The 144,179-nt window shown below is 44.1% G+C and overlaps 2 protein-coding genes across 7 annotated transcripts; one reads left to right on the top strand and one right to left on the bottom strand.

Moving 5' to 3' along the window:
- The first annotated feature begins 29,518 nt into the window (after positions 1-29,518).
- Positions 29,519-114,312, top strand: LOC147633651 (varicose-related protein-like). Of its 6 annotated transcripts, XM_086804614.1 has the most exons (13): positions 29,519-30,043; positions 30,123-30,172; positions 30,308-30,464; positions 30,616-30,843; positions 31,003-31,131; positions 48,437-50,059; positions 50,231-50,584; positions 63,060-63,176; positions 63,374-63,538; positions 82,167-82,256; positions 90,480-90,605; positions 112,231-112,326; positions 112,709-112,835. In XM_086804614.1, the coding sequence occupies exons 1-12, from the start codon at positions 29,687-29,689 to the stop codon at positions 112,291-112,293; spliced, it is 3,459 nt and encodes a 1,152-aa protein (XP_086660740.1). In that variant the 5' UTR covers positions 29,519-29,686; the 3' UTR covers positions 112,294-112,326; positions 112,709-112,835. The 6 variants fall into 6 exon arrangements, 4 of the variants coding, with proteins under 4 accessions (XP_086660740.1, XP_086660739.1, XP_086660737.1 ...); XR_015266893.1 differs by lacking the exons at positions 112,231-112,326; positions 112,709-112,835 and adding an exon at positions 114,022-114,312 and having other exon boundaries at positions 63,060-63,181; XR_015266892.1 differs by lacking the exon at positions 112,231-112,326 and having other exon boundaries at positions 63,060-63,181; positions 112,709-113,148.
- A 24,333-nt stretch (positions 114,313-138,645) lies between these two features.
- Positions 138,646-142,450, bottom strand: LOC147633652 (beta-glucosidase 25-like). The gene is made up of 13 exons (XM_086804615.1): positions 142,086-142,450; positions 141,910-141,976; positions 141,774-141,832; positions 141,552-141,627; positions 141,370-141,441; positions 141,191-141,278; positions 140,834-141,095; positions 140,620-140,738; positions 140,315-140,532; positions 139,834-139,862; positions 139,576-139,672; positions 139,330-139,432; positions 138,646-139,157 (listed from the first exon to the last, which is right to left on the bottom strand). The coding sequence occupies exons 1-13, from the start codon at positions 142,287-142,289 to the stop codon at positions 138,929-138,931; spliced, it is 1,623 nt and encodes a 540-aa protein (XP_086660741.1). The 5' UTR covers positions 142,290-142,450; the 3' UTR covers positions 138,646-138,928.
- Between the last annotated feature and the right edge of the window lie 1,729 nt (positions 142,451-144,179).

The following is a 144,179-nucleotide window of genomic DNA, read 5'->3' on the forward strand; positions in this document are numbered from 1 at the left end:
GGTATAAGGAGAGGGGGACTCTTGAGGTAGGCACCTATTTCACATGTGTGGAAGGGTTTTTAATTCAAAAAATTTGTGATAATTTTTCTCTCTCCTCTCTCTTGGATCAAACCAAATAAAAAAGGGAGCCAAACAGGTCCAAATCTTGTCCAAATTGAGTCAAACTGAACTTGGAAAATTATAGAACCTAGTTGGACTTGGTTAGTGGCCTCCCTCACCTATAAATAGACCCTCAGTCATTTGTAAAAAAATATGGGAGCTATAATACGCTAGTATTATATTAAAATAATCATATTTTTTATTATCCCTTAAATTTTTCTCTCTCTCTTGGGAGCTTGGAGCTCTCTCTCTCTCTACAACAACTCTTGGAGTTTCTCTTCTCCTCTTGGTGTACCAATTAATTGGTCAGGGGCTTCACTGCTGCTAATAGAGAGTCAAGCCAAACTTGGAGGTAAAATCAAATTTTATGGTTTTTTCCGATTTATCTCAATGACTTTCTTCTTCTCAACCCCTCTCAAGCTTGAGAAGCTTTCTAAATAATTGTTTTAATTCAAATCAAGCTTTCCCTTAAAGTCTTAATGCTTAATTAAGATAAAGTTAATCTTTATGCTTATTTATAATGCTTTCTTTAAGTAAATCTCTCTCTCTAAAAGAATAGCCATCTTTATGGCTAAATCCCTTGAAAAAGGGTGCTTCTCAATGATAGTCTCTTAATTCAAAGCTAAACTCTAGGCTTGATAAGCTAGAGATTAAGAAAATGGTATTTTTATAATTTTATGTTAACAAAATAATGGTTATTTCTTTTAGATTATTTTTAAGTAGTTAAAAACTACTTTGATTGATTCTAAATGAGAAATAGATTATCCTATCAATTTGGAAAAAGCGAAATAATGGAATTAGCTTAATCTAGTGGGATAATTATAATTAAGTTTATGATTATGGTTAAAGTTATGATTTAAATTCATAATTTGATTTTAAGCATAAAAGAGGAACTACTATCATATTTCCATTACAAGTTTTTATTCTTTAGAAAAAATTGAGAATTACCAGTAATAACAGCGAAGCTATGGCAAAATTTTTAAAAAATAATACATATCTTATTTTTATGAATAATGCTTAAAGAGGACTTCCTACCATATTCTAGCATGGAAGATCCTATGCAAAAGGAATGATTTTCATCATATTCATGAGAAATAATGCATAATTAATTGATTATGAGAAAAGAGTAAATTTTGGTAAATTTATTTTTATGCAAAAAGAGGAATTTCCATGATATTTGAGATCCAAGTAATTAAATGGTAAAAGAGAAATTTTTGGTAAATTTATTTTTATGCAAAAAGAGGAATTCCCATGATATTTGATATCCAAGTAATTAAATGGTAAAAGAGTAATTTTTGGCATAATTCAAGTTATGAGGATTTATCAAAAGTGGAATTTTAAGCATTATTAATTTTATTAGGAAATATGGGTAAGGATAGATGTGGATGGAATGTATGTGATGCGATGTGGATGCAATGAATGTGATGGATGTGAATGGGTGTGATGTGGATGCAATGATTGTGATGGATGTGAATGGGTATGATGGATGTGAATGGGTGTGATGGATATGAATGGGTGTGATGAGATGTGAGTGGATGTGATGAGATGTGAATGGATGCCATGAGATGTGAATGGATATGAATATGATATGATGATATCTGAATTGATGTGATGTAATGTGAATGGATAGATGTTATGTGATATGATATGGATTTAGGTAGATGTGAATGGATGAGATGTGATGTGATATGATGTGGATCAGCGTAGATATGAATGGATGAGATGTTATGTGAATGGATGTGAGGTGATGTGATGTGGATAAAGGTAGATGTGAATGGATGAGATGTGATGATGATGGATGTGACATGATGTGATGAGGATCTGAATAGATGTAATTGGATGTGATGAGATGTGATGTGGATAGATGTGATGAGATGTAATATAATATGATTGGATGAGAATGGATGAAGGATGATGGGAATAGATATGATTGGATGTGGAATAAGCAAAGTGAATTGATTTAGAAGAATATGGAATTACAAGAAATGATGTGGAACAATGTGGAAAGATGAGAGTTCGTTAGAAACTGTATTTATGACCTGTTTTTAAATGACTATTTTATGTCAAGAATGCTAAGGAAACATTTTGACCATTGTGAATGAGGTCGTGGAGACCTAAGTGATAAAGTTGCAACAGTTGATGGAGAGTCAATGGAGGACGTCTCGCGTAGCAAGGTTGGCCTCGATTTTGACCAGCCTTGGTTTGATTTAAATGGTGAGCTTCCGGTGTGATGGATGAGGGACCAAGGAAGCGGCCTATGAGTGAAGCGCTAGGTGACCTGTGAAGGAGCCTAGTGGGTGCTGACCATACGGTGCTCGGGCTCTGGGTCACCGATGACACCCATGCGTGCGTCGAGGAAGAAAAATGGAACAAGATGTTAGAGTGATGCGGCATGGATCTGGTTGATTGTCCTTGCTGGTCCTCAACGGATGAGTCCATGGCTCTTTTATATGGATCTGTTGGTTGATCTTGTTGATCTTCAACGGAGAGTCCATCTGGATTGTCTTATGTGATTATATTACCGGGTACTATAAGCTAGGAACCATTGATGAAAAGGCCCCTGAGTGATGAAAAGGCCCCTGAGTGAGCAGGTGGTGAGCATTCTGGTTGTTGCCAATGATGCCATAGGTACACCGATGAAGGAATGATTGGAAAGACCCAAATGATCAACATAAAGTAGCATTTTCCATAGAATGGGGCACTTATGCTTACAGAGTTACGCCATTTTGTCCTATCCCCAATGCCTCATACACTTTCCAAAAAGGAATATGTTAGGGAGTTCCTTATGGATGCCTCAGACTTATGTGCACAGCATACAAGGAATACCTTAGGGAGTTCCTTGAAGCTTTCATTGATGACCTTTATGTCAATTCCAAAAAGGAATATGTTAGGGAGTTCCTTATGGATGCCTCAGATTTATGTGCACAGCATACAAGGAATACCTTAGGGAGTTCCTTGAAGTTTTCATTGATGACCTTTATGTCAATTACAAATTTAAAAAAAAACACATCTTTGGTGCCTTAGAAATGTACTTGAAAAATGCATATTATATCGAATATTCCTCAACCTGCTCAAATACTATTTTTTGGGTGAGACATAAAATAATACTAGGCCACATCATTTTCAAATATGGAATCTCTACTAATGACAGCAAGGCAAAGTTAATTCTTGAGCTTCACCACCCACTAACATCAAAGGTTGTCCAATGTTTCATAGGACATGTCGGATATACTATAGACGATTTATAATCCTATATACCAACATCTAACATCTCAAAGGTTGTCCAATGTTTCATAGGACATGTCGGATATACTATAGACGATTTATAATCCTATATACCAACATCGATATCACCACATGACACTTTTTTTTAATTTCAAGTTCTTTTTGGGGTGATGATATAGCACCGTGAGCCTATGTTGCCATGTGGCAACACATGAGCCTACGTCACTACATATTATTTTAAAAATATTTTTTTAAAAGTTCTTTTCTTATTTTTCTATGATGATGTGGCACCATGAGTCTATATTACCATGTGGCACATGTGCCTACATCGCCATCACGTGGGACTTTTTTTAAAAGATTTGGTTTTTATTTTTTTTAAAGATTTTTTTGGGGTTTTAATATGGCACTGTGAGCCTATATTGCCATGTGGCATAGGTGAGCCTATGTCACCATGTGGCACTTTTTTTCACTATTTTTTATTGGGTGATGATGTGATACATTAACACATGGCAAATGTGAGCCTACATCACCATGTGGCACTTTTTTTCCCAACAATTTTTTTTCAAGTCTTTTGTTTTATGATGACATGTCACCATGAGCATACATTGCCACGTGGTAGCACATGTGAGCATACTTGTCCACGTGGCACCTTTTTGGGTACCCACTTCTTCTGGGTGACCTCCCTAAAGGGTTGTTGAGATTGAGGTTTAGGGGGGTGGCTATGGTACTCTAGCAAGGGTACTCTTGGGTACCCACTCCTTCTAGGCGACCTCCCTGAAGGAGTGTTGTTGAAGTTGAGGTTTGGGGGTCGCCATCTTTGCTCAGTGAGGTTTGGGATCTTCATTATGGTTATGGGGTTGGTCTTCACCTTCGCCTCCCTGATGAGGTTTGGGATCTTCATTATGGTTCGGGGGCTAGTCTTCACCTTCACCCAATGAGATCTGGGGGTTGGTTTTCATCTTCACTCAGTGAGGCATTAGATCTTCATAATGGTTTGAGGGGGTAGTCGACATGAGAGGTGAGTGTTGAGTAGAGGAGTTACCTGAGGTGATGGCTTGTAATAAGTGGAGGCCACGACTTAGAATGTTCACATGTGTGGGGTGCCCTCATCCACCTAAAAACTATTCCATGGGGAAGCTTGAGTGTTACAGTTCTTTTTAACTATCTAATTACATAATCGATGGCTCAATCCATCCCATCCTAAAAATGATGCTCTCATTGTACCCCACACGAGGAAACTTGCAAGGCACACATTTAGTTCCATTTTTACAGTTAACTTCAAGACAATCCACCGTTGTGGATTGGGAATTGTTTACTACAATAATGGTTATTGTTTTACATACAGTGTAAGGCGCTCCACGCCTTCCAAGATAACACATTATGGATAGTTCAAGGAGGTCCACGTCTCACAAGATAACCATTGTGGCTAGCCCCAATGTCAACCAAGGTGGGCCACACAGCTAGGTAGTCTTTCTGGGGAAACCCTAGTTCAAGTTAAGTGGGTTTCCTCATTGGTTATGTTTCAACTGCATCGAGCACAAATAGGAACGTGGTGACTGGCATCATTCAATCAAGAAAACCTCATCCCAAGCCCCAAAGAAGTTTGTGCCAAGCTTCTGTGGAAGACTCGTCCATGGTTACTATAACATAAATTCAAACCTCAGAGTCAGCAAGCTCCGAGAGGGGCTCATATTCTTGGTCCTTATCTTCACCATCTAACATCTCGTTACAAGATTTAAAGGTATCAATTGACTTAGTCCCCAATCATTTGAGAACCATCCTTGGTCTCTCGTATAAGGCCTTTGAAGGATCATGGTGTATGACCCTCTTCTCTAAAAGGCCTTTGAGAACCATCCTTGGTCTCTCGTATAAGGCCTTTGAGAACCATCCTTGGTCTCTCGTATAAGGCCTTTGAAGGATCATGGTGTATGACCCTCTTCTCTAAAAATCCATCACCACAAATGTGTGGTAGAATCTTAGCCCAAAAGGCCTTAATCTTTGCATCCTAAAGGACATCAAAAGGTTTAGTTGTGTTCTCATCTCGACAAGCTTGACCTCTAGGATTACGCTCACTACAAGTGGTGGGCTTCCCTATGCCTCTTAACAATCCTTGATAATTATGCTAGCACCAGCATCACCATCTAATATTATAGAGACTTTTGTTCCTTTATAAATGATAGGTAACATGCATTTATTGCACTGCTTTGAAGTAGTGTCCTAGTGTGTCCATGGGAATTTTTGGTTGTCCTTTTTTTTTTCTTTTTTTGGGAAAGAGATCCTTCAATTAGTTAAAGAAAAAACAGCCACGAAGGGCTAAGTAGAACCACGAAGGGCTAAATACTAACTCGCCTCATATAAGGGCGAGAAACAAGTGATCATAAGGAGAAGAGATGCTTCTCCTCTGGCTGGCCGCTCTATGAGAAGAAGGCTATCTCATATAAGGGGAGGAGGGGGGAAACAACCCCACAGGTAGTTTGTAGTACTGCCATATGGGGTCACCGCCCCTGTCTATGAGATGAGGAAAGGGCCAGGCCTCCAAAGTCTCAAGAAGGCTTCTTGCCGCTTCCGCATGCAGTCAGAACCTCCCTGCAGCTTCTCGCACACTGACTGTGGAGGGTGTGAATGATATCAATCCATATGCTCCTGATGGTCTCAGCTAGCGAAGTGTGGGTACCCTTGATAGCCTCACTACATCTAACACGCCAAATTTGCCAAGCTGCTATGCTAATGCAAATCTCCCACCATCACTGGCATGAGCCTGGTTGCCAGACACCTACATGTGGGGCTGTGATTGGTACTACCTACAATACGATGATGGGAGACCTGAAGGGCAAGGCATCCCCCATCCTCCTCATAATTCCTTACCACTCTAGTCTCGGTGGCCCAAGTGATAGTACCCCAAGTGATGATCCGAACGATGCCCTATCCATAGAGCAAAGATGCGGAGAATCCGCTACCAAATCTATTGAGCCTTCAGGCAATCCCAAAGGTAGTGTTGCTGAGATTCTTGGTGGGGGTGGCCGCACCTTGGGCAACACCTTGGGCAAGCTACTGACCGACCTTCAACTGCCAGCCAAGTACCAACCACCAGACTCGTGTGTGCCATCAACCAAAGGAAGAGAGTGATCTTCCTCAGTCGAAAGCTATCCCAAAGCCTGTTCCAGAAATCTGAAAGGAAAAGCAGTGTGATAAGCCCTAAGACTGCCAGTGTGCTGCTGTTGCCGGTGTGCCATCTGTCTCCGGAATTTGGATCCTGCATGGTTGAGCCGTACTGTATATGCAAAGAAAGGGGCATCCAGAGTCTCCACGCAATCCGTGGGATCATGCCAAGTCTACTCTCTCCAGGGTCCCACTGCAACCGCGTGAGAGGTGGGCACTCCCAAATCCATAACCGCCAAAATCTCTCCCTAGTCACCTTGGTAGTAGGTGCTGGATCTATATGCCATTGCCATGCTCAAAAACCGATCACCCTCACCCTCTGCAAGGTGAAGCCTCTGAAATCCTTGAAGGGGTGCTCTAATCTCTTTAATCTGCCATGTAATCCAATAGAAAATGTGAGCAGACCACTATCCTCATCTACTCCATGGACCGCCACCATGAGGATATCGTGTTTGGTGAACACACCTAGCCACACTATGGGGTCGGGTATGGAGTAGGAGTCAGGCACTCCGAAGGAATAGCCTAGTCAATGTCGATACTGAGCCTGAGCCTGTCTCTACCCTGGATCCCTGTCAAGCCTCTCTCCTGCTCCTCTTGAGGTAACTGCTGCATGTGTACAACCCAATCTCCAAGAGACGTGGCTGGTCCCATGCTCAAGGTACCCCAGGATATGTAGTTGGGCCTGTAGCATGTGGCCACTAGGTAAACGGATTAGGGGGTTCCAGGTCAAAGGCTACCGAAGAAGATGCTCCTCTGAGGCCATTGGAATAATCAGTCTGAGGGCTGGACTGAGATGCTCCCAAGCACGAAGTAGACTAGCTACAAATTTGTCCTCAAAGGCAGGATTAAAACCATAGGCTCACATCTTTGTGAAGATCCATCTAGTACTTTGTGGCCATGGGCCTCCAAGGCTTGGAGTGCAAGCTAAAATCTGGGCCAAGAGGAAATCCTTCAAGGATCACCATTGGGTAGGAGTCCTCTAATAATCAACTTGCCCAGTAGGGCACGACTCTATAGAGCTGGATCAATGAGGCCAAGCCCCCCTTTGCTTCATGTGGCTGAATGATCACTTTCCATGCCACCTTGGCCTCCTATCACTTCCGGCCCACAAGAAGATCCAGATCAAATGTTGTACCTGGCCAATAGAAGCCCAAGAAAAGGCTTAGCACGAGGTGATGTACCACATGTGGCAAGCAGTTGGTTTGCCACCACCACTCTGCCTACTAGGGATAGCCTCATCGAGCTCCAATATAGAAGTTTCTTCCAAATACTCAGAAGAAGCGGAGCGAGCTACTACTCGGGAGAGATATCAATGCCAACCTGGCAATCGAGGTATCAGACTGGAGTTTTCGTTGTGGGATCCATTAGAAAGCCTCAACTGGTTTTTGCCAAGTTGGGGTGGGTGCTGAGCCCACCCAAAAACCACACAACTTGTGCTAGTTGATCTTTACTCCTGATGCATGGTAGAAAATCTCTATCACCTCTGTGAATCTCTAGAGATTCAGATTCCCAACATCTCCAGCAAGGTAGGCTATTGTGTCATCTACAAACTCTAAGTTCAACAGCTCCTCCTACGTGCGGAGGGGAAGGCACAATCCTTGAAGTCCAGTCTCCTGGGCGGAGAGAAAACTACTCATGGTCTCGGCGACAAATAAAAAGAGGTATGGTGCCAGAGGACAACCTTGTCGAACCGAGCAGGGAAGGGGGAATCTTTTGCCTTAGGCTCCCTGAGAACCTCGCTGCTAGATGCTAAATAAAATCCTAAGACTCCACGAATCCACTCCATGGGGAATCCCATCTGGCTCATAGTGCCCTCCTGAAAGCTCCAATCCACCTTGTCATAAGCTTTCTCAAAGTCTAGGAGTAGCACAATGAGGTCCTATTGTCGCATTCTAGCCAAAGTTATCGCCTGCCACCAAAAGGTGAAGATGTTGTCCAGAATACTCCGATCTTGAACAAAACTAGTCTGAGTGTCATAGATCAAGTCTAGGAGGGAAGGTTGAAGTCGCATGTTGATGGCCTTGGCTAAAATCTTGTAGGCTATCCCTAGAAGGGGTTGATGGGTCTCCACTGTCGGATCTCCAATCTATCACCACCCTCCTTGGGAATCAAATGTATCAAGCCCTCTGTGAACCTCCCTGGCATGGCACCTGTGAGCATAATCTCATTTAAGGCAGTGCGAAGGCCACCTTCCATGAGGTCCCAATGGTGAAGAAAGAAAGAAATAGGAAGCCCATCCGCCCTCCGGCATTTTCCCCTAGGTAATCCTTTACTGCCTCTGCCAGCTCCTTTGCAGTGAAAGGGGTCAATAAGAAAGACCAAAGGGAGGGGGGAACTACCTCTCTCGTGTGCCTCCAGACTCTCGCATGCATCCATCACCTAGGGGGGATAATGGGGAACCAGTGATAAGAGATTGGAAGAAATCTATCATGATGGCTCTCACCTGCTGCGAGACGAGGAATCAGAAACAATAGCTCCATCCTAGCCATGTAGCCTACGAATACCATCTCTCCTCCTATGTGTGCTAACTATCTCAAAGAAGTCTCCAGTAACTCTGTCACGGGCCTGAGTCCAGAATGAAACCCTGGCATGGTATCTATACTCCACCCTCCTCTCCTTAATGGACCGACTCTCCATGTGCGAGCGGCAGCGATCTGACTCTCAATCCACGGGCTGTTTGGGGAACTCTCCTAAAGACGTTCTAAAGGAGCTAGGCCCCTCCTCAAACTCCTCTCTTGCTCCCGAAATCCCTCCAATCTACTCTGGGCTACCTCTTGTAAGAAAAAATTGACCTCCCCAAGGCCATCATCCCCAAAGTGCACGCTACAGATCCTGAGGAAAAGTCCAGTCCTGCCCATATCTGCTCAATTTGGCTACAAATCTCGGGGTCCTAAATGAGGCTATCTGGAATCCTAGAGCTGGCATGTCTGTCATGCCTCCATGGGTCCTCTAGGGATAGCATAAATGGGGCATGATCTAAAACTTTAGTGCTTACCAGAATACCAACCATGCCTCCACGGCTACAAGCCCACTCATCAACATAAAACCTGTCCAGCCGAGAGAGGTTGGGGCCAACGCTCTGCCTATCCGACGATCGAGAGAAGCTAAGACTCGCAAGGCTATGCCCAAACTCTAGAAGATGCTAAGGGTTCTGTCCCTTAAGAATTAATATCATCTCCTCCCATGCAGAGTACTCCACTCCTGAGACTGTGGCCGTGCCACCTCCAAGTATGTCCTCTGCTGCCTCTATTATATTGAAGTCACCACCCATGCACCAAAAATTTGCCTGGGGGGGTAGGGCCTATTGGATAGTGCTCCAAAAGATAGCTCTACCTCCAGCCACATTCGGGGCATAAATGTTGAGGAAGCCAACGCTATCCTCTCCAATCACAATGGTAACCCACTGAGCACGTCTTGGAACTATGACTCCTGATCCCTCACAGACGGCAAACACTGCTTACTTACAGAGAGACACACTCCTCCCTGCGTCCTTAAAGGGCCGAAGGATGGAGACCAAAAAGTATGACTCTTGTCTGGTAGAATCTTCCTGAGCGGCGTGTACAACCCTCAGTAAGATGGTGCTCCTAGAGGAAAAGAACGTCGATAGGTCCCCCCACCATAACTCGATGCAGCTCTCCTCTAAGGACACCTTGTCTCTAAAAGCACTGAGGCCCCCCTAAGCCCTGAATGTTTCGTGAGACAATCCTCATATCAATCTTTGTGTGAGGTGGAACTACCGGAACTGCCCTCCACTCGATGAGTCTTGGGCGCAAGCTTAGACGGGGAATAGTCACAATCTGTTCTGGTGTGGAGTCATGCCAAGTGGGCGTGGATCCTACCCTCCATGTAATGCCACTCTGCTCGAGCACGAGAGTATGCATACTCTGTGCTCCATCGATCACAATGGAGGTATCTGTAGTAAGAAGGGGGGAGAGGTATGCATGAACACAAAAAGCAGCACCTCCAAGCTGTAGTAAGAAGGGGGGAGAGGTACTACGAGAGAGGTATGCATGAACACAAAAAGCAGCACCTCCAAGCTGGAGGTCACCATCTCCCCTCCCTGGTCTCTATGGGTTGATCCACCAAGCTCCATCCTAGCCAAAGGCCATAGATGTGTACGAACGTCAGTGATCCGAAGATCTTGCAAATGATGCGATAGCTCAATTGCCTGATCCTCAATAGTAGCAGCCACCAACTTTGGATCCCACTCTATCTCGGGGGTTGTGCTCAAGGGGAAAGAGAAGATCATCACGTTGTTCTCTGGCATAGAGGGTCTGGCATAGAGGGTCTGGAGTGGTGGAAGACCACACATACCCGAATAGGGGCTACGGTCTCCTCAAACCTATCTGTCCCTTCCATCGAAAGACGCAAGAAGAAACTATAATCCACAGGCTACCCCAAGATCCTGGGGAGATTGCCTGGAGACTCAGGTGGGAGAGCCCTCACTGGTGAGGTTGCAATGGTCATCTCCACCGCCTCTGAGAAACAATGAATCAAATGCCAATGGTACTCGTCGACTGTCTCCTTTCTGGATTAGGGGCTGCAGGGGGCCAATGGGAATGCTCTGGAGAGGCGGAGGGGGGGCGATGGTAGGCACAGAGGAAGAGGAAGGGAAAAATGGAGCAACTGCGGGGTAGAGTCGGAGGCAAGGGTCGGGGAGGGGGGGGAGGAGGCGAGAGGAAGCAGGAACACGGAGAGGTTGAGAGGTATCCATCGGAGAGGAAGCAGGAACACGGAGAGGTATCCATCGGAGAGGCTATTTGGGATAGCTCGACGAAGCAAGGGTGGGGTCAGCTTGCCCCACTAGGCACTAGCACCAGAGCAAAACCAAGATGAGGAATCGAACGCCACATCCGAGGGGGGTGGGGGGACCCTCTTCGTGACTAGAGAGGGCCTACCGTCTGTAAGCGGGTGCTGTGATAAGTGATCAAAATGGTTCTCTGACAGAATCGAATCCTCAAAGCCTGAAACTCCAGCTAATGGGTTGGATGTTGGGAAGCCATGTTGCCACCGTGCAAAGAAGGCCTGAGCCACCGTAGGCAGTGCAACGGGGCTCAACTGCGTGATAAGATCAGACATCGTTGGTGAGTCGAACTCAACATGGTAGTAATCGTGCCCCAAAGGATGAATATTTATGATCTTTGTTTGCTAGCGTGCCTAGGAGGCTAACCTAAAGAAGATCTTTGAATTAGCCATGCTCGGGGTGGCTTACCGATAATTTTGCATACCAGAGTGGAGGTCTCTAGGGATGCGACAGTCGTAGCGAGAAGCTGCATGTCCGCTTCTTCGGAAAACAAAAGGTAGGTGATGGCGGCCTCAGTTGGGGGAGACGCAGCGGCTGCCATGGAGTCCTCATGGGTGCGAAGACCAGAAGAGGCCGAAACTTGACGAGAAAATGAAGAAATGCCCACAACTTGAGGAGGGCGGTGTCGGAGGAACAAGGATGGGATAGAGATGACGGTGAAGAAAGGAAAGGAAGGGGCGGAGGGCGCAGAAAGGAAAAGAAAGAAAGAAATAAGGGAAAAAAAGGAAAAAAGAGAAAAAGAAAAGAAAAAAGAAAAAAAAGGCGGTGAAGGGCAGGCACAAAAAGAAGCAGGCAGGCGCAAGAAAGAGAGGGGGGGCTGTGGCGAATGGAGGGGGGGCTGTTGCAGTGGGCACTGGCACAAAACCGAGGGGGGTGCAGTCGGCGGGCAGTCAGGAAGGGCAGGGGTGGATAAGAAGAGGGGGGGCACAGGCAGGCAGGGGCGGATAGGGGGGTGCAGTCGGGCAGTTAGGAAGGGCAGGGGTGGATAAGAAGAGGGGGGGCACAGGCAGGCAGGGGCGGATAGGGGGGTGCAGACGAGCAAGGCTAGGGCAAGGCACAGGCGCAAACAGGGGGAGAAGAGGGGGCGCAGGAGGCAAAGGCCAAGAGAGAGGGCTGGTGAAGGGGGCACATGCGACTAGGGCAAGGGGGGCACCGACAGTAGCGCAGAGCAGGAGAGGGGGGGAGTGCAGCTCGCTTACGATTGTAGTCACTTGTCTATTTCAGCCTGTGTTTCATCCTACTCACTGTGACCACTGCTAGGTGCACACGATACCGGTTGTCCTTTTATCTTGGGTATGGAAGAAGAGCTCTCAATGTGGAATAACTCATCCTCCTCCGCTTTAAGTTTAGGAGTGTGGACTTCTCAATGCTCCACCATTGTTTTGTTACTATGGGTGATGGATGTGCTCTATTTTGTAAGACCCCTTATATGAGGAGTAGACATTGTGGTGAGCACTTGGGCACTTGACAGTTCTCAGTTTAGACAATAGGATGGTGGCTAAATGTGGCCAAGTTAGGAGACACGGCTTATATAGACTTGGCACTCTACCAAGTAGGATGCTATATGATTGTATTAGTGAGTGATGGACAGTAAACCAAGGATAATAAATCAAGGATACACTATTCTTGGATTGTGGAATGTGTTTAAGAATTCAAATGTCTCAAATGGTCCTGGTGGGATCTGCACTTGGTCCTTATGCTTAGACCCTACAAGATTTGGTTATAATCTAATATGGTCCCAATTAAATGACCTAGTCGACTGGTCATTTTGGACCAAGTCATGAGTTGGCTGACCACATCCATGCCGACTTTGGGTAGTATATATAGACTAATTTGGTAGCCTTAGTTCATCATCAAGGTCATTATGTTCAAGCACTATTGTAAGCAAGATATCGTTCGTTTAGAGTTAGTTTAGATCGCCATCAAAGCAATTTACCTGGAGCACACGGGTGAGCAGACATGCATAAGGTTTTCAATCAATGTTTACAAGAAATAATATTGTTTACTCTCCACGTCTTTCTACAATTCAATGCTTTTAATTGTGTTAATCCAAGTTCCTCTATTGTGTTTTTCTTACATGGTATCAAAGCATGAGCTCTAGGCAAAGCTTATTTTTGGTAGTTGCTATTTGAAGGAAGATTTGGAGAGATTGTCCAACCTACAAATAACACAGTCACTCGTGCCCATCCTCCATCATTTGGTGTTAGAAAGTTGGATATGACAAATTACACTCTTTAGAAGTTTAAGATTAGGTCTATTCTTAATTTGTATAAGTTATCAAAAACCACAACAACGGTTGATGCAAAGACGGGTTGTACTCTACATCCAACATATCCACTAACAGAGCATATCACCAAATCTTGCTCTCGCTTTAGTATGGAGGTGAAGGAATGTAGATATGTTATGTGCCATTGTCACCAACATCACTAACTTACTAATGACTCAGATTCGGCATACTACCACAGCTTTAAAGCATGGTAAGTTCTTAAGAACTAGTACAAGATAAGGAATCAAACAAGGATTTAAAAACCTTGACAATTAGTTTGTAGTAAAAAGGCATTATGAAGGAGAAACAATAGAGAAGTTCATATTACCAATAAAGAATCTATAAGATATGATAATGGTGTGGGGATCACTAAGACCAATGAAGAACTAGCATGAAGATGCATCGCAGTGTTACCCCCGAAGTATGACAGTTTGGTGACCTCACTGACACATAGGTACACAACCTACCTCTTACTTTTGAGGAGTTCGATGAAATTCTAGTGGAGAAGGAGATGCATTTTAAAGTCAAAGATGGTAGTGATGTTATATTCATTGCTACAAATGTTAAAAAAAGGCAAGGGAAGGGCTCTGATAACCCTAATGCTCCCGAGAAGAAGAAGAAATCAAATTCTACTATGATGACGACAAGCCTAGTAATGTGGTCAAATCATCTAGATTGAAGGAAGTAGATGGGAAGAATGACATTTTGAAGCCTCTGAAGGAGTCTAGGAACAATGCTAAATCGGAATTGGAGTTGTTTGTGGCAATAGAAGAAATTTGTGCAAAGACATAATATTCCTTAACAGTATGGATCATCACAATAAAGCATCCTGATATATGACCAACAAAAGGGGTGGTATATCCCCCTCAAGCTTGTGGGGAAGTCCATCCTGGAAGCGGTAAAAAATGATGCCAAATGCCCAACCACCATGGATTCAGGTACCATTTCTTTTATTTCCAAAAATGGTGATGCTAAAAAGTTGTTTGATGTCCTTATGTGCTACACATCAAGAGAAATCTAATGTTTGTTGTGTGGCCATAACTATTCACAACTTAAAGGTTTTCTTTAATAAGGCTAGTATAATTAATCACAAATTCTAGCACTAATGTCAAATCTAATGTAAAAAATTGTATGAAGTATTGGTTTTTATAACCCAAGCCGATGTCAGTACAAGCAAGCTATGGCATGAGAGGTTTGGGGACCTTAGCTTTATAGTCATAAAATAGATGCAAAGGCTTGGATTATGGCACATCTACTAGTATTTTCAAAGATGTTAGATGTGTGTGAAGATTGTATGATAGGCAAGCAACATTGGTATGTATTTCCACAAGAAAGCAAGAAGAATCATGCAAAGGCTCCTCTAGAACTTGTACATACAGATCTTTGTGTAAAATGCCAACCACTACATTAGGTGGTTCTTCCTAATTCTTGTTATTGATTGGTGACTTTAGTAGGAAGATATGGGTGTATTTTCTTCTAAGACTAAAGTGAAGTTTTTTGGGGGCCGTTCGCGTGGTTTTTGATTTTCTGCAGACATCTTTGGGGACCGGATTTGTACCGTTCTTCATAGGATTTTGAAGTAGTTTTTTCAGATCTACTAGAGACGGGTTTGTAGATACACAAGAAAGCATCAATAGACACCACACCTGATCTTGTATACGGGCTTCACTTCAGTGACATTGATCTCTGTATCTTACGAGTAAAATTTCTACTAACTATACTCTATATTTCTTTCATACACCTTACAGGTCTCCATTGTCAGCGACCTTCTTAGCAGCCACCTTGGTTGCATCAAAGAGCAGTCAGCACTTTGTAGGTTACGTGATTAATTGCTTGGGTATTATCATAAATGGCAGACAGTGATGTATTTTGGATGTTATCCCACTAAGGATAAGCTTGACGGGACTAACTACTCGTTATGGTCCTATATGATGTGGCATGTATACTTTAGTACCCAAGCGGTTGTGGAATGTTGTGGTCAGTACTAAGAAACGTCTTGGTTCTTTTAATGAACATGATGTATAAGGCACATCTTTAGACACAGACTCAGTTTTACATGGTGCATTACCACAACATAGCATACCTCCTACGTAGTAGGAACAAACAAAGTGGGATGGAAGAGATGTGCAAGCACATGCATTGTGCTTTGTCACTTAAGAGGAGTATCATTCCTCACATTCGGTCATGTAGGACTACTAAACATGCTTGAGATGCACTTGCGTCATTGTACATGTTGAAGTACATGTTGCTTATATATGCAAGCAATTAGAGTTAGAGCATATGGATGAGGGAGACTCCATTGACACTTTTCTTACAAAAATTAAAGATTTTAAGTAGTTGGCTAGTGTTGAAATATATCCTAACATTTCATTGTGCATACTGCCTTGAATGCATTGTCGGACTCGTATCAAGGTTTTTGCTTCTACCCCATCAGACTCGTTGATGAAAAGAAATCCAAATGCCTTGAAGTTTGAGGAATTAGTTTTTGTGCTCTTACAAAAAGAGCAATCCAAGCAAAACAAATCTATCATACGTAGAGGAGATCAAGCTTTTGTTTTCAGTCAACAAGGAGGCAAAGGTAAATCTTTTCCTTAAGGTAGTTACAAGCCAAAATTAGAGTCATCGCGTAATTTACGCCTACAGACAAGGAAGGCAACAATTCAAAGAAAAAGGAAAAATGCAACTATTGTAGGAAACTTGGTCACTACATTGTAGGAAACGGCTGGCCAAGGAGAAAAAGAAAACTCAAGTATATGGTTGTTAGCTGATGCATCAACATCCAATATATAAAAAACAAAGAATCTGCTAACTATGCACATGATGATTGGGCTCTCATTGCACAGCGCAATTATGACCTTTCGCATATGGATGTATGCATGGCTATTATAGATGTACATGTCTAGTAATTTGATAGTAGTGCTAGTCAACACATTACTTCTCATCGTAGTTTGTTCTTATCACTTAAATATGATCCATAAGAAAACATTGTAACATGTGTAAACAATTCCTCATATCATGTAAAAGAAGTTGGTAAAATTGTTCTCACTGCTACAAATGGTGGAACAATCACATTTTAAGATATATTATATGTACTAGGGATCAAGAAGAACTTGTTATCTGTCTCTGCCATTACTAAGGTTGGCTTAGTGGTTTAGTTTGTAGATGACGGATGTATTGTTCATAAGTGACAGCCATAAGTGACAGCAAGACAATTGTTGCTTCTAGTACTTTGTCTCATGGCCTTTACAGGCTAGATATATATTAAAGACAAAGGTATGTTGTATGTACAGTTTCTTCCACAAAGGCGATGGGTGATGCTAAGCTGAGGCAATCACGCTTTGGTCCTTTAAACTTTGGCTGTTTACTATATTTGCATAAACATGACATGGTGTTTGAGCTACCACATCTTGAAGCACCTATCAAACATGTTTGTGAGGGCTGTATTCTTGGACAGATGCAACGGGCATCATTTCCCAAAGATGGTTCAGTTAGAGTTGTCCAAAAATAACAGCTTATACACAGTGATGTATATGGTCGTATAAGGATACTATCTATTGGGAGCTACCTCTATTTTTATTATTCCAGACATACTTGGGGATATCCATTAAAACAAAAGTCAAAGGTTTTTATGTGATTTAGGCACTTTTTTGCTATGGTTCAAAATGGTTCTATATATAAGATTGATACCCTGTGTACTAATCGAGGGGGGAGTATATATCTAAGGAGTTTCATGCATACATGGTTGATCATGGGATAAAACACCAATGTACTGTGGCCTACACACCTTAGCAAAATAGTGTAGCTGAACATAAAAACAGGTCTCTCATGGGGATGGCATGTTGTATGGTCAAAAGTCTAGAGTTACCTTATGGTTTTTGGCTAGAAGTAGTCGTGTGCAACTTATGTTTTGAATAGGTGTCCTACAAAGGCTTTGCATACAATTATGCCTTTTGAAGCTTGGAATGGCAGAGTGCCCTCTGTGGCTCACTTACGCATTTTTAGTTGTCTTGCTTATGCACTTGTGCCTGAGCAACTTTGTAGGCAAGCTTGATGATAAGGCTACTAAATGTATTTTTGTGGGGTACAGCTTGGAAAGTAAGGGTTATCATCTCTATTATCCTACTACCAAGCAGATTCTTGTGAGAGTACAGGTGTTGTATTTATGGAAGATGCAATTCAACCCTTGCTTTCATGTTACAAATGACAAAATGTATGTTCGTAGGATATATTCGACACTCTCTTTCCATTGTTCAATGCAGGATACATTGATGTAGAGCATTTGGGTAATTAAAGAAATGCTAAAAATCAGCCCACATAGGTTACAAATCAACATGTTTTTCAGCCCACAAATCAGCCTATTGATGAGGCAAATGTAGATGATGCAGTTGATGAGGAAAGAAGGGAAATTGAGGAGTCTAAAAGTATGCCAAAATGGCTGGTGCAAACACTACGTGACAACAAATTGGTCACTCCTTTGCCTAGCAGACAATGTGCATCTCTTATTGACGTAGGTTATGCTCTTATTGCCAGTTTTTGTGATGAAGAGGAACCTGTCTCCTTTGATGAAGAAAAGGAATTTGAAAATTGGATAAGTGTTGTGCAATCTGAGTATGGTTTGATACTCAAAAATGATACATGGGATTTGGTAGAGTTGCCTTGTTGGCAAGAAGGTCATTGATATGAAATGGGTTTACAAGCTCAAACGTAAAGCACATGGCAGTGTTGAACAATACAAAGCTAGGCTCGTTGCAAAGGGTTATGCGCAAGAGAAAGGCATTGACTATGGTGAAACCTTTGCCTTGTTGGCAAGAAGGTCATTGATATGAAATGGGTTTACAAGCTCAAACGTAAAGCACATGGCAGTGTTGAACAATACAAAGCTAGGCTCGTTGCAAAGGGTTATGCGCAAGAGAAAGGCATTGACTATGGTGAAACCTTTGCACCCACATGTCGTATGACTACCATGCGGACTATCATTGCATTTGCAACACATAAAGGTTAGAATGTACGTCAGTTGGATATCAAAACTGCTTTCTTGAATGGAGAATGGTTTCTGCCAACAGGCTAACTAATAATACCATCTATATTAAGAGGAGACTAAGGATATTTTATTGGTCATCGTGTTATATGTTGATGACATGTTGCTCACAGGTCCTAATGATGATCATATTTCAGCTTTTATACCTGATTTAGGGAAGTATTTTGAGATGTTAAATCTTAGACCGTTACACTATTATTTGGGCATTGAGTTTTGGCAGCATAATGATGATCATATTTCAGCTCTTATAGTTGATTTAGGGAAGTCTTTTGAGATGTTAGATCTTGGATCGTTGCACTATTATTTGGGCATTGAGTTTTGGCAGTGCAATGATGGCATTGTTATGTTGTAGAGAAAATACATAGATGCATTGTTGAAGAGGTTCAATCTTGAAGACTGTAAACCTTATGGAGCCACGTTTACGACTAAGTCTTGAAGATGTAGAGGTGACTCTTTTGATGCTAGCTTGTATCAAGAAGCTGTTGGATGCTATATCTTTTTGTGTAACACCAGGTTTGACATTCAATATGTGGTCTTAATATTGAGCAGATTTATGCATAGCCCAGGTATAAAGCATTGGTAGTCTGCCAAACAAGTGTTCTGTTACCTAAAGGGCACTAAGCACTTTGGGTTATTTTATCCCAAGGGGGTAAATCATAGATGCATGAATTTACGAACTCAGACTGGGCTGGATGTTATGACACACGTGTCCACAATTGGTTTTTGCTTTTTCCTTAGTGATTCATGTGTATCATGGCTCCGCTACAAGAAGCAACCCACTGCTTTTTGCCTTAGTGATTCATGTGTATCATGGCTCAGCTACAAGAAGCAACCCACTGTGACCACTTCTAGTTGTGAAGATGAGTATAGGGCAGCGTTTTACAGCTATAATTGAGTGTGTTTGGCTCAAGCGCCTTATTGCTAATTTGGGTATTAGTGAGTCCTCGGCCACTACCATCTTCACTGACAGTTAGAGCGCTATGGTGGCAGTTGCGAGAAATCCAGTTTTTCATGCTCACACAAAAAGCACATTGAGGTGCACCATCATTATGTCAACAAGGAGAGATGCTCTGCAGGGGGAATCAGCTTGGCTTATGTGGCAACACATAAGCCATTGTCAACAAGGAGAGATGCTCTGCAGGGGGGATCAGCTTGGCTTATGTGCCAACACATGGCAACTTGGTAGATTTGTTCATGAAGGCTCTTCCACAAGAGAAGTTTGAAGCTTTTTGCAAAGCTTGAAACTTACTTCCCTTTTGGGACTAGCTTGGGCTCCCTATCACAGTCCAAAGAGCCTGACATATCTCTATACTTCTAGTGCCAGCTTACCCCTTGTTCACATCATCACTCCTAAGGAGGATTTATAGCCATATTTGGTAGTGATGTGTGTGAACAAACTAGGACTAGAGTCGGTGCTATGTGCAAAGGTGTAAGTGAATAGGCACGTGCGTGCCAATGTAGGTGCACAAGCATGAAGGTGGGTGTGCATGTGCGATGTGCACATGCATGGGAAAACATACACGCACATGCAAATGTGCGTGTATGTAAGTGAATGTAAGCGTGTGTAAGGTCCCTCCCCTCTCCATATTTGATGACCTCAGTCTTTAATTGTAAAAATTGAAGTTATGAATTTTACCTCAAAAGTTAGCTAGAAAAATTCTTAAGTTACCCATTATAATGAGATGTAAAATTACTTTTTAATTTTGAGACTCAAAGATAGATAATAATAGGTATTATATAAATTTTATAGGGTAATGATGTGGTAAATATTAGATAATATAATTTTTATTGTGTAAAAAGCTAAAAAATCCTTAAGCTTTCATTATCTGGAGTTATGCTGATAAATCTTGATTTCAAGTTGGGCATGGTGCATTAGCAATAAATCAAAGAAAAATATCAAATTATTAAAAATCAAAATAAATTATTTTTAGTGATCTTTGTAAAAGATGAAATTTCGATCCCATGAAAGTGACCATTCACCTAAGTGTGTGCAAAGTATAACCTTAGTTAATTGGACCTTAATAATGAGTGGCCTACTTAGGAAACCTACTCAAGGGGCTTACTTGCCCATCAGCCATGTGTCCCACCATGTCCTTTCGGGAAAGGATTGGATGCTTCTCACCATTCCCTTTCCTTATGTGACCACACCCACCATATTCCTGTTGAATTTGGGATGACTGGAGATTTCTTGTCCCTACTTCCAAGATGAAAAATATGCTTATTTCATAGGGCTTTTATCATAATTTTATCTCCCTCTTGCTGCCTAGTACCTCCTACCACTACCCCCTCCATTCTCAAGTGATATTGGAGCAGCTTCTAGAGTTAGAAGGCTAATTCCTGCTCTCCCAAAGTCAATCTAAGTGTTTTGTAGGTAGTTTTCTAGTTTTCTTTGAATTTTTAGTAATTAATTTAACTAATCTTTTTGTGGGTCTTAATTATACTACTAATGTGTTATGAGTGCTTTATAATGTCCCGAGAAGCCCTTTCTTGGAGTTTTTCACTCTTCTTTCTCTCTCTCTCTCTCTCTCTCTCTCTCTCTCTCTCTCTCTCTCTCTCTCTCTCTCTCTCTCTCTCTCTCTCTCTTGATTTTAATTTAATAATTAGAGAGCTCTTTCTTTCAAATTAATTTATGATAATTTATTAATTATGATTTAGTAATTAGGCTTAATGATTAGAGAAAGTAGAGAAGTGAAATTACTTGATTAGGCTATTCTTTAATCCATTCCCCTGCTAGAGTTAGGCTGTTTGTGAGAATTTATCTCGTAGGAATTCTTCCTTTTCTTTATTTTTTGTTATTTTTAATTAGTTTAAGTATCTCTTATATGCTTTTTAAGATATTAGAGATAAACCACCTTCCCTAATCTCTCAAATAGAGTAGAGAAACTTTTGTTATGATTATTATTTTATTGTGAGCTGTTTGGAGATTTGTATGGTTAATTAGGGTTAGGGTTTTGTCTCTTTTATGATTGTAATTTACGAATGAGAGAGGATGAATTAAATGTGTATAACTAGGCATAGCACAAGATATGGTTTCCCTCTCTCATATTACTAGAGAATCAAGGGTTTTGTGAGAGTATAAAGGATTAAAGAGATTTCATTTCTTCATTAATAAGGAGGATTAAAGTGTGTGAGAAAGTAAAAAGGATTTTCTTTTCTTATCTAGGTCTTGTTATTTCCATTTATAGCTAATTTATAAGAGATGACGATTAATAATGTTATTTTTAAGTACCATAATTACTCTTTTTGAAGGCAAAGTTCTGAGTGAGTATGTTAAGGGAAATATAAACGAGCATACAAATTACTATGAAAATATCACTTATCATGAAAAGAATATAAAAATGGTGAAGTAGCTTCTAAAGAGCAGTAATGATGTTTTTATGCAATGGTTAATATAAAAAGAATGAAATAAATATTGATAAAGAGAGATTAAAAATTGGGAGCTGATAGATAAGGTGGATGAAGGGTAGCAAGAGAGTTCACACTCGTCATAGGGAATGGTGAGTCTAGGGTGTGACCAGGCTTGACTGGGGTCCTTCGGTTTGGCTTGGTCAGTTTGACTTGGGTGAGGTTAAGATTAGCAGTGACCACTAGGTGTGGGGGGCTAGCCATAATGTGCAAAATAACCATTGGTGATTACGATGATGGACCCTTGGTGACGATGCTCCTTGGCTTGTTTGACCCCATAAACAAAGCATCGTGAAGTAAAAAGGGGAGCGTGGTGTTGGCATAGTGTCCTACGGATAGGTGGGTGCATGAGTTTGCTTTCCTTTTTGTAGGTTTTTTGATAATGAAGCTCTTGGAAGAACCTTGCATGAGCATATTGTACAAATTATAGCATACTTGCATTGTTATATGATTTTTCCTACTTATATTCTCTTGTATGTCGAGAATGAATGAAAAATCAATGCTATTTGAGTTTTGAATTTGTGCCATGTGCGCTCTTATGCTATGTCATTATCCTATTGGTCTTGGTAATGTAATTTCACGATCCAAGTGGAGGTAACCCATGCCAAGTGGTCATGGACCCAAGGGCACGCAGGTATAGCAAACCTATAAACATAATGGTATTTCGGAAAAAGAAAGATAAAACTAAGAATATTGATTGTTATCTTATAGGAATTATGGCTAGAAGGCCAAGTTACGTCTTCCTTGAGGATGGGTCAATGATTTACCAATAAGGGAGTGCAACTACATCATCCAGCTAATTCTAGAGCATTAAGCAAAAATACTTGGGGATAAAGGATGGGCTGGTTAGACCCATATTTGGGATGACCAATATTAACTTTGTATTATGAAAATCCCCATTATTGGGGGGATATAGAAATTCTAGTCCAAAACATCACCATCTGTCATGAATTAGAAGAGGATGGAGACTTATTGACTATTATTGGGTTATAGATATAGACAATGCCTCGGAGAATGACATCTTTTGTAGAGAAGGTCTTAGGGACTTTTAAGAAGACTTTGTATAAATAAGCTTTTCAAGCTTTTTGAGTGATGTAAATATTTTTCATGTATAAAGGTTTTTCTTATGCGTAGTTTTTCTTTTCTAAGGGCTTTTAAGTTAGCTAAGGAGTTTTACACTCTTTCTTGTTTTCACCGCCTAGATTTGTTTTACGTGGAGCCCAACCTGGGACATTCTTAGGCGAAGTCTCAAATGTAGGGGAGAATGTGTAAGAATGTACATTTGATTGACGTAAATCACTCATGGCCCATCTAAAGCTTTGTGGCTTAGTCAAGACTTGGTAGAAGTCTGCATGCCAAACTCAACTTATCAATGAAAATAATCTTACCTGGGAGAAAATCAAAGATATGAACGAGAATAGAAGCGATGAGATGTGATGTAAATTGGATAGATATACCTTCTTAGAATGTCAAAGAAGACGTAGACCTATGGGATGGGTACCATTCAAAGTTCATGCAATTTTTTAAGTATGCACCTCCCTTGATTGAGATGCAGCGAACTAAGGTGGTTTATCACTAGCTTGGGTCATCTGCTAAATTTTAAATTTGAAGCTGTTCAACCAACATCCATCTTTGATGTTATACTCTGAGCCAAGGCCAAAGAAGAAGCCATACGAAGCCAAGGTAGGATTGTTAGGGCCAGTCAATCCTTAAGTCAGTCTTACCCTTTGAATAAAAAAGCATCCTCTTCCTCCTAGAGGTGGGCAATCCGATGTTGGCCAAGGTTTTAGGGCCCCTTAGCTTGAGATGTAAAGAGTACCCCTCCTTTTTGAATCTTACTATGCATGAACCTGTTTGAAGGGCCTCTGGTGCTTTTAGTGTTTTGATAAGAATCGCAAGGCTCGTGAATGTGGGAAACTGTTGACTTGGTCTCCCCTTTCTCTGACGAATTGATGTCCATCCCCTTTAATTAACTCTTTCCCCAACCCTCAAACAAATCGACCTAGAAGGAATGTAGCTCATGCTATCACTCTTGAAGATCAAGAAGAAGAAGGGGCCTGTGTTTATGTAGCTATGGAGTCTCGAGGGCCAAATAGGTAATATTCTGTCATCGAGATCTTGGTAACCCTCAAAGGTATAAGTTTTCACCTTTTCATTGATTCAGGCAGTTCACATTCATTTATCTATCATTAATGTCTAAAGATGCTTGGTATTAAGGCTAAAGAAACTAAGAAATCATTAAATGTAGAAATGGCTAATGGATGCCTAGAGTTCTCTAAGTTGAAGACAAATGAGTTTCCATTTCGCCTTGATGGCCACCCTACCTCTTAAGCTTTTAAGGTTATTTCTTTGGGAATCTTTCATGGTATTTTGGGTATGTGTCTTTCCTTGATGCATCCTCTAATAGAATACAAGGAAGTGGGGTCAGATTACATGTAGTTAAAGCTACCCGTTTGGTCAAAGGCCTTCAAAAAGGATTAGCTTTGTATGATGTGAAATTAGATAAAGTTGAAGACAAGTCTCTAGAATAGGAATTGCATAAATATTTAGACCTATTTCCTAAGGATTATATCCTATGGAGCTATTTTCTAAGCAGCTTAAAGAATTACCGCCTTGTAGAGAAGTTGTTCATGAGATAGAGCTGGAGCTTGGCTCTTAACTTGTATGGCCAAAAGAGCTTATAAGATGTCCATCCCGATTAAGTTAAAGCAACAACTATCTTAGTTAATTAATCAAGGGTTTATTTAGCCTAGTATATCACCTTGGGGAGCACCCATTCTCTTCCAAAAGAAAAGAGATGGCACCTTAAGACTCTGCATGGACTACTGAGGTCTTAACTAATGCACCATCAAGAATACATCGATAAGCTTTTTTGATAGGTTATATGGTACTAAGTTCTTCACTAAAATAGACTTAAAATCTGGGTACTATCAAATTAAGATTCGAGAGTAGGATATATAAAAAAAACTACTTTCAATTCTCGCTATGGTCATTATGAATTCAAGGTGATGCCTTTTGGGTTAACTTATGCTCCAGCTACTTTTCTAACATCTTTTGAGAGAGTAGTTGGATGATATTGTGCTTGTGTTCTTTGATGATAGCTTGGTATTTTCAAAGGAGGAACAAAAGCATAGAATTTATGTGAGGAAGGTTCTGGACACTCTAAGGCAACACAAGTTGTATGGGAGAAGAGAAAATGTACCTTCTTTTCACACACGTTGAGTATCTTGGTCATGTAGTTTCAAAGAATGGGTTAACTCAAGATCCTACTAAGGACTAGGTTATGGTTAATTGGCCTACTTCCAAGTTAATTAGGGATATTTAAAGCTTCTTGGGTTTACAAAATGGTGTTGAATCTTTGTAAAACATTATGCGAGGAAAGCTACACTACTTACTTCTCAGCTCAAGAAGGAGCTACCATTTTAGTGGCCATAATGTCAACGTAGTTTTGAGAAGCTTAAACTGGCACTGACTTGTCAACCTGTACTAAATCTTCTTAACTTTAATGAACCATTTGAGGTGGTGTGACCAATGCTAGTAGTATTGCCATTGGTGTTGTCTTGATGCAACAAGGTCATCCTATATTTTATGAGTCTCGATAGCTTCGACTGCATGAAATGAATTATCCTACCCATGATTTAGAGCTCTTGGCTATGGTTCATGTACTTAAGATCTAGAGGCATTACCTTGCTAGGATGTAGATTTTAATTTACCACCACTAATCGTTAAAGCTTAACATAGATCTTTTGTCAACATGTTCTTAATATGAGCAGAGGAGATGGATTGAACTCCTTCAAGAGATTGATTTTGATATTGAATTCTGTCATGGAAAGAAAAATGTACTAGCTGATGCTCTCAATCATCAAAGTTTTAGTATGGCCACCTCTATGTCCTCTAATCCTCTTCCAGAGCAAGATAAGGGTCTTCTTAATAAAGATTCTTATTTTTAGCCAATTCTCAATTCATATCACAAGGATCCAAATCTTGAAGGTTTTACCTTGGAAGATGGATGTTTATTGTATGAAAAAAGGTTATACATTCCATTGGTGAGGAGATTGGAAGGAAGATCCTCTCGAAAAAGAAGAAGGTCCTCTCAGAGGAGATTAGAAGAAAGATCCTATTAGAAGAAAAAGATCTTCTCGGAAGCTTATGATATCCCTTTTGCAGGTCACCTAAAAAGAAGATCCTCTCAGAAGCTCATGATAGGGCACGATACATCACCTAGAATATCTGAAGATTTATGCTTTAGTTAAAAGGAGTTTCTTTTGGTTTGGTTTAAAAGAGGGATGTATTGAATTATGTAAAGCAATGCCTTGCTTGTTAAAAGATTAAAGAAAAAAGAGTTAAGCTTCCTTGGAAGCTTCAGCCCCTAGAACTTCTACAGATGAAATGGGAATGGATCAATATGGATTTTATCACTAGGCTTCCAACTGTGGAGTGGATCTGATTCCATCATGGTTGTGGTAGACAGATTGACTAAGGCAGTGCATTTGCGACCAATCTTTTCAGGCGACTGACATTATCCTCATGGATTGCCTTACCACATTGTCTCAATGATAGGGACACTAAGTTTACTTCTCAATTCTAGACTACTTTATTTGAGGCATGAGTAAGGCCTACACCTTGAGATGGATGGATATATCGAGAGGTTTGATCAGGTTATTGATGAAGAGATGCTTAGGGCTTACTTGTAGTCAAGAACCTAAGAAATGGTCTAAATTTTTACATTTGGTAGAATTTGTTTATAAAGCCTCTTGTCATAAAAGCTTGGGAATGTCCCCCTTTAAGGCCTTGTATGGGCAAGAATGTATTACATCTTTGACTTGGTCAGATCCTTTGATTAGAGTTGAGGCCAAAAAGAAGATGTTGGATGAAATGGATTGTCAAGTTAAGATAATTCAATAAGATCTTAAAGTCACTTAGGATCGAGCATGTGTAAAGAGATTATTCAAAGAAGGAGACATGGTGTTTCCTCTGAGTCAAACCAAGGAGAGTGGGACTCATGCTTGAGGAGGAACACTTACCCCTAGTGTTACAACAAAAGAGACATGTCCCATTTACTGTAATTGTGGTTGTTGAACTGCTTGTTAGTCATGGTCTACTTGCGATAAACCAAGCTCAGGATTAACACCAAATGTTTTAAACATTCTGGCATCTAACATGGTTTGATCGCTCCCTGTATATGGGAGTTGTTAACCACATTGGCTATAACATTACTCCACACGCCTCAAGCCATATTTTTGTACTGTGTAATGTGCTTCATGTAAAATGATTATGAGAAATCACCAAGCTTGTGACTTATGTAATGCCATAGGATAGTCAAACACCGAGCTTACCACTCGTGCATTTAGGCTAGGAAATCAGCATAGACTAGCTTATTGGCCCTCAGATATTAATTGGGTGGCTGGGCATTGTACAAATGAGTATTGTATATAAGACATTTTAACTAATGAGAAAACACATAATTCTATTCTCATAATTGAGTTTAAGTCTTCTTACTCTTGTGATTAAATTGAGTCTGCTTACTCTTGTATATATATAAGACATTTTAACTAATGAGAAAACACAAAATCCCCTTCTCACAATTGAGTTTGATTCTTCTTACTCTTGTGATTAAGTTGCTTGTATGCTTTTCTCTTCTTCCTTGTTGCATGCATGCTTAGGGATTGTGTGGGTGAGGGATGGTGTTGATGTATGCTCTCTTCTCCTTCTCTAATTCTCTTATCTACCTCTCGTGCTTTCACTCATCGTGGCATAGAAGTAGATGTTGAGCTTTCCACAGCTCTCTCTCCTTCTCTTTGCTCCCCACCCATTTGTTGTAAAGCTTCTTTGTGGTGATAACAAAGGAGGCAAGGTTGAGGACACTAGAGAGAGTTACTCTACCAAGAGTGGCTTGAGGTGCAAATTGGTATGACTTGCATTCTTCTCTCATTCTCTCTATCTTACAAGGCTTGTGTGTTCTTTCTAGTGGACATCTTTGGGACCACTATCGAGGAAGTGCCTTTCCTGTAGGAGTATTGTCATAGCCCAGTTGGAGTGTAAATCCACTAGTTTTAACCTTTGTATATTGATGTTTTATGGTTTATTTTGCTTACCTTAATGTAATGGAACATGGAGCAACCCTTTAGGCTTAATTTGCACGGTTACAAGTAAGTTTCTAATTTAATTTCCTTTAATTTTAGTTGATTCCTTCTTGCATTTGTAATTTAATTCATCAGAGGACTTAATCTCACCATTAATCTTTGTATAAACACCATCAAGTTTCATTATGTACATTATTAGGTAGGTTAGGAAAAGCTAAGGCATGTGATCAAATAAGAAAATGCCATTAAGGAGTAATTAAATGGTAAAATTTGGATTTTTAGGCCAAAAGAGAGAAAATTACACTCTGGTTTGGCTATGAATGTGCTTGACTAGGCCTATGTATGCATGTTCACAAGTTTGACATGGAAACTATACTAATATTCTCATTAAGGAAGGGTCTAAAAACATTCTTCACATAAATGCTCATAATGATAAAAAACGGTTGAAAACTAACCATCACACTCAGTCGTGATTTCCACCACTGTAAGTGGCAGATCGATTAGAATTCTGTACATACGTGCTAAAGTAGGAATGCACATTCTCATGTACAAACACATATTGACAAGTCCTTGGCCATGCATGTTCATGACTTTCTTGGCCATACATGTTCCTAACTCGGAACGCATGTTCAGAGCTCCACAGATTTCACCCAGCCATGCACGTTCTTAGTTCCCTATGCATGTTCTAAACGTTGTGAATATACGTTTGCAGCTCTAATCGGGACCTGGCCACACTTGTTTCCAACTCACTCAGCCACGCACGTACCTACTCGAAAAACATGTACTCAACTTCTAAATTCATGTTCACAAGTCCACAACAGAGACAAAAACTTAAAAAATTGAGGTGAATCGAGAATATCGACGACCATTGCTGGACTTGTGTGAGTAGGAGGGGTGCTCTTAGCTAATCACCCTTATATAAACACGAGGTTAGGTAGGATTTTTGGACTTAACAAGAACTAGATATACAAAGTATCATCTAGTATCAAACCACATTCATAATTATTGAGGTGCATCTCTCCCTCTAACCCAATGATATTGTTCTTTAACAAAAAAAAAAAGATGCTAATGGTTGGACAACACCAAATGCTCGAAAAACAGTGGCCTTGAAAAATAAGCTGTTGATTGTGAGGCACCAGGATAAGACATCTATGGCCTCCACCTCGGGCGAATTAGTTACATGTACATCTATGAATTGGTTGAATGCAGTGAAGAGAGGAATGGAATAGGATCAAGAGCACCCTCTCAAGAGGAATCTCATTGTGCTCTTTTTAGATGGAGGAGTTAGCACAAGGAAGCGTGGCTCTTACTAACTAATGGACATTACAATTATTCCTTTAACTTGCATAGACATCTGCAGCCCACACTAGATGTGATTAAGATGCATTTCATATCCGGAAGCAAAAATTATAATTGTCTACTCCTAAGCCCGTAATGACGTGTCATGGGGTGAGTCACTCAGATTCTGTTGACTCTTCACAAAAAAGCAGCACGCTTCCTCCCGCACTCGCAGTTGCGTGTTTTCTCCGTAACAACGACACCACAACGTTTGGTCCGGATTTTCCTTGGTGGGCTGCGAAATCGAATCGAAAATTGGGCTTGACAACATGAAGAAGGCGGAGGAGGAGGAGGAGGAGGAGGAGGAGGAAGAGGAGTCTGCCTTGCCCGGTGAATGGCCAGCTACTCCTGCTGCTTCTTGTGCCAAGGTGTTGTTAAGAGGCCAGCTTCTTGGGGAAGAAGAGCACTCGCTGTATGATGTCGACGAGCAGGCCTCGCAGCAGCAGCAGTTACAGTTAGATGTCCTCCCAATTTCCGGCTACGGGTGGGATTCGGACCTTTTAGTAGGTGCAGGAAGACAGATTGCTGTGAATAGAAGGTACATATGCTACTGTCTTCGCCCAGGTTCTGTTCGTATACTGGGCCGGAATGTGGGTTCTCGTGGCCTCTTTCAAGGACATCCACAGGTGGGTAAACGTCATCGCCGATTTTGTGTACGCCACGGGAACGAGTGAGTTCTCTCACACTTTCCACCTTTTCTTGCAGAGGGTGACAGACATGGAGTTCTTTGCGGAAACTGTGCACCTTGTAGCTAGGTGAGTTGCACCTTGTAGCTAGGTGAGTTTCTTGGAGAAATTGTTTGGAATTCTGATAAGCTGCATACATTCTATGCCTCTGCCAATTCGGCGCCATGTTGCTTAGGATGTTTTATTTTTTCGCCTTTGATACAGTGCCAGCTCAGATGGAAGGCTTTTGGTTTGGAGAATAGAAGAGGATCTTGGTGCAGATGATAACTTTCGACTTCTGGAGCAGGTCTTACTGGCCATACAATTTGATGGGCAATGGAAGGACGTGCAGCCTCGCATCTGTTGGCACCCTCATTCTCAGGTCCTCAAATCAGTCACGTGATTATCTGTTGCAAACAGTGAGCTTGCTGCTTCTTGACATATGCATTTGCAGCAACTTAGAGAACATGCAGGTGCTTGGATATTGTTATGTATTCTTTAGATAAGTTCTTTTGAATTGTTGATCTCTGCAGGAGTGCCTGGTGATGTGCATAAGTAATTATGTACTCAAAATTGATATAAAGGAAGCACAGACGAAAACATCTCACTTCAGTTTTTCAGCAGAAGCTTTCTTGAACTGTCAGATCACAAACCTGATTGGCGGAGTGCACTGCATTGGCCAGCATGATAGTGAAGTGACAGATATATCAGCGTTTTCAAAAGATGTTCTTTACATTGCTTCTGCTTCTAAGGATGGATTGGTTAGTTATTTAACCTGCCTTTTTTACTTTTTTGGGTTTACCTTATCATGCTCACCTTCTTTTTGATGTTGCTGGTGATTCTCTAGGTGATGACTTCATGGACTAGAAGTCATCTTTATTTCTGCTGTGCCTAAAGTTTAGGATTTACATGCATATCAGGTTCGAATCTGGGGAGGCTGTGAGATAAGCCCTCTTGCGGTGTTTATGCCGCATGGAAGACAGCCTGTTGGGTCAGTCACTTTCTTCTCTTCTCCCAATCAGCCCAACGAGGCAGTACTGCTCACCAGGGTAAGGTATTTTTTACTCTCGTTTTCATGTGGATCTTTTTCTGGATCCCCTCCTCGTGCATGCACTGAAGTTTTAAAAAAGTTCTTCAAATTACTTTTAAATCAAGAACTTGTCATGGGGAGGGCTCATGGGTTGGTAGACTGGGTGGAATTGCTTGCATGTAGTACAAGGAAACAACTATTTTTTTTTTCATTAAGGTTTCTATGTACCTTTGAACCACATGGGTTGGTAGACTGGGTGGTATTGCTTGCATGTGGCTGTACGGGGTTGTCCTCTATTGGCTGGGGGGTGGAGCCATCCATGGGCTCTCTCCTCTGTTTGCTGCTGAGGTTGAGAGGGGCTTGCTGCTGGGTTGAAACGAACAAGCTATGAAAGACTTGGAAGCTTGAACATAAAACCAAGCTATGGGGAACTTAGCTCTGATACCATTGTTAACTCACAGAGAATGGAGAGCTAGACTAATTTATCTTGGAGGCCATAAATATATGTGAAAGGGATGTGACAAGATTTAAAGTAGAAGGACCTACATGATCATAGTAAGGACATTGCTATCCCCATGTGACAAGATTTAAAGTAGAAGGACCTACATGATCATAGTAAGGACATTGCTATCCCCACGTTTTTTCATTTGATTGTCTTCTCAAATAGCAGAAGCTTGATAGGTGACCCCACAAAGGCCCAAATTCTTTACATGCTAGATTGGCTGAGCATCTATAAGTGCATGTGGTTGAGATATGTTATATACACAGAAGTCTTTGGACCTTCTTGTTAGTTTGTGGATAGAGCATTCATTTACTTTCATACAAGAGAAATGTAGCATACGCCAAGCAAGGATTGTGAATCAACGGGGCCTTCTTTATACTTGAGTTTAGTGAGTCTTTAACAATCCTTTAAACAGCATACATGAATTGAAAGAGTAGTCGTGACGATGCCAGATGGGGTCCCAATTACCCATTGAAGGCCCCCCCCGCAAGCAAGAGTATTTGAAGCTGAACTGTGTCCACAAGACTGAGCGGACAAACTGATTGACTGACTGCCAAGTGCAAGGACAAAGTGACCGAACATGGAATGAAGGGATGTAATGCATGAAAAATATGAGTAATCACCATGTAAACATGATGCCTAAGTGTGTTTAGTCTCTCACCAAGAGAATGGAAATAGCCTTCCACAAGCCAAGAGAGAAGCCATGAGCTCCAAGAAACATAAGTTTCCATTTCTAAAAATGATCATCAAAAGTTACAACCATGGTCCAAGTCCCCTCTTTTATACATGGACTTGTCCCATTATTAACCCTATTGAATAAAGTTCCTACTTTATTACAAACCATCCCTTCCCAAAGATTTTGTCCTCAAAATCAATAACATGTACAATCTCAAAGTATGAGACTCTAATGTAATCAATGGGAAGTGGTTAAGAGTTCTCAAGTACATCCAAAGCACATATACAATGAAAATCCGGATGTATACAAGTCCACAAAGCTTCAAGCCCAAAGTGTATGAGTGGGACTGTTATGACAGCCCTTCTAGTCGATGAAGACCCTTGAAAATCCTTCATTTAGACTCCATATATTGGGCTGAAAATGATATATACACTCAGCTATATGTAGCCCACATCATAATCTTTCATTAGGATACGCCATGAAGCTTGTTGGAGTAGAAAAATAGGCCCAATAGTAGACCTTCCCAAAGCTGTCCAGAAATTACAGCATGTATACTTCTCCTCATATTACCCAATTTGCTCAAGTAAACCATACCACTTGGTCACGGAAAGTCATCCACAAGTAAGCCATGTTGTTGGACATACTCCAATGATTGCCAAGTAGCCTCATCCATGGGTAATTGCTTCCATTTACAAGGTATTCATCAATATTCCGATTCCTCAACTCTCTTGTCCTCTTGCCAATAACCCTCTCCGGCTCATAAATGATCTCACCTTCTTCATTCATGGGTGGAAGCTCTTCCATCTCTTGAGGCAAAGATCCCATAAACCTCTTAAGGTTAGATACATGAAACACATTATGGATCCTTGTCGAAGAAGGCAAATCCAACTTGTAGGCCAAATCACCAACCCTCTTGATAATCAAGTATGGTCCATAATACCTATGAGCCAATTTTGAGTTGGTTACACCTTTGAGAGTGTTATGCCGACTCTTGGGAAGCTTCAATAGCACATAATCATCCTCTTGAAACTCCACCTCCCGGATCAAACGGAAACTCACCATCCTCCGTGATGAAAGAATGGTCTTCAAGTGACTCCTCATGTGCTTCTTCATTGCAATCCTCCCATTCCTCAATGTCATGAGAGTCATCCTTGTTCTCTTCCTCATCCATGAGGATCATAGTGGCCACAATCTTCTTTGATTTGCACACATGCCCGGGTGACCACCTCTCTTTGCACTTGAAACATAGCCCTTTGCTTCTCAACTCCTCAATCTTTGGATCATCCATTCTTTGAGTCTTCTTGAAGGGTTGAAAGGGCTTCTTCTTCATGAAGTCACTACTCTTTTTGGCATCAAATTGATGTATCCCATTCTTTGGCTGTCCACCCCCAAATGATGTAGGAGTTCTTGGATTAGAGGATGGTAATGTAGAGGTAGGACCTTTCCCAAAATTGTAAGAAGTAGTGGTTGGTTTGAGTGTGTCTTTGGTGAAGGTCATGGGCTGAGACCTCTTGTACTTTGGCTCATAGAGTTCGGCTAACCTCATAGCTTCTTTGAGAGAGCTAGGCCTTTGAGCCGACACATCCGCCTTGATGAAGTGTTCAAGCCCATGCACAAACTTTTTCATCTTCATGTCTTCACTCAAGCCTTCCACGTACATTGAAAGCTTCAAAAATCTCTTGATGTAACCTCTCACCATCATCCCCTTTTGAGAAAGCTCATACCATTCTTCATGGTATCGGTCGAGCACTAAGGGTGAAATGAAGGCCAAGTTCATCTCCCGCTTCAATCCTTCCCAAGTTGATGGCGTGTTCCCTTGTTTGACCAAGTGCCTCCACCATTGATGAGCATAATCTTCAAGATGTAAGGAGGAAAATTGTACCATATCACGCTCACTTTTTGGGTAAAGTTGGAAATAGGTGTCAAGCTTGGTAGCCCACTCCTCCAACTCTTGCGGAGATGACCCGTCACCTTTGAACTTTGATAGTGAGATTTTGTCTTTGACATCCTTGGAAGATATGTGGGATGGGTTATCATGTTGGGTAGAGGGCTTGAATCTTTGCATCTTCGAGTATGACTCCATAATTGTGCAAAGTCTTTGTAATCCCTCTTGATGATATTCGACAATTCCATCCACTTCTCGTGAGCATCCCTTTGTCTTTGGGCAAAGGACATTTGATTCCAATCGAGTGCAATCTCCTCATCATTCACAAACACCTCATCCTCTTCCCTTGAATGCATTGCCCTAGAAAAGGTAGGACCCTTTGATGCATTGAGGTGAGACAAACCCGAATAAAAAGAAGGAGGAAACATGTCCTTGACAAGAGGTCTCCGTGCATCCGCCATGAATCCCCGAGTGGATGCTCCCAATGGATCCTCTTGTACGGCCTTCATGGAATCCTCATTCAAGATGCCCTTGCCTTTTCTTTGCTCATAGTCACCATAATTCCCATGCTTTTCTTGTGCTTGAGACTTCCCAAACTTGTCCTCCATCACACCAATCCGTGAGGATAATGTTTCAAAATGAGAATCAAGCTTGGAGTCTAAGGTCTCCAACCGTTGTACAAGCATTTGCATGAGGGTGTCATGGTTAACCGCCGCTTGTGTCCCTTGAGAAATTTGATTATGTACATTGCCCCCATTGTCTTCATTGATGAATGCATCCCTTGCATCCATATTACCTTCCATGTCCTCATCACCAATGATCATTTCTTGCACAACATCCCCACCCTTGCGTGGTCTTCCCTTCGGCATAGTGAAGAAATGCAAGATGTTGGTAGAATGCCCAAATGATGTCGGAATTGGACAAAAGAAGGTTCTATGGGTAGGTAATTGTGTCTACTATCCTCCCAAATGAACACAGTAAAAATTAGGTGTGGGCAAGTACTCTCTGTTTTAGGGTTTGTGCGGGACAGCTGAAAGTAGTAATTTGGCTCTAAAACGCAAAATATATGTTGGAATTAGGATTTTGACGGCTCTATAGAAAGCTAACGGAAGATAGAACCTACCCCTAAAAGCATTTTGATTCAGTCAAAGTGGAAGTATATTCTGTTTGACTTTGACCAGAAAGTCAACATGACTACTTTGACCGAGATTGTGATATCCGATTAAGGGGTTCTATGGCTCATTTGAAAACTCTCAAGGAGTAGAATAGAGTCGTGTAATCACTCGGACCTAATCCCAAAAACCCTAGGACTGAATTAGGGTTTTGTAAAATCCCAGAAATTCCCAAAATTCGGTCCCAAAGCTCAATCCGGCTACAAATGATTGGTGTTTCTCCCCTTGGTAGTTGTGAATAACTCTTCAAGTGTATCCATGGGGTAAATCTCCAATCAATAAGCTTGTTTGGCTCCCTTGTTGGAAAAATTCCGCCAGAGTCTCCTTTGTAATTGGAACCAAATCTCAAATGAAAATGCAACTTCTCAAATCACAATGCAATACTCTTTGTATCCCACAATGTCATGAAAGATCATATGCACTCTTTGTCCATCAAAGCATTTGCAATATCCACACAATATGACGGAAAAGGGGCCCCATTGCCCAAATGCATCCACAAAGTCGATGGTGAGGATTGTTGAGGATGCGCGTTGAAGCTTGCCGATCTCCCGGCCAAGCTCTTCTCACCCCTTCACCGAGTTTTCCTCCAAGGTGAAGGTTGAGGCCATTTCTTCACACCGGTGTACCTAATCCCCCTTTGTACCGCTTTACCAAGCAATCACGGCACAAAGAGTTCAAGCCATTCTCCCCTTGGCCTCTCCAACCAATGCCAAGGTACCCTCACACATTGCTAGATTCTATAGAAACTTGAAGTGGTAGCAATGGTGAGTGTAGGTACAAAATGATGTGGATAATATCAAATGATAGAACAAGTTTGTTGGCTTACAAGTATTGAGCATGACTCATGCCCTTTTACAATTTAGAACTCATCAATAAAGCATGGACTCATGCCTCAATCCATCATCCAAAAGCTCCAACACAAATCAACAATTCACAATGCCCTCACCATGGCATTTGCATAAGCATTTGTTAACCACAATCAAGGCATTTGCAATTGCATTCCAACAATCCCTTTCACATCATATTGACAAATGCATGCTTCCAAAACTTATGCTCTCTTATGCCCATGTGTAAAACATAGCATTGGCATGGCTATGTATAGCATCCATAGTGTCCATATGGCATCAAGATGAGCATGAGGGACTCCAAAAACATTGCATAAGCGTGCTATTCCATCAATGGCATGCCAAATGAGACATAATGAAGAAAATCCCCCAAAATGTGATCTATGAATTGGCCAAGCTCATGTGGAATCAATTCCTTTCACCCTTGCCATCAATAATGCATGGAGAAGCAATATTGGCATGTGAATCGTCAAGCTTTAATGGTTAATTTCTGAAAATTAGGGGAGTTTGAATGTGTCCAACCCTAATCCATTCCCAAGCTCCACCAAATGGTTCAAATTTGCAAGAAATTGATCAAATCACTCACCAATGTCATCCGGAAAGCTTCAATGGTAGGAATTGTTGAAGAAGCCTCTTGTAGGAGAAAAAAACGTGGCCTCTCTTTGCTCTGAAATTTGCAGCCAAAGAACACCTCCCATGTGCTTGAACATAGCTTGAAAATTGCTCCAAACAAGTGCTAAAAACCCTCTTGAATGGCTTCCATCTCATGAGGTAGTAGAGCTAGGCTTCACCTAGCTCTCCCTCCACACATTTCAGCGCGATTTTGAGGCGTGAGCATGCTGCAGCCCGCCGTTTTCTCTTCTTTGCCTCCTTCATGAGATGATTAGAATAGCAATGATGCCTATGAAGTATGTAAAAGCTTAGCAATGAAAGATATAGTCAATGTGGCAAGGTATACTAGGGTTTCTCACAGCCATGGAAGAATGAACAAAAGCTCTCCAATCTTGAGAAAAAAATTTGCAAGAAGAGGCTCAAATGAAAGATCTCAAGAAGCTCTACAAAAACCCTAAGGTTTGGCATCAAAACGGGTAAAGGAAGAGCATCCCATGGCTATGGAAAGCTTGAGGAAGAAGAAGATGATTACTAAACGTGATTAGCAGAAAAGTTAATTGCAATTAGTCACTTGCCCTAAGTTTTGGCCCGACTGTCCCAAATTTTTGGTCCAGAGGCCCAAAATTTGGTCCAAAAATGACAAAATTGGCCAAAATCACTCAAAATTCAAGCAATTTCCATGAAATGCTCACCATCTCCATGAGATTAAGCAAGATTAGAGAAGATTTGTCAAGAATCACTCAAGGATTACAAGAAAATGAGAAAAAAAATGAAAGAAACTCAAATTTTCAAGCAAATTTTCCCAACAACCCATGCATGCCCATGATCAAAATCAAGGGCTCTGATACCAATTGGAATGAAGGGATGTAATGCATGAAAAATATGAGTAATCACCATGTAAACATGATGCCTAAGTGTGTTTAGTCTCTCAACAAGAGAATGGAAATAGCCTTCCACAAGCCAAGAGAGAAGCCATGAGCTCCAAGAAACATAAGTTTCCATTTCTAAAAATGATCATCAAAAGTTACAACCATGGTCCAAGTCCCCTCTTTTATACATGGACTTGTCCCATTATTAACCCTATTGAATAAAGTTCCTACTTTATTACAGAACACTGGGTAGAACTGCGCATGAGCTGTAGGGGATTGTGAAGCTATCGTCGGAGAGAATACACCGGCTTGAGACTGAGACTGAGGGATGGTGCTCTGAGAACTCTGGGAAGAGGCTAAGCTTCGGATGCCTTGGGCTTGAGAGCACAAAGGATGCTGAAGTATGCAAAGGCAGGTTGCTAAGCATACATGCTTGACTGAGGATGAAGACTTGAGTTTTATATGATGATTATAGACCATGGCAAAATCCACCCTTTTATATGTCTAGGGAAGGCTTGTCGGCTGGCTTTACTGCAGTCGGCCTGTTTTGTTTACCACAATTGAGATAAAATGAGCATTAAAATATTAAATGCTGTCATGGGGTATCTAGCTGTTGGTCGATTGACAACAGCCTCTGCAGATTGCTGCCCAGGCCCCTGTAAAGGCTGCTGACTGGGTCTAGTTGTTGGTGAGATTCACCCATAGCAAGGCTTGCCTTGCCCTTCTTGGGTTGGCCTTGGGGCTGGCCCCTACTATGTGGATGCAACTAATATGCTTCTAATGCATTCTACACCTAAGGTTGACATCTACATGTACCTACACGAGGACTACTTGCTGAATTCTTCAAAGTTTGTTAAGAGACTATCAAGATGCACAGTTTTGGGATCTCTCCGGAGCAACGGGAACAATCTGCAAAGGAAGGTAAGTGCTTCTCTTGTGGGAGTAAAGACCACATGTTTAGGGATTGTCCGCAACACAAAAAGAAAGAGGAAGACAAGAAAGCAAAAGTAAATATACATGTAGTTCTAGATGTACAAGGAAATACAGGGCATGACAGTAAAGAGAGGGTTGTATACAAAACATGGGGCCGAATTAAGGATCAGCCCGCTCTTTTCATATTTGATGATTGTGCCACCGACAGCTTCATCTCGACACGTATGGCAGCCACAATGGGCATTGAGGTTGGGGAGTTGGGACATGGGACCCCAAATTGAAGGAGAATCCACCTTTGTGGGAAAGGAGGTGTAGGTTACTCCTCTTATTGGAAATTTACGTGTGCATATTATTTAGGAATATCTCGACCATGAGCATTTCTTGGTTGCTCCACTCAATGGATGTGATGTATTACTTACTTGGCAAACCATGGCATCACTGTCTTGAGCCTTTCAAGGACTATAAGACAAATAAGATTGCTTTCATGCATAAGGGCCGTAAGCATGTTATTGAGGTTGGCAAGGGAGGGGATTTAATACCAATTGTATCCCACATCCAGATCAATAAAGCAATGAAAAAGAGCCTTTCCGCATACTTGGTTTTTGATGGAGATAATGTAGAACATAGCGATGTTCATGTGGATACTCTAATACAGGATAGGCTGAAATTCGTAAATGGCTTTAAAGATTGTTTTGCTAATACATTGCTTGCGGAGCTACCTCCAGAAAGACTAGAGGATCACATGGATCTTGTGCCATGTAGTTCTCCACCTAATAGACGTGCATATTGTGTAAGTACCGCATAGCAAGAGGAGATTATGAAGCAAGTAAATGAGCTTTTGGAGAAGGGTTTGGTTCAGCCGAGCTCTTCACCATTTTGTTCTCCCATGCTTGGTTCTTTTTCTATGTGTGTGGATTATAGGGCTTTAAACAAGCTCACAATCAAGAACAAGTTTTCGATTCCATGCATTGATGACATCCTTGATAAATTGGATGCATCATTATGCTTTAGCCGTATTGATTTGAAGAGTGGGTATCACCAAGTGCGTGTAGTACCCCAAGATGTACATAAGACGGTATTCTAGACATATTTTAGTTTGAGTATTTGGTCATGCCTTTCGGTCTTACAAATACCCCCGTGACATTCAATAGGATGATGGACCAAATTTTCCGACAACATCGAAAATTCACGTGTGTCTTTTTCGATGACATCTTAGTGTTCTCCAAGAATGAGGAAGAACATCGAGCTCATTTGGCCATTGTTTTTTTTTTTTTTTCAAAAAGAGACTTCTATTAAGTATGAAAAAGACATACAACAATCACAGCTATAAGCTGCAAAAGAATAGAATCACCCCAATATGTAAGGTGATTTCAACCACTGAGAAGCATCATGATGCCATGAAAGACCTTATATGCTTATGAAGGCTAAGGTACTGATGGTGGTGCTGAAACACCCCCATATACATGCTTATGCTGATATATGCTTGAATAATACTTAAATGTCCTGCTTAATGCTTGATGATGCCATGCCACTTGTACACCTGATGGGTGTGCACGTGCCAAATCACAAACACCAAGAGCCATGAGTCACTATCTGAGGAGAAGGGTCAATGAACCGATGCTTCCCCGAACGATCAACAATTCTCACTGAACTAAGCCTAGTATTTGGGATGATCTCCTCCATGCTACATCTCCTCAATCTCCCTCCAGGCATGATAGAATAAATGATGCAATTTGTAGCCTCTTGGCCCGGGAGAGCAATGACCTATAGAGGTATGCCTATCCTTGAAAAGACTCCCAGCCAATTCGGATGATAGTCTCCATGAAAGGTCCCAGAGAGCCACTCATGCGGAATAGCTGCATCAATCTGCTTAATACGAATGTGAGAGCCCCTAAGATGCTGAATGGAATGGATGTAGCTCTCCGATCCTGTGAAGACTCTTAAAGGTGTTCCAAGCAAGAATTGTGTATGCACATCTCTCCCATCCTAACCACTGCATATAACGAGATGCACCAAGTGGCCGACTGGCCTCATCCCTAATGAGCTCGTTCCACATAATAGGTTGTCAGTTAGCCTCATCCAAAGACCTAGGAAGCCTTTGTCGCAAAAAAGGTCTCATACTTCTCCATGCTCTGACAATGGCTACAATAAGAGGGGAAGATGGTGCCCTGATATCAGCCTCTGTGAACAAAAACCGTGTGCTGGGCATCCAGTCTCTCGCAACCCGGGTGTACATCTGGAAATCTGAGACAAGAAAAAATCCTTCCAAGGCTCGGTGCCTGCTAGGAAACCTCTGACCACAAGTTTGCAGAGCAACGCCATGCACTGAACATCCGGATCGATAATATTCAAGCCCCCTCTAGCCTGAATAATTGTGAGCCAAGCTACCCTGGAACAAGTGTCTGAGGTGCCATCCAAACCCGACTAGAGAAAATTGCGGATCAATCTTCGCAATTGACCAATGCATGCACGAGAGAAGCACCAACAAGAGGCAAGCAATACCTGATTAGCCACCAAAGCTCTCGAAGCTAAATATGATCTCTTGGAGCTCCAATGAAGGAGGATACTCATAAGTACCGGAGCAAACTGCTGTGCATGAGAAATATCAATCCCAACCTGGTATCCCAAATATCTAGCAGTGCATCCTCTACTGATCCAAGTAAAACCAAGCTCTGCATCCCAAGAAACTCTCGGTGAATCACTAACCCCAATTAATGAGTGCCCTTTTTGCCAAACAAAACTCCTCTAGTGCTACTCGGAAGGAACATAAGCATATATGTGAAGCCTCCAAGAACATGGTTGTGTCATGAGCTAACTCAGAGTCAACCAACTCCTCTTGACTACGAAGAGGCAACCTCAATCCAGAAATACCAGCAGTGGAGCGAAGAAAGATGCTCATGGCCTCTGCAACTATGATATATAATAGGGCTAAAGGGCAACCCTGCCGCACTGAGCGAGAAATCTGAAACCGCTCTCCTCTATCACCACAAGCAAGCACACTACTGTGGGCATCACGATACATGCATGAAACTCCCTTGATCCATCTCTGAGAGAAGCCCATATGGCTAAGAGTACCCTCAAGGAAGTCCCATGGGAATCCACTCTATCATAGGCCTTCTCAAAATCCAAGTGCAGAATGGTTAAGGGCTGATTGCTTGCTTTAGCCCATTTGACGGCCTCCCAAAACGAGAAAATGTTATCAAAGATGCTCCTTCCGTGTAAGAATCCATTGTGAGTATCATGAATGACATCCTCCAAAATTGGCTGCAATCTGATGCTCACTGCCTTAGCAAGAATCGTATATGCAGTCCCAAGTAAGGTGGTAGGTCTCCACTAGCCAATCAATGTCTTATCACCACTCTTAGGAATAAGATAAATAAGTCCCTCAGTGAGAGAAGAAGGCATAGAACCTGCGTCCCTTATCTCCTGGAGAGTCGATGTGATCTCAGCCCCAATCTCATCTCAAAAAGTAATGAAAAAAATAGAGGAGAGGCCATCCTCCCTTGGACACTTACCATGAGGTAAGGCATGAAGAGCATGACTGAACTCTTGCAAAGAAAAAGGGGCATCCAAAGTGGCACACATCTCCTCAATGATCAAATGTAGCAATGCATTCCAAACCTTACTTTGTGTCCTGTGTCTCAAATCAGAGTGCGGCTCAGCACTAAGAAGCTAGCGATAGAAATCGGTGGCAATCTATCTAACCATAAGAGGATTTGAGTGAAGAGTGCCATGTGAATCCTGCAATTGCCTGACACTATCTCTGGCATGAGATGGGCGGTGAGTAGCAAAGAAGTGTTTGTTGCATCTGCCACCCATCTGTGTCCAAAAGGTTTCCTGGGCATGGTAACGGTACTCCGCACGCTGCTCAAGAGAGTGATGAAGTTCTGTCCTAACAATACATAAAGAATCTGCAACCCATTGAGCATGAGGATGTTTCTCGTGCTCTTTTTGTAAGGCAACCAATCTACGTCTAATAGCCCTTTCTAAATCCAAGGCCTCTTGTCTCTTAGACAGGGCACATGTGTGATAAAAGTCACTAATATCACAAAGAGCAGAGGCTAGGCTTTGAGAGGCCTGTGAGAAATCATGAGATCTCCAAATATCAAGCATACGACGTGATAGCTCTGCAATTGAAAACAAATGATCAGGGATGCGTACATGGGGTGCTGATCCATGGCAATTCGGATCTCTAATACATACAACCACTGGGTAATGATCCGATTTAGAGGTGCCTATGGCAATAAAAGTCTACCCCCCTCTGTCAATCATCCACATAAAATCTGTCTAACCATGCATAAATACATCCTGCATTCCTTCTCCTGTTAGACCATGAATAAAGAAGAGTGGATTGTCTCCTCGAAATGTCATCCTCATGCCAACAATCTCTGCCATGAATGGAGAGTATAAACCTCTCCCAAGACGCTCTTTCAAGAGGATGCACCAAGCCCTCATGTCCACCTCTTTTATCCGTTGGCATCTCAACCATGTTAAAATCCCCACCAATAATCCAATGGTCGTCAAGAGGCATCAGCCTAGTGAGAGATTTCTAGAAGACAATCCTCTCACCTCTATGGTTAGGAGCATAGGGGTTGAGAATGTTAGAAGTCATCTCGTGTCTAGTTTTATACACCAGGGCCTTTGTTGTGGGTGTGCCCGCCCTTATGAGGTGTTTTATCATTTTTCCCCACTCTCCGCATTTTTCCCCTATTTTTCCTATTTTTTTTTGTGGCTTGGGAGGCAGCCCATGTGCTGGCCGACTGCTGGAACTGGTCCACGACTCCATGTATGAGTTGGCCGACTGCTGACAAGCTGGCCGACTGGCTATGTATGCTGGTCGTGGAGTTTCAGGGCCAGTCGGCTGCCCTACAGCAGGCCGACTGCTGTTGGGGGGCCATATAAATAGGCCCCCAGGTGAGTTTGCCCAAAAACCTTGGTTATTTTTTTAATTAAAATTTCTTTGTAATGTTATAACCTTTGCAGGTTCACATTTGCTAATAAGTGAGTGGACACTTATGCCGGGGGCCCAATCCTGTGGCACCCCCTTGGGCACCCAAACGACTAAGGCATGTGGAGGGGGCATCTCATTTATACATTGTGACCCTCCACGTGTTGGGGATTGGTGGAAAAACTCAATGAAAGCATGCAGGCTGAAGGCGCATTCATGAAAGGAGATTCGAAGGAGGGGAGGCGATTGGAAAAAATCCATTGTTTTGTTTTGCCTGCCGGCTCTCCATACAAAGGTCGCCCCTGCTACAGGTTGCTGCTGGCCGGCTGATCTCCCATCCACATTTAACATTGAAGTCAAGGATGATAACATTCTCATAGCAGAGTTGCTACCTTACTTGCAGCAGTAGGCTGCCGCTTAATGAACCTGACAACATACATGGTGTCATAAACTCTAATCGATATGGCTGGCCTCCAGTGTTAAAGGGCCATGAATTTTTTGAGCTGGTTTAAGATGCATTGATGAATGGACAGAGAGTAATGTGGAATGGTCAGAAAAGAAGTTCAACATAGGTAGACTTTCTATTGCAAGTGCTACAGGTCGCTGCTGGCCTGCTGATCTCCCTGGCTGCAGGTTCCTGTTGGCCAGCTGGTCTCCCTTTCTTCAGGTCGCTGTTGGTTGAATCATCTTTGCTACAGGAGCTACTGGCTGCTTCTGCTGGTTGCCTCTACGACTAGGTACTGCTGAATCGCGTTTGCTACAGGAGCTGCTGGCTGCTGGTTGTCTCTACGACTAGGTACCGCGGAATCGCCTTTGCTGCAGGAGCTGCTGGCTGCTGGTTGCCTCTACGACTAGGTACTGAGTCTTCTCCCACTGAGAGTGTCCAGTCCAGGCGCCAGTACGGGCACACCAGCATCGTGTGGGGACCAGGAAAACCAGCATCGTGACTGTTTACTCGAGTGAAGGGCGGGAAGATTTCTCGAGGGACATTGACTACGAAGGGAACTCCTTTCCGACTGCTTTGTTTGGGATCTGTGTTCATTCTTGGTCCTGGTGCATTTATGGCAAATCTAGCTTAAAAGCCCGTGGAACATTATACCAATAAAATACTCCAATAATATACTTGGTATTGAGGGGGGGGGGTCGGCTTGGGATTCCGGCCCTAGTGTCGTGTTACTAAGCATTTTCTCTTTTTCAATTTTGTCTATGTCTTGAGCTGCCTTAAGAATCTTAAATGTTTTAGTGTTGCTAAACCACGATACAGTGCCTAATACGTGCTTACACCTAGAAGGGTGCATCATAGATCAAGGCTGCGTGTCAAAACAAATTTTAAAAAGCTTGCATGCTAAGAGACAAAAGTTAAGCATACATCGGTGCACAAGCCTCATGGTCAGTGGACCAATGATGTAAATGAACTCGAAAGGGAACGCTTGGACACATTTCCAATCTATTTTGCTACACCAAGGCACTTCTCGCTTGAAGAGTTGAAAGCGAAAGCTAGGATGCTCATAAGTGTGACACCAATTCTTAATCCACAAGAAGTCGCACAGATGGAATCCCCTTTCATGAACATGGAATTACAAAGTGCTCTTGCTAAACTGGGTAAGTGGAAGTCACCGGGATGGGATGGATTGGTTGTGGAATTCTTTCAACATTTTTGAGAGGAATTGGAAGACATTCTATTGGCAATGATGAATATTGCATGGTTACAAGGAGTGATGCCTGCTTCTTGGCAAGAGGGCCTTGTGAAATTAGCTCCAAAAAAGGATATAGCCTGAATTTGGCTGATTGGATGTCATGTGCACACCGTGTGCTACACGCACGCAAGACTAGTTTTGAGGCTTGGGGAAGCTTGGAACTAGGTAGGCTGATTGACGAGCTGAGTTAGGGAAATACTAACGGGCGGGCACCCAAGTATGGACGGGCGGGCGCCCAAGTGTGGACGCTCGATGACCGGCCAAGAGCCTATAAAAGGGTGGCCAAGGTTAGTTATTGGGATATAGAGTCTCGCGAGTTTATGAGAGCTCTATGGTCTTGGAGCCTGGATCTAGTGCAGACGTGCACTTGCTTTATGCAGCCGAGGCCGGCAGCAGTCTCGAGGCCTGCGAGGGCAGCTTCGTGGCGGTATGGGACGTCGCGAGGAGGAGATTGGTCGGTACGTCATCCTAGTTAGCTCAGCTCGTGGCTCGGTGGGGACAGCCAAGACTGCGGGCTTGCCCACGGCTGTCATGGTTGGGAGGTGAGTCAGGCCTGCACCCCCTTGTTTGTTGTTTGTTCGTTCGTTTGTTTGCAGGATTCGAGTCTCGAACCAAGATCGATCACGAGGAGATCCGTGGGGATTTGACAATGGTATCAGAGCATACCTCGTGAACGAGCAAGTCGGTAGGTAGAGAAGAAGAGGTCGAAGAAAGGTATGTGTAAAAAAGCTTGCTGTTTTTTCTGGGCATACTGCTGTTTTCAGAATAGAATGTGTTTTTTCTTCATCAAAGAGAACCATGTTGATGGGGATGGTAGTCTACGTAGGGTCGTTGCTTTGCATGAAGAAGAGGTCTGAATCGTTTGTGCAGTCGCATGTACTGTGGTGAGAGAAAAAAAGAAAAAAAAAAGGGCAGGTTTGCTTTTCATTGAATGTTTGAGAGAGAGAGCGGTAGTGAGACGGAGGCACTGGCGGCTGGCGGGTTTGTGCACTGGCGAGTTTTGCAGGCGGTGGCTATCGGCGGCTAAAGGCGCCTAAGTCTAGCCAAGCGGGCGGCCAAGTAGCCAGGCCAGGCCGGCGCCCAGGCCAGGCATGGCGGGCGCCGAGGCCACGTGGCCTTGTGGCCAGGCTTGCGCAGCCAGCCCAGGCGGCGCCTAGGCCAAGCGAGCGCCCAGCCCAGGCCAGGCCGGCAGGGCCATGCTGCCATGAAGCGCAGGCCCACGCGGACTATTGGCAGGCGCAGGATAGCGTGTCAGCAGCCGTCGAGACGGGCGATCAGGCGCCGGCAGTGGTTGGCGAGACGGCAGCATGGCGACGTCAGCAGACGGAAGCTCCAACCGGCGGGCTAATCCAGGAGGAGAAAAAAAAAAACAAGGAAAGCCACGTTTTTTTTAGAGCTTTCGTTTTTTTGAGTTTTAATTTTTTTTTAAAGGTTTAAAAACTCCTCCAAGGTTTCAAAGTGTTTATTTATTATTATTATTTTTTTAGAGTATCGAATATATATATATATATATATATATATATATATATATATAAACACAAAAGCAAAGCAAAAGCTAAGCCTAACTTTTGGAGATTTTTGGCTTTTGGGAAACCTTTATAAACCCCCTCTAGTGGGCTTCTTGCCACACATCTCTCAAGTTTTCAAGCTCTCAAGCTCTCAAGTTCACTCGCACTCTTGTTGTGCAAAGATCGAATTTTCTCTCCACGTCCCCTCTTCACGATGTCGACCCAAGAATCAGAGTTGGAGCCCCTTGTGGAACGCGAAGGCTTGCCGGCTACGGAAGGTACCGATGCCGATCTTTTTGACGATTTTGTGTCAAAATCAGATTTCCAAGAGTTCAAAGTAGCTCTCGAAGCTTCTTCGACGGAACGTCAGGCACAAATCGCAGCCCAGATGCAAGCTTTGCAGAACTCCATTGCTCTATTGACCACTACCCTCTTTACTTTCTCGGGTATGGATACCTTGGCTTCAGCTTTAGGCCCCAACATTACTTCGGAACCGTTCGGGGGCGAGCAAAAGCAGCGAACCAAGGAGATCGTGGACACGTGGCTACATAAGTGGCAAGTTCACTTTCAGTTTCATCCATATGATGATGGAAAGAAGATCCAGTTAGCAGCAGGTTTCCTGTCCGGCACAAAGCTTTGCTTTGGTGGAAGGAACTCAACCCTAAGCCAACGACTTGGGCACAATTCGAAGACGTCTTCAAGAAAGAATTCCTCAAGAAAGAGGATGACTATGATGTTGTTGCCCGGTTTTCAGCTTTGACCATGACCTCGCAGCACCTCACTTATGAGGTCTACCTCCAGAAGTTTCGTGAAGTGGGGTGGTGAAGTCTGCATAGATCATCATTATCAATAACCAAAGTATATAATGAAGTTGTTTGGGGAAATTCATGTATGATTGGGTCTAACATGTGCAGTTCACTTGTTTTGGGATGGACATTGCTTTTTTTATATAGCCCCCCACATATACGCACAAACCTTGTAAGTGTAGAGAAGACTTATTTCTAGGTTGGGATGAGAGAGGCATATTCCTAAGTTAGAGTAGAGGCTTATTCCAAAGTTGAAGCAAGATTTAATCATAAAACTAGATATGACATGGGCAACATTGGATGGTTGAAATGTATGACAAAGGATTAAATACATAATCATGATCTTATTGTATTTGATAATAATTTTGCTAGATAAATCCTCTTTGGTTGTAGAACACTCAGGGCTCATTTATGCTTTGGGTGGATTATATTGTTGATATTAGTTTTTTAATGGCAGTGTTTGTTGAGCACATTAATAACTGGCCTTAAGCTTGTCATGACTGCATTGATTATGGCTATTTGAGCAGCTACCAGGCGCTTTATTCCTCTGTGGACAAAGAGGGAAAAAAAATCTGCGGTAATGAGTTTGCACGTCAGTAGCTGTTATATTTATGCTCAACCATTAAAAAAAAATGTGCATGGAAGGCATTGACTACTTATACGTGCTGTCTTTCCAATTGAATGTCTTATTATGCTCATAGCAAGCCTGCATCTTTTAATCCAGCTTAGCGAAGTTCACCTTTTTGCCATGTTATCAGTCATTTAGAACTGCTTTGATGTAGCCCCTACTGCTCGTCAGCTTTGATAGCTGGATTTAGTTTTGTACTTACATCGACCCAAGATCCAACTTCTTTGGTTTTTGGAAGTATAGGGAACTACAAATAACAGCTTGAAGCTTTGGGTACCTGCAAGAAGTTCAAATGCACGCTTGGACAAAAGCGCATGGCATTCTGTTCAGACACTTGAATTCAAGAGCTCTGCTGAGGGGTATGCAGGGCAAGCATGTTTAAACCAAATTTGCATAGTACCACAAGCTGGCTTAGTCTTGATAGGTAGTTCAAAGAAACACGCTATCTATTCTGTACATCTCAATTTTGGAAGCACTTCAGATGCAGTACGAATGGATTATCTGGCTCAATTTTCTATGTCTATGCCGATTATAAGCCTCACAGCCATGGCTGACATTGGGATCAATAGTAAAGGCATGGTCCAGGTTTTTTGTGTCCAGACTCAAGGAATTCAGGAGTACTTTCTGAACGTTTCACTCTGCCTTCCTCCTCAGTGTGATGAACCAGGTTTTGTACCAAGTTCTGCTGCATCAATTGACTTAGAATTTCCCAAAGCTTCTGTTTCTGATGACGTTGAAGCAGAAGAAAGGAGCAAGAGGAAGGATTTGCTAGTAAAAGAGACGGTTGAATATGCTGCAGGGAGTGTCGGTTTGACATGTGAGCATAATCTTGTTGCTGATTCGGGATCTGGATTTGGAAGTTGGGTGGAAGTGCCAAATTGGGTAGCAGCAACTATAAAGAAGACCTTAAAAACGGGATCTATGAAGGAGGCAACAGATCTGAAAGACAAGACTTTGACACGGCCCTTGAGTCCTTTGGCTTCTGGCCCAAGTTTAGGATCTATCAACTCTCGTACAGAAGAAAAGCTAACGAGTCCCCGTCGTAGCACAAATTCTAGTGATCCACGCATGCTAACAAGTATCAGGTCTTTATCCTCACGAAGTTCGACTGTTTCGTCAGTTGATTTGCAGAAGTCTAAGATTGCAGAGGACACAGTCTTACCAGCAGGACTTGTTGATCTCCCAGTTGAACATTGCCATATGAATTTTGAAGGCCTAAAACCGAGATCAACTTTTATCACACCATCTGAACTCATGGCTATGGCCTGCTTTGAGGCTGCTGCAGTGGTTGCCGATAAGGAGAGTAAAAAAGCAAGACAACAAGAGGCAAATAGCGTTTTTCAGGTCGGGAGTGCACATTCAAGTACAGAAACCATGACAGATTTGCATGATTTAGATACTTGTTCTGGTGCTACAGTAGGAATTGAGCAATTTGAAATTCCTAAGGAAAGGCATTTAGAACAGTATAAACCAGCGACTTGCAGTGCAAAGTCATTAGTGTTTTTTGAGAAGGGAAAACACAATTCTCCTTTTGTAGCGGAGGAGAGTGCCCAAATTCGAGGGATTGTAAGCAAATGCCCAAAACAAGATGAAAATGAAGTAATTCATGTACCTGAGTGGTGCCCAGGATTGTCAACATGTTCAAACAATGGAAAGAAAAGGAAGAGCAAAAGCAAGAGCACGGAGAGCAATAGGGAGGGGGAAAGTGTTCATGGCTGTATGTCAATGCCAAAATCAGTGCTTGAGGATACATTACAGGTGTGTGAAAAGGGAGAAGATGTGATGCAAGGAATTGCTGCCTTCCCTGATACAGCACAGGAAGTCTTGGCCATGCAAATTTCTGCAATGCAAGAATCGTTCGACCAAGTAAGTAATGCTTAATTTTTTCTAGCTTCTTTTTATTGGGTGGCTTTGATCTCAATGTTGAATGATTCTCATTTGTCTAGGAGACGGATGCATAATTTCTTGGGAACTGAACCACGCATGCCCTTCAATTTGTCTCTTGGTTCTTATAACATTGTTGCATCTGATTTGCAGCTGGTAACATCTCAAATGGAGCTTCAAAGGAATCTTTTTGCAGTAATCGGGGCTCCTTTGTCTGCGGAGACTGAACGCATGGATGCGTTTATTGAAGAGAGTGTGGAAAATTGCTTTAATGTCCATTTGGATTCCTTTTGGAGGCAACTCAATGAGCAAAATGGGGACAAAAAGCAGGAGTGCTTTCAACATTTACATAGTATCATCACTGAGTTTCTTGACGAGAAAGCAACATCAACTTTCAGTAATACACTCAAGACAGAAGTGCCTTTGTTTTTTGGATCAAGGATTGGTCAGCTTCTCTCCTCAAATGTGGATAATGTTGTTGCAACAGCTTTATCTCATAATTTAGAGGTTTGTACTGTCATGCTTTAAAGCTATATACTTGTTCTCATGCTATGTGTCAATTTGAGCTATGCTGGTATCAACCTTCCATAACTGTGTGTGTGTGTGCACACGCTTGCACACACACACTAGTGTTTATGTGATACTGAATATAATTGTGAAAAGGAGGCTCTAGTCATTATTGGATATAATAGATGGTCAATCTGACTTCTTACTCAACAAATGTTGTCTCTGAGTGTCTGGAGTGTCTGCTGCTGCTCTGTGGCCTTGTTCTCCACTTTGTCACTCCCTTCCTTTCTCAGCTTTTTGTAGAGCATTGTAGGAACAGGCCCTAGGGTTTGGATAGTGCAAATGTCCATGGCGTGTGAGTGAGTGAGTGTGTGTGTGTGTGTGCAGAGAGATAGAGAGAGAAAGAACAATGATAAGATGTAGAGAGAGAACACAATGGTTACATGTCTCTGATAATGATTTGATTGAAGCGATCACCAAGTACAATGCCTTTCTGTAGGTTTGGAACCTTATCTTTTGACTCAACACAATCACACATACATTTAAGCACATGACACATGGCACACTTACCTTATCCAGTTATAAGGGTTGTTCACACCTAAGTAGGTGTTCACATGCACATATACATGAATAAGGTTACAGACACATAGGGTGGACACACACATATACTTAGCCTTATTTGGGGGCAGTTCACACATGGACACAAGTGGGTACGTAGGTGGATACATATACATGGGTACACACATGAAGGATACACGCACTTGAGGCTCCGAATACACAACAAACCCCTCTTTGGAGCGAAGGTGGTGAGACCCAAACGCAAAAGAAAGATACTACCTTCTAACCCCATCACATGATGTGTTAGAGTTGACTCATCATGCACACCTCCCATGTCATGGTAGCCCCCTAATCACATAATGCAACCGAGGTAGCAAGGCCAGCACTTTAGTCACCCCCTTGGTTCCTAGTTGGGATAATGGACATGTAGCCTTTTATAAAACAAGGCACACAGAAGGAACATTTATTACAAATCTTTTTCGGGGGACATCCGGTCAGAGGACCCATGACTGAAGCTCCCCAATCACATAATGCAGCTGAGGTAGCAAGGCCAGCACTTTAGTCACCCCCTCAGTTCCTAGCTGGGATAATGGACATGTAGCCTTTTACAAAACAAGGCACACAGAAGGAACATTTATTACAAATCTTTTTGGGGGGACATCCGGGGCAGAGTACTCACCCATAACTGAACAAAACATAGAAATTAGATTTAATTTTGAGAAGTCAACACACAACTCTGATGGCAAAGCGTAGAGGCAAAAGTCGAGGGCCTTGCGCAGAGGAGGCAGTGGTACAAGGTGAAGATGCTGCTATGGAATGATGCAGCTTATGTTGAGGTGTTGCAGCACAGAGTCGATGTGGTAGTAAGTCTAGAATTTAGGTTTTGTGAAAAGCTCTTTGTTGTAGCTGTTGACGATAACGCAGAGATAGTGGTAGTCGTCATGAGCAGCAGCAGTAGCTCTGATACCATTTGTAGGTGTTCACATGTACATATACATGAATAAGATTACACACACATAGGGTGGACACACATATACTTAGCCCTATTTGGGGGCAGTTCACACACGGACACAAGTGGGTACATAGGTGGATACATATACACGGGTACACACGTGAAGGATACACGCACTCAAGGCTCTGAATACACAACAAGCATTTCTCTGGAATAACTAGTCATGGCTGTCCTTACAAAACTTGAAGAAACTATTTGAAATGAAGGATTCTAACTAGTTAGCTGCATGTTTTCAAGTCGTCTCTCATGTTGTCAAGAAAACATAGCAGGTTTCAAGGCTGGTTTGCAACATCAGGAGTGCTTGCACATATTGACTTCATCTGTAGGTTTTTGTGATGAGTGAGAGTTTTTCATTTGACAAAGAAACCTTTGCTTCTATTAATAGAAAAAGAAGCATCCACTCACGGCCAGACTACAATCCTTTGAGGAAGTAAAATGTACAATGTAGCAGGGGACTACAACCCTTCGAGCAAGTAAAATGTACAATAATGTAGCAGAAATAGGAGTGGGAGTAAGTAGCAGTCATGGGAGTCTAGGACCCTCCCAAATGCACGCTAACCAGACTCCTTCCGAGTTATTGCTTGGTGGTTCGTCACCTCGGGTACGGAGATGGACCCAACATTCCTCTGCGAGGCGGCCATCTGCACTCCATCTTTGGACACAATATGTCCAAGATAGTGTATCTCTAACAAGAAGAAGTCACTCTTCTTTGTGTTTATGAAGAGTTTATGCTTACGGAGTTCTTCAAAAACAATAGTCAAATGAGCTCTATGACTCCTAAAGCCAAATGCTGCCCTGAAAGCAGTTTTATGTACATCCTCAGGCACCACACGCACTTGATGATACCCACTCTTGAGATCAATGTGGCTAAAACATGTCGATCCGTCCAACTTGTCAAGGATGTCGTCTATGCGTGGAATTAGAAACCAATTCTTGATGGTGAGCTTATTCAAAGCTCTATAATCCACACACATACGAAAAGATCCATCCATCTTTTGAACCAAGAGGACAGGCGAACAATAGGGGGAAGAGCTTTGTTGAAACAAACCCTTCTCAAGAAGTTCATTTACTTGCTTCATGATCTCCTCTCTTTGGGATGCACTTACATAGGATAGGCTGGCCTATTAGATGGTGAGCTATCCGGCACAAGATCAATGCGATGATCTTCCAGTCGTACGGGTAGCAACTCATTTGGTAACTCATCAGCAAAACAATCATTGTACTCTTGCAAAAATTTCAGCCTATCATTACTTAAGAGTGTCTATATGCACATTCGTTTCTTCAAAATGTTCCCATACAAAAATCAAGTACGTAAAAACACTCTTTTTCATTACTTTCTTAATTTGTACAATGGGAATAGTATTGCCCTCTTCACCAGCATCAATCACATGCTCTTAGTAGAGATTCCAACAATTGTCCTATCGTTCTCCCAGAAGTGGAAGGTACTCCTTGAGACCTGGAAAACAGATTGTGATCGAGAATCTAGATACTCCAGCAAGAGGTTGGAAGGAGAGATCAAAACTGTGCTGCTGACGTACGAAAACACCTAGGCCGTGTGCAACGCAATGGGGCTCAACCGAAGGACATGATCCAAAGCTCTGATGGGGTGTCAAACTTTGCCTGGTATGGATATCTATAATCTGCCCGGCTTGCCTATGACGCTAGCGTGGAGCAAGTCACAAAGCTGGCTGCGCGCTGACGGCTACCCACAATCTTACAAACCAAAGTTGAGGCTTCAAGGGAGGCTATTGTTGATGGTAGGAGCTGGAGGTCCGCTTTGGAGGCAGCCTCAGTGAGGAATGATGGAACGGCCTGCCATGGAATCCTATTGAAGGGGTGAAGACCAAAGGCAGCTGACACGTGCCGAAAGAAAAACGTCTTGATTACAAAAAAAAACCTCCGAGAAGAAGCTGTAAAGGGGAGGAAGCGAGGGAGGGGCGTGAGGAGAAAGGCAAGGCAGGGGCGGGGGTGGGGGTGGGGGGCGGCGAGGAGGGAAAAAGGAAGGGATATGAAGACAGGAGAAGGTAGGGAGGAAGGGCAGCGAGAGGGAGTCAAAGGAGGAGGCTCGACAAGGAGGCGGCAAGGGTGCACGGGAGAAGGGGCAGATGGGCGGAGAATAGGGGCGCATTGGTGGTGGGCAGGCAGCAGAAGGCAGCTTGTAGAGAGGGTGGGGGTGGGGGGGGGGAGGCGGGGCAGTAGTGCGCATGAGAAGGAGAGGGAGGGAGAGGGCGAAGGTGGGCAGCAACGATCCGAGGAGGGAGGCAGGGAGAGTGCGATGGAGGATTGGGGGGAGAGGGGATGCAGGTGCGCTAACGGGAGGGGGCTGCTCTAGCTTGTGATGAGTGAGACCACAATTTTTTGCTGAGACCATAAGTGTTATATCATCTCTTCTGATGTAAATAACCTCATACATGCTTCTCCCCTGCTGAATTTTGATCTCACGGCACTCTTTTGGATGCTTTTCTTGGCTCAACATTGAGGTGGGACAACTATTGCTGTGGACACACTGTATGAACAATGGTATTGACCTCATAGGCATCATGTTATAAATAGCTTGACAGTTGACAAGCTTAGCCTATGGAATCTTCGGCTAGTAATGACTTGGAGTTAGCGAAGCCAGTGGGATGGCTTGGAGCCTATGCTCCACCTATTGTTTGCAGGAGGACGATAAGAAAAGTGTGGTGTAGAACCCCATGAGGTTGGACACAGCTTGGCTCGAAGTTGAGAAACTACAGTCTCGACAAGAGCATGGGAAGACGAACATGGTGTTCTCACTTTGTGCCGGGAGATTCTTGTTACATGGGATTTAGATAAGAATTCGCATGTTATTGAGTGGGTCCAGGATAAAGCCGATTTCATAGAAGTGGAATTTTCATGGAGTGTTTGTTAGTCATTTCTCCTCATAGAAGGTCAGGTGTGAATTAGTCTGCTCACGGGAACTTTTTACCATGGCTGGACATGGGTTTGTGAACACACTTATTGTGTGTTGGTCTTTTAGACCTAGACTTATGATACTTTGTATTTCACATTTCATTATTATCAAAGTACGTTTTCCAGCACTCTCACTCTCCAAGTTTTTCTCTGTTCAAGCTATGTGTGCTTGTGTGTCTGTGTGCAGAGCTTCACTTGCTCCATCCAACATTGGTATTAGAGCCGAGGCTAGAACTTTTGGGGTTCAAGGCACTCTTCAGCAATTCGTGGGTAAATTGTTGAACAGATCGTTTACTTGCAGATCGTGCTTTTCTTTGGGAAGCTCCACCAAAAAGGGCCCAACAAAGCATTGCTAGGTCCCCACTAAGGGACCCTAAGCTCCAACTACGAGCTTGCCCTATTTAGGGCAGCCACCGCCCAACCAATAGTTAGCGCCGCCGCCTCTGCTCAGTGTTGCACATTTTCGCCTACAGGGAAACATTCGCCGATCTGCCAATTAAGGAAGCCCCAAATCAATTTTTGGTTTGGGCAACCCTGCCTCCTCCGCCCTAGCAACACCCATCAGCCGGCTGAGTCGCCAGTTCCGCTTGTTGCCACCGGCGGCGGCACCGTTGCAGAGCCCTTTTTTAGAAGTCAAATTTTTTGATTGTTTTTGCATGGGTGTATTTCTCATTTTTTTCCAAGTCTCCCAAGCCAAACAAATCCAAAATCAAAGCCCGTTTAGGTCATCAAAACCCTTATGCAAATTTTCAGCTTTTCCAAAAATAGAGCTGAATTGAGCCCTGGGTTGAATTCGGCATTCATCATGCTCATGCAATCGGCATTGACATATGACATTCCGACACCCATCATTGGGGTCCTTCTTGGTCATCAAGCTTCTGTTTAGATAAATTTTCTATCCCTACACTTGCAGTTCCTTGTCATTAGTGGGTCATTGGGCATCTCAGAAGGCTTCCTTTTAGTGGACATTGAGTGTTTGCAGCGCATTGTGCTATGACATTTGCTTGGGGAAGATTGTTAGTTTGATTTGAGTCATTGCTAATAATGATGTATTTGAGATGCTCTATGCCGAGGACAAGCTTGATGGGACTAACTATCCCATGTGGGCATACATAATGAAGCATGTATTGGTTGCAAAGAATTTATGGGTATATGTAACTAGTGCTGAGTTATGACCTGCTGGTCTTGCACTTGCAGCTAGCGCGTCAGGGGGGTCCACTGTTGGGACTAGTGATTCTGGTTCCAGTGGGAGTGCACCGCCTACACTTGTCCCTTATACATAGGAACAACTCAGATGGGATGCTATCAAAGGCTCATGCATTGATTGCTCTCTCATGTAGACTGTAAGTCATTCCTCATATCCATTCATGGGATGCATGGGATATACTTGCCTAGTTGTATCAGATCTGCAATGAAGCTCGTGTAGCTTATCTACGGAAGAAGCTTGACACAGAGCATATCACTGAGGGTGATTCTATGGATGTATTCCTCACTCGTGTTAAGGATTTGCGAGAGCAGTTAATCAATATTGATAAGGTGATACCTGACAGTTCACTTGTTTCTACTATTCTTGTAACTATTTGGTCCTCCATGCTCTTTTCACATCATAGAACTCATGCCCGGACACATGGACAGGATGATGGACACATGGAAACAGGGCTTCTAAAGTTGGAATTGAAAAAAGCACTCGTCCTGGTCAAAAAGGAGGAAAAAGCAAGAGTCAAACTTTGTTGACCAAAAAGCTGAGGACACCATTGGAAAGAGGACATCGAACTAGATCAAAAAGCTAAAATCCGCTTTTTCAAAAAGCTGCTCCAGGGCCAAAACGCAAGGCCCTGAAGATTGTAAAAGCATAAAACAAGAACTTTGACTATTATTAAAACAAAAGCAGGCAGGCAAAGCAAAAGCAAGAAAATAAAACAAAAGCTAGGAGATAAAGCAAAAGCAAAGCGTGGCAAAAGCAGGCACCCCTCCAAGTATATAAAGAAGCAAGCATTCTCTTGGAGATTCATAGAAGTCTTCGTGGAGATTTATTAAAGAATAACTTGTGGAGAACATTATTATCTTCATCCACCTTCTCTACCCCAAGCACCTTCAGTTCCTCCACCTCCGTCGGCAGCAACACCTTTGCAGTGCCAACTTTCTGGCTGCTCCGCCTTCTGCCGCTGCCTCTGCACCACCAGTGAGCTATGCTGCCTCTCCAGAGAGAAGAAGCGCCGTCTCTATTCCAGCTACCTGCACCGCATTTGCCCGAGTACCTCCTCTGTTCTGAGCGCTGCCGCACCTCCATCTGCTGCCCCTACTCACTCTCTTGAACCTGGCTGCGTCGCCACCCTGCCTACTGCCTGGCTGCGCTGCAGCTACCTTTGCTGCCTCTCCAATCGTCACCTCTGCCTACAGCGCCCACCACTGCCTGTAGCGGCCGCCTTTGCTGCTGCCACCAAAACCAGCAGCGCTAGTACAAGCTCCGCCTGCCATCTCTGCGCAGAACCACCGGCGCCACTTGCGCTGCCAACAGGAAGCTGCCGCCAGCGCTACCATCGGGAGAACCTTCAGCAGTGACGATTGTCCCATCTCAAAGAACCATTATCCTAAAAAGCTTCGTGGCCTTTCCGCCACCACCTTGGTGTGAGCACTCCTGGGATTTTCTTTGTCCGGACTGGATATAGAGAGCCTTGTGGATATTTGGAAGCATCAATTTGATTCAGACATTGGATTTTGGTACTAGTCTGTAGTGGGACTCTTGTGGGTCATCCTCGTGGTGAGCACGGCATTAGTTATCTTGTGCCTCGACATCGACTCGGCCCGACCTCGACATCGACACTTTTGTTTGATATTGTATTCATTTATTGTATTGGTCCTGGCTTGGAAAAGCCCGTGGATTGTTCCTGAAATAAATTCCTGAAGAGGGGACGGGGCCTGTGCCCCGCTCAGCATGGTGTACTGTGTGAAACCCCTATTCCCATCTATCTCTCCCCCTTCTCTCTCTCTCTCTATCTTTAGCTCTCATACATGTGGTTGCATTTCACTGCACGCTCCGTTGGGCTTACAATTCTCAATGGTTTGCCTAAATCCTATCAACGATTCGCTTCCACTCTTTGGCCCTTGATGAAGAGAAATTTAGATTTGTATAGATTTGGTGATTTGGTAGCTCTCTTGTTACAGAAAGAGGAATCCCGGTGAAACTAGAACATCATGGTTGTTGCCGATGAGGCATTTACTACCTCTTTTCGTGGCAAAGGGAAATTTGGGACATCTTTCTAAGGGCAAGGCAACTGCCCATTCAGATCCTCTTGTGTCAAAAGAGGGTGGAGACAAGAAGAAACTGTGTAACTATTACAGAAAACCAGGACATGTCATTGAAGAAGCAAAAAACGTATTGCGAGTGAGCTCAGATGTTCGAAGATTTTATCAAAGACCAGACCACTGAAGCCGAAGGTGTGGAAGCCGCCAAAGCTTACCTACGAGGTAAAGGGGTTGGTTACCTTTAGAGAAGAACCCAAAGCCACCCGATCTATCACTCATGGAGGATAGAGAGAAGCTACCCCTAGACTCGCTCTATCAGATGCACCCTCTTCTGGCTTAGCAAAAGAGAAGAATGCAAAGGAGCATTCAACTGGCAAAGTGGACTTCAGTCCGGGAGAGAAAAGCGTAAAGTTTGATACCTTTTATGGAAAGCGGGACACTCAGAAAGCTCTATCCTTCATCAAACAGTTTGACGCCGCCTTTGGAGACGAGGACTTCTCCGAAAAGTATAAACTCCGCACGGTCGTATGCACTTGAAAGATGCCGCCTTGAATTGGTGGCTAAAGGTGGTCCAAGAAGGGACCGAACCTACTTCATGGGCTGATTTCAAAACCATGTTCAACAAGAAGTTCCTTCTTGCTACCTTCGAGGCAGATGTACAGAAGGAATGAGATGAGGTAAAGCAAAAACGTGTAGAAAGTGTGGCAACACAACATATCCTATCTTGAAGTTTATCTCATATACTCCTATCCCACCAGTGAAAGTTTGTCAATGGGTTGCAACCAAGGCTTTATCAAGCAGTCTATATGATGGGACCTAAAACCTTGGAAGAAGCCCAAGACAAAGCCTTGCAAGTCGAAGCCCTATATATGCCTTGGATGGTGGGCAAATCAAAGACTGAGAATCGAGACTCGTCCCAAAAGAAGAAGTTCAAAGAGGGATCTCAAGCAAGGAACGAGCCACAAGAAAAGAAGAACAAAAATGAGGATATCCTGACAAGATCACTGTAAAGAACAGGTTTCCTATTCCTAGGATTGATGATATTCTGGATAAATTGGATGGAGCCACTATTTTCAGCAGGACCGACTTGAAGAGTGGATACCATCAAGTCAGGATTGTTCCAGAGGACATTCACAAGACCGCATTCAGGACTACCTTCGGACTCTATGAGTATTTGGTGATGTCTTTTCGTCTTACCAATGCCCCGGCTACCTTCAACGGAATGATGGAAAGAATATTTCGAGCACATAGAAAGTTTGCAACTATTTTCTTTGATGACATTATTGTGCATTCAAAGAATGAAGAAGAGCATTAAAAGCACTTGGATATGGTATTTTAGGAATTGCGGAAGCACAAGTTGTATGTGAATGGCAAGAAGAGAGTTCTTTTTGTCTGAGATTCACTATTTGGGCCATATAGTGTCCAAGGAAGGGGTTAGGATGGACCCAGAAAAGGTCAAGGCTATTATGGAATGCATGTATTTCGAAGTTTCTTATACTCTTATTACAGGAAGTTCATCAAGTGGTTTGCTGTGGTAGCAAGTCCACTACATCATTTGACAAAGAAAGCCGTGGGATTTCGGTGGACCAAAGCTGAAAAAGAATCCTTTGAAGCACTAAAATTTCATGCTAGCAAAGGACCGGTATTGATTATTCCAGATTTGTCGAAGCCATTCCAAGGTTGCATCCAAACGCCGTTTGGATTTGATCCAAACGTTTGGAACGTTTGAAACGTTCACTAACGTTTGGAAACGTTAGTGAACGTGGCATTATGATTATAATTATGTAGATTATGGAAACGTTAGATCCATGTATGCTGATCTGTTGAAATGCTTCCCTCTCTTCAGATCAAATATCTCCGCCATGGGACTGTCTAGAATGGAGAGGTCGTAGAAGCAAGGTAGGTGCCTCCAATGCCAAGCAATAATGGCTCTGATCTAGCGATGGTGAGGATGCCGTGGTCGGGATCCTGGTGGGCGTGGCCGACGAGCACGACATAAGATGATTGCTCTATGAGTGGTGACTCCCTGGGAGCGTGGCTGGTGCCCTAATGGCCCAATGGAGGAGGTATTAGGAGGTGTGTGGGCCGGGCTGTTGGTGTTGGTGCTGGTGCCGAAGAAATCTATCAAGATCCTCTGTCTAGGTACATCATGGCTCGGTCTCCTGTCTGCCAAGAGGGTCTCTCTGTGTCTCCTGAGCTCAAGTAGGAACAATCCCAGGCATCTCTAATCCTCAAACTCCATGACCTTGCGTAACGGCCCAAAACCCTCTCAGAAGAGTCAATGATATCTCCCTCGGATCTCATAATACACTGTACATCGACAAATGTAGTGCTCCTCTGTCTCTGCCTCCTGACAAATGCGGTCATTCGAGATCTGATGCACATATCGCCCTGTGTCAATCCGCAGCAGCTGGTGTGATGAGGTCCGGATCTGTCCAATGGCTCAACATATCCCATGTGATAGGTGTACATCCATGTACGCCGGGCGGGTGATAAAATCATCTGGTGAGAGGTGTAGAAAATGGCTCTTGTAATGAGCCATTTTCGTGCCTAAGGGCTCAAGGGGACTAGCCCATGTCCTCTCTGTGTCCACTCTGACGATATCCATCCTAATCACGCGGTTCTGTTCTCTGAGCGGGTGAGATCCAAAAATGGACAATCCAGGCTGTACTGAAAGGGTGGTAGTGCCTCTATCCGCAAACCATGTAGGTCAAACCATATCTCATCTGAGCATACTAGCAATGAGTATCTCCATCCTCATCCAAGTGTATGGATGAGGTCAATGCCAATCGGGAGTACCTCTGCTGAGGGAGCTCCCATAGCCGCTGCAAAAAGGTAACTACCTGGAATAGGGCCTTAGTCACTACTCACTACTGGTGCGGCACCCAGCTCAGCCCGAACAATCTCATGTGGTACCGAGGCTCTCAAGTGCCTCTCAAGGCTGCATGCCCTCGAGCTAATCTAGCTGTTGCTACCTCCTTCAAGGAGAAACGCGGTCCTGTGAAAGTAACTCCCAAGTAGACATATGACCTAACATACTCAACCAGCTTCCCTCGGAAAGTGAATTGAGGCTCTGATCTTGTCACCCATGCCTATGTGGTGTTAAACACCATAACCTTGGTTTTCCCAAGGTTCACTGTGAGATGTCTATCCGCACAAAATGCCTCTAATGCATCCAGATGTCTCTGTATCCCTCCGGAGAGTCTGAGATTAGAACAATATCATCTGCATATAACAAGATGGGTATCAACACCCCTGCCAGGCATGTCCCTAGGCCTCCCAATCTGTCTACACAATTGGAGACCACATCAATGTACAGTCCAAAGAGGGTGGGTGATAGCGGGCATCCCTGCTTCACCCCTATTGTGCTGGTCACCATATCGGATAGTTCGCTCGGAGCTCGGACTTTGCTTTTCACAGACTCATACAAAGCATATATCCCCCACTGCATATCCTCACGTACCTCAATGTCATGCAATGTGTGCATAAGCCTGGCACGTGGTACGGTATCGAAGGCTTTGCGGAAGTCCACAAAGCAGCAATATATCCTTCTCTTCTGTGCCGTGCCCTCTTCAATAAGTGCCCGAAGTGTCAGTATGTGATCCAAGGTAGTAAATCCTCTCTTGAAGCATGCTTGTCCCTGTGCTCCGATGACCATGCCTCTCTGCCCAGTGGCTCAGCTCTGACTCGAATATAGAGCCATATAGTTTGGCCAAGTAATGACCAATCATGATTGTCCTATAGTTGCCTACTGGTACCATGGGGTCCCCACTCTTAAAGAGTGGTACAATGATATGCTCTGTCCAGCTTGCCGGGAAACCCTCACAAATGGCACGATTAAACACATGTACAATCAGCGGAGGCAAAGTATCGCGCACATATGAGAAGTGCTCTCCAACCAGCCCATCATGATCCCGTGCCTTTCCATTCTGTAACCTGTCTAAAGCATCTAGCACCATCCACATAGTAAAAAAGGTGCTGCTAGCTGGTCTAGCTTCCAGTGGAGGGGGGTGGGGGGCTATCCTGGTGCATCATATAGCTCTCTAGCATAAGCATGCCATGCCTGAGGGGAAGTAATCGGAGTATGAGGCTGTCTCTCCTGTGACATCTTCCATGCCCTCTTGCTGTCCTTTCCCAAGAAGATTTGGTAGATCTCCTCCTCTAACTTAGCCAGGTAGGCTCGTTTCTTCCTCCACACAAGGCACCGAAAGATCATCTTGGCCTGTCTATGCGTGAGTCCCAATGGCAATCTCACGCTGTAGCTGGGCCTGAGAGAGAGAGAGAGAGAGAGAGAGAGAGAGAGAGAGAGAGAGAGAGAGATAATCTGATTTTCTGATTTATCCAGGGTTTGGGCCAAAATTGAAATTGAGCCAAAATCAAATTTTGGGGAAAGTGGGGCTGCACAGCAGTGGCGAGGGAAATGGGGTTGTGAAGAAAGAGAAAGGGGGTGCAAGGGGAGAAAATAGACGGAAATGGGTTGCAAAGAGAGATAGAGGTGCTGCGAAGAGACAGCAATAGGGGTCAAAGGGCTGCAAGGAGAGAGAGAGGGGTTGTGAAGAAAGAGAAAGAGGTGGAACTAGGGCTCTGCGAACACAGAGGGAGAGTTGAATTAACGTCTACAGAAGATCAAAGGGTGGGTGGGTGTGTGTGTGTGAGAGAGAGAGAGAGAGAGAGAGAGAGAGAGAGAGAGAGATTCTTGGTTCAATTCGCTCAATTCATTGTTGATAGGGATTCAACGAGAAGGTTGTGAAGCACATAGAGAAGTCACTTGAAGGGATGGTCGATTTATCGTTAGGAGGACAATTAGAGAGCATTTGGATCACATTTTTGAAGCATTTGATGCAGGTCTAGTAAGTGGGTTTTTGATTGGCTTTAATATGGGTTTGTGATTGCCTTTCCCATTGCAGTCAAGAAACCTATATATTCGTCTTTCTTCATTATGCATTTGCTGGGATGAACCATGGCTTGTATGGGATGAAGCAAGGGTGAAAAGTTTTGATGTCCATCAGCGTGTATATGCTAAGATAATCTTTGGATGTCAGGATGATTTTTGTTCATGCTTTCAAAGACAAGCTATTATGAAGGTTGAAGGATCTTGTGTAAACACGACAGAACATGTGCACTTTTTGTTGTATGACGGATTATTACCACTTCTTGGACTTGAAGAGCCACAACTCAGCGCTGCTAGCTTGGCTCTCAATTTAAAGGTAAGATGAGAGAAGAACAGCTTTTTAGAGTGCACCCGCGTGTGGTTTTTTTTCTACCGTTTGTGAAGATGAAGTTTCTAAATTACCATTCTCTAATCCATATGCTTAGTCACAAATCACTTTTTCAAGAACTAGCCCCCCCTCTCCCGCCCCTCCGTGGCCCTCTTCGCTTTTTCTCTACTATGAGATACACAGATGCTACCACTGCATTTCCTCCCCCCCCCCCCCCCCCCCCCCCCCCCCCCCCCCCCCCGTAAAGGAGACTTCTATCAAGTATGAAAAAATATACAAAAGGGAGATTTCAAACCAATCAAGGGGGAAATTTCAACCAATCCGGTACCATGTGCTGCCAACAAGGTCCTGTATGAGTGGGAGTGAAAAAGATGCCATAATAGCACTCTCCTAAATTGGCCGCACTTTGTCTCTACACCCCTCGAAGACCCCTGAATTCTGGCCTAAGTGGCCATGAGGGTGTGGATGATATCACTCCAGATCCTACAAATGCAAGGTGACTCATAAACCAGTGCGCCCTCAATGGCCTCAGTGCATCTAGCCTTCCAAATGTGCCAGGCTACAATACTAGCAATTGTCTCCCATGCACTGTCCAACCTCTGCATGTATCCTGACTTTGGCATGTCATGAAGAGGACACCGCCGAGCAACTGCATGACTGATCATAATGACTAGATCCCTGGGGTTCCCCTCATACATGAGTTCTGGGCCTGACTGTCAACCAAACAGTAGCACCAAAAGAAATGTAAGCATCCTTCCAAGGAGATGTGCTATCGCAGTCAAAATCCTCTGTGCTTTCTGGCACTCCCATAAGCAATGGTAGACCATCTTTGAAACTCCTGCACATCTCGGGCATTCTGGGCTAACACCGACGACCAATCTCCACTCGTTGGTGGCAAGGCCACCAAGTAGAGAAAGTCAAATAAAGGAGGAGACATGTGTCCTATTGGAAGAATGTTACAACCACCTCCACAAAATCCTCTGAATGTCAATCAGGTGTGATACTATAAGCCTCCCAATGAGGTCTAAGAGTAGGGACTCTGAATGTGTCCCAGGACAAGATGCCTGGTGTTCCGCACAATATAACTGAAGAAAGGCAAGCTTTTCACTGGGTTGCTACCACTGTATTTTCAGTGACGTGTTAGGGCCCCTGTCATAGGTGATGCATTATAGAGATTAGAGGTGTCTGGGACTATATCTATTAGAGCTGAGGCACCATGGAGATAGACTATTGAGGCAGCAACCTGAGCAGCAGGATACCACACAGATAGGGGATGGTTGTTCTCCTTCATAGGATAGTAAACTGTTGTTTTCTAGCCAAAAATGTAAAAAAACACAGTTTTCAGTTCCAGTTCCTATTTCCTAATCTCATGTCAAGGTATCCCTCACTTTATTTTCTTTATGCCAACTTCTTATTTTCCCAATATTTCTTGGGTCTTTACCCAAATTAAGGTCCAACTCAAGTTCCTCCTCTATTTCTCTCACATGTTTTCTCATTTCAAATTTTCTCCACTTTGACTTCTGGCTTATGCTATATATCGACAAAGACTTGCTTTTCCCTAGCCATTCCCGTTTCCTAGTTTTACATTGTTTCTGTTGCACAGATTCCATTCTCGATTCCAATTCGCAGCCTCCATTCTTGGTTCTTATTCCAATTCCGTCCTCTTGTATAACTATGCTCTCCTCGGCCCATTCCATGCCCTCCCCAATTCCATGGCCTCCCATCCAAAAAGAGAAGACGTTGTCAAAAATACTCATGCCTTGCTTAAAACGAGTTTGTGTATCATGTATCAGATGTTGCAAGAAAGGTTTGATCCTTAGGTTGATTTCCTTGGCTAAGATTTTGTAGGGGCTTCTAAGGAAGGTAATGTGCCTTCATTGGGTAGCCAATGTCGTATCTCTTGGGGGGATGATCTAAATAAGTCCATTTGATAGCAAAGAAGGTATACGTTTGCATACCAAATCTTTTCTAATGCCTATGTGATGCTTGATCCAAAAGAAGGCCAGATGCTCAAAACTAGAAGAGCAGTAGCCTAGCCCTTCTCCTGTGAATACCAAGCATGAATAGCTCTTTTGAGCTTCAATAAGGTGAAGGGCATATCCAAGGCTCCTTACATCTCTATTGTCAAAAGATGGGGCACATGGTTCCATATCCTTTGTTGGGCTTTGTCTGTAGCTGTTGTATGGGGTTCTAGTTGGAAATCGAGGCACGATCAACCCAAAGCTTGCATGAAAGGGAGTCATACTATCGAGTATGTAGCTAATAAAAATGAGCAGTGGTGGAGAGAATAATAGTCACCCCCCTTTACGGTCGCCTGTCGAATTGTTGTGCGTTGCGGGCCTCTACAATAGTAGAAAGCCAAAGTTGAGAGACGTCTATTATGAAATTGTCCCAAGCTTAAGTAGATGTATTAACTTCCCTTTGTGAAGAGTTGCTAAAATCTCCACAAACTAAAGCATTCGACAACCAGGGATAGGAATTGAAGAAATTCCAAATCCTTTGCCGCTCATGGGAAGATTGAGATGCATAAACTCCTGCAAACTAAAAAATTTGACCCTGCAAAGTACACTACACAACAATACATTGGCCCAATGAATCATTATATTCCAATGTTGGCTCTAGTTCATGTCGCAAAAAAAAAAAAGCAACACCCGAGAATTGTTTGCTTTCGGCATAGAAAATGTCATATCCAGCAAAATGGCCAAATTGGCCACCATACTCATGCTCATTGTATTCTTGCAAACAAACTGTAAACTTTCCCTCAAGCAACGGGTCTTTCTGTGGCGATGTCTAGTGGGGGCGCTTCCAATGGGGGTCCTTCTGGCTGCCCGATGTATTACCTCCTCGGTTTGCCCTACTTGTTCGCATCCACGGGAGACATCCACGGGAGACAGTCCTGCATCTTCTCTGGGCTTGTCTTGTCGCTTGAGATTTCCTGGCTCGTTTGACAGTTCTTCTCCATGCCCGGTTTCCCAGCCTTGGCTGTTTGGTAGATATCCCTCTACCTGCGATTATACTCTCTTTTTTTTATGGTGCCGTTATTTGGCCTTACGGAGTTTATACCATGCCCGCAACACTCAGTTGTTTGGGCACACTTTGGTGGATGTCTTCGCCTTTTTCAGATTCTCCTTGCTCCAGTCTCTCCAAGATGCCCACTTTCTTGGAGACCTTTCCATGGCCCAGTTGGACGTGTTTTATCACTGTTTCTAGTTTTCCCGTAGTAGTGGTTCGAAGTTGGGGCAGCTATGAATGTACATTGCATTTATAATGAAACAATGGTTTTCACAAAAAAAAAGAGAGAGAGAGTGTGTGTGTGTGTGTGTGTGTGTATGTGTATGTGTGTGTATAATACTCATGTCATTACCAGGAAAGCCCCTTTGCTTGCTGATTTTGCAGCTCAAAAACAGCCATGGGAATAGATGCTAGCAGCCATGTGCACCACTTTGAAGTTAGACACATTTGGTGCATGGAACCTTGAATATTGGGAGGTGGTTTTTGGGCACTTCATAGGGAAAATACCAGGCTTCCCCTTCAGCTCTAGGTTAATCATGGACTGGAAATTGAAAACAGAGAAATTGGAATGGCATGGAAGATCACCGGAGGTTGGAAACACCATGTGTGGAAAGCATACACTGGAGTAGGTTGTTTCGTGCTCTGTTTGGCTTTCTTGAACCACGGAAAGCTTTCTTCCTCTCACAGAAGAATATTTTTTTCGTGGCGGATGTGGTCAATGATGAAGGCTATGTTATTTGCTTCCCGGAAGCAAGCCAGAGGTATGAGTTGGGCATGCACTACAAGCCTCTATGGCATCTCATACGCAACCTCTTGCAGCCTCTTTAGCCAGTGCCTCCGCTAAATCATGAGAGCGTTTGAAGGACTAGCGGGTTGCTCCACCTCACGCTACAAGGTTACATGAACTAACAGCTAAAAGGGTCTATATCAAAATGCTTGCTCCTCCTTGGATTGCAGATCATGCTAATGCGCTTTGGATAATGCAAAAAACAGATAGATGGTGGGGTGGTTGTTTGAGGAGCATATGGAAAAATGGTTTGCCACTTAAAGAAAGATTGTTCCTTTGGAGATGCATTGTGGGAGTTTTGCCTGTCGGTGTGTTTTTGGAAAAGAGACACATCGCTGCGGCAAGATGTCACCATTGCATGCTACACGATGAGACTGTGCCTCATTTGCTATGGTATTGTCTCGTGCTCTCTTGGACCGACTCCCTTCGGAAATCCCATCCTACCTAACATTCCCCAGAAAGTCTCAATCTACTCTGTCATAGGCTTTCTCGAAATCAAGAAGGAGAACACTAAGACCGTGTTGACGCACCTTGGCGGAAGCGGTTGCCTCCCACAGTGTGAAGATGTTGTCTAGAATGCTCCGATCCTGAACATAACCTGTTTGTGTACCATGTATCAAGTCGGGGAGGAGGAGTTGGAGTCGCCAGCTCATGGCCTTGGCCAGAATTTTGTAGGCGCTCCCTAGAAGGGTGATGGTTCTCCACTACTCTCCAATCTGTCATCTCCCTCCTTGGGAATTACGTGGATCAATGTCTGTGACAACCACTCCGGCATGGCCCCATTAACCATTATCTCATTGAAGGCATCTCTAAGGCCACCTTCCATGAGATTCCAGTGGCGGAGAAATAAGGAGACTAGAAGCCCCCCCCCCATTATAGCCTCCGTTAGCTCCTCGGATGTGAAGGGGCTCCGCAAGAAAGGTCCAGAGAGCATGAGGGACCACCTCCCTTGTATGTCGCCAAACCCGCTCATGCGCTTCTTACACTTGTGAGGATATGAGGGCTATTTGGTGCACTCTCCTGAAGGCTCATAGAGAATCTAGGCCCCGACAAATGCTTCTGTGCTGCTCTCGGAAGGCAGCCAATCTGCTCTGCGCTGCTTAGTGTAATAGACTACCAATCTGTACAAGCCTTGCATCCAAGGTACCTGCGGCTACTCCCCAGTGAAAATCAGGCCCCTCCCAAATCTCCTCTATCCTTCTACAAATCTCAGAGTCCTGGATGAGACTATCTAGGATTTGGGTAGTCAAATGTCTGTTCTGCCTTCGGGAGTCCTCCAGGGAGAGAATAACAGATTCATGATTGGTGAAGGTAGTGCCTGCCAAAATACCAATCATGCTACCACGACCACAAGCCCACTCATCTACACAGAACCGATCTAATCTAGATAGGCTAGGGCCGGTACTCCTCTTGCAGATCTTGGGAAACACCGACTCCTGGGGTTGCGTCCAAGCTTTGGAAGATGCCAAGGGTCCTATCCCCTAAGAGCCAAAATCAGCTCCTCCGAAGCCGAGTACTATGTATGAGAAATTGTAGACATGCCACCTCCAAGTCTGTTCTTTGCTGACACTAGCATGTTAAAATCCCTACCCATGCACTAGAAATCTGCTTGTGGCGACACGGATTGATGAACTATACTCTCGAAGGTGGCTGTGCCTGCTGTGGCATTCGGTGCATATACATTCAGGAAGCCCACACAATCCTCTCCAATCCTGATGGTCACCCATTGGGCTCGTCCTGTGACAATGGTGCTTGAGTCAACCATTACCGGCAATCGTTGCTCACTGACGGAAATGCATACTCTGCCCTATGTCCTAGAGGGGCCAAAGGAATGGGACCAAAAGGTCTGACTCTTGCCTTGCAGGATCTTCCCGCAAGAGGCGCAACACAATGCTCCAGCGTTTTCTTAGTCCTTCTGCGATGGACCAGTAGGGGGAGAGTAGAGCATGTTAATCCAACACCCCACATTATGCACAACAAAGCGCCAATTGAAGCACTAGCGCCAACTTGCAAGTGCATGGTCCACATCAAAGGGGAGAGGAGGCTTGTGCAAATGCTCCTAGCCAAATGATTATGTATGTATACACAACTTGTACTGCTTTGATGTGTTAAGCTTGATGGAGCATGGCCTCAGAGTGAGATTGATAAGCAGCGGGTGTCATATTCCTAACTATACACATGTGGAGGAACACCATGCTCGGTAGGTATAGACCCTGGTGTGTGTTCCAGGCATGGTTTAGTACATGTGGAAGGACTCCATGGAAGGGTTGATACCTTGGTGTGATTCCTGGCATGGTTTATTACATGTGGAAGGGCTCCATGGAAGGATTATTATCTTGCTGTGAGTTCCTAGCATGGCTTAGTACATGTGGAAGGACTTCATGGAAGGGTAGATACCCTGGTGAGAGTTCTTGACAATGGTGATGAAGTCTCATGGAAGGGTGGCCACCGTGGTGAGCATTTCTGGTGCCTGTATGGGTGGTGCCCAAGACAGGTTTTGTACAAGATGAATAAGTTGGGAGATAGAATCCAGAATATTGTGTATAAAACATTTGTGCGATTTGACATGCATGAATGACTTGTTATAGCTGCCAGGACAATGCCTCGTATATATGCATGTGACTGTCCATAGGCTCCGGGGATGCTTGGAAACCCTATGGACGCGTGGGTGCATATGTGTTTGGGGCGGAGGCAGTTGTCTTATGTTTTTTGTAGGTGGTAAGTGACCTTAACCTGAATTTATAGCTTAGATTTTATTATACTAAGGTTTATTAGTGCAGATGTTTACATACACTTAAATTTGGGAGGACAGTTTACATAGTGTTCACATACATTTCAAATTGGGCGGACAGTTTTTAGAGTGTTCACATCACCTTGTCCAAATTTTAATGTAACTTGGCCATTACTCAAGCGTGGGCACTCTACATGCAAGAATAGCTTCCATGGATTTGCTAATCTGGGCAGGAGAAGCCAAGATCAGCTAGGCGCCCTATGTTGGCAATTTCTGGAGTGTTGGACACTCTAGGGTTTGGATAGGTGTCAGTTTGCATGCTGGCCAGCATTGTTGGAGCTGGTCGATTGCTTCCACAGCTGCATAAGGGCTGATCACTTGCTCCTACAGGTGCTACAGACCTAGGCACCTTCTTCCTCTCTCTTCTCTAGTGCAGGCGAGTACTTCTGGCTTACTTATGGGGCCGGTCGACTTTTGGACAGCAGGCATAGGGGCTGGTTTGTGATGCTTCAAAGGCCTTGAACTCAAGTCAATCAACAAGACACCCTCCTCTACACCTAGGGTCACCTGTCTGGCAAGATTTTGGGCTGAAAACAGGGCTGTACAGTCCATTTCCGCAGGGTTCTTCGCGAGGAAATCGAAGGCAAATAGTGTTTATACCTACATGAGGCCTGTGGCCCTAAGGGTGGAACCTTTGGGTGGCCAGAGCTAAGGTTTTGCATGGCTTGTTTTTTCGGGACAGCTCTACTGCTAGAGGGTGTGATCACGTACTAGAGTATGGCTATGCCCGAAGGACTCTTGGAAGACTAATACCAAAGTCTCAAGCATTTGTTTTTACTTGTTTTCATCATATTAATGGCCTCAAAAACTTTGCCATCTGTAGTGCTCTTTTTCTTAGACTGCAAGACCCTCTGTACATCATGATCTTCCTGTATGGCCCACAACGTTGCAGTCTCATCACATTAACGCCTAACCTAACGTCTCAGAGTCTCCAACTCAGACAATACATCGACAAGTGGTGTGTTATGTACATCCCTATGCACCTCATCCTGCAACTGCCTAACAGGCATATTCATCACATGCTCATCATCACTCACATGCTCAGCCATGATTGCAGACCACAAATATCTACCAATACAATAATTTCTGCGCCCAGAACGCTCTATGTGCTACCCTTGATGATAGGATTTAACATAGACTAGAGAACCAAAGCTCTGATACCACTTTCACAATTCGGAAACATGTGCACATAAAATCTTAATCCATACATAGCATCATGGCAAAATACATAGGCATTTGACAACACATGAAAATGCTTTAAACCCACTAAAAAGAGAGATGGAAGCCTGCACAAAACACAACACTAGGGGCTGAAGTTGAGCCAACCCCCCTGAGGTATCTTTATTACCAACACAGTGATTTTGTAGAAGAAAACGGGTGCCAGAGAGTATGCACTCTGCCGGCTGGCACCAGACACATCCAAGCTGCCCAGTTGGGATACCAGGATCCCAAGGAATTGGCTATCTTATTTGCAGGACAAAGGAGAAGTGAAGACGAATGTTTCTCATCATGCCACTAATGCAAACTCTAGGGAGTCTGATGATGCTACCTCTCATTCTCGTCATGCTTCTCGGAAACGAGGAAACTACAAGCATCAAGGCTCTTCTCATTCTAGGAGTAAGACAGATTTGATTCTCCTGATAGATCATGCAGTAGGAAGAAGACCCGAGAATTCAAATCGGGAGATAAGGATGTTAAGTTTGAAAATTTCCATGGAAAGATGGATACTACAAAGGCTCTTGCATTTGTCAGGCAATTTGAGATAGCCTTTTGTGATGGAGACTTCACTGAGAAGTCTGAGACATGTGGGCATGCACTTGAAGGATACGGCCAGTGATTGGTGGGTGGCCAAATTGTTGGATGGCACTACAACTCTTTAAGAGGCAGTTTTATGCACAGTTTTTGCTGCCAAACTTTGCTAAGAATGTGAAGAAGGAATGGGATTGGCTTAAGCAGGAAGAAGGTGAGTCTGTTGAGACTTATGTGGCCAAATTCTGGAAGGTGCTATGGAAAGTAAATCCTTTCATGTCTCTCGACGAAGAAGAAAAGAAAATGAAGTTTGAGGCAGTGTCACAGTCCGTCATACAGGACACCCTTGAGGTGTATCCGAATCAGACACTTCAGAAAATCATTCATTCGGCTAGTGTGGCTGAACGGTTGCATGTTTTGCCCAGAAACAGCTCATTTTCAGATTCATACAAAGGCAAAAAGACGGTTGGCTATGACCAGAAAAAGGGGGGGACAACCCCATAAAAGTGACCAGAAAGGTCTCTGAGACACAAAGGAAGGCTCGCTTAAGAAGCCGGGGAGTAAATTCTTTGATCATGGGCTGTCCAATCAGTAGAGACTTGATTACATACGAGATGGGAAATGTTTTGGATGTGACAGTAAGGAACAATTGTATCCTAAGTGTCCAAGAAATCCCAAGAATGCAGGGGACAATGCAGAGAAGCCTAATGTGAATGTGCTTCCCTATGTGCATGGTAATACTTGACAACCTACTGAGAGCAGAACCATATGCAAGGCTTGGGGACAGTTGAAGGATCAACCTGCTCTCTCTCTTTTTGATGATGCATCTACAGATAACTTTATCTCTGAGGAGATGGTTGCAGCTATTGGGTTGGATGTATGAGATTATGGTATGCAAATGAATGCAGATGCTGCTTTTGCTGGTAAAGGGGTTAATGTAACTCCTATCATTGGGAAACTTCGCATTCATGAGAGCTTCTTGGTTGCTCCACTCATGAGATGTGATGTATTGTTGGGAATGCCCTGGCATGCTCGTATGGAGCCGAAGGATTGTAAGTCCAAGAAAATCACCTTTTTGCATGGAGGTAGGGAAGTGGTCATAGATATTGGTACTCCAAGAAGTACCATACCTATTGTCGGTCATGTACAAATTCGCAAAGTAATGAAAAAGTCTACTTGTTTTTACTTGGTTTTTGTTAGAGATGAAGTTGAACATGCTCAAGCTAATGTGAATATGGATCATTTGATGCAAAAAAGGTTAAATTTCTTACATGGTTTTAGCGATTGTTTTCGTGATGCTTTGCCTAGTGAATTACCACCAGAGAGTCTCAAAGATTACCACATTGATCTAATTCAGGGTAGCTCTCCTCCTAATAGGCCGCCTAATAGGGTAAGTGCCAACCAACAAGAGGAGATTATGACACAAGTTAACGGCTTGCTTGAGAAAGGGCTAGTAGGCCCTAGTTCTTCTCCCTATTGTTCGCCAGTTTTATTGGTATAGAAGAAGGATGGTTCGTATCACATGTTTGGATTATCGTGTCTTGAATAAGATCACGATTAAGAACAGGTTTCCTATTCCACGCATTGATGATATTTTAGATAAACTAGGAGGAGCTGCTTGTTTTAGCTACATTGATCTTAAAAGTGGCTATCACCAGATCAGAGTGGCACCTCAGGATACCCATAAAACAGCTTTTCGAACCGCTTTTGGGCTCTATGAGTTTTTGCTGGTGCCTTTTGGCCTTACCAAAGCTCCCGCCACTTTTAATCGAATGATGGACCGCATATTCAGGAAACACAAAAGTTTACTGGCACATTCTTTGATGTCATCATTGTCTTCTCAAAGAATGAGGAAGAGCATAGAGAACATTTGGCGACAGTTTTTGAAGAGCTTAGACAACAAAAGCTCTACATAAATGATAAGAAGAGTGAATTCTTCTTATCTGAGATTCATTATCTTGATCATATCGTTTCCAAGGATGGGATACGCATGGATGCGAACAAGATGCACGCTATCCAGGATTGGCCAGAGTTGAAGTGTGTTCATGAAGTCAGAATCTTTCTTGGGTTTTGTGCATATTAGAGGAGGTTTATCAGACATTTTTCTGAGATTGCCTCACCCTTTGCATGATCTCACTAAGAAGAAAGCTGTTTTTAAGTGGGATGATGAAGAAAAGGAAGCTTTCCATAAATTGAAAGCTTGGATCGTATCGGGGCTGGTATTGATCATTCCGGATTTACATAAACCCTTTTTGGTTGAGTGTGATGCATGTGGAGACAGCATTGGAGCTATTCTGAATCAGGAGAGTCACGCCATAGCTTTTGAAAGCAGGTGTCTTCAACATGCAGAGTTACACTTGCAGGTTTATGAGAGTTATTGGCAGCGATTCATGCCCTTACTGTGTGGAAGCGATTATCTTCTTGGGGCTGAATTTGTTGTCAAAACGGATCATCAGAGTTTGCGGTACTTTTTGACAAGCATATGAGATGGGAAAATTTCCTCTCTATGTTTCATTTTCAGATTTTGCACACCTAGTAAGAAGAATGTAGTGGCAAATGCTCTTTCTAGAAAACCTAAGGTGCATGCTACCACTGTTACCTATCGTCAGGATCTTTCCAACATGCGGAATTTGTATGATACTGGAGTCCATAGCCACGGTTTTTATTATGGATTGCCTAAAATGTAGCACAGGAATGATGCCATCTGGACCATCATTGACAGGTTTAGCAAGCAGGCTCATTTCATTCTTGTGTGAAAGAATATTAAGCCTGAGCACGTGGCGAGAATATTCTTGGCCCATATTTTCAAGCATCATGGTATGCCCAAGACTATTGTGGGCGATCGGGATCCGAGAACCACAAGTTTGTTTTGGCGGGCTTTATTTAATAATATGGGCACAAAGTTGAATTTTTCATCAGCTTATCATCCTTAGACGGATGGTCAAAGTGAAATTGCAAATTCAACTATACTTGATTTACTCAAGTGTTTTGTGGCTGAGCGGAAGTCATGTTGGGAGAAGTACAATACGGTGCACACTTCCACTGGGAAAGCACCTTTTGAGATTGTTTACGACACGGTGGTGCTTCCACCTATCCTTAGCAAGAAGGATGAAATCTTTGCTGCCGATGAGTATGTTAAGAGATTTGGATACAGCTTTCTCATAGGTGCGGACAGGCTACAGCCATACAAAGGACTTCAGAAAAACATAAGAACGGATTAATGAGGTGGCTTCCATGCTTGCTTTGCCTGAGAACTGGCACATACATAATGCTTTTTTTGTTAGCCTCCTCAAGAAATATGTGGGTCTTGAGGTGCTTGAGCCGGTTATTGAGGATCAACACGAAAATGATGAGCTTGAAGAAGTGCTTCAACCAAAACAGATTGTGTTTCATAAGGAACGACGAGCTGTTGGTGGAAGGCATATGTGTAGGTTTCTTGTGAATTTTAAGAACTACCCTTCTCTCGATGCGAACTGGGTAGATGAAGACTACCTCAAGGTTTATTTGGCTACGTTTCAGTTGCGGACAACTGATTAGAAGCCGAGGAGAATGTCATATTCGTGACTATACACATGTGGAGGAACACCATGGAACAATAGATATACACCCTGGTGTGTGTTCCAGGCATGGTTTAGTACATGTGGAAGGACTCCATGGAAGGGTTGATAGCTTGGTGCAAGTCCTGGCATGGTTTATTACATGTGGAAGGGCTCCATAGAAGGATTGATATCTTGGTGTGAGTTCCTGGCATGGCTTAGTACATGTGGAAGGACTTCATGGAAGGGTAGATACCCTGGTGAGGGTTCTTGGGATGGTGATGAAGTATCATGGAAGGGTGGACACCCTGGTGAGCATTTTAAGTACCTGTATGGGCGGTGCCCGAGACAGGTTTTGTACAAGATGAATAAGTTGGGAGATGGAATCTAGAATATTCTTAATAAAGCATTTGTGTGATTTGACATGCATGAGTGACTTGTTTTAGCTGCCTAGACAATGCGTGGTATTTCTGCATGTGACTGTCAATGGGCTCCGGGGACTCCTGGAAACCCTGTGGACGCATGTGTGCACACGTGTTTGGGGCTGAGGCAGTGGTATTATGTGTTTTGTAGGTGGTAAGTGACCCCAAACTCATTTTACAGCTTATATTCTATTATACTAAGGTTTATGAGTGCAAGTGTTCACATAACTTAAATTTGGGCGGACAGTTTATATAGTGTTTACATACATTTAAAATTGGGCAGACAGTATTTAGAATGTTCACATCAGTTGGACCAAATTTTAATGTAACTTGGCCAGTACTCAAGCGTGGGCACTCTGCATGCAAGATAAGCTTCCATGAGTTGCTAATCTGGGCAGGAAAAGCCAAGATCAGCTAGGCGCCCTACTTCTGGCAGTTTCTGGAGTGCTGGACACTCTAGGGTTTGGAGAGGTGTCAGTTTGCATGCTGGGCAGCACTGTTGGAGCTGGTCGATTGCTTCCAAGGCTGCATAAGGGCTGATTGCTTGCTTCTACAGGTTAGGCACCTCCTTCCTCTCTCTTCTTTGGTGCAGTCAACTACCTCTGGCTTACTTATGGAGCTTGCTGACTGCTGGACAGCAGGCATAGGGGCTGGTTTCTGATGCTCCAAAAGCCTTGAAGTCAAGGCAATCAACAGGACACCCTTCTTTACACCTGAGGTGACCTGTCCGGCAAGATTCTGGGCTGAAACAGGGCTGTACAGTCCATTTCAGCAGGGTTCTTCGCGACAAAATCAAAGGGAAACAGTGTTTATACCTACGTGAGGCCTTTCGGCTCTAAGGGTGGAACCTTCGGGTGGCCAGAGCTAAGGCTTTTCATGGCTGGTTTTTCTGGGACAGCTCTACTACTAGAGGGTGTGATCACGTACTAGAGTATGGCTGTGCCCGAAGGACTGTTGAAAGACTGAGACCGAAGTCTCAAGCATTTGTTTAACTTGTTTTCATCATATTTTGGGAAGCTCCTCTCTAAGGACACCACGTCTCTGAAAGCACTATGGACCCACCAAACCCTGGATGTTTCATGAGACAACCTGCATAACTAAAATCTGTGGGAAGCAGGTATGCATACATAGCCAGGGTCTCGTGCTAGGTCTGCCACTATGCAAACCACCAAGTGTCGATTCCCGGAGGCATCCGCACTCCCGGTATCAAAGAAACATGCCAACTCCCAGAGTCGGCCTATCACGTCTGTCATCTCCAAATCGCTCACATGGTGAGAAAACTCAACTGCCTCTGTCCTCAAAATACTAAGAGCGAGATCCAGAGTCCACTCCCGGTTGCTAGTGCCGCAAAGAGGGAAGGAGAAGGCCACCGCTGAATCAAGTGCCTCCTCCCCTCGGGCCGGAGGTATCACCACATGAACTCTGATGGGTGTTGGCTCATGGGGGCCTTCCGCTCCAAAAAGGCATGTAAAGGAGTAGTCGAAAGCCTCCGAGCGCTGTCTAGTGTCGAGTCTACTCAGCCGACTGCGGATAGAGGATATCCGTGAAGCACGAATCGGCATGGTAGGTCTCCTCTGCGGTGCACGAGCAAGGTCAGTGTCAGTGCCCGTTGGACTGCAGGTGAGCGCCAGGGTACTACCAGTGCCTCCTGGGGAGCTGAGGCGAGCGAAGGGGGCGGAGGGGGGGGAGAGGGGGGTGGGGAAGGAGACGTAGAAAATGCGGGAGCGGGAACGGGAGGAGGCGAGGGTGGAAGCGAGGTGGGAGGGGGGGGTGCTGGCATCTCCTGATCCTCAGTCTACGCTGGGGTCTCCTACTAGAGGGGAGCAAAGAACCCAATGATGCTGAGGCTGTCTGCTGCTGCGTCGGTCTCTGGGCATGCTGGTGTGGCCGTCTCCCTCTACGGCGCCCTTGTCCAGGCTGCCAATCAGAGGTCTCTGTGGGCTGAGCAGGTGTCCCGGAGGCTGCCTGCCGAGCCGCATCTGTGGGCAAGCCATCGGAGGTCTGCTGGCTGCGGTGAAGGTCGGGGTCTCCTGCGAGGGCAGGCCTTGGCCAGGTGGCCGACCTGCCTGCATATAAAACACTGGTTCGGGGGCCCGGAAACTCCACTCTCTGATCGATCCATCCCCCCCCTATCCTAGGTAAATGAATGACCTTCGGAAGGGAGGAGATGTCAGGAACCAAAACTCTGACCGAAGGAAGGCCAGCTGCTCTAGCCACCACTGAAGCTACTGTGGGGCCAGTCTCAAGCACCGAGCCCACCAATGATCCTATCCTAGAAAGGAGCAGAAGGTACTTGCAGCGAAGTTCAGGAAAGCAAACTGTGACATGGAATAGGCGCTCTCCATGCTCGGCCGCTACTGGGTCGAAACCATGCTGCCAATGTCTGAAGAAGGCCCGAGCGCCCCTAGGGGACTCATGACTAGGACCTGGGCCACGCTCTGGGCTGTCTCGAACTCAATCTGGTAGTGTCCGCGGCCGAGTAACTGAACGTCCAGGATCTTGCCCACATCTGCAAGAAGGCGGGCCTGGAGAAGGTCCCGGATCTCCCCTCTGCTGGGGCGAGTGCCAACTATACGGCAAATGGTGGAATGTGCCTGGAGGCGTTCCACCTCTGCGGGGCGAGGCTTGCTTCCTCTTCTAGCGAAAGAGAAAGCCTGATGGGGGTATCCTCAGGGGCGGGCGAGGGGGCTGCGGAAGAGTCCCTCTGAGGTGGGGCGGGAGGAACCTCCATCAGAGTCTGAAGCTGAGTCGAGGGCGAAGCGAAGACGGAGGGTCCTGCAAGAACCAAGCTGCACAAAAAAGCGGAGCGGGGAGGGGAAGAGGGGGAAGGGCGGAAGACAAAAGGGGGAGGGGCGGAAGACAGAGGGGGAGGGGCGGAAGAGAGAGGAGGGCGGAAGACAAAGGGGAAGGGGCGGAAGACAGAGGCGGGAAGCGGGCAGTGGGGAGCGAAAGGGGGCGGGAAAAGTGCGAAAGGGGGGCGGGAGTAGGCAGGGGGCGGGACGCGGAGGAAGGGGGGAGCGGGGAGCGGGGGGCGTGAAGGAGACGGGGGCAGGCGGGCAGGGGCGAGGGGCACGAAGAGCACAGGGGCGGGGGGTGCGAGCAGGCGGGGAAGGGCGAAGGTAGCTCGAGGAGGGGGGGGGGGTGGGGGGGCGGCGAAAGCTTCAGCGAGCGATACACGTCCAAAACAAAACTTAGGTACAATGGTGATGATGTTACTACTGCTCTGCAAGAGATGTGGTGTACTAGTATGATGCCTCCTTTTTTCACAGAGGGTCTTATTCACCTTGTCCCAAAAGGTGGGGACAAGACCAATATTACACAGTGGAGGCCCGTAACTCTGCTTACAAAATCTTAGCGAAGGCAATGAGTATGAGGCTTCAACATGTTCTTCATAGGGTTATTCATGATACACAGAATGGTTTCCTCCAAAGGAGTATTTTTGATAATATCTTCTCATTGTGGGAAGTTGTGGAGTGGGCTAAATCTAGCCAACAATCTCTTTTCATTCTCGTAATGGAATTTGAAAAAGCTTGACATAGTGGATTGGGACTTCTTGGAAGGCACGATGGTACGGATGGGTTTCTCCGAGGAGTGGATCATAGGGGTTTCTTGAATGTATAGGGGTCTCCATAGCATAGTTTTGGCCTGCAGGGGGGGGCGTGGTGAGTGCTTTCAGATCTCCCGTTCCATGAGGCAGGGATGCCCCTTAGCTCCACTACTTTACCTTATAGTGGCGGGGGCCATGCGCACGTCTCATAGGGTTACCCCAAGGGTTTCAGGCCTCAGGCTGCCTCTTTGCACAGAGAAAGAGTTACTGTACTCAGAGCTAGCAGATGATAGTGCTATGTTTTTGAAGGCCTCATAGGCATGCCTCTGTGATTTCCGCGTGGCCTTGGAGATGTTTTGTTTGGCTGAATGTGCCACCATCAATTGGCACAAATCAGCAGGATTTTGGATTAGCGAGTCTCCGCAGACAAATTGAGGTTTGGATGCGGGATCTCTACTTGGATTGAGAGAGGATGCACTGCCAGATACCTTGGTTGTTAGGTTGGCATTGACATCTCGCATGCACAATAGTTTCTCTTGTGCTCATGAGAATTAAAAGCAAACTTGAGCATTGGAGTAGCAAGAACTTGATTTAGCCTCTAGAGCTTTGGTAGTTAACCAAGTGCTGCCGGCAACTGCTCGGTTTGTCATGTCGTGCTGGGTCTTTCATAAGGGATGCATTGGTCAGCTTCGTCGGCTTATTTAGCACTTCCTTTGGTCAGGATTAGAAGGCACTGTACACACTAGGGCGAGAGTAGCTTGGGATACCAATATTATGCCTAAGCAAGAGGGAGGATTGAACATTGTTGACCCTGAGGTGCAGTGTAAGGCCTTACTTGGTAAGTTGGTTGTAAGAGGATTTCTTCTTGGCATTGAGCCTTGGAAGGACTTTCTTCTACAGCAAATTACAAGGTGCACTCCGATTAGGGGAGGTGATTGAATTTACAGCCTTGGTGAGATCTCTTCTGCGAGCTTGGGATTGCATGAGGACCTTCTTGGTTCATATTCCTCCGCAGTCAGTTGAAGAGGCTAATAGGCGGCCCATTGTGTGGAATGACTTGATTTTGGATGAATACGGTAGACCTCTAGGGGCAGCCACATGTATCTAGTGGGCTGCTTGGGTGACTCTTCTCCCCTCAGTGTTGGATTGGAAGAGGTTTATGAGCCTTATGGAGGATGAGAGAATGCTTCGCGCACAGCACTTGAGAGGCACTAGTTAGAGGTTTATGTAGATGAATGTAGCCATACCCAATGACTGGATCATAGGGAACTTGGTGGAAGGGCCTCATCACTTATGGTTTGGGTTGTTTTCAGGGACAAGGGATACCTCTTCTGGTCATGTGCCTTCCCACTTTGGGTGAGGATGGTGTACCGGTTTTTTACTCCATTTAGGGTAGATGGCTCTTGGAGAGAAATCTTGGGGAGGATATCATGGAGGGTCCGATGGTCCAGCTGTGAAGTGGTGGCAAGGCAGGGAAGAACTACTATATTGATCCCCCTCAAGGGGTGATTATAGACTCTTGGAGCCTCTGGTTATCTGATGGTTGTCCTATCAGATACCTGCACTGGACCCCGGTGAGTGGGAGGGGAGGGATGCTTCTAAACCCATGAGAGGCATGCCCTTCTTTAGTTACGCCGTGCAAACGCCAGACACCTGGTTCTGGGACAAATCCAGGGAGTCCCTACTTTTAGACCTCTTTGGGAGGCTTATGGGATCTCCCTTGACATTCAAAGAGCTTTTTGGCGGAGGTTGTGGCACTCGTACAGAGAAACAAAGATTTCCTCTTTTATTTGGCTTTCTCAACATGGTGATCTTGCCACTAACCAATGGAGATGGGTTGTTGGTGCTAGCTCGGCTTGTCCAAGATTTGCAGGAGCTTCAGAGACAGTCTACCATTGCCTATGGGAGTGCAGGGAGGCACAGAGGATTTGGATTGGAGTGGGAGTGGCAAGACCCCTTCAGCCTGGAGAGCCCAACTACCCCCTTCTTTCACTACACGGCAAGGATGGGTCACAAGATCCAGATGCATGTGATAGATGGCACTCTATTAGCAGCAGCACTGGGCCTCCTAGGGCATTTCCTCCCACTTCCTTGGAGATTTTTGGAAGCATTCCTGGGACAGCTTTCGGCCAAGGAAGGTCACACTCTTCTTCGAGTAGTTAGCCCACTGTAGCCACGCAATCGCCATTGGAGGATGGTCGGCGTAGTGTGCATGTCGTAGCCACCCCCAGGATTCGCAGTGGCACTGCCTTTGGGACTGTCCCAATGCGCAATAGGTTTGGCAAAGGATTCTTCGCCTTTACATGACAGTGCGATCCACACCTGGCGGCAGTGGCCTGCGCACCAGAGGCTGGCCCTTCCCTCTTCCATGAGGAGGCAGCAAGGAGGACAGGCTCTCTAATTACGTCATTGCATGATAGATGCAGTTCTTACTCCCGACGACATGGTCTCCAGGCACTAGTCAGAGATCGGAGATCATCAATCGGCATGTATGGCGAGCCCAATGCACCAAGTCCATTAAAGGCACTCTAACCCCACCCCACCCCACCCCCCCACCCCCCTGGGGGGCCCTTTCCCCCAACATAGTCCATCCACTCCAGTTTGACTGACATCATTCATACACTCTGCGGCCAGTGGGGGAGCTTCAGGGAGGTTTGGATTGCATGCGTAGGCGGCAGGAGGCTTTTCTTAACACATGTCAAAAGCATTTTTAAAGTTCAAGTTCACTCAAAAGTTGTAAAGATGGTAACTTGTTTGGTTGAATGATTTCAGGATACTCTGATTTCTTTGTCATCTGTAGCATCTTCTTTAAAGGAGGAGTTTCAACATGCAGAGAAAAAGGCTTGGAATAGAGAAGAATATGTAAGTGTAATTGGTGGATTTGAAGGACGTAAATACAACACTGTTTTCATGAGAGGTGTTTTTACCATTGTCTTACATCTCATACTACTCATAAAGGGTTTACATCTCATATCTCTTCTGCTTCTCTTTTTTATTTCCCCTTCTTTCCTTGGGGGTGGATCTGGGGTGGCGTGAGTTGTTGCGGGTGGATCTGGGTGTTGGGGGCTGAGGAGGGGTTGATCTGCAGTACGGCGGGGTAGAGGGGCTGGGAGGAGGCAGGTAGGGCTACATGTAGACGGGGCTAGGGCGATGAGAGTCTGGGAGACATGGTGGGGTGGTTCAGGCCAAGGCGGATCTAGGCGATCTCAAGCGCGTGAGGCAGGTTGCAATTGGGCAGCATGCAAGGCGGGGGGGGAGAGGGGGGGGGAGGGGGGTGTCCAAGCTGCGCTGCAAGGGGCTAGAGGGCAGGGCTGGTTGGGAGGGTTGGTGGGACTGGGCTAGGGCGGGCTGAATTAGAGGGGTAGGGCGGGGCTGGTTTAGAGGGGTTAGGGGCACTAGGACGGGGCCGGTTTACAGGGGTTAGGGGGCGCTAGGGGGGCCAGGTTTAGCTAGGATGGATCCGGGATTAGCTGGGGGTGGGTTGGGTGGAGTAGGGCGCACGGGGTGGTTTTGGGGGGGTAGTTAGGAAGTGGTTTTGGTTGTGGATAGGGAGCGGGTTTGTAGGGACGGGGTGGTTTTGGGTAGTGGGTGGGTTAAGAACAGAAAGAAAAACCAGTGGGGAAGAGGGACTCTTTTGCTACATCAGAAGGTTTTTGCATGGTACCCACTGCAAGCAATGGGCTTTTCTCAGTGAGGGCACACTGAGGGGCTTGGTCATACTCATACCAAAGGTCCACTGCAACCAAAAGAGCAGCCTTTTGACCGTGCTTAGCTGAAGAATTATGTAGACTCCGAGAGAAAAACTAACAGATTATATGCATCAACAATGAGTATCTACAGCAACTTGCTGATATGGAGGATAAAAAGTGAAAGGATGGAGTTCACTCTCATTCAGGATACAAAAGGAAGAAGCCTAACTGACAATCCTATCCTTTCTTATTATCATTTTCCTATAATTTCTCTTCATCATCTAATGGTACTTCCTGAATTAACTCTTAAAGACATCATTGAATCATCTACTTATATCTTTATCCCCTTCATCATTGGCATCTTCATGGATGTTCTCAATGTAGAATTACTCAAAGTTCTCAAAGATATCCAGGTGAAAACAACCAGTCCAGAAGAAGACAGTCAATGCTGTGGAGGTTGAGCTGTAGCTCCGCTAACATGTACCCACACAGCAAACAGACAGATGAGGGATGGAGGCAAATGAAGAGACCACGGATTATGACGATTGCCTGCATGATTCGGAGCAAATCATCAGTACCACATGAGATGTTCGGGCTGAGCTGGGTGCCCCACCGGTAGTAACCAAGGCCCTATTCCAAGCAGTTACCTTTTTACAGCGGCTATGGGAGCTCCCTCAGCAGAGGTACTCCCGATTGGCATTGACCTCATCCATATAGTTGGCAAAGGATGGAGATACTCATTGTTGGTACGCTCAGATGAGATCATGGTTTGACCTACATGGTTTGCGGATAGAGGCACTACCACCCTTTCAGTACAGTCTGGATTGTCCATTTTTGGATCTCACCCGCTCAGAGCAAAACCACGTGATCAGGATGGATATCATGAGAGTGGACACAGAGAGGACATGGACTAGCCCCCTTGAGCCCTTGGGCACGAAAATGGCTCATTACAAGAGCCATTTTCTACACCTCTCACGGATGATTTTATCACCCGCCCGGCGTATATGGATGTACACCTATCACATGGGATACGTTGTGCCATTGGACAGATCTGGACCTCATCACACCAACTGCAGATTGAGGATCTTGGATGACCGCATTTGTCAGCTATGCTACCAAGAGGTAGAGACAGAGGAACACTACATTTGCCGATGTACAGTCTATTATGAGATCCGAGGGAGATATCACTGCCTCTTCCGAGAGGGTTTTGGGCCGTTACGCAGGGTCATGGAGTTTGAGGATCAGAGATGCCTGGGATTGTTTCTACTTGAGCTCAGGAGACACAGAGAGACCCTCTTGGCAAACAGGAGGCCGAGCCATGATGTACCTAGACAGAGGACCCTGATAGATTTCTTCGGCACTAGCACCAGCAACCCAGCCCACACACCTCCTGATACCTCCTCCATTGGGCCATCAGGGCACCGACCACGCTCCCAGGGAGTCACCACTGATAGAGCAGTTATCTTATGTTGTGCTCGTCGGCCACACCCACTAGGATCCCGACCACGGCATCCTCACCATCGCCAAATCAAAGCCATTATTGCTCGGCATTGGAGGCGCCTACCTCGCTTCTATGACCTCTCCATTCTAGACAGCCCCATGGCGGAGATACTTGATCTAAGGAGAGGGCAACACTTCAACTGATCAGCATACATGGATCTACCTTATATACATTTTTTAGTATTTTCCGGTATTTTCTACTCAGTATCATCTCGGAGTCTTACAGTTTTGTTCTTATAACTGTAGGACAATCAGTTTATTGTACTTTTTAGTCTCATTTAGTTGTTCTCTTTGATGAGACACCAACTTCAGATGTACTCTCAGTTTTGGTCTCATAGGCCACTATGGCCTCTTAGAGACGTTAATATATCATTTCATTTCTCCCCCCTATGCCAAAACCACATGGGAGGGCAGTGACATCGTCGAACCCTCTTAGAAATTGTCTCCTGCAATGTTAGGCTTTCTTGAAGAGGCAAAGGGCATCGACAATGAGCTGTCTCGATGCACTGCTGCTCAACCATGCATGAACGACAACCACAACGTCGCTCATAGAACGCCATAGGTGCCAACTATTCAATGCAGCACAAGAAGAAGAAGAGAGGGATTATTTGAAATACAAGGTCCATTTATTCTATATGGACTTGTAGCAAGATTTATTTAAGAAAATATGCAAGTTCATTTAAAAATAAAACATGCAAATTAATTAAAAAACAGTAAATGGATAATCGTGGAGAATGGAGATGCCAAGCCCGACTTGCTCCGACTTTGGCCATGCGGCACGTTGCCCGCATGAAGAGAGAGAGGGTTATCACTTAGTTTTTTGAGAGAGAGACTTAAGCAACTCTTTGATTTTTGAGCTAAACTAATAGTTATAATAATATTTCTTCCTTTCTATGTTTTGTGCAAGTACAAGGCTTTTAAAGTGAAAAAAATGTATTCGTTCGCTTATAGATAAACATTCTTTTCAAACCGTTAATAGTGAACATTTTTTTTAATTTGTTGGGAAGCCCAATGTTGAGTTAACATTTAAAATACACTTTTTTTATTAGCTGCACGTAACTTTGAAGGTTTTTTTAAGAGAAGAAAAATGATTTTTTTTAAGAAAAGGAAAAAGTCAAATTTCTTTTCTGCCACATTTCGAGTGAGGACAGGATGATGTGGCGGTTTCTGGCAGGTTCCTCCCTGTTTTAGGCCTCCGTTTCCATCGTTTCCTATAACTATGCCCTATGGTCCGACCAAGGTTGTGGTATGGTACACACCTCGAAGACTCGTATTTTTTAGAGACATTAGAGGCGTGTTAGAGGCATTTGTTATATAGATATATAGTGAAAGTTGAGAGAGAAGAAGAAGGATTGTATTATCATCCTTTGGGGGCCAAATATGACCCATGGGACCAACAAACTAGTACAAGACAAAAAAAAAAGTCTCCTTCTATTACTATGAAGGGTAAAACTAGCAAGCTAGTGTGTGGCATAATGTGACTCAAGCTCCTCTCTATGTTTGAAGAGTCAGAGTGACGAATGCCTCCAGAACAATGGGTGTGGCTATAAGCAATACTTGTGGCAGCTGTGTGTGGCCTTCAAGGAGTTTGTTGAAACCGCCTCGAATATGTGTATATCGAGGACAAACCATGACCATATGTTCTTCTGTCTCCTCTTTGAATCTCAAGCTTGTGTGATCTTGTCCGAAGACATGCTATATTCCTACGTGCTTGGGGTGGCATTGGTGTGCTTATGTATGCTTGAGTGTTGTCCTCTCCTTGTGTGTCGAATGACCAAAAATCAGGATTAATGGCATCACAATAGTATTCAAATTTGCCTTTGAGGTGATAGCTGAAGTGTGAAGGTGTTTGCCTAGGACCAAGAGGTCCTGGGTTCGAAACCCCCCTTGGTGCTTCCTCGGTGGCATCGCCTACAAGTGGATAATTACGTGCCTACGGGTGGCTGTCTACAGACGGTGAAATTTGGTAATTATAGGAGGATCTTGGGCCAAAGGCCAATTGAAAAAAAAAAATAGTATTCAAATTTAGCCTTTTTCTCAGCTGATTGCCACTTGTTACGGAGTGTCTCTAGGAGGGCTTGAAGGAAAACTTCCATATCCATATTTTCATGTGGCAATTCTAGGTATTTGTCTACCTTCCATCGTTTGAGCTAGCCTTGCAAATCTTGCATCCATCCGAAAGATAGCATCTTGCTTTTATGATTCCAAGCCTTCTTGGGTAATCTATCATCATTCATACGTTGATCTTGATTATGTATCGGAAAACCCTCTTCATTGCGTGACATTCAATTGGTTGACAGAGGAGTAGTATTGAGTAAGGCGTAGTAGCTTTGACACCTAGATGTCTTCTTAGGAAGGACTTTTACATTTTCTCAATATCATCCCAAGTTGATTGTGAGGTGCTTCCGCCCCATACTTCAACTCCTTATAATACTATTTGCAGCACATATGCATCAAATAAGAGAGAGAGAGAGAGAGAGAGAGAGAGAGAGACTAAAGTGTGTATGTATGAGCCTTGAGGGAGGGAGAGAGAGGGTGTGTATGAGAGAGGGAGAGAGAGTGTGTGTGTGAAAGAAAGAAGAAAGAAAGCTAGCTGTATTAAATGCTTGCAGAAGGCCAAAATGACCTATGAGACCAAAATAGTACATCCTCATCATCTGGATACATCATCAATGAAATGAACTGGGATAAACCTAAGTACGGTATGATGGAGGCTAAGCTATCTAGGCTCTAAAGTCTATGAGCTAAGGTTGTAGGAGATCCAAAACCGTGATCCAGCTACAAAGTACATGGTAGAGTATAGAGATAGCTCCAAAAGTGGGTATAAAAAACATCATCATCCTAGTGTGTTTGTTTGGGTCTTGAGAAAGGCTTGAGGTAGGGAGAGAATGTATGAGAGAGAGAGAGAGAGAGAGAGAGAGAGAGAGAGAGAGAGAGAGATATTAAGCGTCTACTAAAGACCCAATGGGCCTATGAGACCAAAGTGATACGATAATGTCCATGGCATATCTCATCATGGAATGGAAAATAAATAGAAAGAAAACATAAACATAGCTATCTCACCAAGGTGATACAAAACTGTCCATGGAAACTCATCATGGAATACTAAGAACATAGAAACATGAGAGCAGCATCAGCTCCAAGTAGATGGTATACCACTCTCCAAAATATCAAGCATGGGGTTAATGAGTATTGGCCGAGAGGTCTCCCTTAGCTATGTCACGTGGAAAGGTAGCTCGATGACGGTGGAGCATGTCCTAGATTTGGAGCTGATGAGGTGATCGTGGCCAACGGCCGGGGAGTCGGGAACGTCGGGCATGCTGGAGTGCGGAGGCTCGGTCCGAGGTAACTCCTCTTGGGCGAGGCAGGTCCGGAGCAGCTCGAGAGGAGGGTCGACAAGATCCACTATATTGGTGTCCTCCACCTCCTGGGTCCGAAAGAAACTGGTGATGGTTGGCTGGCGAGGGAGGGGGCGGGGTGGCTGGGGCCGAAGCTATCTCAAGAAGGTGTCCATGTGTCTACGTAGCTCATGCAGGAAGAGGCCTAGGCAACGTTGGTCCTGGAAGTCAATGATCCTGGAGAGTGGACCAAATCCCTCACGAAATAGACAGTGAAACCTCCCGCGGATCTCATAGTATACTGGGCAGTGGCATATGTAATGATCCTTCGTCTCAACCTGTGTGTGGCATAATTGGCAGATCATCTTCTCGCTAGGTCTCCGTATGAGCTTCCTGGCTCTAAAGATGCGCATATCCCCGTGTTACTTTGGCATGTGCTGCGGGAAGCATGGTGAAGCATGGGCCACTGAAAGTGACACCAAGGTAGACATAGGATGAGACAATCTCCACAGGATCCCCTCTATATGTGAAGCTCAATGTAGATGTGAAGGGGTGAGAGGTATTTAAGACCATTACCTTGGTTTTACCAAGGTTAACAGAGAGGTCCCGCTGAGTGCAAAAGTCCTATAAGGCATTCAATTGTCTCTAAAGCCCCTTGGCTGAGTCTAAGAGGAGGACAATGGCATCTGCATAAAGTAGTATGGAGATCAATATGCCTGCCAGTGTGGGACCAGCCCCACATAATCCGTCAATGAAGCTTGAGATCTCATCAATGTAGAGGCCGAAAAGAGTGGGTAATAGAGGGCAGCCCTGTTTCACGCCAATAGTGCTGGAAATCTCCTGTGATGTACCTCTTGGGGCTCTCACTCGTCCGATGCCTTGGGTTCTTAAAGCCCCCGTCTAGAGACTCAAACCGGAAAAAAAAATAAAAATTTAAAAAGAATTGTGGACACCTCAATCAAGGAGTCGAATGCCTCGCACGCCTCGAACCACCTCGTAACAACTATGGGTCTGACCCAGGCAGCTTTGCAAAGACCTACACAAGTAGGAATATAGTACTGTTTATAGAGACTAATCAAAGCCCTGAAAGAGGGGCTTCCCGAGGTGTCAGGGTAGGCATGGGAGTCTGCTTGTAGGATCTAGACCCATACCACCTGTGGGGTGTTTTTTTTGAGAGGGGGGGGGCGGGGGGGGGGATGTGTGTATGTAGGCTATGAGGGGTGTCTTGCTTATCTAAGCCTAGCATGCAAAAAGTGCTCTCAATGATCTGAAGGGATGAGGAGGCCCAATTCATGTGGATGTCCCTAGCCTGGCCTGGACATCAGATGTTACGTATTGCAGTATGCTATTTTCTGCCCGAGACATTAGATTTGGTCAAATGAGAATTTTCTCTCTTCTATAAAAGCCAATGAGAATTTGGTCCATTGGATACGATTTGATGCAAGTTGGACAATCACCATATGCCAGTTTGTTTGTAGACATTGTCGAGTTCTCCCAAATTTCCATGCAGATCCAACCATGTTCTTAGAGATAGACCCCACGGAGATGGGATGACAGTAATCATCATTACATATTGGGGACATCACTCACTATGGCAGATGCTTCTTGGATATGCGAGCCATGTATGAGGTACTCATTTATAATGGGATATCCCAAGACTCCTCCCTCTTGACACCCAATCATAGCAAATCAAATGTGAGGGCTTGTGACTCATGGAGAGGAGATCATGAGTTCAAATCCGCCGTAAGCCCCCATTATGGTATTGTGGCCTCTTTGCAACCACAAGTTGTAATGCCTTCGTGTGGGAAGACCAAGCCACCTCGAAACAAGTACCAAATTGCAATTATAGAATCTATAGAAGGATCTACTCAAGGGTTAGAAAAAGGGAAGGTGGAGTGAAGTGAGCTAGCTGCATTGGCTAGAGCCAACAATAGCTTCACTTATTGCTCTACCATTCTTGTTATTCAGGAAAGGATGACGGAATTTCAAAGTGCATTGATTACCATGGTCTCGAACAAATTGCTGTGAGGAATAGATTTACCATTCCAAGTTTTGGTGACATTATGGATTGATTGGGAGGATAAAGGATCTTGAGTGGCATTGAATTGAAAGTGGCGATTGTTAAATACTGGTTGTTTTCCACAGGAATTCATAAACTGCTTTTCAAACTACTTTGGTCTTTGGGAATTCTCCTTAGGCTCAACAAATGCAAGTCGCTTTCAACGGAATTATGCCCCACTACTATGTGCTAAGACTAATTCTTTGAATGTACATAGTTAAGGATACAATGGTTTAGTAGAAAAGTGTCAGAAATGTCAGAAAGCCATATAAATGGATATTCTTTCTATGTTACTAGTGTTAAAATGCTGAGAAACAGCTTCAAAACTTTATTGGTGCGATTATTGTAAACACCATGGTATGTGTGGTACCTTTCCTTATGTGCCTAGAACTGCGTCAGGCAATAAGTGTTGTGTGGCACTATACATGTTTGGTTGTTAAGAGTGCAGTGATAAAGTTTGTAGTCTAATAGCTTATTCACATTGCTTTTGTTGGAGCAGTCTCGTACCACATATGACATCAGTGGGGAATTGACACGATTGCTTAAGGAAGGTCATTTGGAAGATGCGTTCAGACTTGCTTTGTCACTAGGAAACATCTCTGTTGTTTCATGGATATGCAAACAGGTGGGTTTCCTTTTATCTTATTTTTTTATTGCTAAGAAATGTTGTTATTGCTTGTGGAATATTTTGATTTTTCTAACAAGAACAACTTTTTCTTTGAGAAGAACTGGAAATTTGATTGTATTTCGATTGAGAGGGGTTGTAGCAGACTTTGTTGCCCAGGCACAGTAAGAGGGAACACCAATCACATCACAAGGGAAGGGGCTCTACTCTAGGGTGGTATACCCTCACCAGTCAACCAACGACTCCTGAGCCCCTCTCCACTAGTCTCACACACATGACTAACCCAAGGTACACCCCTTGAGATGAGTTGTCGCAAAGGGAGTGATTTTTTTTTAGTTTGTAAGGTGAATCTTTTTTTTTTTTTTTCCAGAAAAGAGACTTCTATTAAGTAATATAAAATCAAACAAAGGCAGATCTCAACCAATCAGGGACAATATGCTGCAGAAAAGCCCTGGAGGAGTGGAGGAGAATAAACTACCATGGTTCCACTCTCTCACAAATCTGTTGCGTTTTTCTTGTGCAGCTCCAGAAGATCCCTGTGTACGGGCCCATGTGGCCAAAAAGTATGAACGATGTCACTTCATATATTGCAAATACACTGGGTGTCACTTCATATATTCCAAGGCCTGTGAGCATCTGGTCTTCCAGATATGGCATGCCATGATACTAGCAATAATCTCCCATGTAGTGTCAATACTCAGCGGAGGTTGTGTGTATTGTTACTTGGGGATATCCTGAAGCAAACGTCTCTGAGCTATGCCCCTACGAACAAGTATAACATCATGAGCTCTCTTGCCCTCAAAAAGAAGTTGTGGGCCAAACTGAGTCAACCATGCAATAGCTGTAGGACATGTCATTTCTGGCTCTCTTTTACTCCATTTTATGCCCCTTTTTATCCAGATATTTACTTGATATTTTGCCATATTTCTTAGGCTCTTTTAGGCATTTTTATCAGTCATGGACATTTGTCCTCCAATGCTATTGGCCGCGATTGCTCTACATGAGATGTTTATAAGCATAGCCATTGTGCCTTCATAATTCATTCAATACATTCAATACTTTTCAGTTCTTGGCTCAAGTGTTGGATCTTTCTTGGCTGTCTACTCTCTCTTGTGTGATCTCTATTTGCTTCCGCTTCATATTTACATATTCTCACATTGTATCAAAGATCTTGTACTTCCACAGATCAGCAAGAAGAGTTTTCAGCCTGCATTTTCTTCTCCTTTGTGTTTTTTTTGGTCCCTAACCCAGATTGTGGTAGCACCGTGCACTTGCTCCATTAGCCTCTCCCTCCCTTACTTCATCGCGCATCAGGTCGGCTCCCGTCTTCAACAGTTCTACATCTTTCTTTCACCTCACTTAGCATCTAGGGATGAGTGGGCCACCCCCGGGTACCTATTTGTAGCCTTTCTACTGTAAATTCATGGCTTCTACACTGACGATTGTCATCTCTTCATCCGTTCCTCAACTTCCCTTGGAATCCATCTTAGATGGAAACAATTATCTTGATTGGGCACTACAGATAAAGACTCTCCTTCGATATCATCGGCTATGGGGTATTGTTTCTGGTAGAGATGCCTCTCCCGATGCTAGTTCTCCTCAGGCTGCGATTGATGCTTGGGCTGACTTATCTTCTTCAACATAACACACTCATTGCTCGTCAATTTGATGACAATGATAAGGAAACTGCATAAGAATTGTGGGATACCATCCATAGGAGGTATCACCATGAGAACTCTGCTCAGAAGGTATCCTTTCATACTTAATATAAGTCTCTTTCTGAAAAAAAAGAGGTAACTTGGAGAATCAACTCTCCAACCTGAAGATCGCCGATACTGTTAACATCATGGATTTTGTTATGGAGTTCATAACCATTCAAAAGCAATTGGTGTGACATGCGAGGGATTGATCATAATAAAACAACCTTAGGCTTAACTAAACTTCACTTAATTATACTCAAGAGATAGACAATGGTGTCAATGCAATGCAATGTAGCTATATTAAATACAATGGTTACAATGAAGATCTATAAATAGATCTATGCGTGTCCTAGATGAATATCTATCTCAGGAAGAGAGAGATATGTTGAATGTTGATGCTGGCCGAATGTTCTGTTCTCCAATGTTGAGGTCCACCCTTGACATGCTGGCTTTCCTCTATGTAGGAGGCAGGAGGATGAACTGAATGCTGATGATTATGCTGCTGAGGATGCTATGAATGCCTTATGTAATGGTGTAGGTGCTATAACAGCCCCATACACATGCCGTAAGTATTGTGAATAACTGTTGTAAATGCCTGGATAATACTTATGCTCATGAATGTTAGCTTATGGATGCTAAGAATGCCATGTCACTTGTATACCAATAGGGTGTGCATGTGACATTCCCCTCTCCTAAACTGTTGCTGGGTGGTACACCTGCGACCTTTCGACTCCTATGTTGATCCTCCTCCACTGAAACCACCACCCCACTTCTTCTGTCGGGACTGAGATTGACTGTAGGAGTTGAATCCTTTCAGCCAAAGACTTCTCCATTGTGGGAACTACATGGCAAATGCTGATAAATCTGCTTGGAAATACCTGAGTTACCACTGACCTATCTGTAGAATCCTCGGAGCAAACTTGCGTCTTCTTATGTGAAAGAGAACCCCCTACTGCCAGTTGAAGCCCAAAGCTCTATTTACTTCTTTGGTGATGGATGTCATTCTTCCCCAGAAAACTCATGGGTAAAACTTGTATGCCTTGCAAATGCAAGATGCTAGATTGACTGCTAGGATGACTACTATGCTGATGCAAGCCATGTGTGATCCTATATGCTATGCAAGAATGCAGATGGATGGGTTACTGATGCATGCCTAAGGGGAAAACCCTAAGGATGGCCTCCAAGATCTTGAGAACTGGATTTAATTGAGCGGAAGCAACTAACAGGATGAATGACTTAGGGAATGAACATGAACTAAGGCTGGTTACCCTACAACGCTCTGACACCAATGTGACATGCGAGGGATTGATCGTAGTAAAACAACCTTAGGCTTACCTAAATTTCACTTAATTATACTGTGATCAAAATGCCTGAGGACATATGGTTATCGCCAAACGACAGTATGCTTTGGATATGCTGTCAAGTATGGTATGGCTGATTGTAAGCCGATTTCTATGCCATTAGATGTGAATGGCAAAATGAGTGCGAATGCGGGCTATGTGTTGGAGAATCCCACTATGTACAGGAGCTTGATCTACATGATGATCACTAGCCTGCCAGATTTGAACTACATAGTTGGGCTTGAGAGCCAATTTATGCAGGTATGGTCGGAAACCTCATTTGTATGTGACCACAAATCTACCCACAATCGCTCTCATAAAGAGCTTACTTGTCATTATTGTAGTCTCAAAGGTCACATTCAGCTTGATTGTTGCAAGAAGAAGAGAGAAGGTGGTTCTGCTAAGAAACTCCCCAATCAAACCTCTTCATCCACCAATCAAACTCAAAAAACCTCTTTCAGCAAGGAGACTGTCTTCATCGGTATTGAGGAGCTTCCCTCTAACTCTCCTATTCCTTCCACCTCATGTCTTACGGTGGGTTGTTGATAGTGGGTGTACTACTCACATGACTCCTGACAGGACCATTCTTCATGACATTCGTCCCAACTCTTCGCGAAGGTGTCCATTGGTGATGTTTCCAACTTGGAGGCCTCTTGAGTTGGTAATGTGCGACTTAACTCTTCCCCGCGCTAGTCTTTTACCATTCGGTATGTGCTTCATGTTCCCAAGCTCTCCAGCAATCTCCTCTTGGTTTTTCGGATTGCGGAGAAAGGATATGGTGTCCACTTCGACAATTTTGTCCTCGAGATCATCGACACTCACCTTGCAGATTGTTGCCACATGTATCCAAGAAGGTGGTCTTTATCGGTTGAAGGACTTTGGTGACTCTTTCACTGAGTCCCAAGCTCATCTGCCACAACTTCTTTACAGTTATCATGCCTTGGTAGCTCATGTGGATACAAATTTGTGGTATGCTCGCTACGGGCATCTGAATTATACTTCTTTGTAACTGCTGTCTTCTCAGCAGATGGTCGAGGGTCTTCCACCACTAAAACCTTCCCACTCCACTTGTGTGGCTTGTCTTCATGGCAAGCAACACCGAGACGCCTTTCCTCACGAGGCTACTCATTGGGCTTCTCATATTCTAGAGCTCATTCATACGGACCTATGCGGCCCCATGCGGACTACTACCCAAGGAGGAGCCAAGTACCGTATACTTATTATTGATGATTGCTCACGCAAAGTTTGGGTTTATCTCTTGGCAGAAAAATCTCAAGATTTCTCCCACTTCCAAGCGTGGGTAACTTTGGTCGCGACTGTGACCACACAAAAGGTTCAACTAGTCCACTCCGAAATGGAGGAGAATTCATCTCCAAAGCCTTCCTTAACCTTTTCTCACAAAAAGGTATAAGCCGTCAATTTTCCACACCTCACACTCCACAACAGAATGGTGTGGTTGAACGCAAGAACATGACTGTTCAAGAGATGGTCCTTTCTTCTTCTGATTTGCCTCCCTCTTTCTGGGAAGAAGCTGTGAGTGTGGGGGCAAAAGGACGAAAGGACCAGATGTGCGAGAGATCAGAGCAAATCAACGCGGCATGAAATGGATGAATGAGTATATGTATAATGGTGAATGAAATCCTGTATAAGAGGCCCTCTAATGTGAGGTGACTCTAAGTAGAAGACCGGCGAAGAAGCAAAGAGGAGGTCGGAGCTGAAGCACGGTCAATGATAAAGGCTCGCGTCGATGCGAGGCAAAGGCACTGGCTAGTGTCGAATGAGTAGAGAGGGCTGCCGTCCCGATGTCGAATGATGAGGATGAGCAGAGAGCTTGGCTGCTGTCCTGAGGTAAGCTGTAAGAGAAAAAAACGCAGATGTGATGAAGCAGAGAGTGGGCTGTTGTCCCAAGATGTGCTGCAGCAAAAACGCTGATATGGTGAAGACCCAAGCTGCTGCAAAGGTAGGCTGGCAGCAGCAGTAGAGGATCTGAAGTATGCCGTTGAATATGATGTGGTGATGATGAACGATGCTGCTGATGTTACAGAGGTAGCGCCGACAGCAGAGTCGATTGATTATGTGGTGTTGTGGCTGAATTATGAAGCTTTGTATATATATGGTGTTAGGCTGCTGGTCGGCCCAGGGGGGACTGTTGGCTAGTAGCAAGACAAAGAAAAGACATAATAAATCCCTTTTTGGGCTGGATAAAATACCAGATTTGGGTATATTTTCACACACACCCTCTCAGGCCAAAAAGGGGATCATGCAAGAAGATGAGAAGAATGGTACGTTGGTGAAAAGGAAGTATTTGGCTTTGGGTAAGGTTGGTTGTCGCGGGTGTAGATCATGTGCTCTTCGCCTTTTGTAGAGTCTTTTGAGTTTGGGTTGTACTTGATCAATGCCACAATGCAAGAGGTTTTCACATGCATGTATGCCCATTTTTGGATTTTCATTCATACACGTGTCCCAAACACAAAAAACAGAATGCTATGCAAAGGGTATGCAAGATGGTAAATGCTATGCAGTGGGTTTTCACATGAGCAATGCCCTCATGGGGTTTTCACTGACTCATGTGCCCATTACAACAATTATAAATAATCTGAATGGAGAGGATGGTCCCCCTCTCAAGATGCTGAGGGTGATGGTGGAGGACCAATGCTGATCCGCTCGCGAAGACACTCGAGGATGGGCCGATTGATGGACTTTGTAAGGATGTCGACATGGTTGTCCGCCGTAGGAATGTACTAGAGCCTGATGGTACCAAGCTCAACCTGTTCCCGAGTAAAATGAAATTGGACACCAACATACTTGGTACGGTTAGAAAAAATGGAATTGCCGGCGAGGGCAATTGCACTCTAACTATCAACGAAGATGGTAGAAGTGGTGTCAATAGAAACATGCATCTCCTCAAGAAGGTGATGGAGATACATAGCCTCAGTGGTGGCATTGTGAGGTGAATCCCAAGCCCCTCCCAAGCATGATATATAGATGAATGGAATATACATAAGATTGTGTGAAAAGGATCCACGATGGTAGAAACGGCACATGACCAAATAGATAAGAGCAGGTACGTGAAATCGAAATAGAAAGAGCGTGGGTGATCAAAGGAAGCGGGCGACGTAGGTTCTGGAAGGAAAGCGAGGTGGCGATGGCTAGAAGAAGGAGAATTGGGCGAAGTTTTCAGTGTGGCTCGTCGAGAGTGTGACAAGAGTGACCACTAAGGAGGGAGACCACCAGAGAGAGACTGCAGTGGAGTGGGCTCCTGTAGGTCTGTTTGTTGCAAGCTAGAGAGCCTGCTATTTTTTCCTATTTTTTAGAGAAGAGGACAGCATAGTGTGAGAAAGATTGGTCGGATCAGAGCGGAGGGAGAGCTGGAGGCCAGAGAGTCTTGAAGGAGATGTGTGCCCTTGATCTCTGAGGAGCTGAACTCCATTAGAGACTTGATTGACTTCAATTCTGATCAGCTGTAGCTTTTTTCTGTCAGCTAAGTGCTGACTGTTTTTGTGTGAGAGACCTGTCGTTCGCGACATTGGATTGAGAGTTTGAAGCTGTGTTGCCAAGGTATACCTGAGGGGAATCCTTGTGTTTTGTGTTTTCTTCTTATGCTGGTGCCTAGGTCTGAGGGTTGTTGAGACACCGTTGAGTTGTTGTATATCTGACGAAGACAGAGAGTTTGGTTTGCGTTTGTTATGAGCGGATACAAAGTGTTTATGTCTTGATGTTTTTGTTGTGATATATGTGATTTTCACTGAGTTTTATGGAGATTGAGCTCCTATGTGATTAAGTCTGATGACTGGAGAGTTGTTTCTGAGTGAGTACTGACTCAATTTGTGTTAGTTGAGAAGTGAAGGTACAGTGTTAGCTGTGTGTCGACTGGACATCAAAACAGTCAGTTGAAGGTGGAGAGGGCTTGCCCTAGTTTGTCTGAGTTTGGGAGAAGTGTATGTGGGTCATAGCTGATAGTGAGAGAAATCAGCTATCAGGAGTCAGGAGGCTTGTGGTCTAAAGGTATTTTTGCGGTAGCTGTTGTCAACTAAGTGTCCAAAAAGTTGGATCCATGTTTGTTGGAGTGGTTAGAGGGTTGATTAAGTGCCAACTGATGCTGAAGAGAGAGATCCTGCATCAACTGAGCGAGTTTAGTTGGTTGGTCAGGTTCAGTCAGATGTGATGCAGCTTTGACCTAGGAGGACAGTTGGAGATGTCAGCTGGATGAGAAAGGGAGTTTGGGAGGGTGTTGAAGTGTCCAATTGAGTCAACTGGAGGGCTGAAGAGAGGAGCCAGGTTGGTTGGTGCCCTTGGAGCTGGGATTTCAGTGTCCCTAAGTTCTGATTCCATTGTCTTATCTTCTTGTGTGCCTACTGGTGGTGTAGTAGAGGCCATCACCCAGTCATCACACATGCTTTGGTGCCCCCACTGAGGATCTGAAGGCTTTTGTTTAGGGCCTTGGTCAGCAGTTTGGAATCCATTTGTTGATCAACTCAAGGCCAATGGCTGGTTTTGGTTATGATCTCTTCAGAGGTCAGAAGGGAGATGATGTTGCCCAGTTTTTGAGGAGTGTTGAGTTGGTTGCTTTGAAGAGCAACACAGATAATGATGCTTTCAAGTTGAAGATGGTGAGTTTATTGCTAGAGGATGCAGCTGGACTGGTTTGAGTATGAGGCCTCAGATGCTGAGAGAGCAAGCTTCTGTGAGGAGTGTTGAGTTGGCTGCTTTGAAGAGCAACAGAGATGATGATGCTTTGAGTTTATTGCTAGAGGCTGCAGCTGGAGACTGGTTTGAGTATGAGGCCTGAGATGCTGAGAGGAAGCTTGGATGGATTGAGAGAAGCCCGAAGGGGGAAATATGGAAGAGCTGACAGTCCTAAGGACATGTGGAGAGAGTTGGGTAGGCTTACCCAAGGAGAAGATGAAGATGTGTTAGATTTTGTGGATTTGAAGCTACTTGGAGGAGGATGCTGAAGACCTTGGGAGAGAACCAAGTTCCTCCGACTTTCCAAAGAAGGACAAGTTCATTGAATTGTTGACTGAGAGGATTAAAGAAAAGGTGGAACTGAAGGACCCACTCACTTTTGCTGAAGTTGTAAAGACTGTTGCGTATCAAGAGAAGAAGATGAGATGGAAGGCTGGTATGCCACCCATTAGGCCAAGAACAGTTGATACATTCGATTTACTTGTGTGTCCTTCTAGAAGCAGTGTGCAGGTTGTGGATTCTTGTGTCAATGATGTGTCAGTGGATGCAAAGGCCATGGAACAGTGTGTTTGTGTGGTTGAAGAGAATGCAGGTTATATGGCTGTGGACCTAGAATTGGAGATGGTAGATGCTAGCAAAGTGGAGGAGGAATGCCCAATATGACATTCTTTCCATAGTTCGAGATCCACACTACAAGAAGGTACGATAGATACTTGCAAATGAGATAATGAAAGATATAACTAACAGAGGATGCCATTGTGGAGTTTGCAGGTTTATTTGAGTATGAGGAAGATGGTTTATCAGAGATGCCTTTCTTTGATGACAAAGATGTTGGTGATGCTAGCATGGTTGAACAGGCATATGTGCATGGGTATATGGATAGTGGTGTGGTTCATTATAATGACACGTTACTGGATGACAGTTTGGAGGGTGTCTTTGATTTGTTTGAAGAATCGGTAGTTGTAGGTACTGATGAGCCGGTTGATGCCCAGGTGGATGCTGGAGTGTTTGATGGGGATGATGAGCTGCTGGATACTGTTTGCAGGCTGTGGGATGAGGAGACTATAGATGTTGACGAGAAGATACAGCTGATTTTTGATTTGGGTTGTTTGGAGGATAATGTTCAGGCTGTTGCCGGCACCTTTTGTTGGGATGGTGAGGACCCTTTTGAGGAATGGAATGAAGGTGTGATGAAGGAGAAGAGAGTTGTAAAGTGTTCTGAGATGTGTAAGCTCAGAACTGACAAAAAAGAAGCGGCAGGAAAGAGGTTGGACAGTAAGTGTGCATGGATGATGCGGCCAATTGACAGGGGTAGGATGCTGAGGTGGTCTGCAGACTGTGTGCAGGTTTGTGATCCAAGAGGATGGCTTAACTCAGCTGGATGGCTTTGGAGGAGGGTGATATACCCTTTTGACCCAGGTGGATGTTGAAACCTTGGATGATGCGTGTGATGCTGTAAATAGAGTTGTACGAAGTGGTTTGTTCAAGTGATGAGTCTAAAACAAAAGAGTGATATGAAACACTTGAAAGTGTTTCATCCAGGGGGGTGTCTGTGAGGTGAATCCCAAGCCCCTCCTAAGCATGATATATAGATGAATGGAATATAAATAAGATGGTGTGAAAAGGATCCATGATAGTAGAAACGGCGCATGACTAAATGGATGAGAGCACGTGCGTGAAGTCAAAATAGAAAGAGCGTGGGAGATCAAAGGAAGCGGGCGACACAGGCTCTGGAAGGAAAGCGAGGTGGTGATGGCTAGAAGGAGAATTGGGCGAAGTTTTCAGTGTGGCAAGAGTGACCACCCAGGAGCGAGACCACCACAGAGAGATTGCAGTGGCCAGAGAGAGACTACAGTGGAGTGGGCTCCTCCAGGTCTATTTGTTGCAGGTTGGAGATCCTGCTGTTTTTTCCTAGTTTTCAGAGAAGAGGATAGCACAGTGTGAGAAAGATTGGTTGGATTAGAGCGGAGGGAGAGCTGGAAGCCAGAGCGTTTTGAAGGAGGTGTGTGCCCTTGGATCTCTGAGGAGCTGAACTCCATTAGAGACTTGATTCACTTTCTGATGAGTTGTAGCCGTTTTCTGTCAGCTGAGTGTTGACTGTTTTTGTGTGAGAGACCTGTTGTTTGTGACAGTGGATTGAGAGTTTGAAGCTGTGTCGCCAAGGTATACCTGAGGGGAATCCTTGTGTTTTGTGTTTTCTTCTTATGTTGGTGTCCAGGTCTCAGGGTTGTTGAGACACTGTTGAGTTTTTGTATATCTGATGAAGACAGAGAGTTTGGTTTGCGTCTGTTATGAGCATATACAAAGTGTTTATATTTCAGTGTCTCCCAGTTCCAATCCCATTGTCTTTTCTTCTTGTGTGCTTGTTGGTGGTGTAATAGAGGCCATCACCCAGTCATCACACACCATCATAGAGGGCATGGTACTCAACCTCAGCTAAAGAACCTACAATGGTATCCTAGTTCTTGCTAGACCAAGAGAAAGGGCCAGATCCAAGTGAGTACAAATAACCACCATTAGAACGACGGAAATCGATATCACCGGCCGAGTCGGAGTCCGTGTAACCATGCAAGGTGATCCCACGACTATAGTGAAGTCCAAACATATAAGTACCCGCTAGATAGCGAACAACCCTCATCGTTGAACTCTAATGTGGCTCCTTCAGAGCATTGAAATACAGACTTAAAATGGATGTGTTATAGGAAATGTCAAGTCTAGAGTTTGTGAGCCATATGAGTTTCCCAACCACTTGGTGGTAGGCTCGCTCTTCATGTGACGGTGAGTCCTCTTCCTTCGATAGTTTGATGGTTGGATCCAATGGGGTAGCCACAGGGACAGCACCATCAGGAAAGTGGGAAGTAATGAGTTGAAGACAACACTTTTGTTGTGATACAAAAATACCATCAGGATGTTGGATCGCCTGCATGGCAAGGAAATATGAGAGAGGACCAAGATCAGTCATCTCAAATGTTCGTCTCAACTATGCCATGATATCAGCCACTTTGGCTTTATGTGATCTAGAGATGATTAGGTCATGGACATACACCACTAGATAGCAAACCATCCCGTGATCTGTGCGGATATAGATATTGGGATCATAGTGAGATGGTTGAAAACCTTGGCGGCGTAAAAATGTGTCGATGCGATGATACCATACTCGGGGGCTTGCTTAAGCCCATAAAGAGCTTTATGGAGGTGACAACACTTTGTCCTCATACCCGGGGAGTGGGAAGCCCGAAGGTTGGTCAACATAGAATTCCTCCTCGAGAATGCCATTTAGGAAGGCACTCTTGACATCCATTTGATCGATTGGCCATGTGTGGTGTGCAACCAAATTGAGGAAGAGACAAATTGTCGTCATTCGAGCTGTAGGTGCGAAGGTCTCGTCGAAGTCAATGCCTTCTTTCTAGCGAAAACCTTGCACCACAAGCCAGGATTTGTACTTGTCCAAGGTACCATCGGCTATAAATTTGGTGCGAAAAATCCATTTGGTGGCAATGATCTTATGGCGAGGGCGATCCACAAGGGACCACGTGCCATTACGGTCAATGCTTTCAAGTTCTTGTTCCATGGCCTGTTTCTAGGCTGGCTGTTTGGTTGCCTCTTTCCACGATGTTGGCTCATCATGCGCCACATAGTCTGTGGAAAAAAGAGAGGCAAATGAGGCACGATGAGTGAGCCTGGTGGACCGATGAGGACCATCCAAGGGGGTATCGCAAGGAAGCATGCCAGAATCACGCATGGTATGTTGGTACCAGCGGGGTAAAGGGTCCCTTGGTGGCTGTCGGGAGGAGGAAGGCTCCTCAAGAGGCGGAGTAACAGTCCACTGATTGGGTTCATGTGGCACAACCGGAGATTCTTGTTCAGATGGTATGGGCAGCAGAAGGCGAAGTAAATCCCGCTCATCAAAGACAATGTCTCGATGAACGAGGCTTTGTTCAATCTTGGATCAAAAACTTTGTAAGCTTTTGATTCAGAAGAGTAGCCCACAAAAATGAGCAACTCACTCCTTGGCTCAAGCGTACCCCTCGTGTCATTCAGAGAGTGTGTGTATGCACGACACCCAAAGACACGGAGATGGGAAACAATGGGTTTTCTACCATAAAATGCCTCAAACGGGCTCCTGTGAAGGACAACGACCATGGGACAACGATTCAGAAGGTACACTGCAGTGTTAACCGATTCTGACCAAAGGCGTTCAGGAAGCTCTGCTACAAAGAGCATGGAGCGTGCCATATCCATCACGGTTCGGTTCTTGCACTCGACCACTCCATTTTGTGAGGGGGAGTTGGTGGAGGTGAGTTGGCGTTGAATGCCCTATTCTTGCAAGAACTCGGTAAACTGATGGGAGATAAACTCACCACCATTTGTCACTACGAGCAATCCCAATCGAGACACCCATATGGTTAGTGACTAACCAAACCCACATGGAAAAGTATTGGAAGGCATCTGATTTATGCTTCAGGAAATACACCCACATTCACCTCGAATAATCATCTACAATCAGCATGTAGTCGAGAGACCCATTCAAGGAGGGGTTTGGGGATTTCCCACTCAAGTCGAAGTGAATCAACTTGAGGATACCCTGAGCACGATGAGTACCATGATGTGGGAACAGTGAACGATGCTGCTTACCCATTTGACATGGCTGGTAGACATCCTTTGTTAGTTTGAGGCGGGGTATGTCTTCAACCAACTGGTCTCTAGACAACTCATAGAGTGTGTCATAGGTCAGTTGACCATAGCAATAGTGCTATAGCCGTTCAATGTGTGCGAAGGAGATTTGGTCACACAGGCACGAACACGATGAAACTTAGAACCCTCGGAAGATGGCTCGGATAAAAAAGTAGACATCCGCTATAAGCCATCCTTTTGTGCTTGACCTCAGGCAACAACGAGACCGGTAGTCTCATCAATCACCTCGACAACTCACTTGTTGAAGTAAACTCCACGATCAAGTTGGGTCAGCTAAGATACTGAAAGTAAATTGAGGCCCAAGTTATAGGAAATGGATAGACATTGTCCAATGTTGCCTAGTTGGGGCCTGTGTTGGTGTCAAATAAAACGGTGCCAAGAGATTTAATCGGCATCAAGGTATTGTTGCCACATCAAACTTCACCCTTAGCAAGACACTGAGAGATGAAAATGTTGGCATTGCGTGGCATATGGCGTGTAGCTCCACTGTCAACTATCCAAGTGACCGGATGGCCACAGGGAAGAGTTGAGTGAGCTTCGATGATGGGCACCGGTGGATCATCAGGTAACTGACAAATTTGAACAAGGGCAGCAGCTTCCACACGCTAACTGCCTCATCTAGACCGTTGTTTTCTCTTCCTTTCAGAAGAGTGACCAGAGTCAACCTCAGATGTGACCTGAGTGACATTGGCCGAGGGGCCAGGATGTGTAAGGGATGATTGATCAAACATTTCTTCCGGGGTGGCAAAGGAAACTAACTGGAGGGGTGGACGTTGAGCGACCTGACTAGTGGTTTGCCACTGAGAAGATCTAGGCCAATTCGTACCAGTGCCTTGTTGCTAGTTTCCTGGTGGGGGACCCTGTAGAGTAGGTGCTAGTGTATTACCCCCTCTCGACCGCCGATTGGGGGCATTGTTGCCACCTTGGTTGTTTTGGTGATTCGAGTTGTTGGTGTTGGGGTTGTAACTTGTTGCCTGTATTTTCCTTGGCTTTAATGCCACACTCGTCATCAACATGTGCAGGCATTTGGCAATGAGTGCAGAATCTATTCTTTTTGGGAATATTCTGCCAGTAGGGAGTGGGTGTCGAGGCAGGGTTTTTGGGATCAGCGGTGTTGCCTTGGGTTTTGCCTTGATTACCTAGGTTGCTATTCCCCTTCCCTTGCTGCCCTTTTTGAGTAGAGGTGGTATTGGACACAAGGTCCCCCCCTTGAGTAGAGGAGAAAGAAGATGACTTCTTGGGATGAAAGTGGTCAACGAAGCGAAGCGCAGGAGTTGGCACTCACACTCATATAGGTTAGGCATAGGTTCTAAACTAATGGTCTATGTGACAAAAGTAAAGAAACTAGGTGGCAACTTGTTCAGTAATGTAATGACCTGGTCTTCCTGAGACTTGGCGGAGCTAGTGGTGGCATACTCCGCATTAAGGCGTTGGTACTCGCAACCTTGATGGTCAGGTCATCCCCCTCTTTGATAGAGAAAATTTGGATTTGATGCTCGAGATCAATGACATGGTTTAATCGCGTGCTGCATCTCTCTCTGCAAGGTGTGCCCATCTGTCACAGACATAGGGGAACTACTGGAGTTGTGAATGAAACTCCGGCAGAAGACCTTGCATGAGCTCCACTATGGCAGTGGCATTCCCAACTTCCCAATAACAGATGACTTCAGAAGGTGCGAGAAAGGGGTTCAAATCCCTTCGCCAGGTTCCAAGAACCTTGGGAAGTGAAAACATGTTCCATAAGGTTAGCCCAGGTGGTGTATTAGACCCATTGAAATGAGTCTTATCTGTGAAAGCATTTCTAGACATAGAGACGTGAAAGGAAGGAGGTGGGGGGGTCCAGAGGGTACTCCATAAGATGGGATATAAGGTTGGGCACTCGGCACAGGTGGAATACCTGGCTGAGGCACAAATCCTTGAGTGGGCACATAAGATGGAACTAAGGTAGTGGCAAGTTCTTGAGCTGGGTTGGTAAACTACTTGATACCGCGGAATGTTGGGTGGCGATACAGTGCCAAGAGACAGTGTGCCGAGAGATCCCTGTGTCGGGGAAAACCCATACACTGATCCTTGTGGTGGTGTGGCTGGTAATGACTGCATGCCAACACGAGCAAGAAGAAACATGGGTTGGGTGGGAGGGTTTTGTGCTTGTGGTTGTGCAGTATTCCAAAACACATTAGGAGTAGGAATAGAAGGTGAACTAGAAGAGAAAACATGTTACCTCCTTGAACACCAGTAATATGGGAGCGTACTCTGCTCCTAGACCCTCCTCTATTCGGGTCTACATTACTCCAGGGATCGAGGGTAGTTGATGGTACCATATGCTGAACCTATGCTGCTGAAGAAGACACCCAGGAAGTGTTAGGCACATAAGCACTCAAAGGTACATAGGAACCTGATGTAGTCTCCGGCTGAGTTGATGATAGTGGATGGTGATACCTGTCCTCCCTGAGAGAAAGAACCATACCGAAGTCCAAGCTGTTTGCTAGACTGCGCAGCAGGGTTCTCCAAATGAGGCTGGATACCGGGGTCCAGTACTGGCACACTAGCAGTAGGCATGTATCCCGCTCTGGAAGCAAAGTTTGATAAGGTCGGAGAGGAAGGTCGATAGGCCAGAGGTGTAGATGGTGAGTAGGTGTAGATAGGCTGGTCATCTCCCAGTGAAAGACCTCGAGGAGGGCTCTCCAATGAGAAGAAAATCATGTCCTTCGTGTGGTCCAAATCTGAGTAAGGAGAATCAATATCTGGTGACAAAGGCTGATCCTCCAGAATCATGGGTAGACGATCCATACTGTGTGCTCTCAAGGTCTTCAATCCCTTTGCTCCCGATAGCTTTGATACCATGTGAGGGCAAGGACGGAAGGATAAGATGTGCGAGAGATCAAAGAAAATCAACACAGCATGAAATGGATGAATGAGTGTATGTATAATGGTGAATGAAATCCTGTACAAGAGGCCCTCTAATGTGAGGTGACTCTGAGTAGAAGACCGGCCAGGTCGGAGCTGAAGCACAGTCGATGACGAAGGCTCATGTCGATGTGAGGCAAAGGCACTCCGTGAGGTGGTCAGTGTCGAATGAGCAGAGATGGCTGCCGTCCGGATGTCAAATGATGATGATGAGCAGAGAGTTGGGCTGCTGTCCTGAGGTGAGCTGCAGGAGAAAAAACGCAGATGTGACGAAGCAGAGAGTGGGCTGTTGTCCCAAGATGTGCTGCAGCAAAAAACGCTGATATGGTGAAGACCCAGGCTGCTGCAGAGGTAGGCTGGCAGCAGCAGCAGAGGATCTGAAGTATGATGTCGAATATGATGTTGCGATGATGAACGATGATGCTGATGTTGCAGAGGTAGCGCTGGCAGCAGAGTTGATTGATTATGTGTTGTGTTGTGGCTGAATTATGAAGCTTTGTATATATATGGTGTTAGGCTGCTAGTTGATCCAGGGGGGACTGTTGGCCAGTAGCAAGACAAAGAAAAGACATAATAAATCCCTTTTTGGGCTGGATAAAATACCAGATTTGGGTATATTTTCACAGAGTGAGCACTGTTGTTTACATCATCAACCGTTCTCCTACAAAGGACAGAAACCTTCTGTCTCTCATTTCATAGTTTTTGGTTGTGATGCCTATGTTCATATCCCTGATTTTGAAAGATCCAAATTTGATTCCAAATCCAGGTAGTGCAAATTCCTTGGATATAGCTCTCATTCCAAAGCTTACACATTATGGGATCCGGAGTCGCGATCCTTGGTGATTTCTCGCGAGATGTTCACTTTGCTAAACCCTCATCGGATGATTCTCGCTCTCATCCTGAGGTTACGATTGAGGTCCCTCCTCCTTCCTCGGCCACCCCAACTCCACCATCAACTTCTTTACCCCATGCCTCTCCACCCCCACTTGCTCCTTCCCCGAATTCTCCTCCTCTTGCTGCTTCTGTGCAACGAAGGATTGCCCCCAAGATTCCACGATGGCTGGAAACCACTATTTGTGATTCTCATCTCTCCAATATGGAACTTCATCAGCTTGCTGATTCTTTAGCACAATCTTTGACATGGGCACAGAGATTACAACAGTTTCGTCATTTTTGTAACCTCGCCCTGATGAGTAGAGTGATACAGTCATATGAGCCTACTACAGCTAAAGAGGCTCTTGCTCTTCTTGAGTGGCGGGCAGCCATGGAGGCCAAGATCGATTCCATTGAGAGGAATCATACATAGGAGCTTGTGGACCGGCCTCTCCATCAATAGGTTATTGGGTCAAGTGGATCTTGAAGACCAAGTTTCATGCTGATGGATCTTTGGACAAACACAAAGCCAGATTGGTTCCGAAGGGGTACTCTCAGGTTGAGGGTGTGGATTATGAGCACTAGCCGGTTTACCAGATGGATGTCAAGTCTGCCTTTCTTAATGGTGACTTACATGAGGAGGTGTATGTTGAACAACCTCAAGGTTTTCAGGTTTCTGGACATGAGGATAAGGTGTACAGATTGCACAAAGCCCTTTATGGTTTGAAACAAGCACCTGGCGTGATATGATAAGATTGATGCATTCTTTCTTTTCCTTGGATTCCAAAGATTCTTTGCACACAACAATCTCTATGTCTTTGCTGAGGATGCTTTGCTTTGCTTGATTGTCTCATATGTTGATGATTTATTGATCAATGGCTCACATCTTGCCAAGATTGAACAACTCCAGTCAGATTTAGCTTTCACCTTTGAGATGATTGATTTAGGACTTCTCCACTACTTTCTTGGGATGGAGGTCTATCGGTCTTCTGATGGAGTGTTTCTTAAGCCATTGACTCATTGGAAATATGGTATTACTTCAAATTGTTTGAAGACTTATCTCCTTGTTTAAACATGCCAACAATAGAAGCCACTATCGATATTTGCAGCAACTCTTGGAGACATTTGGGATGACCGAGTGTCGCCCAATTTCTTGTCAGATGGATCCTAACTCCAAGCTCTCCGGTGATGATCCCTCTCTCCTCTTCGAGGACAGTACGCAGTACCGGAGGCTTGTTGGTTCTCTTATTTATTTGACTTACACCAAGCCCGACATGTCTTACAGTGTCAATGTTCTTAGTCAGTTTTCTTCCGCTCAACATTCTCATTGGCAAACCGCTTTGAGGGTTCTCCGATGCTTATCGAGTACCTTGGACTATGGTCTCTCTTTCAGAGGAGGCACTAAGCTTGTTGGATACTCTGATGCTGATTGGGCAGGTGATCAGGATACTTGGCGATCCACTTCTAGTTATTGCTTCACTCTTGGGTCCGGTCTTATTTCTTGGAGAACCAAGAAGCAAAATACAGTTTCATTATCTTCTACTGAGGCCAAGTATTGTGCTTACCTGGATACTTGTTGTGAGCTGTTATGGTTGTTCGAGATGTTGAGCAATCTTGATGTACCTCTTGGATTCTTCGATCCGTATTCTTACAGACAGCCAAAGTGCCTTCGCACTGGCTCGAACTTCATCCTTCCATGGCAGGGCCAAACATATTGAGGTCCATTTTCACTTCGTTCGTGAGTTGGTTGCTGATGAGATCATTACATTGAAGTATTGTCCTTCTCAAGACAGCGTTGCTGATCTCTTCACCAAACCTCTTCCTCCAGATACTATTGATCAGTTCCTTACCCGTATGGGAGTCGGACCCCGTGCTAGAGCTGAGAGGAGGTGTTGGACATGTCATCTCCAGCTCTCTTTTACTCCATTTTATGCCCCTTTTTATCCAGATAATTATATGATATTTTTAGGGATTTTTCTCATATTTCTTAGGCTATTTTAGGCATTTCTATCAGTCGTGGACATTTGTCCTCCAGTGCTACTGGTCGACTACTCTACATGAGATGTAATAAGCACAGCCATTGTGCCTTCATAATTCACTCAATACATTCAATACTCCTCAGTTCTTGGCTCAAGTGTTGGATCTCCCTTGGTTGTCCACTCTCTTGTGTGATCTCTATTTGTTGCCGCTTCATATTCACATATTCTCACAATTGCTCCCCAACTAATATAGATAGGATCACTCCTCAATCTACCCAAGAGCTGGGCTATAGATACCAGTACCTCTGTGCTCGTTTGTACTCCCATAAGCAATGATACATTGTCACGGATGGAGCTAGGCATTTAGGACAAGAGGGATCCATGCCAAGAAGTAGGATATATAGCTCCTCCTGTACGAGTGCCATAGTCTTTGCTAGAATCTCCTTTGAATGGGAGGTGTAATGTCATACGCCTCCTAGTGAGGCCTAAGAGTGGGAACTCTCTGGGTCTGTCCAAGCATGAGTAGCTTGGCGCATTACGTATAGTGTAGCTGAAGAAAGGTAAGCTCCTCATGGGGTTAGTCACATCAGTCTATTCCCACTCACCAGGGTCCCAATGTAGCTATTTGATAGGGCCCACCATATAGCCATAAGCACCACGAGGCATGAGTAACCATCATTGGGGAAGGGTCAGTATACCAACGCTTCCCAAAGCAACTCACTACTCTCATTGGATGTATCCCAGAGTTAAGTGTGATCACCTGTACATCACATCCCTCCAAGTGCCATCCAGAGTGAATGGAATAGAAGGCAACACCCTCTTCCTCCTCTGGCTTCGGGAATCCCAACACCTGAAGAGGCGCGCCTGTCCCAAAAAAAACTCCCAACCACAAATGATGATGATACTCATCTAAAAATTTACCAGTGATCCAGTGGTTAGGTATAGCTGCATCAATCTGTGCAATCCGTCGGTGACTCCCTTTGAGATGCTGGGTAGTTGCCTCTCTCTTTCATCATCTGGAAGACACTTTAAATTCTTCCAGTCAAGGATGTGGATAGAGCCCGTGTTCCTTATATCCTGTAGTGCCACAGCGATCTCATCCCGAATGTGATCCCAAAAACTCGTGAAAAACGTGGGGGAGAGGTCATTGTCTCCAGGACATTTACCATGTGGTAATCATCTTCGAAAAAAGGGGCATCAAGTAATGCACACATGTCATCCAAAATCAGCCTAGGGCAGGGACTCCCAAACCTTTTGCTCTGCCCTATCCCTTTGAAGGGAGTGGATCTCTCTGCACATAACAGAGGCAATCCTCCTAACCATGTCAGGCTCTGAGTGGAGCACTCCTTGCGAGTCTTGCAGCTGTCTAACGCATTCCATGTTATGGGAGAGGCCATTGGCAGCAAAGAAATGCCTGTTACGTGTACCTCCCATCTGAATCCAGAATGACTCTTGTGCATGAAACTCTGCATGTTGCTCAAAAGAATCTCTCAACTCAGCCCTAATGATGCATAATGCATCTAAGATCCACTGGGCATCGGGTTGTTTTTTGTAAACTGCAGGAGGGGGGCAACTAGCATGGAGGGGCATGAGTTTTTTTGAATGCAGGAGGGGGTGACTGGTATATTGTAGAGGTGGGAGGATTTTTGTTTTTAAGTGACGCGGGGCAGGGGGAGGGGGGATGCCGTGCATAAAGTGGGGGGCGAGGTTTGTGTCATGGTGGGGGTGACTTTTTTTTACAGGGGGAGTTGAGTGGAAGGATAGACTGGAAGAAGGTTCAACTTGGGAGGACGTTCGTACTCTCAGGACCCGATATCCTACCTTTTGTTTTCAAGGATGAAAACTCTTCCAAAAGGGGGGAGTATTGTCAGGACACGGGTAGGACTAGGGGGAGTCGGCGGGGGGTTCAGGGGAGTCTAGTGTAGACAGCCATGGCTATAGTTAGCAACTAGGGTTCCTATATTCGGCGGTTGGGTGGAGAGTTACCCTATTCTCTTCTAGCAAGTCCCACCATATCAAAAATCACTTTTAACCACTCCATAGAAACATTTGAGTTGCCAATGGTAATCACGGGCCAAAGAAACTATGAGTGCAAAATCATGGCATCCAAAACGAACAATTAACCACTCCATAGAAACATTCGAGTTACCAATGGTAATATTTAATGGTCAATAGCCTCCCATGTGTGGCAATCGTGATTCTGTAATCTATGGAATCATGGCACATGATTGACACATTACCAAATCACGGTGCCATGTTGGAAGCAGGGAGGGGCAATTTTTTGTTTTTGAAAAAGGGAGAATTTTTTTTTTAATAAGAAGGGGTGATGACGTTTTCTTTTTCATGAAGGGGCAGTGATTGTTTTTGAGTGGGGTGATGATTCTTTGAATTGGGGCGATTGGGGTGGATAGTGAGGGGGGCCAAGGGAGAGAGGGGCGAGAGAGGTGGGAGGTTATTGAGTGGGTTGGGCAAGTAAGGGGGGCGAGTGTGAGAGAGGTGGAAGAGGAGTGAGGGGGGTTGAGTGAGTGATTGAGGAGTTGAGCGGGTTGGTCAGTGTTAAGGGGGGCGAGTGTGAGAGAGAGAGGCGGCTGTGAAAGGGCTGACTCCTCTTTGTCCATGGACATATTACCTCTGTAGGCACCCTGGATGCCCATGGTAAAGTACGGAACACCTCTTTAGTGGTGTCCAAAGTGGAACTCCCCACCAAGTATGGCCAAGTGTGGAATACCTCCTCCTAGTGGTCGTATATGCAGTTTTGGTTTCTAAGTGGTAGGTGTAGACCATTGGTTTTTTTTTCTTTGGGTTTGTATATTGATAAAATTAAAAAGTCTGGTTCTTGTGAACCATCAAAAGACATGCTTTGGAAATTGTGGGAAACTTTCACATTTCATGTATTACGGATCCCTTGAGGCTACTAAAACTATAGAGGTCTATACTGGGATTAGACCCACAATAAAACAAGAAAGCCACAGGGTAGGCCCCCCAATAATGCATATTAGAAAGGTGTAGAACCCTACGATTTTAGGAAAACACAACCACAAGAAATTGTCGCCAAGTATATACAGAACATGATCGCCAAGAAGCAACGTGCATGTTTGGGGGCCCTCCCTCATCAATTCATCTGAGTAAGTAGAGACAAAAACTGTCCAAGTTTTCAGTCTATAGTTTCAATATATGGATGAACCACCCATGTGCGCACATTCATCATTGGACACCTTCACACCATCGCCATTTACTTTGTTTGGAGTCTCAGAACTTTGTACTTAGCAAGTATAAGCATGTTTTAAGTGGAATCACTGTGCAAAAAAAAAAAAAAAATTAAATAAATAAATAACACCCTCGAAATGCTTCGTTGCATAAAGTATCACGATTCACAAAATAGATAGTCTGCTTCACAAAATTATTGCGCTGCTAAAAACTGAGAACCTTACACGTTACGTTGCAGCTGCAAGTCAGAACGAGAAAGAAAAAGGCGTTAATGTGCATAGAGCCTGCCTTGCAAAACTAATGTTGCTTTCAAAATCGGATCCCCACAATCACTGTATGTACAAGTTGTCTGTACACTTATTATATGGTAATCCATTGACTCTTAGGGTTCAAGGGCGGCTTGGGACATCAAAGGTCAGCTTCTGTTTAGTTCAAAGATCAGCTTTTATACCGATGGAGCTAGCAGCAGTGTAGCAGATACGCTCCCTGACGTTATTTTCTTAGAAATGCCCTGAAAACTGTGTGAAGATCGTGCACGTATTATGACTCTTCGAGTAAAAAAGCTTCATTTCTGCTTCAGAAGTTCAAAATTTGAGAAGAAAGAAAATGATTTTAAAAAGAAGGTGTGTCTTGGTAAGTATTACTGAGGAGGCAGGTGTATAATAAGCATGGTAGAAAGAAAGGTGGATTAATTGGATATCCTTTCCATTTTTTAGGTTGATCCAAGGAATTTGTTTGCTACCACACCGCCAGCTCTAAGTCAAGGTGTTATTCTTTCACTGGCGCAACAGCTTGGATTGGACTTGGGAAATGACAGCTTTCACAAATTGACATGGATTGAGCAGGCATGTCTTGCTGTAAATCCCACTGACCATGTGTTTGCATTGTACATGCGCCGCTCCTTGGCGCAACTTTATGTAAATCTGCAGAAACAATTGTATCTGTTTATCGATGATGCCAAGCTAGTAAATGAAGCACGGCTAGTCATGCATATTATAAACTCCTTAATAACATTATGTATATAAATTACAATTGCTAGTGTAGTGCTAGCGATACTCTTCATGCTTTGTAGTTCACAAAAAATAATGACACTACTAACCATAGAAATACTTAACAAAATGGTTGGGTAATGACAAGTTACTCATTTCACCCGCAACTACAGAGTTTAGTTTCTGCTGGTTCTCATCTTTTAGCATATGACTGATAATATTCTGAGCCCGCACATAGTTTAAATACACACACAATGCAAAGTAGCATGGATGCATGAACAATTCTGTGCATATTGTACACCGCATTGGGAGCGGAAGATGGACCCGACCTTTCCCCTTCATTTTTCAAGAAAACACAAATCAAACAGCTTGATGATGATGAGTTCAATGAAGCTCTTCTTGCTACCAAGAATTGCACCAAACTAGTCCGCAACTGCGGGCACTGGAAGAATCTAAACATCTTGGGCGTTAGCGGGAACTATTAATTAATAATCTTGCACTCAACTCTGTCAGAGCCCATGACTATATATATCTGGCCCCTCCAATCTGTCACAATGTTGTGGGCTCTTAACTTAGATGCAACTACCCTGCTTAACTCGTGCGGTATGTTCTGCATGCCAACCTTTGAAAGTATGAAGATTCCTTTGTCCCAAATCATACTACAAGGCATGTTATCCAATTGGCTCGTCCATAAATGCACAGTCTTCTAGGCAACTCGAATACGACAATCATTGAGACACTTTCTAATGATCACTTGTACAGCCCAGCTAGTTGTGTCGAATCATGTCCAACACTGTAATTGTAGTACAATCTCTTAGTAGGCAAAACCTGGAAATACTATTTGTTGACACAAGCCTTGTTTGAAATAACAACTATTGGTGAGTAAACCCCCCCACCCACACACACACACACTCGAATGTGTTTTTGTAAATGTGGTGGTCAAATTGGAGATGACATGGCAATTTTTTTATATTTTGCAAATTCGTACTCGTAGTGATGTAACAGATGATGACATGGCAGATGTTAAACATTGTGTACAGATGTGGCACGATAGAGATGATATGTGGCAGGTAGGGCACATTGAGAAGAATAGTAGCAGTAGATGACAGTCGAGTGTAGCAATGCACAAGCTCATGCGGTGCCCACACATGATAGCTAGGTTTTGGCCATCGAAGAAGGTGAGACAGCAATGTGCACTTAACGATACTCGCCCAAGATTTCTAGGGTATTTATGCGTCCATGTGTTATTTCATACATTTCCTTACTTTTTTTTTTTCTCAGGCGTTTATTTTCTTCCTACTTTTGGTAAAATTGTACGTCATCGAGCTCCTCATACTGTTGCAACCCCCTCCCCCCTCCCCACCCCTCCCCCCCCCCTCGCCCCCCCCCTTCCCCACCCCGCTCTTTATCCACCATTTTGTTTTGTTTTGTTTTAACAAGCTGGGGTTTACATGGCACAAAATGTGTCGTGCAAACTCGTAAGGAGAACTCTTTTGTCACTAGTTTCATCTCTGCTCACACCAGCTCACACCAGGGAGACTTATCTACTCCCTTAGAGTAAGACCCTGGGAGACCTAGCATCATAAATTGCTCTAGGTGTGATAACGACCAAGTACTTTTGTTAGGGAGTCCACATATTGTGGGACTTGCCGGCACGCTGGCTCACCCACTAAAACTCCTGAAACTCGGCGGGTTTCCAAAAAGGATCGTATCTGCCATTCAGCTGCCCTCCTCCTCCTTGCTTGTGTGCCTCTCCTTACCCGCTGCTTCTAGCCCATCTAGCACTGCTGGCTCTGAGCTTGCCCACTCTTAGGTATGGGATTTGCTTCTGGCAGCTCTCCCTAGTGATGAGTTGACTGAGCATTTCTAGAATACTCGTCTTCTGGGTAGAGGCTTCTTCCAAGTAGACTTTGATTCTCAAAAAGCCACATACCAGGCACTAGCCTGCAGCCCTCTTCTCCTTGGTTTTAAAAAAAATCGTACAGATTCTGATCCTGCGGTAGAGGACCAACCCCCATCTCACTCAAGTTTCCAAGCCTCTTGCAAGCCTAATGAAGTTGTTGAGGTCCATAGGCATTGCTTTTGTTCAAGTTCTGGAGGTCCCTACCCTCCCAGGACTACCCTCATCTACCTCAACAACAATCAGGGGTGCCCATAGATGTTGTCTGCCTCTGATCCATCTATTTTAGATGACCACGTCATGTTGCAGAGACTGGATGGTTTTCATTTCAGACGGAGGATGGAGATTGCCGACAAATCACAATAGTGTTGATTCTAGTGAGAGCAGGGCCAGGGACTATCCTAGAAACATGAGATACATTAGGAGATGAGGTGGACTTACTCAACAGATGCCATCATCTTTCTTTCGCCCCACCCCTAGTTACTCCTGCACCTTGCACCAGCACCCCACCCCACTAGGCAGTCTAATGTTGGGTGATGGTTAGGGATGGCAAGCATCCTAAAACCCCACCCCATGCCCCATACGTGGAGCATCTCAACCCTTTATGCCTCTCTCGCCCGACCCTGATGCAGCCTCCTCGCAGGTGAGCCTTGCCCTAGACGTGAAGCATTGCAAACCTCACCTCGTCAATCCTGCTGCGGACTCCTCGCGCGTGGGGTATAGCTCACATCATATTCCCTCCTCCCCTAAGAGAGGATTTCTTCCATGAATGGGAGGAAGAGTTTACCCATGCTTTGACACACAAGATTTTCTATCTTGAAGACTTTTAAATGCTTGCCTCCCCGGTGGCTACTTATGCAAGACATTCCACCTTCTTGACATGTGATGCATCGAAGTCAAGCACAAGGTTTGGTCGAACCTTTCACACTCTTCAGCCATGAAGATTGTCTCATGGAATATCTACAGGTTAGGTTGGGGGTTATCTTTCCTCGCCATTGGAGACAGTTTGTAAGAGCATTTATAAATGGCCCGATTGACATTCTGCTCATGTAGGAGCACAAATTAGATGACAATCAATGCAGTCGTCCTGGCAAGCTTCTATGTGGTCAGAAGTCCTCTCCCCTCTATGATTGGGGGCATAAATATCAAGGATACCAACATGTATATTGTCCTGGCAGGCATCGCAACACCATGAACAATAATGTAAGGCAAGATGGACTCAAAAATTGAAATACATACACCACCACCCTCGGAGCCTACAGCCAAAAAGCAAAAGAGGAGGACATGAAGGGGTGGTGCAGCTTGCTAAGAGAGCCACATGGGAGAGATTTATACTCTATACACGGCATGGATTGTTGGATTGAGAACAGCATTCACAGGTTTCCCTCCTCCCTCTTGTAATAACAGATGAAGAGATGCAAGATGTATCTATGCCCGCCTAGACTATTGCATTCACAGGTTTCCTTGTATGTTAATGATTGGGTTCTTCATAGGGGAGGATGTACATACATTACAGGTGGGAATACAAAATCCGATCATTGCCTAATGGTTTTGAGTGTCAGAGATCTTGGGCAACATGGCTCTACCTGTGTCTGCATTCACCAGCACTTCGACGCGGATGATGAGCTTTCCCGTCATCAGGTGGCTGTGACATCTGGAGCTCCTAATAAGACTTCTTTGATGTCCCTCAAGGTGTTGCACATGCATCGCATACGATCAATGGTTTTTACTGAGAGCACACATGAGATTGTTGATCATGCTCATAGGTATTATGTGCTAAATGTGCTAACATCACCGTCGTGTCTAGTCATAATGATAACCAGCCTTGCAAGATTTGGATTAGGGGAGGAGTAGAGAAATGCGGTAGATGAAGAAAAGAAACATACACAAAGCAAAGAGAGCGATGAGAAGTGAGAGACACTCTGGCAACCATGTATGTGCCACTATGTGGTGACAAAAGATCTTAGGAGATCAACACCACACCTATGAATTTGTTTTTGGCTTTATACACAGTTTGACTGCCAAAAGAAAGAGCTTTGCACTGTAAGGACTGTGAGCATTCCATGGAGAAGGGAGAGTATCGATACCATGCTCATGAATAATTTTGGATCCAAATGGATGACAAATATAATAAACACTTTTTTGCTACTCATGGTCCATGTCTCACCATAAAAAGTGTTAGGCAGACAGTTGCAAGATAGTTTCAAGATGCTCACGGTATTATTCATTAGGATCCTACTGTGGTGAGACAGCTTGCAACCGACTTTTAATGTTAGCTACTCTATGTTGGGCCTCATGGGAGAGATTTATACGGCAGAGACTGTTGAATTGAGATTAACATTCACAGGAAGCCCTCCTCTACAGTTTGTCTAACAACAGGCGAAGAGATGTAGGATGTATCTATGCTCACCTAGAACGCTTCTACATTAATGATTGGGTTCTTGATGGGGGAGGATGTAACATGCATCACAGGTAGAACTATGAAGTCCGAGCACTTGCTTGAGTATCAGAGAACTTGGCAACATGGCTCTGCACCTTGTGTGTGAATTCACGAGCACGTTTACTCGGATGATGAGCTTTCTTGGCAGGTTGCTGACATATGGAGCTCCTAGGAATTCTTTGATAGCCCACTTGCATTGCATATGATCAATGGCTTTTACCTCAAGGCAGCCTTACAAAGGAGAGATTAGATTATTGATCATGCTCTTAGGCAATAATGCGTATGGCCTTACAGAGGAGACATGAGATTATTGATCATGCTTATAGGCAATAATGCTCGTGTGATAACATTACAGTCATGTCTAGTCATAATGATACGAGCCTTGCTGCAAGATTAAGATTAGGGGAGGAGTAGAGAAATGAGAGGTAGATGAAGCAAAGAGAGCGATGAATAGTGAGAAACACTTTGGCAACCATGTATGTGGTGACAAAAGATCTTAAGAGATCAACACCACACCTACAAATACAAATATGTTTTTGATTCACACAGTTTGACTGCTGCTAAAAAGAAAAGAGCTTTGCCCTGTTAGATTGTGAGCATGCCATGGAGGAGAAGGCAAAGTATTGACACCATGCTCAAAAATCATTTTGGATCTAGATGGGTGGCAAATGTAGTACACTTTTTTTCTACTCATGCTCCATCTCTTAGCAAAAGACAGTTGTAGGATGCTCACGATACTCTATTCATTCAGATCCTACTATGGTCCGACTTCTTTAATTTTTTTGCTTCTCTCTATTTCTTCACCTCATTGTCCTGAGAGAGAGAGAGAGAGAGAGAGAGAGAGAGCACAATAAAAAGGTGTGGGCCACCACCATACCACAACTAAATCACCGAAGAGATGAGGATATCCCTTGATGCTTTTTGTTTTCGGCTATAACGAGGTGAGAAGATGGTTTATAAGCAAGGTAATTATGAAATTAAAGAACATGCCAAAAATACTCATATACGAACAAAAACGTAAGAACTCCATGACCATGACATGAGCATTCATCAAAAAGCATAGAGATATAGAAACAAGTGAAATTAGTCTTCAGCCATGTGATAATCCACACATGAAGGATCATGAGCCATGAAAGGCCAATGGTGTGTACTCGAAGAAATGGCCAAAGTCCCAAATCACAAATTATCCAAAGTTCCCTTCTATGAGCCCTTAGCCTTATTTATATGTGCTGCCTTATATTGCTTATTATTCTAATTTTTAGGACTTGGGTATGAAAATAACCCCTTCATTACATGGTTTATCACCCTCCTGCTTTTGGGATGACTTTGGGGAACAAATCACCATACCCTTCCAGGATATATGAAACATTGGAAATATGTACTCTTTCTTCCCAATAGGAGGAGATAAGACAAAACGTAAGCTAATTGCAACCAATTACATTGCTTTTTGCGATTGCTTTCAAAATCTTGGCAAAAGTAATTAGTATAAGGTTGGAGCCGATCTTGTAAAATATGATTCATGACACTTTGGTTGGGAGGAGCATTTTTTATAATATATCCTATAAGGGAAGAGCATTTCTCCTTAGTTAACGGAATGGGCTAAAGCGAGAAACTAGCCCTTAGTCATTCTATTGACTTTGAGAAGGCTTATGAGAGTTGAAGGAACCCTTAGATGCATGGGGTTCTCTCAAGATTGGATTAGATGTGTGTGCTTGTATAGTGATGCTCATAGTCATATACTGGCATGTGGTGATAGAGGAGAGTGCTTCTAGATCTCTCGATCTGTTCATCAGGGTTGCCCCCTTGCTATATCTCATTGTGGTTAGTCTATACTTACGTAGAGAGGAGGAATTTTTGGATTTGGAGCACGCAGATGGCACTACTATGTTTCTCAAGGCCTCCAACATTTGCCTTTGCTCTTTTTGGATTGCCTTGGACGAAATTTGATCAACGATGCTCTTATCAACGAGCACAAATCTGTTGGTTTTTCGGTTAGTGACTTAGTGAGAGTCAATTGGACATGGAGAACCTCGATTTTCTTAGATTGAGAGAGGCAATACTACAAGATACTCGGGATGTCAGGTTCAGATCGATGTATCACCTACATTATAGTTTGCACTAGTTCTCCTAAGAACTAGTGCAAACTTGGGATGTCAGGTTGGGATCAATATATCCCCCACACTGCAACTTGCACTAGTTCTCATGAGCATAAGGAAAAAGTTGCTTCACTGGAGCTCTAAGATCCTAGACTCAGCCTCTAGAGCCTTGGTGATTGACCAAGTAAGTATTGCTTGCCTCAATTGGTATATCGTCTCATGTTGTTGCTTCTCACTAAGGTGCATTGGTCAGCTTTGCAGAGATTGGTCCATAATTTTCTTTGATCAAGTTTGGATGGCACAATATAGATACTCAAGCCAGAGTTGCATGGAAGGCACTCAACCATGGAAGAACTACTTTCTTTCTCAGATCTCCAATTGTATACCTTGTGGGGGTGGAGACTAGATACCTAGTATATGGAGATAGATTGTAGAGCACCTTTGTCTTCCCTCATGTTAGCTATTTCTAGAGCTTGGAGCAAGATGAGACCCTTCTTGAGACAAAGCATCTCGATATCAAAGGATGAGGCACACAAATAACCCATTATGTGGAATGATTTCAATAGAGATAACTATGGTCTTTGGTTGCCTCTGGTTATATGCGCAATGGCTAGCTAGGAGAGATGTACACCAATAGTCATGCAGTAGAAGACTCTTGAAAGTCTTTCCATGGATCATAAAGATGCCTCCACCTAGCCCCTCGGGGGGAATCATAGATGGATTGAGTAGATTGATGCAACTATCTCCCATGAATGGCGCTTTGGCACATTTCATGATGAGTATTGCCCTAGATGGCTGGGTGCTTTTTGTAGGACAGGTGTACCACTGCAAGTATTGGCCATGTGTAGGAGGGAGACTACATATTCCATCTATTCTAGTTGGATGGAGAAGATTGATGAGATGTGACAGCCAAGACTTCATCCCAAAAGTTGCAAAGTTGTCCTTCACTCTGTGATAGTTGTGGGTCACTCAGGGAGGCACTCAAGTATCTATTGACGCTCCCTCGAAGTCTGTGACTCAAGGTTCTTAGTTCCTATGGCTTTATGGTAGACAATTGTCAAAAATATAGGTGTAGAAGGAATTTTCTATAAGAAATATGCATGTTGATCGTATAATGATGGATGTGATCTCGACCTTAGGCCATGATGGTTTGTGACTTGACCACTACCAAATCATGGATTTATGAAGTTCTCATCTCATTGTGTTGCCTGCAAACACCCTCTCATGACTACCATTTGGATTTTATTTAATCTATTGGATATTTTCTATCCTTTACTTAACACTAGTTTGGTAGCTCAACAAGACACAAATATGTCTTTTCAAGGGTTTGCTAAAAATTCATATCTTATGAATGGGAGCGGTATTTTAGCATTTATCTTTTAAGGCACATCTTCATGAATGTGATAAACCTTAGAAATTTATTAAAATGATCAAGATAACATTAAATATAACTGATAAATCACCATAAGTAGAGATATATCTAGGACTATATTCCAAACAGGTTACGAATTTACAACATAGGTTCTTACATGAAAGAAAAAAATATTTTTTCTAAACCTTACATAGTATTTAAGAGATGAGAGAGATTTTTTATAACAAAAAATTTATTGCATTGATAATTAATTTAGTTCTTAGAATCTCTTTTTAGTTGTTAAGTCTTTGATACCCAAAATATGACAATAGTGTGAGCTTATATAGGGATTTATTTTAGTTATACTAGTAAATCAATGTCTCCACTAAAGTAAACGATCAAGAATACATATCTAATTAGATATTTTAATTTAGTTAGAAGACAAGGTGATGGTCTTAACTTTTAAAACTACATTGATAACAAAACAACGTATATGTACTCGTGCTTATATTTGGATCATCTAGTGAGAAACTTGTATAAATTTATTATTATATAAAATGACTAATAATCTACTTAAAGCTTTATGAGATGTTTAAAAATGTGTGAAGTAGTCTCTCATGCTATAATAAATATGATTCAAAATTTGTAAACTTTTGTCTAAAACAAAGTGCTTAAAAGGATAGGTATATATGTGATTGGCTCTCACAAAATGCACTAGCAAAGCATAACATTGTATAGCACGTGTTTGCAAGATGTAGTCCTAGTCTATGATTATTTGATTAGCTATTAAAATCTTCAAAAAAAAATTTAAAGATAGCTAAATACCTTAGAATTTTCATAAGATGAATTGTATTACACCATATACATGTTTATGAAGCAATGCATATTCAAAAACTTTGGAAAGTAATGAGAAATTGGCCTTTGATCCAAATATAGTCTAAATAGCTCCGCATTATGACTATAATTTGGTCTATGTATTCTTATGAAATTGAAAAGTCTAGAGGTAACCAATGTGATCACAAAAATCTCAATTTTCCTTCACTATGTACCTGATGATATCAGAAAAGAAAACCTTTGATTCACTATCCATGTGTTATAAATATTCCATAAAGCTAGTTAGTAAACATGACATAAATATGTCCTCGGACACTTTTATGTCCTATTACCAAACTAGTGTTAAGGCTTGAGATCAATCGTTGTGTTGCTACAAACACTCTCTCATGATCATCTGGATTTAAACTATTAGGTAGTTTTTATCCTTTATTTCATCCCCTTCAAAAGCACCTCCTCTCCTAGGGAAGAATCAATGCACATCCCTTAACCATTGGCAGATCCTAGTCCACCTGAGAGTCGTTTTATGAACCAAATGAGTGTGAGTATCACCCATAATACAAAGCATGCCTCACAGCCTTATTATTCTTAGAAGTCTCAAGTTTCGAAAAGTTCCTTTTGTAGGGAAATTCTCAACTTTGGAGAGACTTATCCGACTAGTTGAATAAGAATCTAAGAGCCCACATAGTTGTGAACCTAAACCCGAAGAGGAGGAGGATGAGCCATGCTTCAGTGAGCACGTGCCCTCCATAACCAAAACTAAAGGACAACCAAAAGTGCCCACAAACAAGCTGGGGGTACTATTTTGAAAGCACCAAAATGAATGGCATGTTACCCTATCAAGGGACTAATGACGGTCTTTATGATCTTGGTGGATGATGATGTTAGTGTCATTATAATCACCAAGGATTTCTAGGAGGCCTCAGGTGGTCCATCACTCATAGATACAAGCCTCGTGTGGTCAAGCGTGCCAATGGGAACATAGCCAAACCCTTAGACATTTGACAAGATGCAAAGATCAAGACCTTCATACTAAGTTTCCACCACCTAGTTGTGGTGATAAATTTTCGGAGAAGAGAAGGGTGATTCTCGGAAGGCCTTATATGAGAGAAGCAAGATTGATTCATGATTGGGAAAACCGATCATGTTTACATACATAAAGGTAAACAATCCTCCTTGAAGATAAACTTGAAGATAGGAAAGACGCATCCCATCATGGGTCGAGGCATTCTCACCAATGAGTGACACAACTCACACCACTTCAATCAACATGTGTAAATGTTGCAACAAGTTGTTGGGACAATGAAGATGAGAAACAATTTATTGGATAATAAAGATGAGAATCAAGACTATGAGCCTCTTCGAGAGTGAGTGACATGTTGTTGGAGCAAAATGGAGGAGAGGACCACCTAAACGGAACCATAGCTTTATGTCATTTTTTTAAGAAAATGACATAAATCTATGATTTCATTTGGGGATTCATCACATGGGTCGAGGCATTCTCACTAATGAGTCTAACACAACTCTCACACCACTTCGGTCACAACATGTAAATGTTGCAACAAGTTGTTGGGCCAATGAATATGAGAACCAATTTGTTGGGTAATGAAGTTGAGAACCAAGACTACAAGCCACAACTATGGTGAGTGACATGTTATTGGAGAAAAGTGGAGGAAAGGACCACCCAAATGGAACCATATCTCTATGCCATTTTTTTAAGAAAACACAAGACCCATTCTTGAGGTGTAAAGTTTTTTTTTTCTCTTTTCTTTGGAGTTGGCACAGAATATGTTGAAGGGTTTGCATCCTCAAATTGAGTGTCCATAGCGATGGAGACATTATTTTTGCCAGTACTTATATGTAATCCACTACATCATCCACCCCTAGGAGTTGTGCATGGTTTTGTCTTTCACGTTTTTCCTCTATGTGTTCATTACACTTTTGACATATGTTCATTTGAATGTTATTTTGGTATGAAACTCATGGTGCTATTCACTTTGGTTTAGGAGTTGTGCATGGTTTAGTCTGTCATGTTTGTCCTAAATGTGTTCATTACACTTTTTACATATGTTCATTTGATTGTTACTCATGGTGTTATTCACTTTGGTTTACATGGTTTCTTCATTGATGATTTTTATGCTAATATGTAAAGAGCAGCCTCATTATATTATAATTCTACTATTTCTATGTTGTAAGCACTCTTATGATGCTCCCAAGTGGTCATAACATAAGGAACCCCGCTTAAAAGGTTTAGAGGATGAGCATGAGGAACATCCATGGAAAGCCTTGCTTGATCGAGAGCATGCACATGATTAGATAAACATTCTAAGAAAAAATTGATATATCCATCCTCTCTACATTGGGAAGCCCTATGCAAGCTAACGCTCTTTCCATTTGAATCTTACATTGCTTTTAATCACATGAAGTGACTAATATTATGTGTTGGATTTCAGGAAAATAATGTATAGTAGTAATAATGTGGGAGTGGATTTTTTGTGATTGATGCCAATGTAACACAATGATGCTTATTCAAGAGTGAATTGCATCCACATGTTACCACACCAACTAGTAAGAATGTATGGCTACATTGAAGCTACTCACCAAAATGGTAACAATGCACATCCAAGAAGTTAAAATGTTATCATTGATTTTCACTCACATTGAAGACCTATCCTCATCACCAAAAGTCCCATTTAAAAAACCTCGCTAATTAAATCTAAAGCCTCAACATCAACCACCCCCCATAAACTTGATCTAACCTCAATGTTGACAACGATGTTTGGACCTGAAGGGTCTCTACCACTAAAACCCTTTCCTCCACCTCGAAAGAATAATAAAAGCTACAAGTTACAGTGCTAATCTCATACCATTTCCAAAACAACCAATGGTTGTTGCCAAGGAACCTATTTAACTAGCCAAGGCTCCACCAAACTATGAATTCCCAAAAAGTCATCAAAGAAAACCAAGAAGCAATCTAAAAGAAGTAAACCATATGCTAATCCAATGCTTAATTTTCATGATTACTCCTCCCTCAAGTACTACGCACTCTCATCTAGCTACCAAAGAAAGTTGCATGCCCTCACCCCCAACAAACTCCTACGGAGGAGAGCCGTAAAATTAAAAATAAGGTAGCCTTATGCTAAACGGGTGTACTTTTTTGGGGCGAGCATTTTCGAGCGAGCGTTCTTTTGTTTTGAGGCAAGCGGTTTCTCTCTCTACTCTTATTGTCTCTGTCTACTCTTTCTCTCTCTACTGTCTTTCTCTTCTCTCCCTCACACGCTCTCTCTTTCTCTCCCTATTGTCTCTACTGTCTTACTCTTTAAAAAGACAGTGGACAACGTTTAAACTTTCAATATTGTCCAATACATTCCAAGACTTCTACACACCTACAAGATGTTGAGCACTAGACACCATGGGCCACTATCATTACAACTCCTTCATTACAAAGACACCATATTATGAACTAAAATTTCCATTATATTCCAAAGCAAATTTACAAGACTACACCATATTATAACAAATACCTACAAGAAGTTAAAGACACGCAACAATATATGAAAGCATGTGTGTAGATTATAGTGTACAAATTGGTGTGATTACGATCATCAGTAGATTATTGTGCAAGAATTTATGGTGGTGAGAAGACTACGAGAGATCATATCGTGACGTTGAAAGCACACGTTTCTTCGGTCGCCTAGGTTTCATACCCTTAATCTATAATGTTTTCAAAGGGTTTCGAATATCTTTCTTCTCACAAACTAATTATTGGCATACACCTAATGCCTCTACTCTTTGGAAAAAAGCATCTCTCTCAATTGAGAAAGAGGAAGACAAAAATAAAATCATAGATTTTTTTATGATGACAAAAATTCCCACGGATTCAAAATTGAGAGAAACATATTAAAAATGTCATTTATTGTGCTTTCATGTGATTACAATAACTGAATTCTTTTTTTGCACAAAGATATATTCTAGCTTGTGGATGTTCTCCTTATTGTCACCATCATTACCTTCACTATCGATAGTAATGTGTGTTCTCTTTCACAATCTCTTTACCATGTCTACATGTTTGCTCTTCCTCCATTATTTCAATTGTTTACTTATTTGGCTCTACACATTTCAATTCCACTAATAGGATACTTCTTATCGTATCCAAGATACTTTTTGATGAGTTTGACTGCAATAATTGACTTTGCATGAATTCTAATTACCATTTGATAGTGAAGATGGAAAATTGTGCCCTCTTTCCAATGAGCAACTACTAGCAAGGCATTTTTTTGTGATAAAATCATGAAGTTTATTTAGTAATGCTTCATCAATATCACTACCACCTAATGATATTGTCACACTTAGCTCAAGCACTTTGAAGTTAACATTTGGTCGATCACTCAGTGCATCTTCATTAACTTCTTTGGTTTACCATGATTTTTCTTTGATTCTATGCTTAAAACCTCATTATTTTCACTTAGCTCAAGCACTTTGAAGTTAACATTTGGTTGATCACTCAATGCATCTTCATTAGATAACTTCTTTGGTTTACCATGATTTTTCTTTGATTCTATGCTTGAAACCTCATTCTTTGATTCTATGCTTGAAACCTCATTATTTTCATTTTTTGAATGTGTAAATTTTTCAGTTCACTGTTTCTCTTGCTCTTTCTCATTTTTGACATTTTACTACATCAGATGCAAAAAAGTAAAGAAATTGTTTTTAAAAAGTTAAAAAATGAGAATACATATTTATTTTAACACTAATAAATGCTTTTTCTGATTTCATACAATAGAAAAAGATTTTCAAGAATGGTGAAAAGACAACGTATTGGATTAAATAAAACAAGGTAAAGAATCACAATGGCCTGCCTTACGTTTTGAATGACTAAGGGTACAAAAGTGGAATTGACGTGAGAAGGTGAGTAGTTTAGTTGACGAAAAGCCCCCATGTAGTCATCACCACCAATCGCCATGGCATAGAGTCCATTTGTAAAGGAAGATAAGCTAGGGTCACCTAGTTTCATATGCAAAAAAGAGATCTCAAATATCAAACGATGTATGGGACCCAAGCCCATAAAGGATAAAATGAAACAAATCTCGTGGCCATCCAAAAATAAAAATAAAAATCAATGAAACAGTGGGGTATTTAAAACATCACCATATAGCTTGGAATTGAACGACTAGCACCCATGCAAGTTTGTGTTAGTATGGATAAAAAAATAATACATATTTTAATTCATTTAAAAATACACCATTGAGAAAGTGAACTGAATGGATCTAGTCGGAGACGCAATTCTGTAAATGAGGATTCCCAATCTGAGAGAGAAAACAAAATAGATACAATATTATACTTATAGATCCTATATGACTTCTACTTGGTAGTGTCATTGGAGGACTCCACCTTTGCTTTGAGGGCAAGGTCCCAAGCGAGTTGGATGTCAATGGAATCTTGGGCGGATGCCTTGGTTGTTATAGGTGGCGTTGAACGCAGCGACGTCGCAGAGAGCGTAGTTGACACATGTAGTGAAGTTTGTTGTGGTATTGAGAGAAGGGTTCAAGAATGGTAGACCCAAGTGTGTGGCTACACATTAACAAGCAAGTTGCAAGTGTGTGGCTACACATTAACAAGCGAGTTGCAGGAAACACATTAGTATAACCTAAAAATACATGCTATTTGAAACACATTTCAAAAACTCTCTCCTCTAGATATGGCATTTGGGAAGGTATGGTATCTCGGATGGAGTATCCGAGGGCCAACTGTTTCTGGGCAAAACGCCACCAACGCTGGCCTTGGAGATGGTGAGGTTAGTGAGGGATTGGAGGCTTTGGATGACGGGGTAAAGACCTTTGCCACTGATTTCGACTTCGGTGACCATGATCTCAAGCAGGTTAGTGGAGGGGCAGCTGCTTTCTTGGGTGAGTGGGCTGGAAGGTGGGTTGAGTTAGCTGCTTTTTTGGGCGAAGGGCCCGCTTTTGACTTGGGCGATGGAGATGGAGCAGAGGAAGGCACACCAGAAGGGGTTGCAGATGGTGCAGATGAAGATGGAGGAGAAGCCCCTGGCGGAGACACAGGTCCTTCTGCAGGAGGGTACCTTTAGCTTTGGTGGGTGGAGCAACTACTGCCTTAGGTGAGGATGCAGCTCTCGGGTGAGACGGTGCTGGAGGTGAAGCAGAAACAGGAGCCTTTGGAGCTGGTGCTACTGATGGGCTGGATGTTGGAGGAGGAGGATGAGAAGCCTTGGGAGCTGGTGAGCGAGCTCATGGGGGGAGGGGTGCATGCTGCTGCTGGAGCTGGGCTTCCTGCTCCCAAAGCCAGAGCTGGCAATAACACCGTCAACATGAACGATGCCAGCGGCGACCAAGGCCACTCAAGGTTCTTCATTTTCCTCAATGGCTTCATGAGAACGATCATCCACATGAATTTCTCATTTTAGCCAGGCCCTTTAATTTCCTCAATGCACTGTGCATGGAAATCAGAAAGGACTTGCATCTCTGACCACTATCCCATTATCACCACCATGGATAATCAAGACACCAGGCACAAGGCTGGCTGGTTCCACACTGATCCAGCCCTTTTTAAACTACCTCTGGTCAAGGAAGAAATAGTCCAAATCTGGAAATCCTTCTTCTCTTACAACCTTCCCCCGGCTAAAGCTTGGAACCTCGCCATCAAATCCACTCAAAACCTCCTAAAGCAAGTAAGGAAGGAGGTTACAGCCCACAGGACCAGCAGGCTCAGAAATCTCCAATAGCAGCTTCGGATGCAGGAGTCTTCTACCAACCCTGGAAATCTTAACCAGCTCAGAGCTCAAATCAAAAGGGAGGAGGAAATAGCCCTCCAGCAAGCCAAGCTCTTCACCAGAGACTGGTGGGCAAGCAAAGCAGATAGACCGAGCAAAGAAATGTTCAAGATGCTAAAAGTGAAACAAAGACAAGAACACCTCCCCCTCCTCTGCTTCAAGAATGGAGTTAAGGCTAGCAACCACGAGGAGAACAAGCAGCTCCTAACTGACTACTACAGGGATATCTTTCTTGAAGCAGGACCCCCCTCTCAAAGCAAGCTGAAGGCCATGCAGACCATCAAAGATGCAAGGGAAGCCACTGTTCCTCCTAATCTAGCAAAAGTTCTGGAGCGGGACATCTCCCACGAGGAAATAAAAGAGGTAATATTATCTCTCAAACCTAATAAAAGCCCAGGGGAAGACGGCTTGGCTGCTGAATTCTACCAAACCTTCAGCGAGGTATTAGTAGACCCCATCCTCCAAGTGTGGCAAGAAGCGATCAAATACGGAGCATTGCCCACCCAATCTAATCAAGGCCTTATCAAGCTTATTCACAAAAAAGGCCCTAAGGAGGACGTAGGAAACTGGAGACCTCTTACCATGCTTAACAGTGTGTACAAGATCATCGCCAAAGCCCTTGCCCACCGTCTGTCTGAGCACATGAATAGCTGGATAAATAAGGAACAGAAAGGATTCATCAAGGGGAACAGAAAGGATTCATCAAGGGGGGCAGATACATCCTAGACGCCATCATAGCACTTTGGGAAGGCTTTGAATATGCAGAGAAAACCAATCAAGATTTTCTCTTCATAAAGATCGACTTTGAAAAAGCATATGACAGAATCCACTAGGACTTCATCCTCCAATCTTTAAGGGATATGGGTTTGGGACCCCATTTCACCCACGAGGTCAAAACCCTCTTCGGCAATGCCAAAGCCAAGATAATCTACAACGGAGAGCTCTCTGTCCCCTTCCCGCTTCAAAAGAGCATCAGACAAGGTTGCCCATTAGCCCCCCTCTTATATGCCATAGCCTCAGACGGCCTCAACTAGCTCATCAAGGACAAGATGAAAAAAGGAGAGATAGCTGGAATAAAGCTCCCTAATGGAGACCAGATGTGCACACAGATGTTTGCTGATGACACTAATTGCTTGATAGCTAATGAAGAAGGAAGTATAAAGGCTCTCTGGGAATGCTTACAAATCTATTGCATGGCCTTAGGTTCTTCAATCAACCATTATAAAATAGGCATCAAATCACTCATAGAACCACCGCCTGACTGGCTTAAGGAAGCAGGCTGCAATCTCATCTAGGACGGTGAGATCTTCAGGCTCCTAGGAATACCTATGGGCTTTAAGGTCACTCTAAGACAAAGATGGCACTGGGTCATGGAAAAAATAGACAACAAGCTTCTGAGATGGAAAAGAAAACAGCTTACTTTGGCAGGGAGGATCATGGTTCTCAACCACTTCATTCTGCCCTATACCATCTATTTTATCAACTGCTGCTGGAGGCCACCAGATTCTGACCTCAACAACTTTACCAAGCTGTGTAGGAACTTTCTCTGGGGCGGCGACCCTTGGAACAAGAGCATACCCAAAGTCAAGTGGGACATCTGCACCACCCCTAAAGCAAAGGGAGGACTAGGTATTCAGGATATCAGGATCACTGCCACTAGAATGGCAGCTAAGTAGATCATAAGAGCATGTGCTAACCCCTCTGAAGACTGGGCTCAACTTCTCCTCAAGGATACCCCCAGGTTTGTCATCACGGGCCTCAATAAATGGAACAACCTACCCCTCTCAACCATAGTTATTTCCAAGTTCCCCATCTCTCCCAAAGGCAGTCAACTAGTGTCCTCAATATGGAAAGCTTGGAATAACATCAAAATGTTCCTAAACCCAGCCCCAAACCTCCGCATTTCAAAAGGCGCTCTGGCCTGGGACTCCTGCTGGTGGTCCAGTCTCCCTTTCCCCCCCCTTCAACCAGAGGAAGCCCAAATAGTGCTAAACCTTCACAAGAGAGGCATTGTAACCTGGGCAGATCTCAGAGATCAACAGCTCGGAACCTGGCTCTCAAGAGCTGAACTTGTGGCTAAATTCGACTGCAGGACCCCTGAGCTGGACCTCGTGCAAAGTAGAACCTCGAAATGGGATCAGCAGGAGACCTGGAAGCTAAACAACCCCTCTGCCTTCAACATCTGTGCTTACCAATGGACAGGCAATAAACCTCTTCTCCCCATCCCTAAGATGACTAAAGCTCCACCCATTCACCTACCCCTCAACCGTAGATGGAACACTCAGTGGGACCGGAAAAAATGGTACAATATCCTCAAGAACCTCTGGAACCCCCACACTGACCCCAAGAAGTCATGCCTAGCATGGCTCATTGCTTATAGAGCCCTATGGACCCAAGTCAAGGCAGCTAAATTCAATGTGACATCTAATCAATGTGCAAGATGTGGACTCCCAGAAGATGATATACACATTTTCCTACAGTGCCAGCACATCTCTCAATCTTTCAATCTACTTCAAAACATAGTATCTAAATGGGGCAAAGCTTTAACCTGGAAACAGATTTTACTGGGAGAAGCCTTAGGATGTTCAGATACTCTTTGGAACGTCATTAGAAGCGAATATCTATGGCAGGCATGGATGCTGAGAATAGCAGCAACGTTCAACAATCCAGAAATCAAAGGACCTCCGCTTTCAATTAGTTTAAGCACAACATGCAGCAGATACTGGTCTAAAAGAATGCCTTCTCTAATCAGCTCTGAGAAAAAGCTAGAAATCAAATACAACAAGAAAGCCTCAGAATTTACCAAAGTCCAAACTGGACTCAATCAGAGAAAAAATCAGTCTAGTCATGACCAAAGACAGATCACTAATTGACTTAATCTGTAGTCTGTAAAGACGTTCTACATGCAGTTATCATGTCTCTAATCAGTATTTTCAATGCGAACCCCCACAGTAGGTTACAATAGACATCTGATTCAGGATGCTATCAAAGTACAATATAAATGCCAACTAGATCCTTGCAAGAAGGCAGAGACAATGAGGGATAAGCCTCGGCAAGTGACCTGTAGGACAGGCTGTTCCTCCTCCAGGCGGAGTGTTCCTCCTCCAGTCGGACTCATGGATCAAGAAAGAAGAAGGAACCACACAGATGGAAAGTCCTCCAGCGTCCCTTTGAAGAAGCCTGCAAAAGGGACGAACTCGAACAACCAGGTAAAGCCCCATATCCCTTTGATGCACGTGCAAGGAAGGGAAAAGAATCAGAGCAGAGATACCCTGAACTTGCTCAACCGTTACCTGAGAGAGGATGCCTGCCCGCCTCCTGCCGTGCTGGTGAACCAAGATTCTTTTCCCTTCCTTGCAGGTGCATCAGGGATGCGGGGCTTTACCTGGTTGTTCGAGTTCGTCCCTTTTGCAGGCTCCCTCAAAGGGACGCTGGAGGACTTTCCTTCTGTGTGGTTCCTTCTTCTTTCTTGATCCACGAGTCCGACTGGAGGAGGAACAGTCCGACTGGAGGAGGAACAGCCTGTCCTACAGGTCACTTGCCGAGGCTTATCCCTCATTGTCTTTGCCTTCTTGCAGGGATCTGGTTGGCATTTATATTGTACTTTGATAGCATCCTGAATCAGATGTCTATTGTAACCTACTGTGGGGGTTCGCATTGAAAATACTGATTAGAGGCATGATAACTGCATGTAGAACGTCTTTACAGACTACAGATTAAGTCAATTAGTGATCTGTCTTTGGTCATGACTAGACTGATTTTTTCTCTGATTGAGTCCAGTTTGAACTTGGTAAAGGCTAAGGCTTTCTTGTTGTATTTGATTTCTAGCTTTTTCTCAGAGCTGATTAGAGAAGGCATTCTTTTAGACCAGTATCTGCTGCATGTTGTGCTTAAACTAACTGAAAGCGGAGGTCCTTTGATTTCTGGATTGTTGAACGTTGCTGCTATTCTCAGCATCCATGCATGCCATAAATATTCGCTTCTAATGACGTTCCATAGAGTATCTGAACATCCTAAGGCTTCTCCCAGTAAAATCTGTTTCCAGGTTAAAGCTTTGCCCCATTTAGATACTATGTTTTGAAGTAATTTGAAAGATTGAGAGATGTGCTGGCACTGTAGGAAAATGTGTATATCATCTTCTGGGAGTCCACATCTTGCACATTGATTAGATGACACATTGTATTTAGTTGCCTTGACTTGGGTCCATAGGGCTCTATAAGCAATGAGCCATGCTAGGCATGACTTCTTGGGGTCAGTGTGGGGGTTCCAGAGGTTCTTGAGGTTATTGTACCATTTTTTCCGGTCCCACTGAGTGTTCCATCTACGGTTGAGGGGTAGGTGGATGGGTGGAGCTTTAGTCATCTTAGGGATGGGGAGAAGAGGTTTGTTGCCTGTCTATTGGTAAGCACAGATGTTGAAGGCGGAGGGGTTGTTTAGCTTCCAGGTCTCCTGCTGATCCCATTTCGAGGTTCTGCTTTGCACGAGGTCCAGCTCAGGGGTCCTACAGTCGAATTTAGCCACAAGTTCAGCTCTTGAGAGCCAGGTTCCGAGATGTTGATCTCTGAGATCTACCCAGGTTACAATGCCTCTCTTGTGAAGGTTTAGCGCTATTTGGGCTTCCTCTGGTTGAAAGGGAGGGAAAGGGAGACTGGACCACCAGCAAGAGTCCCAGGCCAGAGCGCCTTTTGAAATGCGGAGGTTTGGGGCTGGGTTTAGGAACATTTTGATGTTATTCCAAGCTTTCCATATTGAGGACACTAGTTGACTGCCTTTGGGAGAGATGGGGAATTTGGAAATAACTATGGTTGAGAGGGACAGGTTGTTCCATTTATTGAGACCCGTGATGACAAACCTGGGGGTATCCTTGATGAGAAGTTGAGCCCAGTCTTCAGAGGGGTTAGCACATGCTCTTATGATCCACTTAGCTGCCATTCTATTGGCAGTGATCCTGATATCCTGAATACCTAGTCCTCCCTTTGCTTTAGGGGTGGTGCAGATGTCCCACTTGACTTTGGGTATGCTCTTGTTCCAAGGGTCGCCGCCCCAGAGAAAGTTCCTACACAGCTTGGTAAAGTTGTTGAGGTCAGAATCTGGTGGCCTCCAGCAGCTGATAAAATAGATGGTATAGGGCAGAATGAAGTGGTTGAGAACCATGATCCTCCCTGCCAAAGTAAGCTGTTTTCTTTTCCATCTCAGAAGCTTGTTGTCTATTTTTTCCATGACCCAGTGCCATCTTTGTCTTAGAGTGACCTTAAAGCCCATAGGTATTCCTAGGAGCCTGAAGATCTCACCGTCCTGGATGAGATTGCAGCCTGCTTCCTTAAGCCAGTCAGGCGGTGGTTCTATGAGTGATTTGATGCCTGTTTTATAATGGTTGATTGAAGAACCTGAGGCCATGCAATAGATTTGTAAGCATTCCCAGAGAGCCTTTATACTTCCTTCTTCATTAGCTATCAAGCAATTAGTGTCATCAGCAAACATCTGTGTGCACATCTGGTCTCCATTAGGGAGCTTTATTCCAGCTATCTCTCCTTTTTTCATCTTGTCCTTGATGAGCCAGTTGAGGCCGTCTGAGGCTATGGCATATAAGAGGGGGGCTAGCGGGCAACCTTGTCTGATGCTCTTTTGAAGCGTGAAGGGGGCAGAGAGCTCTCCGTTGTAGATTATCTTGGCTTTGGCATTGCCGAAGAGGGTTTTGACCATGTGGGTGAAATGGGGTCCCAAACCCATATCCCTTAGAGATTGGAGGATGAAGTCCCAGTGGATTCTATCATATGCTTTTTCAAAGTCGATCTTTATGAAGAGAAAATCTTGATTGGTTCTCTCTGCATATTCAAAGCCTTCCCAAAGTGCTATGATGGCGTCTAGGATGTACCTGCCCTTGATGAATCCTTTCTGTTCCTTATTTATCCAGCTATTCATGTGCTCGGTCAGACGGTGGGCAAGGGCTTTGGCGATGATTTTGTACACACTGTTAAGCATGGTAAGAGGTCTCCAGTTTCCTACGTCCTCCTTAGGGCCTTTTTTGTGAATAAGCTTGATAAGGCCTTGATTAGATTGGGTGGGCAATGCTCCGTATTTGATCGCTTCTTGCCACACTTGGAGGATGGGGTCTACTAATACCTCGCTGAAGGTTTGGTAGAATTCGGCAGCCAAGCCATCTTCCCTTGGGCTTTTATTAGGTTTGAGAGATAATATTACCTCTTTTATTTCCTCGTGGGAGATGTCCCGCTCCAGAACTTTTGCTAGATTTGGAGGAACAGTAACTTCCCTTGCATCTTTGATGGTCTGCATGGCCTTCAGCTTGCTTTGAGAGGGGGGTCCTGTTTCAAGGAAGATATCCCTGTAGTAGTCAGTTAGGAGCTGCTTGTTCTCCTCGTGGTTGCTAGCCTTAACTCCATTCTTGAAGCAGAGGAGGGGGAGGTGTTCTTGTCTTTGTTTCACTTTTAGCATCTTGAACATTTCTTTGCTCGGTCTATGTGCTTTGCCTGCCCACCAGTCTCTCTGGTGAAGAGTTTGGCTTGCTGGAGGACTATTTTCTCCTCCCTTTTGATTTGAGCTCTGATCTGGTTAAGATTTCCAGGGTTGGTAGAAGACTCCTGCATCCGAAGCTGGGATTGGAGATTTCTGAGCCTGCTGGTCCTGTGGGCTATAACCTCCTTCCTTACTTGCTTTAGGAGGTTTTGAGTGGATTTGATGGCGAGGTTCCAAGCTTTAGCCGGGGGGAGGTTGTAAGAGAAGAAGGATTTCCAGATTTGGACTATTTCTTCCTTGACCAGAGGTAGTTTAAAAAGGGCTGGATCAGTGTGGAACCAGCCAGCCTTGTGCCTGGTGTCTTGATTATCCATGGTGGTGATAATGGGATAGTGGTCAGAGATGCAAGTCGTAGTGTCAACCAGACATTCACATCTGTTGTGTTTTGCAACAATTTCGTTACTAGCATAGGCTCTGTCCAGCCTGGCTTTCCTGGTGAGCTCCCCTATTGAATAATTCTGCCACGAAAATATTCCTTCCTGGCCTAAGTCTTGAAGATTGAGTTTGCGTTTGACTTTCTCCCAAGCTAGCTTTTCTCTTCCAAATAGGGCCTGACCCTTGGCTTTGAACCTGTCTTGGAGGGATTCTACCATGTTGAAGTCTCCCAGGATGAGGGTGGGGGCCTGCAGGTTGAGGAGAGAGTTCCAGGTATCAGTCCTTTGCTTTTGGGGTTCGTGGGCGTAGATCCCAACAAGAGTGAAGTTGTTTAGGTAAACTGCTATCCATTGGTTGTTGTATCCGATGTGGAATCCCTTCACATCAGAGCTAAGGTCGTGGTGTATGCCCACAGCCAAACCTCCACTTCCCTGTGAGTGCAGGGTGTGAATCCAGAAGTGGGCGGGAGAAATAGTGTTAAGCCTTCTGTTCAACTCCTCTCCTGTAGTCTTAATCTCCACTAAAACAATGATGTCCAAGAGGCCTTTGGTTTTAAGCCACTGTCTGACAAGTCGAGCTTTCTTCAAGTCAGTTAGGCCTTTTACATTGAAGCTGGTTATTTTCATTATCTTTTATTGGGGGGTTTGCTTGATCCTCCCTTGGTGGCTGACTGGGGGGTGGCACCGAGCTGAGCTCTCCCTCTCTTGAGCTCTTTACTAATCTCCATATCATTGGGTATAGCAGGCTGTAGAACTGCTCTGTTCTCCTTTGCTGGACTGGAAACAGTACCCATTTCTGCATCGTCAAGGTTATCCACCTCCTTCTCTAGTCTCAGCTTGTTTAATGGAGTACTTTCCACACAGTCCTGTTCCTCTTCAGTAGTCCCTGGTTCTGGAATGGCAGCCAGGATTGAGTACCTGTTAGGCTTTATTATAGGCGCAGAGGTTTTAGGTTTGAAAGCTGGTTTGCGTCTGTTGCCTAATGCAGAATCAGGCTCTTTGAGACTAGATGGCGGAATAGATGAGGAGGGGGGGGGACTGGACCAAGGGCCGAGGGGGGGAGCTTTGCTAGCTAGGTGGGGAAGAATGATTTGAGGGTTCTTGATAGGACAGTTTCTAATGAGATGCCCCTGTTTTCCACAGTGAAAACGGGAGTTTGGTAGGTGCTTGTAGAGAATAGGTTGGGTGAGAGAGAACTCCCCACAACCAATGGAGATCTCTTCCGGGAGAGGGAGAGACAAGTCCAGCTCAACGAGGACTTGGGGGTGCCATGCAGGATTGTAGTCAGTAAAAGCTTTGGTGCCTAAAACTTGTCCTATGGGAGCTAGGATGACTTTGATCCATGGAGTCAGGTGAATGGGTAAGTTAGGGAGCTCTACCCACACAGGGTACACTGAAGATTTTGGGCCATTTGGGTTGAAGTCTTTGGTCCACCTCATAAAGCAGAATGGGAGGTGCCTGAACATCCATTGCCCCGAGCTGATGACTTTCATAGCCATGCTGGCCTCTTTGAATATAAATATGTAGTACCCTTTGGCCAATGCTTGCGTGAGCGTGACCTCAACCCCAAGAGGTGACCAGCTGTCTCGGATCCATGCTTTCATTGCTTCTTTGGACAGTCGTGGGCCAAAGAGCAGGCCGACCAGACACCTTTCAGAGTATTCTTCTACTTTGTTCCTGACCTGCTCAATAGGAAGACTTACATGAACAGACAGGGGCTGAGGGTTACCTTTTTCAGCTGTGGTGTTCGTTTCATTCTGTTGGGCACCATTAGAGTTTTGACTGTCTTCCTTTGGGGGGATGGGGACTTCTTTGGGTTGATCACCGCTTTTTGTGGATAACAGCTGCTCTTTAGCTTCCTTGAGTTCTTGCATGAGACGGGAGTTTTCTTCCATTACTGAGTCTATTAAAGAGTTGTCTCCCCAAGGTTTGTCTGGGAGTTGGTTCCACGGGTTTGTTCTAGGACCTTGCAGAGATGAAGAGGGAGAAGCACCGGTAAAGTGACTGCCGAGCATTTGAATGGGTTTTGCAGGTGATGGGAGCTGGGGACGAACAAGGGACGGGCTCCTCCTCTCAGTGCCCATGCACTTGGGAGGGCATCCGCCCGCAGAGAAGGAGAGACGACGATGCAGCAGGAGGCGGGAAGCAGGAGCTCTAAGCCACTAAGTTCTAACAATCATTAGTTATTCTGATTGCACAAGACGCCTTCAATCAAAATGCTTTGCCGCTTTTAATTTTTAATAGATGCTTTGCCGCTTACCGCTTACCGTAGCATTAAGAGATTTACCATGGCCGTGAGGCACCTTGATGACCTTCGCCTTCAATCCAATCATCTCAAAAAGCCCAAGTTTGATAGTGTTTTATTCACTCAGCGAACCCTCTAGGCCTCTCACACATTAAGTACATCTTCCGATCGGATATCAACAATCACCTCACATTGATCTTCGAGTGGGCGGCTCTCTGCCCGAACAAGCCCTGCATCATCATGCACTCACTCCTGCACAGGCAAGGATATTGCAGAGGTGGTACTCTCGCGGCGGGCAGACGGCCGTCGGCTTGGCCAAAATGGGGATTAACCAGGGCGATGTGACGTTGCTACTGCCCAATTACGCCGAGTTCATGCTTCTCTTCTTGGGCGTGGCTGGCGCCGTGGCCACCACTACCCATCCCCTGTGCAATACAGCACAGGTGCAATCCGCCAAGGTCCGCCTACGTCGAGAAGAATGTTGGATCCATGGAAGGCTTCCACCCCCAAGTACGCACATTTAAGGAAGACATTTAAATGCTGGAACTATTGGACGGTTGTACCAACTCTCTCCCTTGAAAAAATGAAGGCAATACCCACTCTCTATTCGCGTGAAAATTTATTTAGATATTTGAATCTGGAGAGAAGTACACGACATGTACGTACTTCGACGACGAGCCTTCATGCAGCAGCTGACCAAATTCCATACTCCTCCTCCTGAGTCCTCCTCCTCCTGTTAGAAACGTAATTCATTCCGTTACCGTCTTTCCGAGAAGAAAGAAACCCCAGTCATGAGAGCCTTCCGCTTCCGCTTCCGCTTCCGCTTCCGCTTTGACTGATTTATACATCACCGGCCCCCTCTCCTCTTCTTGAAAGTAACACGCACACCAGTCATGCGAGCTTTCCGCTTCATGAAGTAAAGGCTTTAATTGGTAGAACACCCTTCTCCCCTCTTCTTGAACTAAAAGCTTCTTCTTCGATCTCTCCCCTCGCCTCTTCTTGAACTATAATAGATAGAGGATTCCACGGAAAAGAAAAACAAAGAGGCCAAAATTGCACAATTTTTAGACGGTTTATCTTGAAAAATGTAATTACTCCACATGTAAAAAAGACTCAATTGAGCCTTCCCTTTAATAAAAGATTTGACAAAGACAAGATTACTCTGTTTGGGTAGGTGCAAATACTCTCTTACAAAAGATGCATGCGCATAGACTCTGTTAAGATTTGATACATTCCCTCACAAAAGCGTTGTGTGTCATGTTGTGACTTCATATCGTGGCACTAATGATTGTCAAAGGGAAGGGCCGTCTCTCTTCTATGTTTTTGACGTATGTAAAGGATTAATATACATTTGCTCTTAACTATTTGCTTTGCTGATTTCAAGCTCTATTCGAGGTCAGCGCCACCTCCCAAATCCATCCTAATGTCTGTTCCATTATAGATGTAAGTCCCATTGTTTTGAAGAACCATTTTATGCCAGAAGGCTGACAATCTCGGGTACCGCACCATATCTTCATCCACGTAAAACAGGCCAAATCGGACTTTTAGTCCGAGGAAGAACTCAAAGCCGTCTATGAGTGACCAAGCGAAGACACCTCGCACATCTCCTCCATCCCTATAATTAAGCCCAAAAGAAAAAAGAAAAGCAACAACTGTTGATCTGCTCACCAAACCGATACAAAATTTCCCCGCCCCCCTCGAAAAAAAAAAAAAAACACACGACGAGAAGAGCTGTTGACCGGAGGCTCACCATCCTGCTCTGCACATCGTAAGCATGACATACATACCTTATCGCTTGGCTCAATGATGCGTAGTAGGAGTAGAAGTACTCCACCCGCTCCGTGTCATTCAAAGCTTCGTCGAAGGTGGCCGCCGAAGTAATTCCCCAACCTTTTTTTTTTTTCCAAAAGAGAAAATTTATAAGTTCCTTTTTACATAACGAAGTAGCAGTAAGAACTGATCTCCAAAAAAGGTACACATGTTCTGCGTTTTCATTTGAGACGCAGGCCGCGTAATTAATGACGAAATTATACCAGTTTCAGTGATGTACATGGGCGGATTTTGATACTGTTCTCTCATGTAGGCTACGATCTTGTCTAGGCACCATGGCACGGAACGTTCATTTTCGCCCTGCGCCCAAGGAATCGGGGCTATTAACATGAGTTCCTGGCTATAGCCGGAGGCAGGCACTGAGCATATTCAACCGGGGGGGCATCGAAAATAATCGGCATCGGAATACAAACACTGGATTAATCTCGCTAATTGGAGGAAAAAAGAAAGAAGGAACTTACCTCACCAATCACGACACCATCTCTGTAAGCTGCAAAATGTCCAAGGAAGTGTATTTTGTAAGTGTCATCATGTGAGTCCGGGGACAAGACATATTATGCAAATATTCATAAAAAAAAGATACTGGGTGAGAGTGAAAAGGAATTGAATTTGGAAGATGGTGACTACGAAACGCGAGCTCCCCATGAATGGTGAAAAAATCAATACATTGAAGAGCTCATCAAAAAAAAGACAACTGTAATGACGTTTATCCTCTCCTTCGACTGAGAGTCGACATACATGTAGTGTGTGTACAAAAAGTACACACACAACGCCTTGAGACTTTCCACAAGTGCTAACCGCTTACACACTAATTGGACCCTTCCCTTACGCAGAGCTCATTGATTCAATTGTTTGCCATTCAATCCCAGCAAAGAGCTGCAGGCAGTTCATAGGATGCAGAAGCGGACAAGTGTTATACTCAGGTGGAAAGGGCGGAGTGACCTGTAGTGGCGATGCGCATGTCCTCGAAGTAACCGTCGTAGGTGTCCTGGAGGCTGGTGCCGTTGGTAACGTAGGTGGCCGTGACGGCGTTGATGCCCACGAAGTCCAGAGACTGCCGCAGGTCCGTGGCCTCCTCGTCCGTGAAGCTGGGCAGGCGAGGCCCCAACATCGTGCGCATGGTGTCCGGATATTGTCCAAATATGAGCGGATCCATGAACCTTGCGCGCGGACACTCACACACGTTTCACAAGGTGCAAAATAATAACAGTCTCAATTGCAACTAATATTAATATTAATAGTCTCACCATCCGAAAAAGAAATCCTGCGCGCGTTTGGCCGCCGCTAGGTCAATGCTGTCGGTAACGTTCAGGGGCTCATACCACTTGAACCATAGGGCAATGCCAATGTACCCTCCTTGATCCACCTGATGGGAGTCAAAAACAAATTTGAAAGCATTATATCATTTAAGCGGTAATTCAGATTGGGTGCTAAGTAGATGCAAGAGATGATAAAATCTACCTGATAGTCCGCTTGGTAGAGCTTGGCAACAGCCGAGTGGGCTAGCAAGATGTTATGGGCGACCAGGTAGGGCTCTGTAGAGGAGTTGCCGTGCGTACAGTTACCGTGGAGGTACACGCCTGGAGTGCATCGCCCTGGAGGGCTCTGAGAGGAGGCGTAAGCTAAGCTCACGTAATCGTTGGGCTCATCGAAGGTAATCCAATACTTAACCCGGTCCCCGAACTCAGCGAAGCACACATTCGCGAAGATCACGAAATCGTCACTATCAATCATGTTAGAACAAGTTTGTCATCATCAACTTTACAAGCACTCTACTGAATTAAAATCAAGTTAATGGCGCGGTACAAGGGGACTTACATGAATAGAGGACTCAATAACCCACCATAAGCATCTTCCAAGGCCTGAGGATGATCCTCAGCCCAAAGAGTGACATGGGGCTCTATATCTGATGTGATTAGCGTCAAACGAAGATTAATATTGGCGTCATTGGTGCTCTTCAGTGCACAAATGCTGGAAATAGGTGAAGGAAGCATTACCATATTCTATTAACATGTCAATCATATCGTTATAATGAGCTATGGCGCCAGTGTTTGGGGACTCCGTGCCATCTGTTCCTCGCATAGCAAAAGCCATCCGATCAAGGACTTGGATGCAGACGGCGACCATGCGTAAGCTTTTAAAGAAGAAGAAGAAGCTGGGAGCTGTAAGGTAAGCATACTTGAGAAAATTCTGGTCCAGGCGATGGAGAAGCGAAACGCGTCCATTCCCATTTTCGCCATTGCTTCAATGTCTTCCTACAGAGTTCAACAACCAAGCGATGAATCATGATGCATACAACCCACATTTTCCCAGAGCTTTCATCTTTCAAAAGGATAAGATAAGATGCGTCCCGCAAGTAGCAATCCTAAATTAGTACTAAAACAGGAGGCGGAGGACTGACCGCATAGTGATAGTATTGATCTCCGGCATTTCCAGGGAGAGTTCCATCCAGCACTACTCCTGCCAATCAAGGGTCAAAGTCACATCATCATCAACAATGATTACATACGTTAATGTGTAATTAGCCCGACGTTTACCGTCTTGCAGAGCATACGCATCCCAGATGCTGTCTACTTTGCCCACGGCTGCCGCTGCACCTTCGTGCTGACAACGTCGTCCGCCGGCCACAATGTTGTGAGCACGCTAGCTAGCTTATTATAAGCCAAGAGGTGTGCTGATTCAGAAGCTCAAACAAAATTACCAACGACCGTACCTTTACAGCGAGAGTGAGAGCTCCGAAAATGAAATTGGGCGGGAAGAAGCTTCGGTCGATGTAGGTATCATTGGGAAAAACCAGATCATCGCCAAGCTCCATTAAGCTAGCAGCAGGCAGAGCTCCTCCTCCTCCTCCTCCTACAGTTGCAAGGTAAAGAAGAAAGAACGAGAGCGCCACCAATGACGTGGCCCGCGCCGCCATCTCGGAGGGAGGGAGGGAATTCGTTTTGCGCACTACAGGAGCTAATTCGGGGATGGTGGAAGTTGAGTTCGAGTCAGCAGAGCAGGGTGGGTGCGGGGGGACTAAGTAGACACTGGGAGGGAGGGAGGGAGGAAGGGAGAGGAAGGAAGGGAGGGCAGCAGCACAGCACTCCCCTCGCCCAACGCCCACACGAGACACACTGGGCGACACACATGACTCACGAGCCCTTCATCAACAGGCGCGCGCGTGTCACATCACGTGCCTACACAACGTGGGGAATGGCACTTTCAAAATAAATACTTCTTTACAACACAAAAAATCCCCCTCTCCCATCCCATTCCGTCCCCGTTTCTACACCATTTCTCATCTCAACCGCACTTCTTCTACTTTTTCGGGCAAGCCTTTTGTGAAATGGCCCTTCGATTTTCTTATTTTGTGAGAGGCCTGTACTATTTGCTGGTTGGCCTTGCTTTTTGGTCCTCCTTTTCGCTTCCATAGGACATACTACCGGTGTGGATGCCTTTGGATAGTCAAAGGCTTTTTGTCAACCTCTTGATTGATAATATGATTAAATCTTTTCTTCTTCCGTTTTACACTTTTTGAATTTGTTTAGATTGTTTTATTTCTTTTTTTACCAATAGTAAGTATATATATTAGTTCAAATCTCTCTTTACTTCTAGACCCATTTAACCAGTCATAAACCTTTACTTGTCCATATTCAAAAGTTTACATAACACATTCCATCTATCTTCCTCATCACAAAGTCGGACTGTTCACACAAAGAAGGGATGGGACAGCTTAGATAGATTGACACAGGTGGCATATTTTATCCCTGCAAAGGTTAAGTACACGACATCCATGGTGGCAAAGAAATTTGTGGAGTATGTGTTCAAATTGCATGGTATGCGGGAGCAAATTGTTAGTGACTGTGATGCTAAGTTCATGAGTTCGTTTTTAGAGAACTCTTTTTGAGACCATGGGAACCAAGTTGACTCCTAGTATCGCTCATTATTTTGAGAGACTGATGGTCAATTGAAAAGGGTGAATAAGCGGGTGGAGACGTATTTGAGACTCTATTGCCATGAGACTATGGGATGGTTGGTTGCCTCTTACTGAATTTGCTTACAATAGTACTCATCATGTAAGCATTGGCATGTCATCATTTGAGACATTGTATGGGTATAAGATCAATATACCAATGGTGGTAATCAAGCAAGAGGTTATTAATCCAAATGCAAAGAAAGAGGCAGAAAGGATGCAAGTCATGCAAGGCCAACATCAAGAGGTCACAAGAAAAGATGAAGCACTACAAGGATGCTCATAGAAGGCCATTGGAGTTTAAAGAAGGGTATTATGTGTTTTTTAAAATCCCTAAATCAAGATATAGTTCTCTCAAGGGAAACACCAATACCAAATTAACTCATTGCTATTATGGTCCCTACAAAGTTAGAGTGAGATTGCATATACCAACTATTGCTTTGCATCAACTACCAATATATATGATGTATTTCGGGTGTCCCATTTAAAGGCGTATGTTGGATGAGAGGTGCAAGTTTTCGATGAGCTACCGCCTACAAATAAAGAAGGAAAGAATGAATATACACTAGAGAACATAATGGGCAAACATGAAAGAGTGCTTCGCAATCGTAATATGGTTGAGTACTTGATCAAATGGCATGGATTACCTCTTGAGGAAGCTTCATGGCAGCCTGATTTGATGTTGCTGCGGTTTGAAGGGCTTTTGGATACATATAATGAGTGATAGTAGTACCAAATGGAAGCTATTTGCTTGCTGAAATTTAGTGTTATGTGATAGTTTTGGAGGCTAAGTGGAAGATTTGAGTTCTCATGGAAGAAATCTTTCATAGGAGTTACACATTGACTTTGCCG

The sequence above is a fragment of the Cibotium barometz genome, chromosome 11, assembly GCF_041138505.1.
Source record: "Cibotium barometz isolate CiBa-2024 chromosome 11, ASM4113850v1, whole genome shotgun sequence".
Classification (NCBI taxonomy): domain Eukaryota; kingdom Viridiplantae; phylum Streptophyta; class Polypodiopsida; order Cyatheales; family Cibotiaceae; genus Cibotium; species Cibotium barometz.

What these genes read in the sequence shown, in the direction of transcription:
- LOC147633651 (XM_086804611.1), top strand. Translation starts at nt 29,687, where the DNA reads ATGAAGAAGGCGGAGGAGGAGGAGGAGGAGGAGGAGGAGGAAGAGGAG. An exon ending in GTTGGCACCCTCATTCTCAG is followed by an intron (nt 30,465 to 30,615) that starts GTCCTCAAATCA and finishes TGATCTCTGCAG; the next exon opens with GAGTGCCTGGTGATGTGCAT. An exon ending in GCTTGGCTCTCAATTTAAAG is followed by an intron (nt 63,539 to 82,166) that starts GTAAGATGAGAG and finishes GAATGATTTCAG; the next exon opens with GATACTCTGATTTCTTTGTC.
- LOC147633652 (XM_086804615.1), bottom strand. Translation starts at nt 142,289, where the DNA reads ATGGCGGCGCGGGCCACGTCATTGGTGGCGCTCTCGTTCTTTCTTCTT. An exon ending in TGACATGTTAATAGAATATG is followed by an intron (nt 141,279 to 141,369) that starts GTAATGCTTCCT and finishes TAATCACATCAG; the next exon opens with ATATAGAGCCCCATGTCACT. An exon ending in TCTACCAAGCGGACTATCAG is followed by an intron (nt 140,739 to 140,833) that starts GTAGATTTTATC and finishes GACTCCCATCAG; the next exon opens with GTGGATCAAGGAGGGTACAT.